This window comes from Gigantopelta aegis, chromosome 2 (assembly GCF_016097555.1).
Source record: "Gigantopelta aegis isolate Gae_Host chromosome 2, Gae_host_genome, whole genome shotgun sequence".
Lineage (NCBI taxonomy): Eukaryota > Metazoa > Mollusca > Gastropoda > Neomphalida > Peltospiridae > Gigantopelta > Gigantopelta aegis.
This window is the reverse complement of record NC_054700.1, coordinates 13,398,841-13,524,379: the sequence shown is the minus strand read 5'-3', so window position 1 is coordinate 13,524,379 and position 125,539 is coordinate 13,398,841. Positions and strand designations below refer to the sequence as shown.

The 125,539-nt window shown below is 37.0% G+C and overlaps 5 protein-coding genes across 6 annotated transcripts in view; 3 read left to right on the top strand and 2 right to left on the bottom strand.

Annotated features, from left to right (window-relative positions):
* Positions 1-3,860: 3,860 nt before the first annotated feature.
* Positions 3,861-27,368, bottom strand: LOC121381469 (tetraspanin-36-like). The gene is made up of 7 exons (XM_041510790.1): positions 27,173-27,368; positions 23,815-24,006; positions 21,819-21,893; positions 20,023-20,115; positions 10,892-11,053; positions 9,666-9,749; positions 3,861-5,665 (listed from the first exon to the last, which is right to left on the bottom strand). Exons 1-7 carry the CDS (start codon positions 27,233-27,235, stop codon positions 5,567-5,569), a joined length of 768 nt encoding a protein of 255 aa, XP_041366724.1. The 5' UTR covers positions 27,236-27,368; the 3' UTR covers positions 3,861-5,566.
* A 114-nt stretch (positions 27,369-27,482) lies between these two features.
* LOC121387330 (mitochondrial import inner membrane translocase subunit TIM44-like) lies at positions 27,483-58,189 on the top strand. Its single transcript, XM_041518365.1, has 14 exons — positions 27,483-27,623; positions 33,988-34,095; positions 35,501-35,590; positions 36,252-36,329; positions 43,531-43,680; positions 44,779-44,848; positions 46,391-46,457; positions 47,411-47,496; positions 47,897-47,989; positions 51,037-51,161; positions 51,789-51,839; positions 52,409-52,498; positions 54,107-54,217; positions 56,535-58,189. The coding sequence occupies exons 1-14, from the start codon at positions 27,567-27,569 to the stop codon at positions 56,652-56,654; spliced, it is 1,296 nt and encodes a 431-aa protein (XP_041374299.1). The 5' UTR covers positions 27,483-27,566; the 3' UTR covers positions 56,655-58,189.
* Positions 58,190-61,695: 3,506 nt separating this feature from the next.
* On the bottom strand, positions 61,696-67,991 carry LOC121381456 (uncharacterized protein C9orf85 homolog). Of its 2 annotated transcripts, none has more exons than XM_041510776.1 (5): positions 67,906-67,991; positions 66,458-66,672; positions 64,466-64,579; positions 63,784-63,866; positions 61,696-62,787 (listed from the first exon to the last, which is right to left on the bottom strand). In XM_041510776.1, the coding sequence occupies exons 2-5, from the start codon at positions 66,664-66,666 to the stop codon at positions 62,489-62,491; spliced, it is 705 nt and encodes a 234-aa protein (XP_041366710.1). In that variant the 5' UTR covers positions 66,667-66,672; positions 67,906-67,991; the 3' UTR covers positions 61,696-62,488. The 2 variants fall into 2 exon arrangements, with proteins under 2 accessions (XP_041366710.1, XP_041366716.1); XM_041510782.1 differs by having other exon boundaries at positions 67,819-67,913.
* A 4,809-nt stretch (positions 67,992-72,800) lies between these two features.
* Positions 72,801-82,271, top strand: LOC121381446 (alpha/beta hydrolase domain-containing protein 17B-like). The gene is made up of 2 exons (XM_041510766.1): positions 72,801-73,602; positions 80,038-82,271. Exons 1-2 carry the CDS (start codon positions 72,956-72,958, stop codon positions 80,255-80,257), a joined length of 867 nt encoding a protein of 288 aa, XP_041366700.1. The 5' UTR covers positions 72,801-72,955; the 3' UTR covers positions 80,258-82,271.
* Positions 82,272-110,433: 28,162 nt separating this feature from the next.
* Positions 110,434-125,539, top strand: part of LOC121387325 (collagen alpha-1(XII) chain-like) — a 28,615-nt gene continuing 13,509 nt past the window's right edge. Inside the window, exons 1-2 of the mRNA XM_041518355.1 lie at positions 110,434-111,149; positions 114,150-114,305. Coding sequence (XP_041374289.1) covers positions 110,636-111,149; positions 114,150-114,305 — 670 coding nt within the window. The 5' untranslated portion in view covers positions 110,434-110,635. The remainder of the gene's footprint in view (positions 111,150-114,149; positions 114,306-125,539) is intronic.

Genomic DNA, 125,539 nt, shown 5'->3' with positions numbered 1-125,539 from the left:
TCAAGTGACCTAAAAATCTACGTTACATACTGGGTATATGTCACAGAAACATGAAAATGTGACAACTTATGTGGATGTTAGTTTTTGGTGGGTTTTTTTTAATGAAGCCACTAGAACACATTGATTTATTAATCATCGGTTATTGGATGTCAAACATTTTGGTAATTTTCACAGTCTTAGAGAGGAAATCCGCTAAATAAGGGATCTTTTATGTGCACCAGAATAGCACATAAAATGGCCTGTGATATACCAGCTGTGGTGCACTGGTTGGAACAAGATATAGCCCAATGGGCCCACCGACAGGGATCGATCCCAAACGGATTACGTGGATGAAGACATTAGAACTAGGTATGTAAGAAACACAAAAACCAGAATAGCACATAAAATGGCCTGTGATATACCAGCTGTGGTGCACTGGCTGGAACAAGATATAGCCCAATGGGCCCACCGACAGGGATCGATCCCAAACGGATTACGTGGATGAAGACATTAGAACTAGGTATGTAAGAAACACAAAAACACAAGATGAACATTTAAAGTTTTATTACATGCACACTGTACAATAAATCACTACAGAAAAATAAATAATGAAAAACAAAGATGTGTTTTAGCAGTGCTATAGCTACACAGTGATGAGATGAGGCAAATGTCTCTGATTAAATGTCTATAAATGTTAACGCTCCGACTTCCTTTTGAATGTGTAATACATGTACTGTAGACTGGGTTTTAGTTACGATTCACAAAATCATAAAATAAAAACTGAAGTGAAATAGGTTAGATATACAGGTCTGTTTTTCAAAACAAATCAACGCTAAAATGGATAAAATTAATGTATTTCACAACAAATCATTAAGTACAAATTAAAGCTGAATTAGATTCTGTTAATATACATGTATATTACTGTACTACTTGATAATTAGCATATTAAAGGTTTCATAATTCGGCAGCATAGCTAAAGTCAATTTAGAGAAGTGAAAAATTCATCTTCTAAGTAGTTTGTAATGTCTTTAAAAAACAGAAAAGAAAAAGACAAACATGATACAATAAACATGAAAGAAACACTAAAAATATGTAAGTAAAATTTAGAAGGAGAATTCTCCAATATATTAATTTAACAATTACATAAATTAAATTAGATAAATAATTTTAAGAATCTGATATACTGGTTACTATTACTTATTAAAAAAAGAAGAATTAAGTAACGTTTTATTCGATGACAAAAACAAATACTATTTGAATCATGTGAACACTTATTCTTTATCTTTGAACATGAGTCTTGACTTTAGATGAAAAACTGCAAGTGTCATTCAAAACACATTGTAGTGTTATGATGATAAAGCGCCTGGCCCCACAGTCTGAATGTAAATTTAAATAGAGTCTCATTCGGAAATATGGCATAAACCTGTGGCAGGCACAATAATTAGAGAGAAGGGTGTCCCAAAGTTAAACAATTTTGAAAAAGGGGTGGTGCAAATGTGAGACAATAGTGTTAAATTTCGTAAGAGATATAACATGTATATAACATACAGTATGTCCCAATGTGGTGGGATGCACACTCGTGGATCCACATTTGTAAAGAGAAAAAAAACAGAACAAAGTTTTATATTAGCATATATATGTACTCAGTGTATTATTAAATCTTTAATGATATAGATAAACAAATATTCACAGTATTACTATTAAATACCTAAAATTATCTTTCAAGAGGGAATTTAAAAAGAAAGAAAAGTAAGTGTATATCATCAAAAACCTATGTTATATATTACAATGCTTAACAACAAGGAAACACGACACACACTTTATAGCAGACAATCCGAATGTGCACAGATGACTAAAAAAAACCGTTCCTACAGAACAGCACTAGCTTTGAAAAAGCAAATGGAATAAAGAAATAACTTAAAGATATGGATAAAGTACAAGTAAATAAGCCCTATCTACACTTAAAAACACACAGATGTTCCAAAACATTAACTGCCATCCATTAATAGTAGCCTTGGTTTGCCATGGTGGTAATACACACACTGTATACGTAAACTAAGAATGGTTCCGAGACCGTGTGCGCTACACTTATATTGCCTACACACTGCGTACAACACAGTGTCCACAAGAGTATTATAATATTAATCATGTATTACAGATATTTACAATAAAAAAGGGTAAAGTTTATCTATCTACAAAAAGAACAAATCAAATATAACCTAAGGTTCTATTGCTGGTGTCAACAACCCTACAAGTCACAATACAATAAAGGTGGGAATAAAAAACAAAACAACAAAAGGTTAGTGGTAAAACCATGAGTACATGTATTTCATTTGTTCTATAAAAAGATGGTTCAAATATTTATTAGTATTCTTTATTTACATTTTTGTAATAATGTTTCCATATTTCATATTAACAAAACCAAACCACCATTAAAATGTACCTGCACAATTTCTAATTATTTAATAATAGTTATTTTTTTAAATTCTAGTTTATGGTTTACTTGGTTTAAGCTACCGTAGTAAATTTAGAATATATCTTTAGACAAGTTTTCACAATTAACTGGCCTGGCTTTGCACCTTTAACAAACGACTTGATTAATTTAAACTATTCAGGTAAGAAGTTAACTTACATCACCTTACGTTTAAGTCTGAAAACTCCACAAATACACATATGACACAAGCCTTTACACTACATGCAATCTCACATTTAAAATACTGAATTACTTTGCATCTTTATCAAGTGGGCACTGTGGGTGAAATTACATTAAATATAGGTGTAGATTCTACCCCGGAACAGAAATCAACCAAGCCAAAATTCTACTGGGTGGAAATATGTGTGGACTATTTTATCATTGGCAATATTCTACATCGACACCAGAATTAATCTAGAATTATGGACAAACCCACGACAAGCAATGCAACGTGGTTTCATCTAGCTTGTCATTCTTACTGCTCTTGTCCCCGTTCCACGAAGCGATATTAGCTCTAAGATCACCTTAGAGCATAAGGTAGCTATGCACTTAAAGTGATCTTAGGGCTAAGATCACCTTAGTGCATAAGGTAGCTATGCACTTAAAGTGATCTTAGGGCTAAGATTGCTTTGTGGAACGGGGCCCTTGTCAACAAACTACCGTCTCATCTCTTTTGTTCAAACACACGTCTAACACACCAATAATTAGTGGTCAGCTAGGTTTCCACCTATTTCATTCACTGCAAAGTTTGAAAGCAGTTGGCGAATTTATTTTAATTTGTCAAAATAATTTCATGTAATAATTGACATTTAAAAAAAGAAAGAGTCGATTTCTGCAATTTTTAAATTTTAATAGACAATTTGGCGAAATATTTTGCTCACCCACAGTTAGCCTGCGGTGTGGGTAACCAAAGTAAGTGATATAGTGATAAATTATGAGAAATGTATTTTGAATCGGAATACGATATGTATTATACATGTAAAATATTATTTACATCTAATTTGGTATTTTGAGTAAGGTGTTTATTGTGATATGTAGTATAAATCTTTAAAAATTATTTCCATTGAAACTACTGTAAAATTCGATGTTCATAAAAAATATTTGCAATTTTGTTAATATGAAATTGGTTTTATCTCAATAATAATAATAAAACATAACCCAAGTATATTATTTATAATACCATCACCAATATTCTGAGAAAGACTCGTAAGAAATGAAAAAAAAATGCATTATGACACAAGCTAGTTAAGTTTATTATATAACATTTAGTGAAATATCTTAAAATATCAGTGAAATAAAAGTGTTATCAGTCACTCAGTGACGATAACACATTTTAGAGTGAAAATTTCACTGTAAAATGTGTTATCGTCACTGTAGAAAGTGTTATCTTCACTGTAAGAAAGCCGGAACTATTTTGCTGCTGGCATTTTAAAAATAAAGGTAAATTGCTAAAAGTTATATAATAAATAGAAAATTTCATGTTTTTTGTCAAATATGATTTATATCTCATCTTGTGAAGTTTGCAATCATATCCCACTCGTTGCGACTTGTGAGATATGAATGTAAACTTCATGAGATAAATATAAATCGCATTTGTCAAAAAACATGAAATATTCTCTATTTATTAGTTTATGCCCTGTAGAATCTTTGTAACCTCAGTGTAATAAACGTTACAAAGTAATATTAGGCCCTTCCTTTTTCACCAATACAGATCGAGAACTAGTCAAAGTTTCCTCCTGTCAATAAGACTTTTTCACCAATACAGATCGAGAACTAGTCAAAGTTTCCTCCTGTCAATAAGACTTTTTCACCAATACAGATCGAGAACTAGTCAAAGTTTTCTCCTGTCAATAAGACTTTTTCACCAATACAGATCGAGAACTAGTCAAAGTTTCCTCCTGTCAATAAGACTTTTTCACCAATACAGATCGAGAACTAGTCAAAGTTTTCTCCTGTCAATAAGACTTTTTTACAAATACAGATAGAGAACTAGTCAAAGTTTCCTCCTGTCAATAAGACTTTTTCACCAATACAGATCGAGAACTAGTCAAAGTTTTCTCCTGTCAATAAGACTTTTTTACAAATACAGATAGAGAACTAGTTGAAGTTTCCTCCTGTCAATAAGACTTTTTCACAAATACAGATAGTGAACTAGTCGAAGTTTCCTCCTGTCAATAAGACTTTTTCACAAATACAGATAGAGAACTAGTCGAAGCCAGAAGATTGGAGTTTCCTCCTGTCAAAATACTTTCACAGCAACGATTCTTAGATATCCAGACAGGTGGGATGCATCATAATACACAGTATTTACCTTTTAAACCCAAATACATCAATATAACATCCGATTCAATACATTTGTAACATAACACATCTACAATCACTGTAATAATGGCTCAATTCAGTACAGACAATTCTAAAGTTGCAGGGTAAGTACTAACACTCAGTGTTGAATTTGGTGAGGTAATTACTGACATAAAACTAACGGTGTCGTCCCATTTGGTCAAATTCCCAATTGGTCGAAAGGCCAATTAGTCGAAAAATAAGTACTCGTCTGTTATATAACCACTACCTGATTACCTGTGAATGTAAAATGAACATGACCTCTTCGTGTTAGTACAATTTTTTATTATAGACGGACAATGGTTTATTTACCAATGTACATAAACGGGCTGCCGTACATGAACATATTTTCTCCAGTTTTTCATAGTTTTTCCATGACCTCTTGTGAATAAATATGAATATTTTAAAATGTTGAATTCTTTTTGCTTTTTGTGAAATAAACATTTTTAGATGGAGACCTTTTTAATTAATTACAGACATTCACTACATTCAATACATGGATTATTTCGATAGTTGTCATATTTGCATACTTTATGCGTTAAGCGATATCTATACCATCTATCAATAATAATCGGTTTTCAAATAATCTGGAACAGTTCATTATAATGACTAAGGTAACAACATGCATGTCAATAAGACGATTGAACCATATCTACTGTTGTTTTAGCAGTTCGACCAATTGGGAATTCGACCAAATGGGAGTAAGCCCAATTAACTACGTGTGTTTGGCTGACTTCACTGTTGTGTTGTGTTGCATGCTGTCTGCTTGTTGGTTCACACCCGGAGTCCATCTCGCTGGGCGTTGGTCAGGGTCTCATACCGCACTTCTCGCGAACGACACAGCAACACACAGACACTCAACAGGCCAAGAATCTGGAAAAATAGAAAATAAAGTAATAAACTATAGTCTGTTTAAAGTTTTTTAAAAATAATTTCAGTTTGGTTTGACATATGAAGAAACGTAAAAGTGTTTTTTAGAAATAACCAAAAAAATACTATTTTGGGGTGTAAATTACAAAACAATCGACTAAAAAATAAATAATGTGTAGGGAATTCTTTAATATGAAAAAAATGCTTTCCCAGTGGCACAGACTATAGGTAATAAACTAGTTTCAATTATTAAATATATATCTTTTTAAAATCTTTATTGTTCCGGCTTGTGTAAAAACTCTAATGGGTGAATCGCGGAGCGGTTGACCTACTAAAAGCCAAGGAGCGGGATGTAGCTCAGGCGGTAGCGTGTCTGCCTGTGAAGCGGTCGGTCATTGGATCGATCCTTCTCAGTAGACCCATTTGCAGTTTGGGCTATTTTCCGTTCCAACCAGTGGTCCACAAAAGGCCGTGGTATGTGCTGTCCTGTCTGTGGGAAAGTGCATATAAAAGACCCCTTGTTGCTTATCGGAAAGAGTAGCCTACGTGGTGGCAGCGGGTTTCTTCTAAAGAAATATGTCAGAATGACCATATGTTTGATGTCCAATAGCCGATGATAAGATAAAAATCAATGTGCTCTAGAGGCGTCGTTAAATAAAACAAACTTTACTCTTTTTTTTACTAAAAGCCAAGTGCACAGATGGTGCGACTTGAAACATACCGTGTGTTAACTAAATAGGAGTTATTCTGTCCAATTTGTCTAGTACATACCTGTAGTTATAATTCAATTACAGTGAAACCCCTCAAAACAGGACCCTCAGTAAACCGGAATTTTCTCAAGGAAAGACAAAAGACCACTACATCAGCTTTTCTAACATTAACAACTAATCATTAAGATGGTCTTGGAAAGAAAGCCCGGGGGGAGGGGGCAGGGGGCACTTGCCCTCCTGATAATCATCTCACTTGTTTTTTTCTCCACTCCAGAAAATAGCACTACGGTACCCCCTGGATATTGTGTATTCAACTCAGGAATCAAGTTTGAATTTTGGTACTAGGTGTTTGAGACCATTTTTGTATTAAACATTCTTGTGTAAAAATAGTCAAGTTGCCTACGGTACCCCCCTGGATAGGTTTTGTATTCAACATTCTTGTGTAAAGAATAGGAACAGACAAGGAATGTTGATGAATTTTGACTACGGTACTGGTGTTGAGACCCCCTGGATAGGTTTTGTATTCCATTCTGTGTAAAGAATAGGAACAGACAAGGAATGTTGATCTACGGTACTGACTGGATAGGTTTTGTACAAACCTTGTGTAAAGGACAGACAAGGAATCAAGTTGAAATGAATTGTTGACTACGGTAAGACCCCCTATAGATATAAAGCAAGGAATCAAGTTGAAATGAATACTGTTGGTACTACGGTACTGGTGTTGAGACCCCCTGGATAGGTTTTGTATTCAAACATTCTTGTGTATTCAAGACCCCCTGGATAGGTTTTGTATTCATTCTTGTGTAAAGAATAGGAACAGACAAGGAATCAAGTTGAAATGAATACTGTTGGTACTACGGTACTGGTGTTGAGACCCCCTGGATAGGTTTTGTATTCAAACATTCTTGTGTAAAGAATAGGAACAGACAAGGAATCAAGTTGAAATGAATACTGTTGGTACTACGGTACTGGTGTTGAGACCCCCTGGATAGGTTCTGTATTCAAACATTCTTGTTTAAAGAATAGGAACAGACAAGGAATCAAGTTGAAATGAATACTGTTGGTACTACGGTACTGGTGTTGAGACCCCCTGGATAGGTTTTGTATTCAACATTCTTGTGTAAAGAATAGGAACAGACAAGGAATCAAGTTGAAATGAATACTGTTGGTACTACGGTACTGGTGTTGAGACCCCCTGGATAGGTTTTGTATTCAAACATTCTTGTGTAAAGAATAGGAACAGACAAGGAATCAAGTTGAAATGAATACTGTTGGTACTACGGTACTGGTGTTGAGACCCCCTGGATAGGTTTTGTATTCAAACATTCTTGTTTAAAGAATAGGAACAGACAAGGAATCAAGTTGAAATGAATACTGTTGGTACTACGGTACTGGTGTTGAGACCCCCTGGATAGGTTTTGTATTCAAACATTCTTGTTTAAAGAATAGGAACAGACAAGGAATCAAGTTGAAATGAATACTGTTGGTACTACGGTACTGGTGTTGAGACCCCCTGGATAGGTTTTGTATTCAACATTCTTGTGTAAAGAATAGGAACAGACAAGGAATCAAGTTGAAATGAATACTGTTGGTACTACGGTACTGGTGTTGAGACCCCCTGGATAGGTTTTGTATTCAAACATTCTTGTTTAAAGAATAGGAACAGACAAGGAATCAAGTTGAAATGAATACTGTTGGTACTACGGTACTGGTGTTGAGACCCCCTGGATAGGTTTTGTATTCAAACATTCTTGTTTAAAGAATAGGAACAGACAAGGAATCAAGTTGAAATGAATACTGTTGGTACTACGGTACTGGTGTTGAGACCCCCTGGATAGGTTTTGTATTCAACATTCTTGTGTAAAGAATAGGAACAGACAAGGAATCAAGTTGAAATGAATACTGTTGGTACTACGGTACTGGTGTTGAGACCCCCTGGATAGGTTTTGTATTCAACATGGATAGGTTCTGTATTCAAACATTCTTGTGTAAAGAATAGGAACAGACAAGGAATCAAGTTGAAATGAATACTGTTGGTACTACGGTACTGGTGTTGAGACCCCCTGGATAGGTTTTGTATTCAAACATTCTTGTTTAAAGAATAGGAACAGACAAGGAATCAAGTTGAAATGAATACTGTTGGTACTACGGTACTGGTGTTGAGACCCCCTGGATAGGTTTTGTATTCAAACATTCTTGTGTAAAGAATAGGAACAGACAAGGAATCAAGTTGAAATGAATACTGTTGGTACTACGGTACTGGTGTTGAGACCCCCTGGATAGGTTTTGTATTCAAACATTCTTGTGTAAAAAATAGGAACAGACAAGGAATCAAGTTGAAATGAATACTGTTGGTACTACGGTACTGGTGTTGAGACCCCCTGGATAGGTTTTGTATTCAAACATTCTTGTATAAAGAATAGGAAAAGACAAGGAATCAAGTTGAAATGAATACTGTTGGTACTATGGTACTGGTGTTGAGACCCCCTGGATAGGTTCTGTATTCAAACATTCTTGTTTAAAGAATAGGAACAGACAAGTGATTTCCAATAACGAGCACCTTTCAATCATCAAAGACTGTACAGTTGACAATGATTTAAGGATATCTGTCCTGGTTACACACCATTTTCCACAATTAGCAGCAAGCCCAAACAATTTTTATGTGCACTTTCTTATGGACAGGACCAAGAATGTACATTTTATAAACAAGAACAGGCCAGATGTCACCAATAAAGGGAAGCTATCACTGCAGCTCTCAAACACTCCCCTGAGACTAGTTCAAGGAAAGTGATTTTTAGCTCCCCTTAGCATGTGAATTTAGTTTTTTTAAAGTACTAAAACAGGGCTCTGGAAATTGCGAGAGAAACTTTGACTAGTTCTCGATCTGTATTTGTGAAAAAGTCTTATTGACAGGAGGAAACTTTTACTAGTTCTCGATCTGTATTTGTGAAAGTCTTTCATTCGCACGTCGTTTGCGTACGTAGTTTTGCGCAATACATTTTTCGTTCGCGCATTGAATTTATGACATCATTTACATGGCCATGACGCGTTACATAAAAAAATAAAATGGGTTACCTAAATTTGTTTTTGTGTAACCCATAATAGTTTAAGGAAATTTTCAATTCACAGAGGACTGCTAAAAAAGGATTAAATATACGTGCTCAATATGGTAATATCTCAAATCACTCCCCATAATCTAAGTTAGGGGAGCAATTAATTACTCCTTTCTAGTTTTTTCATGACAAGGTCGGACATGCGCCCAAAAGTCTTTTTAAAGTTGGACCCCACATTACCTGTATAACAGCAAATGAGATGGACACACTAGCTATGTAAATCAGGTTCTTGAGAAATTTGTCCTTCAGAGAGTCCAGGCAACCCTAAAAAATTCAAACACATTTGGAAATAAACAAACAAGATTAATTCTGAATATGTATTGCGCATGGGTGCATGTACATGTGTGCAGATATGTAACTGTCCATCTATGAGTGTGTGTGAGTGAGAGTGAGAGTGAGAGTGAGAGAGAGAGAGAATGGAGAGAAAGAGACAGAGAGAGAAAAAAAATAGAGACAGAGAGAGAGAGAGAGCGAGAGAGAGAGAGGTGGGAGTGTGTGTGTGTTTGCTTAAGTCTGTCTGCGTGTTTGTGTGCCTACAGGCTTTTTCCACCCATAAAATAAAATATTCAAGCACTCTCCATTCAATTTTGGTGGGCAATTTATAGAAGAAATAATAAAATTAAAGTTTGTTTTGGTTTAATGACACCACTAGAGCACATTGATTTATTAATCATCAGCTATTGGATGTCAAACATTTGATAATTTTGACATATAGTCTTAGAGAGAAACCTGCTATATTTTTCCATTAGTGGCAAAAGATGTTTTATATGCACTGTCCCACAAACAGGATAGCACATACCATGGTCTTTGATATGGTGCTGCACTGGCTGGAACGAGAAATGGCCCATTGGGCCCAGACCGACCGTGCATCAAGCGAGCACTTTACCACTGGGCTACATCCCACCCAACTGTTATTCAGACCCTAGTTCCAACCCATAACAATGGACACTAAGTCTGGTTAATTTACAAGTGTTATTCAGACCCTAGTTCCAACCCATAACAATGGACACTAAGTCTGGTTAATTTACAAACCTGTAACACATTTGGATAACATTATAACAGAGTGAAACAGGAGTCTGTGACATTAAAAGGGTGAAATACCCTTAAAAATAGACAAGAATTCGAATCAATAACCGTTACTTCTCAGACACACGTGCGTTTTTAAAAATATGAAAAATGCATTTTGTGGCATTAGAAACACCAGGATGACCAGAAACAATTTGGATGTATGGAAATGGATATTCTAAACAATAAATATATCAAGTAATGTTTGATTTCAGTGATCATAAACAGCTCTAACAGTGAAAAATATACCTCTAAATTAGTGTTTAAAAACTAGGGTCTGTCCCTTTAATAAACAATTCCAAATACTGTGCATGAACATATCACCCTGCATTTCTAACTACCTCGGTGTAGATGTCATGGTTGGTCGAGTTGAGTTGGTTGTCACAGATCGTTAGGTTCGTTTGGTTGATGCAGCAACTCTTCGGGACCGAGTTGGGGTGACCCCCAGACCACACCTTCGAGTCCAGCCAATCACTAGCATTGTTAACACCACAGCAATGGAGCTGTGAAAAGAGAATTTTTTATATATATATATATTTTTTTTTTAAATCCAATATCTGATACTAGTATGTGTGTGCAATTTAAATGCAGCATGTTACATCCATTTATGAATATGTATTTATCCAGCAATCACTGTATATATTGGCAAGAAATGACGACTAGTTAACACTCAGATTCAGAGACCTCCAATGCTAAAGGATAAACTAGGAACAGTATTGTACTCGGAGTAAGGTAAGGAAAGTTCTTTACTTATATGTTTATATTAGAAATTTAGAAAGTATTAGAAAACATTATTGTGTTAAGGTGAAAATCATTAAGACAGTTAATATAAACCATATATATCCTAGTAATTCCCACTCGCAACTAGACTTAACGTACCAATTAATTCCTTTATGTTTATATTAGAAAATTAGAAAGTATTAGAAAACATTTTGGTGTCAAGGTGAAAATCATTAAGACTGTTAATACAAACCATATATATCTTAGTAATTCCCGCTCGCAACTAGACTTAACGTACCAATTAATTCCTTTATTATACAGACTATTCCCTTATAGGAATAGTTCATTAGTAGTTAATAACAGAACATTGATATCTTGCTACTATTATCGTTATTCTGTACATATTACGCCAGAAACTAGCTTCATCTCAGTTTTCGCTATAATATTTATTACCCAATAACAGCATTTAACCCACAGGTATATTACTAACTAACATAACTTTTATTAAGTATTAAGTATTAATACCAAAGTAAACATAAAACTAAATATCACTCGGCAATATACTCAAAAAACTTTTAAAAACCAGTTACCAGCAAAATAAGCGAGAATTATACGTGGCTCCGTTCAGGTCCGCAAAAAAATTTAAAATAAAAATAAAAATGAAATGGCAACCAATGTAACCAACCCAGACAATACGGTAGATATCGAAATATATGTCCAGACGCAAAATGATAAGGAGATAACCCCCCCAAAAAAACACCCCCAATGCTACCACCAGCCCCCCCCAAAGCAAAACCGCCACAACCAGAAAAACTAAAAGAACTGTTATAATTGATAAAAACCTCCACCCAGACATAGAGTTCGTTAACCTAAATGACCACCTAAATAAAAAGGAATTAGCACGGAAACTAGCAGGCAACTCCACCACCCGCCCCACCCCGACCACCCCCAGAAGCTCCGTCAATCGCCCCGGCTCTCTTAATCTAAGCCAAGAACTTAACCTAGACACAGACAGTGAGTCAGAAAATGAAACAGAAACAGTAAGCGTCCACCTAGAGGTCCACCTAAAAAACAAATACGGGTCACTCGCCACTCAGGGCAAAAGCCATAAAAAAAACAAAAAAATGGAAAAAGAAAGCATCGAAAACGGAATCAGACAAGTAAAGATTAACGGGGCGAACCCAACGTTGTACCAATACATGTACTGGCAACAGACCATTGCCGAAGCAACAATAAACTCAACCGATAAGCTTTACCACATGCGGTTAACAAACGGAGACACCTTCATCAAAGGTGATGAGAAAAAACTAAAAGAAATAGGCCAAACAATTGAGCTGAAAACCACCCAAACGCTGATAAACACGATAACCTACAACTACTGACAGTCGCCATAAGCAATAAAGAAAAAGAGGTAGAATCAAGGTCGGAAAGCCTTACTTTCCACCATCAAACCGAAACTGAGGCCAAAAAATCCATGAACTACTAAAAACCGATCTCAGCAGAGAAACGCCCAATAAAACCTGTCAAAAAAAGCTAAATTTCAAACAGCAAGTTAACTCAAACACCATCAGTGAACCCACAGCGGACACGATGGATGTTACCGCGCCCACCAACAATAAACAAACCAGCACGGACGGGAATGAAACTACCGCGTCCGCCGTGACAGCTGTCAAAAAAACGAACCAGCAGGCCACGGCGAGCCGACTCTCTACCCGTCCAAAAACCTATTTACCTTCAAGAGCAACAATGCTAAAAAGATTAACTAGCCAGAAAAATAAAACACCAACCAAAAACGGAAAAAATGCCATCAACTTCCTGAAAATAAATCAACCCAAAACGGCTAAACCAACAATAAAACCAAAAACCAATAAACCAGCTGGAGTAATCACCAAAAAAATAGACAATAACCCTACCACCCATACCACCACCAAAGCCATACCTTCTCTACTATCAATCTCCTTCTCCAAGGCCACACCCCCACCGTCGCTCACTCCTGCCCCTGCCACCACTACCATCCAAAAACTCACTTCTACCCCCCCTAAGGAGGGGGCCCCCGATACCACTACCTATCCTACTCTCACTGCCATCCCTATCACCAGCTCCCACAAACCCACCTCTAAGCCCCTCCCTTCCACCACCACCAACAACCCTACTCCCACTTCCACCCCAAAGACCTAAAACTACCAATTCAAACACCCAACCTACCACCCCGCCAAACCACTGCACCCCCCACCCCTCCCCCAACCCAACCTGAACTACCTACCAGTCAGTCAAACAAAACTAACGATAAATGGCTAGTAAAACTCCACCCACTCCCACCCCAAGAAACTACCAAACAAGCCCTCCAAGCCGGAAACCCACAAATAAAGATAGACGAAGTAAACACCTGGACTAATGGTTACCTACTAATAACAACAACAGTAACCAACAGCAACAAAATATACATTCTCGGCCGCCGTTATCTTCTTCAACCCTATGAAATTAAACCTTCCAAATGCCACCACTGTCAACAATGGGGCCATGGAGCCAACAAATGCCGGCACCACAGAGAGCTCCCAACATGCTACAGATGTGGACAGAAACACCCAAGAAGCTCCCTAAACTCGCCGTGCACCAGGCCCATACAATATCCAAACTGCCTAAGCCGGCACATGGCCCACGACAACCAGTGCCACCACTACCAGAAAGCACTAAGGCAACTAAACAATAGAAAAAACGTAGCAAACCTAGCAACCCAACAAAATCAAACTTTCTCACAGTCTAAACCAATATCAGCAAACATAACCTACGCCGAGTCAAAACTAAAGAGCAAAACCAAGTTAGCGAACTTAAAACCATAATAGAAAAACTAGTGCTAGAAATGTCAGAAATTAAAAACAACCTAAAAAACCAAAATTAAATCTAAAATAACCAAAATCTATATAAACTTAACTACGGACGGAATATGGGAGACAAGTCTCCACACCACCCCACAGATAACAACAACCAAGGGGAAAAGGGCCTTAGCGTTCTCCAATGGAACGCCAAAGGCCTCCACTCAATGGGACATGGTGCCGAACTCATTCAACTTATTAGCACCAATAACACCAAGCCAGATATTATATGCATACAAGAAACTTGGCTAGGAAATGGCTCTAAAAAAAATAATAATAAAATAACAACTAAAAAATTCAAAATATCAGGCTACACAACCTACTACAAACATAGGGAAAATAGCACTTGAAGTGGAGTAGCCACACTCATTAAAAGTACCATACCTCATAGTGAAATTAAATATGAAGCCTTAAATGCCAACCTGGAAGTCCTAGGACTTACTGTATTAAATAATAAGATGCCTATAGACGTCATCAATGTATACAGCCCACCGGGAGCAGCCCATAAACAGCTAACTATAAACGACTACAATAAACTCATAAAACCAAATAATAACCTAATCCTAGTAGGAGACTTCAACAGCCATAGCCCACTGTGGGGAGGTCAGCACTCCGACACACAAGGAGACATACTAGAAGACTTCATTAACATAAACAACCTAGTATGTCTCAACGATGGCAGCACCACCTACTACCACGACCAACTAGCAACCTCATCTGCCATCGATCTCACCATAACCTCTAATAATATAGGGGCAAACGCCCAATGGGAGGTACTAGATACTCTAAACAGCGACCACCTACCCATCCTAACTAACTATAAAAGTAATGTAGAATATACCGAACAAGAAAAATTTATACCCAAATTCAAATTTAGTAAAGCCAACTGGGCAGGCTTTAGAAGTGAATGCAGCAAAATTAAACTAGAAGCTAATATAGATATTGATGAAGCTAAAATCACCAAAGAAATAATTAAAATAGCGGAAAATAATATACCCAAAACTAAACAACCTAAAAAAAATACACCTGTCAGTTGGTGGACGGACGAAATTAAAACAAAATGCGGCTTCAGAAACAGGATGCGAAAACTCTTTAAAAAACCCAGGTAAACCAGAATACCATACCAAGTATAAAATAGCAAAAAGTGAAATAGCCAAACTAATCAATGAAGCTAAACAGACCAGCTAGCAGACATTCTGCGGGGAAATTAATAACAGAACATCTATTAGAGAAATGTGGAAAAAAGTTCAAGCTATACAAGGACAACGCACGATCGCTACAGTCCTCCAAAAAAATAAAATCTCCTAAGTAAAACATTTAGTAAAAATAGCAGTAACGAAAACTTCCCTAAACAATTTTTCGATAAACTTAAGAAAGATAACGCTGATGGCTAAAAACCCCCAGATAACGGTAGGGTTGGCTTCGCAATAGTCGAAGAAAAGATATCTAAACACTCCAAACTTGTTAAATATGCCAGGCTGTCAGACAATCTATCAGTCTACACAGCAGAACTGACAGCCATCTACGAGGCACTAATCTGGATTAAAAATAAACAATACCCTAAAAGTTTTATCTTCTCAGATAGTCTTAGCTCAATCCAATCTCTCCAAACTAACAAATCTACCAGGCCAGCTATCCACAATAAACTCCACGAACTAAACCAACTTAACCTAACAGTAGTATTCGAATGGGTCCCAGCTCATGTAGGGATAATTGGCAATGAAATAGCAGACTATGGAGCCAAAACTGCACTCTCAATCACCAGTACAATTACTGCACTACCACTAGGAATAACAGAGTTAATGTCAAAAGCAAAAAAACACTACATAATTCAATGGCAAGCAAACTGGGACTGTACAAATAATACATGGCACTATAACATCAAGCCACTAGTCAACTCAAAAAGACCTAAACACCAAAACACTTATGTGGATAAACTAATCACTAAATTACGTCTAGGTAAATCTTCACAGCTCAACAGCTGCTCCTTTACCAAACTAAATCCAGAATGTGATTGTGGCACCCGGGAAGATATGAAACACTATCTCCTGGATTGCACGCTACATACCACTCAGAGAAAACTAATGTTAGAATCAATAACCGAAGCCAACCATAATAAACAAATCACGCCTAACTTCCTACTAAACCCGGATAAATATCTAAAACATAAAACCTTCAAAGCAGTTTATCTATTCGTCCAGTCCACCAAACCAAAGCTATAAATAGACCAACAACAGGCACTCATAACCTTTCACTAGTACGCCCCTAAGAAGGAACTGCAACCAATTCGAACTCTACTCGATGCTTTCCAACCTGGAGGCCAAAGGTGAACAGGTAAAGATAAGACCCACTATAGTGCTAATAAAGTATTTATAGGGATTACTAAAAAACCACCCACTTGTAAGCCCCTACATAAGAGCTGCAACCACTATTGAACTCGAACCCGATGCACTCTAATGCAAGTGGCCAAAGGTGGGTCGGTAGCGAATATCCTAAAACTAACATTGAATAACCAAACAGTCAACCAGGATAGGAACTCTAATTACCACTTTCTCTTTTACAGCATGCTCATTCATCCAAACCAGCCAACCACGATCCAGGAAAAACCACATGTATATACCGCACAATTCATGTACTCGCACCATGCACTTTATTATTAATGAACAAAACTAGCAGACCACTGTAAGTCACCTACCCAGAGCCCAGAAGAACAACCGAACACCAGAGAACCGAAGACAAACCAAGTAAGACAACAAACCAATATACAATGGGCGTAAGCCTAACTAACTACACTATACTACTAACGATTACCAACATATAGATATTGGTCATTTCATCAATTAGTCATTTCCATAAAGTAATATTCAGGGGGCGGGTGTCACTCAAAGTTATTTAACCTAACTGAACTGGGTGTGTCGTTTGAATGGGTGACTGTGGCAAGATTGTTCATTAATAATAAAATTAACTATGCAAGCAATAGGCTTTTTAACCAATACATACACTATAAGGGCTTGCCCTTTAAATTAGATACCTAGATTAGTCTAATTCCCCCCCCCCCCCCCCCGCCATTGTGTTAAATGCTACACAAAGACGGAGGGGGAGGGGTGGTCGTGAAGACCGTTGGAATCATTAGAGTAGGGAAGTAAGACAATAAGTACAACCTTAACACCAAACTAGGACTACATACAGACTACACGCTCACCGCAACAGTACACAGGATGCATTGACTAATGATAACAATGCATCCGCCCCCCATTTAATGGCCCAGCACGTGCTTAATAAGGAACCGGACAAAAGAATACCGGTTCCGAGTACACAATTGCAATGCACCCGGGGGAGGCCGAACAAAAGAATATCAGCCTCCCCCACCCAATCCCCAAATACTTGCTGCTGGAAACTTGTACTTGGTGTCACTAAGGAGGAAGCGGAGGACCATACCAACATCAGCACGTCGACCACCCCGGAACAAAACGCCTTGCCTACCAGTGTCTACACAATTGCACGAGTCTCCTCTGGGTTGTCATGCCACGACCAGAAGAGGTCAGGTCCTTATATGGACCCTACGGACAACCTAGGGAGACAACCAGCATCACGAAGGTCTATAATTAACGAGCTACTCTCGACCCACTAACGAGCTATTCTCGATTCAAAACCTATACTAGCTCGCACATCTACCTTTCGACTGACCATTCAAAATTGCGACAAATTTCCTCAACAAAAATGTGCACCTTTTCTCTTTGGCATTAACAGCTCCATTCAAATTCCATAGCACCACCACCACCACCCATCCCGCCTGCTACCGATTCAATCGGGCTGCTGGTGCTCCCTTGCACCTGCCAGCGTAGGCGGTCCCTCCTCCCCCCCCCCCCCACCTTTCCTGTCATGTGCCCATGACAGGCGTGCGCTACAACAGCTTGTTCTGAATGTGCACATAAAACCCTATGACCTGACCTGACTAGTTAAACCTGACCAAAAATATAGGTCATGTGACGTAAGCCCGACTCGACTAAGTATTTCAGAGTAGATTTTCAATAAACATACTCTTTAAATCATTTGTTGAAGTACAGTAAATTCAAACAGCTTTTAGTTTTGTAATAACAATACAAAACTTGTATATTTATGTATGAACTGGAGTTTAGAAACGCTTTTTTATTGTGACAGAATGTTGCTAGCTTCTTACAAATAATGACGTCATGTATCTTGTATGATGTCATACGGCAAAAGCCTTGCTAGGTTGACAGTACTTGATTTGCGTACACAAAACTGGAATAAATAAAGCTTTTCCGAATATTCCTGTAGGACTGCAGGATAAAAGAAATAACTGGTTACTGTCTTGAGGTATCGACTTTATCCTGCTCAGGTCGAATGGTGAATGCAGCTTGGTAGAACCTTGTTGCATTCGTTATTCTAACCTATGCAGGATAAAGCTGATATCTTAAGACAGTAACAAGTTATTCCCTATATAAGCAACTGCAATATGTGAATCCAATATTTAGCACCACCTGCCACCTCCAAAAATAAGGTTATTAAATATTAAATTGATTTTTATTGCAACATAGTGTCAGAGATTTTTTTTTTTAAAGAAGCACCCTGAGCCATAACATGCATGTACATGTACTAGCATGACTCTATAGATTTGTGACCGGCCTCGGTGGCGTCATGGTTCCCAACTCCAAACCCTGAGTGAGTGCTCCGCAAGGCTCAATGGGTATGTGTAAACTTTTAATCTTTTATTTGCACTTCCCACAGCCAGGATAGCACAAACCATGGCCTTTGTTGAACCAGTTATGGATCACTGGTCGGTGCAAGTGGTTTACACCTACCCATTGAGCCTTGTGGAGCACTCACTCAGGGTCTGGAGTTGGTATCTGAATTAAAAATCCCATGCCTCGACTGGGATCCGAACCCAGTACCTACCAGCTTGTAGACCGATGGCCTGCCACGACGCCACCGAGGCCGGTCATTAAATATGAAGTTACAGTAGAGTGAAACAAGAGTTAAAATGGGAAAATAAGATATGCCTTTAAAAAGGATAGAGCTCGTCTCCATAACCCTTTACTTGTCAGAGGTACGTGTGTTTCTATAGTCCGTTCTACAGGGAACGACTTTTTTCATGCTATGGAAATGACTACAAGTTATTTATTTCTGAACCGACTGTTTCTTAAACTGGACACAAAAATAGTATTTTTTTGTTATTTCCAAAACACTGTAAATTTAGTTTTCTTCGTACATCAAACAAAACTGAAATTATTTACAAAACACATTTGTGTAGGAGGATGGGATGGACTATAAAAATCCATCAATGAATATCACTAGCCACAGGAGTGGGACTACCATAATCTATAAGCCTTGTGTATGGATATCAATAATCTAAACAATAAAATATATTAAGTAAATTCTGATCTGAATTATTATAACCAACATTAATAGTGAAAAATATGCCACAGTGTTTAAAGACTAGGGTCTGTGACATTAATGGAAGTAGCTTGTATACATGTGATAAACATATTAAGTAAATTCTGATCTGAATTATTATAACCAACATTAATAGTGAAAAATATGCCACATTGTTTAAAGACTAGGGTCTGTGACATTAATGGAAGTAGCTTGTATACATGTGATAAACATATTAAGTAAATTCTGATCTGAATTATTATAACCAACATTAATAGTGAAAAATATGCCATAGTGTTTAAAGACTAGGGTCTGTGACATTAATGGAAGTAGCTTGTATACATGTGATAAACATATTAAGTAAATTCTGATATGAATTATTATAACCAACATTAATAGTGAAAAATATGCCACAGTGTTTAAAGACTAGGGTCTGTGACATTAATGGAAGTAGCTTGTATACATGTGATAAAGAAAAGCCTTACCTGCTCTTGCACGTAGTCGACTTGGTGTTGGTAGGTGGATTCGTTGTAGCGGTTCACCGCACCCCACAGGTCATCAGACACAGTCTGCCGCACCTGCAAGTTGATGGAGGAATTACAACCTACAGATACACATCAGCTAGGTGCAGTGCCAGGATGTGTGTGTGTTTGTAGTAATGAAAATCGGTAAAATAAATTTCAGGGCTAGAAATGAAAAAAATAATCTACATGCACCAGGTGCATGCTGAAAAAAAAGTTACATGCACCATTAAAATTCTGCATGCACCAAAAATAAGGTAAATCCTGTTAACAATGAAAAAAATACTATTTTAATTACCTTGATTACAGTGTTGATTATCATTTTCTTTTTAATTTAATTTAACTTTTTTAACTCGATAAGATCTGTTGGTATAATATAAATTAGCCTACGGAATTCGAGGAGAAGTTGCAATTGAAATAATCACTGGCTGACTTTGAGTCAACTACGCGAGTTCACGGATATAACTGAGATATTGCCGGCAATTTTCGCAAATATATTTCATGGAAATGACCGAAAGGGCGCCATTGTTGTAAGTAGGATTATGGGATACAAAATGGATGCGCCCATAAAATAAAAGTGATCGTTTTCATGTGTCGAACAGATTACGAAATGCATACGCAAAATTCACCAACTTGAGTCTGAATCTGGTAGACAACAGGATACTAGTATACGCAATACACAGTACTTGAAAAATATTAGCATGCACCGCATGCACCCAGTTTTAAAAGTTACATGCACACGCAAAAATCAGCATGCACCGGTGCATGTATTAACACTGCATTTCGAGCCCTGAATTTAAAAAAAATTAAAAAATTAAAGATAAAAATAATAACATCAAAAAATCAAAGTCTAAAAATTACAGATAAAATGAGGGGTTGGTGGGTGGAGATAAATGTTTTGAGTCCAAATTAGTCACACTGACAATAATCAATGTACAGAATACTACACAAGACTGGCCGGTAGATACTAGCACAAGTTATTTTAAAATGTATCTAATATGAGCAAAAGAGAATTCAATATGTTTATAAAACAGTTGTAAAACAGTTGTAAGACAAATGAGATCTACATGTAACTGCTTATTTCGTAATGGCAGATAGTTTCCTCTCTCTGACCCTCTCTCAAGTGCCGAAACAACAATGTTATACACCAACAGCTGTGATTTACAAAATGTGCACAAGTGTTGTTAAACAAACATTCCTTTCCTTTGTAACTTGGGGCAAGTAACCAACTATGTGTTGCTGGTGATTTTACTACTTAGTCTTGTACTGTAGTATTAATCTGACATGTGACCGGCCTCGGTGGTATCGTGGTTAAGCCATCGGACAAAAGGCTGGTAGGTACAGGGTTCACAGATCGGTACCGGCTCCCACCCAGAACAAGTTTTAATGACTCAGTGGGTAGGTGTGAAACCACTACACCCTCTTCTCTCTCGCTAACCACTAACCCACTGTCCTGGACAGACAGCCCAGACAGCTGAGGTGTGTGTGCAGGACAGCATGCTTGAACCTTAATTGGATATAAGCACGGGAATAAGTTGAAATAAATAAAAGGAATGAATCCGACATGCTGTATGCTAATGCTAGTAGTTTCTTGGGATTATTGTGGGCCACGGCTGATGCAAGAGAACTGAAGACTGTCCTAAATATTTATTTATTATATCCATTTTAAAAAGTGCATGAGCAATGACAAATTGGACATTACTGATCTTAAATCAATATATCACTTGTTACCTGTTACTATGTATGGTGCATAAACTTACATCATCTCTGTACACATATCCCATGACTCCTCCAATTACCTCACCCAAAAAGACAATCAGAATCAGTGAGAAGAACTGAAATTGAAAGAAAAAATTAATAAAGTATCTGGTTACAAGTTTACAAGACGATTGAGAGAAAAGACAAACTTGAAATGGAAATAAAAACACATTTCACTCTAGAGGTGAAGACATGCTTTTTAACTTTTTCCATGATTTACATCTGGAACAAGAAGCACTATTACATAATGAAAATATATCTGTATAATATTCTTGTTGGTCAAAAACCAGTCACATGACCTTCCGTAAATAATGATATTGTCGTGAGACGGTCCCACCGGTCCATCAAAAGTGATATTGCCCTGACCAATGAAAATGAAGATGAGACAAAATTCTATCCAATTAATGAGTAGGTAACATAATGCAACGTCAACTGCTAATTCTAATGTAAATAAGCACCAACTTGTGACAAAACGCTTTGCTGTCCTTTAACAAAAAGATAACATCTTTAGTCATACTGAGTTTAATTTTGCAAATACGACAAAAAAAAAGGTCTGTAATCGTCAAATTGTGTAAGGAATATCTCGTAGATTTAGAAACGTACATGATACATAAAAATGCAGTTGGAATCGGCACTCTCAGGATTTTATGTTACAAAAAATTTTTTAAATGCATTTGGAGGTAATTAGTAACTCTTTAGTATTAAATGTATGTTCAGATTCATCCCATTTTGTGTTTTATTTGACTTTGAGACTCTTGCTGGTTATAATGTCTCGAATTTAATTTTTGTCTTGGTAGTGTTTCAACTGTTTATTTCCGTATCCCTCTGCATGTCATACAACGTCATAGGATTACGTCACTAAATCCCATCAGTTTTAACCCATTGCGGGAAATTATAAGCCTTAGTGTATTTCGATTCTGATAAACAAAGCAGGAATGTATGAGTCTTATGGATGACATTATGTAATAAAAAAATTATTGACCACATTTCAGGCAATATCATGTTTTATCGACCGAAGAAACTGATATTGTCCTCAATGACAGTCAATAATTGATAAGTATGTAACTCAGCTTTAGTCCTAAAATGCACTCATTGAGGCTCTATTCTTACCCGTGCGTCTTATTTTTTTATCAGTATAGACATACCTGTCAAGGCTTCTAGAATTTTTATAAAATCCATTAGCCATGGGATCAGTTATTTAAAAAATTTACCAGCCATGATTAAAAATTCACTAGCCTTACTTTTAACCCTAAGTTAATACAATTTTACTAAATAATAGTAATAATTAGATATGTCACCTAAAGAGGGAAATATAGCTTTAAAACACTAACATTGGGGGCAGGCTATTCATATTTATAAAATAGACCTAACTGCAACATTTGACTATTGTTTTTCACTAGCCGTCGGGCATATCAATATTAGTTATTTACCAGCCCAACACTGAATATCATTAGCCATGGGAGTGGGGCTACCATAATCTAGAAGCCCTGCATGTATTTAAAAACATTTCTAGCACTCACTAATTAAAGAGCTATATTTGTTGAATAAATAACTAGTTTAAAATGATGAAAACATTTCCATGAAGGAAACAAAAATATAATTTGTATACAAATAAGTACAGTTTTTAGATGTAGTTAAAAGCAGGATATTCATATTTACAAAAGAGACTTAAATGCAGCATTTGACAGGGTTTTTTCACCAGCAAAATAGCCTTTCAGTGTTATTTATTTACTGCAAACATCTTCTCTTTTTTTCAATTGCCATGGGTAGACTTTAAATTGCCGTCGGTGGGCCGTTTCACCCATGGCAATTTTGTTTTAATATCACTGTGGGAGACAAATTCTTAAGTTCGAGTTCAGGGTCCCGTTCCACAAAGCGATCTTAGCACTAAGATCACCTTAGTACATAAGGTAGCTATGCAGTTAAGGTGATCTTAGGGCTAAGATCGCTTGGTGGTACGGGACCCTGGGCTATAGAAGCCCAGCTGTACATACTAACCGTGGCCAAGAGGCATTTGTTTTCCTTGCAGGCGGCCACGCAGCCGAGGAGGCCGATGATGAACATGAAGATGCCGACAGCGATCATGATGCTTGCAGGCAGCAGTGTCAGTGAGGCGTCCGTCAGCTCCTCGAAGTGGCTGTACGTCGAGTAGACCCATGATCCTACGAAGCAGAGGCCAACAGCTGCAGCCTAAACGAAAAAAACCCAAAACAGTTAATTATTACAGCTACCCATTGTGGCCTGAGAAATACAAGGTTCTATCCACAATTTTTCCAAAAATGAGTTATCCATCCTATTTGATAGAAAATAAAATTATCTACATAGTAAACAGTTCTGCAGCCTAAAAAAAATAAAAAAATCCAGTTAATTATTAGTTACCCATCGTAGCCTGAGAAATACAAGGTTCTATCCGCAATTTTTCCGAAAATGAGTTATCCATCCTATTTGATAGAAAATAAAATTATCTACATACAAAATGTAGTAAACATTCCTAGAATATGGTATTTTAAGACACAGTTGTTATATTAAAACTATTACAAAGACCTTTTTATGACTCCAATATAGCAGCTCCAAACTTCAAGTGGCAATTTCTCAAAATGAGGTTTTATGCACATAGAACCTTGTAATTCTCCACCCATGCCATGTCACTCACTTAATTAGCCAACTTCAAATTTTAAATGCAAACGTGGCAATTTTTTTTTTTTTATTTGGCATAATACATGTAATTCTTTCAACAATACTGTTCTGTTAACACCTGACATAACATAAAAATCTGTTTACTACGTACTGGGTTTCACTCTACAAAACTCTTCTATTTACATCGGACATAAAACAAGCATTCTGAGAGTACTGCTCAGCTAAAGCAATGTATGTCCCAGGCTTGAAAATTAACATGAAAACCATGGTCACCAGCAGGGCCAGTTAAAGGAAAATCTTACTGGCCCTTCTCAAATTCAACTAGCCCTCCAATTATGATATTGAAAGTTAGTACGAGTTAAAACTACAAGATAGATTTTGATTTTGTACGAATATAACATAAGCTAATTAAATATGATTAATTTGCACCATATAACATTTAATAACAACTGTCAAAATGTAGGTCCACTAGATAATTATGGTATATCCAGACCATTCCAATAAGCCGACGACTTCCAGATTTTAAAAATACATGCAGTGTCTGCAATACGTTTTGAGCTTTATTTTTAGAAATACCTGGTCCAAAGCCATAGAAGATGAGTCTGGCGCTGTCAAAATATAGAGAATGTTTTATGTTTTTTGCTGCCAGATCTGTAGTTCACCACATTCGATTCAATTTCGGTGCGTTTCTTTTTTAACTACATGTATTACCATAGTTGCCAGACCGTAAATTTGATCGTCGCCCAACAGACTACATTGTACCTTTGAACATATTTAGTTGCCCTTAGCCAATAAAGGTCGCCATGGGCGACTGCCAATTTTTAACCCTGATACCATCAGTACTTTGATACACATTTACAAGCATAGGGAGAAGTCCTATATATCGATATGGTATGCAAGTATCACACGTTTTTATAACGTACATGATTATACATAACAAAGTTCAACAACTTTTTCAGAAGTTAAATACAATATTCATAAGTTAGACCAAACATCAAATTAGGATGGTGGCCTGTTTTGTACATCTATAAATTCATTATTATTTTATTTTGAACAGTGCATTGATGTTTATTATATGAAAATTTAAATTGTTTTCCCTAAGTATTTTAAAATCCTTTGCGCAAAGTGTTTTTCCATTATGTCTACTTGTCTTTGCTTCATTTGTGCACTTTGTTTTGGGAAAGGTTTTTTTAATTAAAAAAAAAAGTATGTTGATGTCAGGGTTCAATAGTATGGGGTGCGGTGAACTTGTATGGAAACTAACTCGTAGAACGAAAAACTTGTATGGAAAACGAACTCGTATGTAAGAAATGACGGTGAACTCGTATGGGGATGTATGGATATGCAGATATACTTTGAATAAATGTATAATTTGATGTAGAAAATAAAAATATAATTAGAGTTTCTTAGCCTAAAACATTGTGCGAGATTAACTACCACGTGACTTGCCCAACCAATCAAATCATGCATGTCATTAGACTTATTTCCTGCGACAGAAACGGCCTCAGACCACAATTAATTTCGCTATATGTTTCTATATAGCTTTAGTGGCTATAACATTTTTATTAATATCAGCAGGCCCGAGAGGTTTTGTATGTACCTTTGCCTGCATAGGGGACACATACCCTGAAAAGGACAACCCCTGTTGTCCAGCTCTTTCTCCCAGCATATTGGTTTAAACAGACACACCCTCTAAACCAGGCCGGAGTACACCCATTTTACACAAAAAGTACTACTTTTGCATGGGCCGGAATTACCACAAACAAGTCTTCAATGTCAACAAGTTACACATGTTTACAAACTACATGCTATCCCCTGTCACTTCAGTCAAAACAGCAGACTACTTGCGCAGTCAAATTTCCGGATTTTCGACAACCAAATGGGAAGATAACTGTAATCTGAGGCCAAACCGTAAACAATGCATGCATGTTTTGCGTTTCTCGCTAGCCCGAACTTAAAAACCACTAGCCACATACGTCGGGCTAGAGGGTTTGTTGACCTCTGCATAAAAACTACACACAAGTTGCTATACAGTATTGGATATATCAGTTTGTAATTTCAATATGAGTTCACTGCATTTTCCCCATACGAGTAAGTCTTCCATACGAGTTCACTTGTGGATTTCCATACGAGTTCACTGCATTTCCCCCCATACGAGTAAGTTTTCCATACGAGTTCACCGCAAGCCAATAGTATGAAGATTCTTTAAAAATAAGTCAAATGTAAATAAGTTTATGGGGTAGCCCGGTTAATGTTTTTTCACGATATAGGCCTATCCCAGACTGAGAGATCGATCACAGAATTCCAAAATGAAATGTCCGTCTAGATCTTGAATTGCAGACTATCTGAGCAAATATCCCAGGTGCATGTGTAGGGATGGGTTTTTTGGGGTGTGTAGGTGGTCTAATCATCTTACTCTATGCAAATTTTTAAAATTTAAAATACCCTATCCAGGGGCGCATGACCCAAAGTTCAAACCCTCAAGTAACTTGCTTGCATCAGACTAATCAGTCTAGACCATCCAAGGGAGAGTTAACCAAACCCTGGCGTGAGTTGGTAACTCTTGGGGGGGGGGGGGGGGGGGGGGGTGAATTGACTAAACTGTTTGGGGCGAGCTAACCAACCACTAGGGAGAGTTGGTTTTGTCACTTTTCACGTTTTCCCAATTTTGGGGCGACTTGACCTGTTCTCTTAAGTTCAAGCAATTAGGTCAACTTACCCAAAACAATAAACTGACAACAAGCAAAAAGATTTTTGAAGAGACAGCGCACGCACTAGTCATATTGACGTGTTTAAATCAGACCCGACAAATCCTGAAAAACAGCAAAAAATTACGCAGTCTGACACATCATTTGACCAAAATATGATATCGCCAAACAATTATGGATCTTTATTACATACACTTCCGGGTCAAGAGGTCGCTTCCGGTATGATAAACGTCAGTTCTAGAGTAAAGAAATAAACGAAATGTAATGTTACAATAATAAAAATGGAACCACATAAATAAATAAATGCATATAAATTCTAATTTTTAGTCAAGACACTGAAAATATAATTATTATTATTTAACTTGTACCGGAAGTGCGCACCGCAGCGATTGCATCAAGGGCAACATGGCCTCCATGTGTCGGTCGTTTGGAAGATTGTATCGACAAACAGGACACAATCAGGTAAATAATCTACATAAACGACCAGGTAAAGAACTGCAGTGCAGAATAAATTCACTTTCATACATTTAATAAATGGTAAATATTCCAATACACAAGAGATAACGAAAGATGCCTGAGTGAAATCGGGGACCAGACAACTCTGCCCAGACATCTCGGCCACGGGGCCGAGTTGTCCGAGACAACTCGGCCCAGTTATTAGACTGATAGACGGGGCATGCTGTGACACATTATATGCGTGTTAAGTATGATAGTTGGCCATGTCGTAGTGTCGAAGTATTGTACTATAGTAATAATAATGCATTATACTGATAGATACAGGTGATACGCCAGTTCCGGATCACTTCCGGATCACCTGTAGTTACCGATCAGTCTGTCGGTATATTCAATTTTTAGTCGTTTCTGTGTAAATTTCATTAAACAAATATTCTAACAAACAAATAATACATGTTTCTTGAAATTGTACGTAAAATAACTGTAACAGTATATAGTCTTGTTTTTATTTTGGACGGCGATACATAGCCACTAATAAAACTTTACATGAGCAGACGACATGAAAAAAAGAAGACGTTTACAAAGAGAGATGAAGTTTTTGATGTTTTTCTTTTTATATCCTTTGAACTTTTATAGTACGAGTAGGGGAAACATATATAGATTGTGCATGACTAGTTTTATGAAAAGTGATGCTGCAAACGACTTACTGTAACTCCTCAAAGGGGACACACTTGATACGCCAGTTGCGGATCACTCACAAAACGGAAGTATTTACGTTGTAACTGCCGCTAGATGGGGCGATGAACGCAGGGTTTATCTCAAGACTCAAAAACGTTGAACACTGTGGAATTTTTTTCTCCCACTTTTCCCCCCTTCCTTTATAACAGTAATAGTAGCCCTAGACTGTTCGTCCCATGGCCAGTCATCCTCTACAAAATATTATATTAATCGTTGTAGTTCCACCTATTTTTCTTGTATTATTTTTGTTTTCTACAGGTAATGACAATATGTATATAATGTAAAGACACGTATTTTATAAACTGAAACTACGATTTTAAGTGTTTGTCCACTTGTCTCTCACGTTATATTTGTAAGCCTACATGTAATTAGCCATTCGTACGAATACCAGCCGCAGTCATTCACAAATATGGCTAATATAAATAAAATGTAGTTTTTTAAAATTCCATTTTCGTTTAATTCGGGCAAAAATCAGTCTGCCCTGGCCCCTACAAAAATACGAGCCCGTATGACCTGTTAGATCGCTAAAATCGCTGCACACGTGTCTTTGTATTTGCCCCATAAGACTATTCAGTAATGTTGCCCCCCCCCCCCCCAGTGTGAGAGCCGTCCACCCATATTGCTTGCTTGATTGATTGACTGAAAAAAAAAGAAAACAAGTTTACTGTACAAAGAAAAGAATCGGCACAAGTTTGACATGAGGACCTTTATAAAACCATGCCACCGCCATTGGTCTTGTTTCGCATGTGCCATTGCACGTGCTTTTCGCATACTCGACTACGGCAGAGAGGGGTAAGGGGTCCTCTATTTGGTTTTGTCAACGAAGTGAAAATCTCTTATTCGGCTTAATTATAATTCGCATTTAAACAGTCTGTACCACTATAGGGTGGATTATTTTTTTCAGTGGAATTTTTGTTTTACACAATCGCATTCTGATGCAGGAGAGTCAGTCGGCCACTGATCTGTGTATTCACACGGTCAATCTGAGCTAGCCCTAGCCTTTAGACCGTCGTTGAAAATAATTCTGGAGTAGATCCAGGAATTATTTTGCGGGGGGTGGGAGACTAACCAGAAAAGGGCAAATGGAACAACACGTCAAAAATAATAATTAATAATCCACTTTTGTGACTGTTTTGTGTGTGTCACTATATTAATATTTATCATTATTAACAAGGGGTGTAACCGTCCTGCTTCAAAATTATTTGCTTAATTGTAATATTTAAACAGGGGCGGATTATATCCGGCTAAAAAAACAACAACACCCCCACCACGTAGATAACCTGTAAAATTTATAATTTCGGACCCCCCTCCCCTCCACGCACCTAAAGCATAATCCTCCCCTGTATTATGATAAATACTAAACAGTCCCAAAGTTGATATTTTGCTATGTCATTTCTTTCTATTTTCAAGCCTTTGTTCCTTTCACAAAGAAAATGTGACTTTTAAAAGTCATCAATATAATAATAATAATTATAATAATTATTATAATAATAATAATAATTATTATTATTATTATTATTATTATTATTATTATTATTATCATTATTATTGATATATACGATAATAAATGAAAACAATTATTTATTATTAGTAATAATAATAATATTAATTATTATTATTATATACTAGAATGCCAGAAATCAAATATAATTCAACTTGTTGAAAGTACACAACGAAAATAATAAGGATCGCGCACCTTTACTTTTGACACACGTCCCGTGTATCTGACGTCATGGGACACCATCGTTGATTTTCAATCGATTTTAGAAATTGCTAATTAGGGGCGTAATCAGGAGGATGGGAACCCTATGGAGTTGCAAATGATCATAAAATATGTCCGGCAGGATCCACGAACGTGCTGAAAGTGCTAACATGTTGGAAATAGTGTTTTTGAAGGCGTAAGCCTCTATTTTTCGAAAGTGATCCGGAACTGGACAAAGTGATCTGCAACTGGCGCAAGTACGCCAGCTCGAACAACACTGTTTTTGGTGCCAAATGTTTACCTAAATTTACATTTTATATCACTGTTTTATTTATATGGTTGATTATCTTTATTACCAAGAATTTCTTTTAAAGTCATACGCGCGCATGTTGACAGAATTCACAATTTTGTTTGAAGTGATCCGGAACTGGCGCATCACCTGTACCACTAACTATATGGTCACCATTAAGAATGACAATTGTGTATGTCGTAGGTGCATATCGTAGTGTCGGATGGGTTTCTAGAAGTATTGTACTATAGAAATGACTCATGATTCAAGATAAAAAATATACAAATGACAATATGATTTTGTTTTTAAGACACTATTTGGTTTACTCGAAAATCTAAACATTACTTTAAGCACACTTCAAACTGGAAAATAGTGCGTGCGTATTAATTTCGCGACATAAGGTTGGAAGCATAAGTCGGCATTTTGTTAGAAAGTGATAAGTCCAATAATTCGGACGGTTATATACATTATTTGCTGAAAATGTCATCATGCTCACCAATTGGAATTACTTCTTAAAAGCAGGAAGTCAGGAGGCTATATCTGCGAGTGTTGTTACAACGATAAATAACTTGTGCATGTTTTTTCTGGGATCATCTCCAATGTTTAGGTCACCGACTGTAGAACACAAACAAATTATTCGAACAGCGGAAACTATCTTCAAAGATAAATGGATCAGCAATTTAACAAAAAACACATTCTTTTATTTCTGTGAGAATACTTTAATTTAAAAAACAACACTTGTTCAACAATAGACAAGATTGTCAATGTGCCGAGTTTTTTCTGGACTCCGGGCCGAGCTGTCTCGACGTGGGCCGAGTTGTCCTCCGGGCCGAGTTGTCTGGCATTTGTGAAATCCCTCCCCCAACTCCATTCTTCCTACCCTCGGATTAGTACTCTTGTCATGTCTGTCATTCGAGAGGTTACCAGACGTTTCTCCCCCAAGGCAGTTCACCCCCAGTAATTTCGGCCCCAGGTCTGTTCGCCCCCAAATAGGATGTCAGTTCGCCCCCACATGCATAAACAGTTTGCCCCCACAAACTGTGACAAAGGTACCAGTTCGTCCCCATAAATATACCATTGTGTCGATGTGAAAGTGTGGTCTGGACCCATCTGTGTGTGCTGAGCTTCCTCTAGTGCAACCCTACCCTATTTTTAGGCGATTTCACACACTACCGTGTGCATTTTTATATGCGCTATTTGGCAGTCATCAAACTTTGATGCAAGTATGATTTACATTTTTAGATCACGCAGAATTTTACTTTCGTAAGAATCCGGAATAAACAGATTTATTATGAATGTCATCAATGCTTAACTCTCAGTCAGATGTGACATGTCGCAGGTTCTTCAAATCTGAATGGTAAATAACCTTTTTCAGGTGTATTCAAAGAGCACCTATCGTATCGAAACCGAAACCTATGGTCGGTCCCACGATACGGAGGTGGTACACATCCTGGTAATTTGAATCTACTAATAGTAATATACTGCTGGCACCGGTTCTTTTTGCGGACAAATACAAAAACTACAACATCAGCAGTCACCAAAAACTCTAAAGAAACAATACAATAATTGCTTAAAAGTTACAAATAATTGGGAGTTGGGGGCGAACTGACTAAAAGTTTGGGGCGAACTGACAAATAGTTGGGGGCGAACAGGCAAACAGTTGGGGGTGAACAGGTCAAACTGGGGGCGAAACGTCATGGATTCGTTCGAGACAGAGGTAACTTTATAGTGAAAACACCGAATGGCTGCTTACCACACAGTAGGCTCTGATTTCCGCGACACTGTTAATACTACAATATAGGGGTGGGACGTAGCCCTGTTATAAAGCGCTCCATTGGTGTGCGGTCAGTTTGGGATCAGTCCCATTGGGCTATTTCTCGTTCCAGCTGGTGCACCACAGCTGGTATATCAAAGGACATGGTATAAGCTATCCTGTCTGTGGTTTGATGCATATACAAGCCATAGGATTTCAAATTTCAGGGGAAACACTTTTTGGGTTCCGTGCCCTGAGATCATGGGAACCCATCGGAAGCTGTTTTTAGGTTCCATGAAAACTAGTTATGGGAACCCATTTCTTATACCATAATGCAATGGATTGTCAAAATGCTATGCAGGTTGGGTAATATGTTCGAATCTTGCCAACTGACTTATTTTAAATGACAACAAATAAAGGTTCCAATCCAGCCAACTGACTGTTGTTTTACATCAAATAAAGGTTCCAATCCAGCCAACTGGCTGTTGTTTTACATCAAATAAAGGTTTCAATCCAGCCAACTGACTGTACGCGGATACAATGTAGGCTCATACCTATTATTACCTACGTCATCGAAATGGGAATGGACTCGTGTGTGGGAGTGGATGCATTTGCACGTGTACAATAGGAAGAAGAATGTCGAAAATCACAACTTTTTTTTATATCGTACTAAATGAATGACCCCTTAAAAATATTTTTGGGGCAATTTCATAAGCATCTCATTTGTAATGGTCACTGCAAACTCTACATCTAACAGATATCAGATCGTTATCGACTGCATCGACTTCGACTTCAAAATCGCCACTAAATGGCCATTTTAAAAAAGTTTTCAAAGAAACGGATTCAGACTTTTTCTTCTTTGGAGCAGATGCCATGATGTCAATATTACAATTTTTAGTCTGGTTTGATTTGAGCGCGGTGTCGAACTCGGATTCGGGTTTACTTGAACACTGAGAAGTATGGAGAACACTAATATCAGAATCGGGTGTCGTGATTGTGTTGAAAACTATCTCCAGTAGTTTTATATGAGAAACATTATTATTTGTATAATATATATATATATATATATATATATATATATACATACATGTATATATATATATATATATATATACATACATATATATATATAGATAAATGTTTTAAAAAAAAAAATCGACAAAATAATCATGGGAAACGAAATTTCGGTTCCGTGGTTTTGCCGACACACTACCGGTAACAATCATTACCGTGAAATCCGATGCCTACATAAAAAGAACCCTTGCTACTAATGGAAAAATGTAGCAGGTTTCCTCTCATCTAACAGCTGATGATGAATAAATCAATGTGCTCTAGTGTTGTTGTTAAAGAAAAAAAAAAATTGGAGATTTTTTTTAATACTACAATAATCCTATGTTTGGACCTTTTAGGTCCTTTACATTGATCATTTTCGAGTACTCTGATAACAAATATTTCACATAGTAACCACTAATACACACACTTCAGGAAGATACCTGTCGGCAACTACGTACTTAATTGGAAAATTGAAAGGGGGTGCTGATGCAACTCCTGCAATTGCCTTTGGCAATGCCGTGAAGTTTTTATTTCTCCACAGCACTTTTTGGCCATGGAGGTTTTTTTTTCAGTGGCATGTTTTTAATTGCAGGGGTTGCTGTTGGGGTTTTTCCTGAAGTGTATGTATTAGTGGCATATCTTTTTTCTGAAACAAAACCTGAATTTCATATTCTTAAACAGTTTGTTGTATTTAAAAATATATATCAAACACCACAAATTTAAAGAAAGGGTCATTGTGGCATATATATAATATACATATACATAAATATTATCTTGCTGGATATCCCCGATTATACAGTTATATTATTCTTATTATTATTTTTAATTTGTTTTGTAGATTTTTGCAGTTTCTTCAATACAGAAGATTACAGGATGTCAGTGTCATCCAGCAGTTATCTCCCCTTACCAGCACAACAATGGTCAATTGGATTTCAGGATTACTCAGGTACCTCTATATTAAGAGAATAGCAGAGCAGACGTTTTGGAGCTATCCTTCGGTCAGCTATGTCAAGTCATCCAAGTAGCTCCATTTTCAGTTTTGATGAACCATTCTAAATTACGCTTAAAACTTACCTTCAAGAAATTACGCAACATTTTCTATTTGACTTTAATCCTACGGGACATTTGCAAATTCAATAGCACCAAAACCAACCCTCGTCCTGGTTGGGCTGCTTGTGCTCCCATGCACATGCCTGTATGGATGACACCCTATCCCACCCACCCCAAACCTTTTCCTGTCCTGGACTGAGTAGCTGACGAAAGTCGACACCTGCACCCATGATAGGTTTGTTCTGAATGCACTTTATAATCTCTGACCTGACCTGCAAAGGTTTTGGATAGAGAACAACTTTACAATTAATTTATCGAGAACAGTGTTTTCTTAAAAACATTTATTGGGGATATATGCCATTTATTGAGCTGGCATCACTTGGTTTATTCCTTGCAGTAGGTGAAATTATGATTTTAATATAGTATCATACTGACTGACATAATAACCATGTCACATTAAAAATGTGAAATGGCCTGAACATACCTGTATGTTTTTTTAATTGGATAACGCTAAAGTATTGATGAAAAATGTTTTATGGTGTAAAAGTATTACATTCACACCTGCTCACCTGGTCATCACTAGAAAGCAGTCATCTGTGTTATTATCCCAAATTATGTGATATCCTAACTCAAGTGTTTTTGTTGGGGGTTTTGGGTTTTTTTTCTTTATGGACGGCGCTCGCTTGATGAACGGTTGGACTAAGATCGATCTCTGTTGGTGGCCCATTAGGCTATTTCTCATCTCAGCCAGCGTGCCACAACTGGTGTGTGTGTGTGTATATATATATATATATATCAAAGGCTGTAGTATGTGCTATCCTGTCTGTGGGATGGTGCATATAAAAGATCCCTTGCTACTACTGGAAAAATGTAGGATTTGTTCCTCTCTAAGACAATACATTAAAATTACCACATGTTTGACATGAAATCAACATGGTGTCATTAAACAAAACAAATTTTAATCAATTTTTTTTCTGCCTTTACGAAGTAAAAAGTTGATATTTAGGTATTGCTTTTCCCAGTGCCGGATTTATAAGAGGGCAAAAGGGACAATTTTCCTGGGACCCCCTGTCAGAAGGGCCCCCCCATCCTAAGGATATTTTTTTTTATATACCCAGATGAACTTAAAAGAAATAACAGACAATACTTATAATTAAATTTGAATCATACTTGCTAATAATAACACTAAAACTTCATACTTTATTTTGAATTATTTTTTATCCATAATCTATGTCTGGACCAATGGGATGATACTGTGGTGTAATGAACGTAACGGACATTTAATTATTTTTTCTTGTCAGAACCGATACATGTCAGATGGTCGGAAGAGTTTCATCCAAACACTGACGGATAACCTCAAGCACGAACTGGCCAAGAATAAAGAGATGAAGGTTTGTATTTTACACGTTTCACAAAGTGCAATCAAACATTACTTCACCAAAAGTTGTAAACACCACTCCTGTTTTTAAAGGTACACCAGATAAATAGACATTAATATACAGCAAAGAATAAGTTCTAGAAACTAGGCAGCTAAAATATAGCTGATAGCCAGTAATAATGGAGATGTTGTCTATGAAGTATGAATACTTAAATCTCCCTGTCGGTGGACCCATTGGGCTATTTCTTGTTCCAGCCAGTGCACCACCACTTGTATATTAAAGGCTGTGGTATGTGCATATAAAAGATCCCTTAAGAAAAATGTAGCAGGTTTCCTCTGATGACTACATGTCAGAATTAACAAATGTTTGACATCCAATAGCCTATGAGTAATTAATCAATGTGCTCCAGTGGTGTCGTTAAACAAAAAAAAAACCTTTAACTTTCATACCAACGTCCACTTTTGGGTTTTTTTTGTCAATTATTTCAATTTGGCTTGATATACCTAAAAAGGAAATATGCTTTGAAAATAAATTTAAAAGTGTTCTATTTTCTTGTCCAATTTGTTTTTTGTTTTTGTCAATTGAATGTGGAATAATGTGAGGTGTTTGCGGTCATAATATTACATGATTCATTATGGATTTTAATATATTTTTATTTGTATTTCGTCTATAGGAGAGCTTGAATAAATTTAAAGAAGAAACAAAGAAGTTAGAACAGACAGAAGCTATACAGAAAGCAAGACAAAAGTTTGTAAGTAAAATGAATTAAAGTGTTTTTAAAAATATTTTAAATTTATTTTTAATTAATCCAGTTGAAACAATTCTGAAGTCTTACAATTTTTTTTAGAAAAAGTAACCAGTTATAGTAACTGTAATATGCGACAGTGACTGTCTCTTACAAACTGAGACGATGGCTGTCTCTTACAGCTGCGACAGTGACTGTCTCTTACAAACTGAGACAATGGCTGTCTCTTACACTGAGACAGTGACTGTCTCTTACAAACTGAGACAATGGCTGTCTCTTACAGGCAGACAATGAATGTCACTCTTGTCTCTTACAAACTGAGACGATGGCTGTCTCTTACAGCTGCGACAGTGACTGTCTCTTTGTCTCTTACAAACTGAGACAATGACTGTCTCTTACAGGCAGACAATGACTGTCTCTTACAAACTGAGACAGTGACTGTCTCTTACAAACTGAGACAATGACTGTCTCTTACAAACTCTTGTCTCTTACAAACTGAGACAATGACTGTCTCTTACAGGCGACAATGACTGTCTCTTACAAACTGCGACAGTGACTGTCTCTTACAAACTGAGACAATGGCTGTCTCTTACAAACTGAGACAGGCTGTCTCTTACAAACTGAGACAGTGACTGTCTCTTACAAACTGAGACAATGGCTGTCTCTTACAAACTGAGACAGTGACTGTCTCTTACAAACTGAGACAATGGCTGTCTCTTACAAACTGAGACAGTGACTGTCTCTTACAAACTGAGACAATGGCTGTCTCTTACAGCTGCGACAGTGACTGTCTCTTACAAACTGAGACAATGGCTGTCTCTTACAGACTGAGTCTCTTACAAACTGAGACAATGGCTGTCTCTTACAAACTGAGACAGTGGCTGTCTCTTACAAACTGAGACAGTGGCTGTCTCTTACAAACTGAGACAATGGCTGTCTCTTACAAACTGAGACAGTGACTGTCTCTTACAAACTGAGACAATGGCTGTCTCTTACAAACTGCGACAGTGACTGTCTCTTACAAACTGAGACAATGGCTGTCTCTTACAAACTGAGACAATGGCTGTCTCTTACAAACTGACTGTCTCTCTTACAAACTGAGACAATGGCTGTCTCTTACAGTGACTGAGACAGTGGCTGTCTCTTACAAACTGAGACAATGGCTGTCTCTTACAAACTGAGACAGTGACTGTCTCTTACAAACTGAGACAGTGGCTGTCTCTTACAAACTGAGACAGTGGCTGTCTCTTACAAACTGAGACACAAACTGAGACAGTGACTGTCTCTTACAAACTGAGACAATGGCTGTCTCTTACAAACTGTGTCTCTTACAAACTGAGACAATGGCTGTCTCTTACAAACTGAGACAGTGACTGTCTCTTACAAACTGAGACAATGGCTGTCTCTTACAGCTGCGACAGTGACTGTCTCTTACAAACTGAGACAATGGCTGTCTCTTACAGCTGCGACAGTGACTGTCTCTTACAAACTGAGACAATGGCTGTCTCTTACAAACTGAGACAGTGACTGTCTCTTACAAACTGAGACAATGGCTGTCTCTTACAAACTGAGACAGTGACTGTCTCTTACAAACTGAGACAATGGCTGTCTCTTACAGCTGCGACAGTGACTGTCTCTTACAAACTGAGACAATGGCTGTCTCTTACAGCTGCGACAGTGACTGTCTCTTACAAACTGAGACAATGGCTGTCTCTTACAAACTGAGACAGTGACTGTCTCTTACAAACTGAGACAATGGCTGTCTCTTACAGCTGTGACTGTCTCTTACAAACTGAGACAATGGCTGTCTCTTACAAACTGAGACAGTGACTGTCTCTTACAAACTGAGACAATGGCTGTCTCTTACAAACTGAGACAAACTGATGGCTGTCTCTTACAGCTGTCTCTTACAGCTGCGACAGTGACTGTCTCTTACAAACTGACAGTGACAGCTGTGACTGTCTCTTACAAACTGAGACAATGGCTGTCTCTTACAAACTGCGACAGTGACTGTCTCTTACAAACTGAGACAGTGACTGTCTCTTACAAACTGAGACAATGGCTGTCTCTTACAGCTGCGACAGTGACTGTCTCTTACAAACTGAGACAATGGCTGTCTCTTACAAACTGAGACAGTGACTGTCTCTTACAAACTGAGACAATGGCTGTCTCTTACAAACTGAGACAGTGACTGTCTCTTACAAACTGAGACAGTGACTGTCTCTTACAAACTGAGACAGTGTCTCTTACAAACTGTGACTCTCTACAAACTGAGACAATGGCTGTCTCTTACAAACTGAGACAGTGACAAACTGTGACTGTCTCTTACAAACTGAGACGAGACAATGGCTGTCTCTTACAGCTGCGACAGTGACTGTCTCTTACAAACTGAGACAATGGCTGTCTCTTACAGCTGCGACAGTGACTGTCTCTTACAAACTGAGACAATGGCTGTCTCTTACAAACTGCGACAGTGACTGTCTCTTACAAACTGAGACAGGCTGTCTCTTACAAACTGACAGTGGCTGTCTCTTACAAACTGAGACAATGGCTCTTACAAACTGAGACAATGGCTGTCTCTTACAGCTGCGACAGTGACTGTCTCTTACAAACTGAGACAATGGCTGTCTCTTACAAACTGAGACAATGGCTGTCTCTTACAGCTGCGACAGTGACTGTCTCTTACAAACTGAGACAATGGCTGTCTCTTACAGCTGCGACAGTGACTGTCTCTTACAAACTGAGACAATGGCTGTCTCTTACAAACTGAGACAGTGACTGTCTCTTACAAACTGAGACAATGGCTGTCTCTTACAGCTGCGACAGTGGCTGTCTCTTACAAACTGAGACAGTGACTGTCTCTTACAAACTGAGACAGTGACTGTCTCTTACAAACTGAGACAATGGCTGTCTCTTACAGCTGCGACAGTGACTGTCTCTTACAAACTGAGACAATGGCTGTCTCTTACAGCTGCGACAGTGACTGTCTCTTACAAACTGAGACAATGGCTGTCTCTTACAGCTGCGACAGTGACTGTCTCTTACAAACTGAGACAATGGCTGTCTCTTACAAACTGAGACAGTGACTGTCTCTTACAAACTGAGACAGTGACTGTCTCTTACAAACTGAGACAATGGCTGTCTCTTACAGCTGCGACAGTGACTGTCTCTTACAAACTGAGACAATGGCTGTCTCTTACAAACTGAGACAGTGACTGTCTCTTACAAACTGAGACAATGGCTGTCTCTTACAGCTGCGACAGTGACTGTCTCTTACAAACTGAGACAATGGCTGTCTCTTACAGCTGCGACAGTGACTGTCTCTTACAAACTGAGACAATGGCTGTCTCTTACAAACTGAGACAGTGACTGTCTCTTACAAACTGAGACGATGGCTGTCTCTTACAGCTGCGACAGTGACTCTCTTACAAACTGAGACAATGGCTGTCTCTTACAGCTGACGACAAACTGAGACAATGACTGTCTCTTACAAACTGAGACAGTGGCTGTCTCTTACAGCTGAGACAGGCTGTCTCTTACTGTCTCTTACAAACTGAGACAATGGCTGTCTCTTACAGAGACTGAGACAGTGACTGTCTCTTACAAACTGAGACAATGGCTGTCTCTTACAACAGTGACTGACAAACTGAGACAATGTGTCTCTTACAACTGTCTCTTACAAACTGAGACAATGGCTGTCTCTTACAGCTGCGACAGTGACTGTCTCTTACAAACTGAGACAATGGCTGTCTCTTACAGCTGCGACAGTGACTGTCTCTTACAAACTGAGACAATGGCTGTCTCTTACAAACTGAGACAGTGACTGTCTCTTACAAACTGAGACAATGGCTGTCTCTTACAGCTGCGACAGTGACTGTCTCTTACAAACTGAGACAATGGCTGTCTCTTACAAACTGAGACAGTGGCTGTCTCTTACAAACTGAGACAGTGACTGTCTCTTACAAACTGAGACAGTGACTGTCTCTTACAAACTGAGACAGTGACTGTCTCTTACAAACTGAGACAATGGCTGTCTCTTACAGCTGCGACAGTGACTGTCTCTTACAAACTGAGACGATGGCTGTCTCTTACAGCTGCGACAGTGACTGTCTCTTACAAACTGAGACAGTGACTGTCTCTTACAAACTGAGACAATGGCTGTCTCTTACAGCTGCGACAGTGACTGTCTCTTACAAACTGAGACAATGGCTGTCTCTTACAAACTGAGACAGTGACTGTCTCTTACAAACTGAGACAATGGCTGTCTCTTACAAACTGTGACTCTTTACAAACTGAGACAATGGCTGTCTCTTACAAACTGCAGTGACAAACTGACAGTGACTGTGTCTCTTACAAACTGAGACAGTGACTGTCTCTTACAAACTGAGACAGGCTGTCTCTTACAGCTGTGACTGTCTCTTACAAACTGAGACAATGGCTGTCTCTTACAGCTGTCTCTTACAAACTGAGACAATGGCTGTCTCTTACAGCTGCGACAGTGACTGTCTCTTACAAACTGAGACAATGGCTGTCTCTTACAACACTGAGACAGTGTCTCTTACAGTGCGACAGTGACTGTCTCTTACAAACTGAGACAATGGCTGTCTCTTACAGCTGCGACAGTGACTGTCTCTTACAAACTGAGACAATGGCTGTCTCTTACAGCTGCGACAGTGACTGTCTCTTACAAACTGACAATGGCTGTCTCTTACTGTCTCTTACAAACTGAGACAATGGCTGTCTCTTACAGCTGACTGACAGTGACTGTCTCTTACAAACTGGCTGTCTCTTACAAACTGAGACAGTGACTGTCTCTTACAAACTGAGACAGTGGCTGTCTCTTACAAACTGAGACAGTGACTGTCTCTTACAAACTGAGACAATGGCTGTCTCTTACAACAGTGACTGTCTCTTAGACAATGGCTGTCTCTTACAAACTGTGACTGTCTCTTACAAACTGAGACAATGGCTGTCTCTTACAAACTGAGACAGTGACTGACTGTCTCTTACAAACTGAGACAATGGTCTGTCTCTTACAAACTGAGACAGTGACTGTCTCTTACAAACTGAGACAGTGACTGTCTCTTACAAACTGAGACAGTGGCTGTCTCTTACAAACTGAGACAGTGACTGTCTCTTACAAACTGAGACAGTGACTGCTCTCTCTTACAGCTGCGACAGTGACTGTCTCTTACAAACTGAGACAATGGCTGTCTCTTACAAACTGAGACAGTGACTGTCTCTTACAAACTGAGACAGTGTCTCTTACAGCTGCGACTGTCTCTTACAAACTGAGACAGTGTCTCTTACAAACTGACTGTGTCTCTTACAAACTGAGACAATGGCTGTCTCTTACAGCTGCGACAGTGACTGTCTCTTACAAACTGAGACAATGGCTGTCTCTTACAGACACAAACTGAGACAATGGCTGTGTCTCTTACAAACTGACAGACAATGACTGTGTCTCTTACAAACTGAGACAATGGCTGTCTCTTACAAACTGAGACAATGGCTGTCTCTTACAAACTGAGACAGTGACTGTCTCTTACAAACTGAGACAATGGCTGTCTCTTACAGCTGCGACAGTGACTGTCTCTTACAAACTGAGACAATGGCTGTCTCTTACAAACTGAGACAGTGACTGTCTCTTACAAACTGAGACAATGGCTGTCTCTTACAGCTGCGACAGTGACTGTCTCTTACAAACTGAGACAATGGCTGTCTCTTACAAACTGAGACAGTGACTGTCTCTTACAAACTGAGACAGTGACTGTCTCTTACAAACTGAGACAGTGACTGTCTCTTACAAACTGAGACAGTGACTGTCTCTTACAAACTGAGACAGTGACTGCGTCTCTTACAAACTGAGACAATGGCTGTCTCTTACAGCTGCGACAGTGACTGTCTCTTACAAACTGAGACAGTGACTGTCTCTTACAAACTGAGACAATGGCTGTCTCTTACAGCTGCGACAGTGACTGTCTCTTACAAACTGAGACAATGGCTGTCTCTTACAAATTGAGACAGTGACTGTCTCTTACAAACTGAGACAGTGACTGTCTCTTACAAACTGAGACAATGGCTGTCTCTTACAGCTGCGACAGTGACTGTCTCTTACAAACTGAGACAGTGACTGTCTCTTACAAACTGAGACAATGGCTGTCTCTTACAGCTGCGACAGTGACTGTCTCTTACAAACTGAGACAATGGCTGTCTCTTACAAACTGAGACAGTGACTGTCTCTTACAAACTGAGACAGTGACTGTCTCTTACAAACTGAGACAGTGACTGTCTCTTACAAACTGAGACAATGGCTGTCTCTTACAGCTGCGACAGTGACTGTCTCTTACAAACTGAGACAATGGCTGTCTCTTACAGCTGCGACAGTGGCTGTCTCTTACAAACTGAGACAATGGCTGTCTCTTACAAACTGAGACAGTGACTGTCTCTTACAAACTGAGACAATGGCTGTCTCTTACAGCTGCGACAGTGACTGTCTCTCTTGCAAGTTGAGACTGTCTCTCTTACAAACTGAAACAATGACCTTTTCTCCATAGCTGGGAAAATTACCATTTCTCTTGCAGGCAGACAATCGCTCTCTGTTCATTCTGAAACAGTGACCATTTTGTTTACTAGTTGGGTTACCTGTAGTTAATCACATTTCCTTCTTTTCCTTGACTGTTATTAAAACACTGTTCTCCCAACAAAAAGAACACTTCAGTTAATTACATACATGGAGGTTGCAATATATTTGTCTCTGAATTAGCTTAATTTTTGTATTTTAAAATGTTTAAAGTTTTGACTGAAAATTGAGGTTTGTTGGAATTGAGGCCAGTTTGAATGATTGTCAGTATTCGAGATGAATCTACAACCACAGTATAGTATAGCACTAATTCTTAAACTGTTTTGACCCCTGACTCAGTCTTTAACCCAAATCTGTTGGACAGTAGATTATACATGCATTAATGCTTAAACTGTGTTTCTGCACATCACAGTCACTCCCCATCCCACATTTTGCATAGCAGAAATCATTATTTTCATACTTAATCCACCCCTCCCCTCCTCCACCCCTCCCCTCCTCCCAACACGGTAACACCTCAAAGTGGGATCATTTTTGAAAGCCCTTATCTTAGTTATGAGTACGGCATATAAACGTGTGGTACTTTTTGTTATCAAGCTAATGGAAATGTTCTAATTCTGAATGCAGACATTTGATGAAGTTCAAAAGACTGACTTTGCCAAACGTATGATGGAGTCAACTGAAGAGATCGGGAAGACCATGGGGAAGGCGGCGGAAAATTTCTCCAAACAGACCCAGCAGCTCGGTCAGAGCTCAACGTTTCGCAGCATTTCTCAAGTAAGTTGGGGTTTTTTTTCAGGGGCATAGGCTTGGGGGGTTTGGTTGAGGCTAGCACAAGTTTTTACAGTGCAATATTAGGCTATTCATATAGATGTCCACTAGCATTTCTCAAGTAAGTTGGGGGGTTTTCCGGGGCATAGGCTTGGGGGGTTTGGTTGAGGCTAGCACAAGTTTTTACAGTGCAATATTAGGCTATTCATATATATGTCCACTAGGTTCACATTCGAACCAGTTTTGGAGCATGCCATGCCCCTGTTTATTGTTCTGCTTTCTTATTTGTCCATTCGTTCGTTTGTTCGTTCGTTCGTTCTTTTATCTTAACTTAGTGTTCATGCTTATATCCAATTAAAGGTCAAGTGCACTTTTCACATTGTAAACTGGTTCTGTAGTTCATACTTCCTTGAAAATCAAACATGATCACGTTCAGTTATTACATGGTTACTCAGGATACGTGGGTCATGGACTTGGAACAGCCAATCACAAGCCTCAGAAGTGATATCCAACATATTTTTTTGAGACGAAATTAATCTACAAGTTATATGGGTGTGTAAGAAAATGATTTCTGATACCGTGGTGCGAATGTTGGTTTGTATCTCTGTTCTGTCTGGGGCGGGATTTAGCTTAGTCAGTTGAGGTGCTTGCATTGCAGGATCGAACCACCACAGTGGATCTATTCAACTGATGGGGAGTTTTTTCCTGTTCCAACCAGTGTACCACACCTGGTCAAAGGCTGTGTTATTGGCTTTCCTGTCTGCATTACAAAAAATATAGTGGGTTTCCTCTGATGAAAAAAATAAACTTTGTTTTATTTAACGATGTCACTAGAGCACATTGATTTTTTTATCTTATCATCGGCTATTGGATGTCAAACAAATCTGACACTGTTGTTTAGAGGAAACCCACTGTCGCCACATAGGCTACTCTTTTACAACAGGCAGCAAGGGATCTTTTATTTGCACTTCCGACAGACAGGATAGCACAAACCATTACCTTTGTCCTAGACAGAGCTCTCTTTATGTAGAGTTGATTGTTTTCTTATATTGAATTAATACGTACAATCTTTCTAATACACTTGAATTCACTTCATTTTAACAGAGTGTGAAAGCTGTAAAAGAAGAATTTGATGATGTCACTCTGTCTAGAGCAAGGCATTATAAACCACCAGGTAACCTGCTTACCATTTTGTGTGGGGGTCAGTAACTCAGGTTTTTAACAATAATTAATAGAAATGTGTACGTAATTATAGAACAAATATGGTCTTTTCTATTCTTGTGGTTTTGGAACAAAAATCTGAATGACGAGCTTTGTTCCACTTAATTACAGAATCTGATATGGTTTGTGAACTCAAATTTGTAATACAGGATAATCAGTTATTTGCATATTATTTGGCTTCAGGGTACCTTTTAGCATTAAACCAGTATACAAATTATTTCACATAACTGAATAGCTCTATAAAGACAAATATCGGTTAATTGCATACAAAAAACAAAAATATATAGAACATTTCATCTTCCACTTAATTGCAGAATCTGATATGGTTTGTGAGCTCACATTTGTAATATACACATGTACAGTGATAAACCCCTGACTGGGAAATGGAATGGTAATGATGTTCAGGGCAGTACCTAGTAAAATAACTAGGGTGGGGTTGGGAGGGGTGAAAATAGATTTAGGACAAAAATATAGAGTGTTTAAACAGTTTAACAAAAAAGACACTTAAAATAAAGAATGCTCTTTTTATACGCCCATTTATGAAGTGTCATATTATGGCATGGCGTTGTCCGTCTGTTAAGTATTTCTTGTCTTGACCATATCTTGCATACAGATGCCTACAGGACCATCAAACCTCACATGTAGGAATAACTTGGGATGGTGGTTTGTTGAATACTATTACTAGGTCATTGTGATCTACTTTCCAAGGTCTACTGCACATAACAGTAAATCCTTGTCCAGACCATATCTTGCATACAGGACCATCAAACCTCACATATAGGAACAACTTGGGATGGCGGTGTTTCGCACACTATTACTAGGTCATTGTGACCTACTTTTCACGGTCTACTGTACATAATAGTAAATCCTTGTCCAGATCATACAGTGTATCTTGTATACAGGACCATGAATGAATGAATGAATGAATGAAATGAATGAATGTTTAACGACACCCCAGCACGAAAAATACATCGGCTATTGGGTGTCAAACTATGATAATGCAAATAAATAAAGTGATGATCAACATCAATATAAAAATTCAAGACCTAAACAAAAACAGTGTAAAGAACTGTGCAAAAACACAAATATCACAGAATTTTACGGATACTGAATTTTACTCAAAATTCCAATTTTGTGCTGTATTGGCCATTCTCAAAGAGAATGTTGCACCCCTGCACCACGGTGAGGTTACAGCACACGCAGGGGACAGGACCATCAAACAACATGTAGGAACAACATGGGGTGGTGGTTGGTACAAAACAAACTGTTCATCCATCCCATTGCAAACATTTCACATAATTAGACTTCAGTCATATCCATAACATATTCATTAATATAGATATGATTTTCCATCAAACTCCTGATGGGTGTATCATGTATCTCACCGGTACTCTTGTTATATTTGTTGAGGGGGATGGGAGTAATAGGTTTTACTGCCCTTCATTCTGCAAGATATTATCCTGATACATCACATATTTAAAATTCTAATTTACAGCAATATTACGCATGAGGTCAGATTTTTCGGGACAGAAGAAAGATGAAAAACAGTATGAAGCAAATGAGTAAGTTTTTGTTATATAATAATATTATAGTGGACTGGTTTTGTAAAACACATAATGGAAGCTTAGTGTGTGTTGTTTTATCAGGAAAGTTTATATATACCTTGCTGCAAAATAGTGCAGTAATGTGTGTTTTTACGCTATAATATTCTGAGAACTTGTACAGTTGTATTGGTTACTCTTAGTAGTGTATGTTTGAAAATGCAAAAGTAAATTAATGGCAGATTATAACATTGGCTGAAAAAGAGGCACTATAAAAGTTAAAAAAATAGCCAGAAGTCTTTATTAATTTTTGTTTTGAAATGTAAAGATTGTGCCTTGAACAACAAGTCCAAGGAGAATTACTTTGATAAAATAATTTCAATTTTATCAAATTAATTCATTAGCAAAATCTTTAGAAGGTCACTGACAGGTTAAGCATATATCATTATATGACACAGTTGTTGTATTATTGTTTTTCACCCGTAATGTTTTGAAAGTGAAGAACTAATTTTTGCTATGATATACAAACTGAAGTTGAATCTGGTGAATTTATTTCATTATTGAATTGCAAAAAAGCTCATTCTAAATTCTATAAACAACATTAACACTCTTATTTTTGTTTAACTGGCTGAAACGTGCATTTGCTAATAATGTTTGGGGTCCATCTTAAACTGTGAATATAAAGTTAAAGTTTTTTTAACGACACCACCAGACCACATTGCAGGGTTTCTGCCAGAGGATAAAACGGGTATGGTGCCATACCCAATAAAAAAAAAAATTAATTAACTTTTTTACAGAATTAATTACTCCCATACTCCCCTGTTGACTGTGGTTGCATTCAATTTCATAGTGCCATACACAAAAATGTCTTTCTGGCAGAAGTACTGCATTGATGAAACTGAATATGTGCCATAATAAAACAAAGTATTATTCCATCATTACAGGTAATTTACATATGTTATGATTTACTTCAGAGATGACACTGGTGTTGTGCTGCACAAGGACTCCAAATGGTACCAGAGTTGGCAGAACTTTAAGGATAATAATGAATATGTACATAGTAAGTTGTTTTCTGGGATGTACTACGTCTGTAGGGTGATCTTCTATTCAGGGCACCTCATTTAACAATACTGTAGTCTATTGTTTAGGCAGTGTAAAGTATTTTTAGCTGTTGCATCATTTTTACCATTAACATTGCTTACGGTGACTTTTTGCTTAAACAGTCAGTTTTGCCAAATCCAGTGTGTTTCTGGACTTGTAATGTTTGTCGTAGCTCAGGATGCATTTTATGTGAAACAAAAATTGTATGTACGAGGTCTGTTCAAAACGTATCCGACCTTAGGCCGGGGGAAAAAAGTAGCTTAAATTTTGGGTTCCATCTCTAATCACCTTCTCCTGCTAAATTGTTTAGTTTTCTTAGCTTGTCTTATTTTAACTTTTATAACTATTTTCTTTTCCAGGAATGTTCGATTTAAAGGCAAAGTATGATGAAAGTGACAACCTTATGATTCGAGCAACAAGAGCGTTTACAGATAAAATTGGATATGTGTTTGGTATGTTGGTGGTTTCAGTTTTCACTTTGGACTGTTTCATATTTACTTTTCTGTGTACAGTGTATAGAAGGTTGTGTAAGAATACATTGGTTGAGACACATATACATGTAGGTCTACAGAAACCATAAAAGTGATTTTCACTGTATTTGAGTTACAGTGAAAATATAGAAATCATAATATTTACTTTTTTTGAACAAGTTCATGATTAAATTATTTCCCTTGTAAATTATTGTTTTGATTATTGAGGCCAGTGTCACTTCTTTGTGTTTAAGTTTGATGATTACCAATGCATCTGATCTATTTGAAAAAAACTACATATTTTTTTAAAACAATTGTAGCCGGTCCTATAAAACGGACATGAAGTGCAATATCTAAAACTAATTGAATACGAAGCTAAATAATGATGTCACAATGTCCTGGAGTGTAAGTGAAAATTAAACTTGTCTTTCGATCATTTTGTTTTTGTGGGGTTTTTTTGCAGGATCGCTTTGTTAGGTACATGTATGTTTGCACACCAATATTATTAAATAAATGTTAATTTAATAATTACATGTTTTTTTTATAGGATAAGCGAACAATATTAAAAAAAAGTGAAATATATTGTCAAAAATTAGGAAAGATGAGCATTTTTTCTCTGTTCATCCGGCACCCATTGACTTGGCAAGATTCACATCAGTTTGGCTAGCCATCCTGAATGATTGTTCATAAATCTTGTCGAAGTCATAATGGGCCTAGCCTGCAGGGTAAATGTCTCCCTCGTTTGGGGTCCTACTCTCAGAAGACGCCCTTAATTACACCACTGAGCCTAGCAATGCACTCTTTCTCAGTTGGAACCATCACATGAATGAAAAATACCCTATTGCATCAGATAAGAACACAAACCCGGTACCTATCAGTCTTAAGGGTGTATACCACCAAATCAAATCCCATAGACGACAATAATAACATGTGGCTAAAACTCCTACCTGCAGCGTATCAATCGACATAAATGCCACGGATATAAATACTACCACCCCTCACCCTTAGAGTGAATCAGAAAAAATGGGGGGTCAAGCAGCTCATTTCTGAGATAACAGGTAGCGTCTATGACTACCCTAGTTCCACATAAAATGCGAGTACCTTTTTATACAGGTACCCCATACATGTTTCAAGCACAAGGCTACTTGATACAGTGGTGCTAGATGAAATAAAATTGCTTACAATTTTTGCCCAGATGAAACTTCTTTTTTTTTTACAGCCAACACACTCGCATTTATCACCAATCACAGGACTTGTGGTGTTCACTTCTCTATCAAAAGTTGCACCTTGAACTTTGACCCAGCCAGACGTTATTTGGTTTAGTACTACCTTAAGCATGGCTGGCTCTGCATAGGAAAAACATTTCACCAAATTATCTATTAAACATCAGAAATTGAGGAACTACAGTTATTTTCGAACAAATATATTAACTATTACATGACATTATTTCTTCAAATTAAAATAAAATTTACCAATTGTTTTTAAAATTCACAATTAGTGAGTGCCAGAGCTAGCCCAGCTTAAGTCCATCTGCTTAGCCACTACACCACCATGACCAGTTCCATGTCATGTCATAGGGTTTTACGTGCACATTCAGAACAAGCTGTTGTAGCGCACGCCTGTCATGGGCACAAGAGCCAGCCTTGGTCGGCTCCTCCGTCCATGACAGGAAAGGTGGAGGGAGGGGAGAGGAGGGACTGCCTGCACTGGCAGGTGCAAGGGAGCACCAGCAGCCCGATCAAATCGGTAGCAGGCGGGTTGGGGTGGTGGTGGTGCTATGGAATTTGAATGGAGCAGTTAAATGCCAAAGAGAAAAGGGTGCGCAATTTTGATTGAGGGAATTTGGCGCAATTTTGAACGGTCGGTCGAAAGTTAAATGGCCGAGCTAATATAGGTTTTGATATTAGTGAATCGAGAGTAGCTTGTTAATTTTAGACCTTTACGATGCTGTGGTGTCTCACCAGTTCCTCACCTCAACCTTATTATATAGTTACCCACCCATTTCCCAATCGTTGTTATGGACTTGTCCATAAATCTCGGTATCCAAACAAATTTACTTGTACACCCCAACTGTGTTAGGTTCTACCTACTGATAGTTTTCCACTGCAATTTGATTGACAGTTCTAAATTTGATTGAGCCTATTTCTGTTGTAGGGAGGGGAGAGCTCAGGGGCTTAATTCACTAAACTCTCGCAAAAAGACTTGCAAAGAGGATGCTTTGTTGTCTAGCGGAGACCTTTGTGAATTAGGCCACAGAACAATTATATGTTGTAGGGATGGGAGAGGTCAGAACAATTATATCTTCTAAAATATTTTTAGCATACAGTGTACATTGTATTTACTCATTTCTTCTTCAAGTTTTGTGTCCATAAAAAACATACTTGTCATCTTAAAGCCTTTACTGTTGATTTTAATATTTATAGGATATTAAACGAGCTTCCATTTCATATCATGTTTATGTCCCCAATGAAACAATTTTCAATTGTCATGAGCTTTAGCGAGATTATTTCACAAGGGACATAAACATGATATGAAATTGTGGCGAGTTTAATATTCTATTTATTACCCATAATCAATCTTAATTTATATCACTCAACTTGTTTCGTTGACGTACCTATAAGCAGAGTTCGAAATTCGCCAAAAATTATGGTGGCCCAAAAATTAATAATGCATGTTGGCAAATTATGGTAAACGAACCACGAGCAAGATTTTAATGTGGCATACAAATATTAATAGTGGCTCATATGTTATAGCTCTTTAGCAGTTAATGTTATTTGGGTGACTAACGCCGTTATTTTTTTAATATTTACATCGCCCAAACAGGACATTGGTCGCATTTGGCGACCTGGCCACAGGCTGTTTCAAGCCCTGATAAGGTTGTAGTGCGCCAATCGATGATGTTAAAGTGTTACGTCCCATTTGACGTTCTAGTCAGACGTATCACTTTGATATGAACAAAGATATTTTTAACGATATGGATAATAATTCAGGTTATGTTTGTATAATTCTTCCCTCTTGTTTTTTTGCAGGAGGAATGTTCACTAAAACCGAAATGTCGGAGGTGCTAACAGAAATCTGTAAATGTGATCCAAATTTCGACAAAGAACACTTTATTAGAATGTGTGAGAGAGAAATAATTCCCAATATCCTAGAGGTCAGTGTCTGTTATTAATGAGTAAATACACATTGTGGTGTCGTAAGTGGAATTTTTGTAATACGTAGTTATTATCATGAAAGACAGTTAAAGTTTGTTTTGTTTAACAACCCCACTAGAGCTCATTGATTAATTAATATTTTGCTATTGGATGTCAAACATTTGGTAATTCTGACACGTAGTCATCCCAGAAAAGCTGCTAAATGTTTTCTAATGCAGCAAGGGATCTTATTTGCACTTTAACACAGACAGGAATGCACGTACCACCTCGTTTAACCAGTTGTGGTTCACTGGTTGGAACGAGAAAACCCCCAGTCAGTTGAATGGATCCACCGAGGTGGTTCAATCCTGCGATGCAAGCACGTCAAACAAGCTCTCAACCGACTGAGGTAAATCCCTCCCCAGTTGTTAGCATGAAGATGCATCTTTCCCTATATAACACTGAACATTTAGTAGTAATTATAATGATAAAGTCTTGCATTTCCACTTGTTATTAACAGTTATTATTCATTCTTTAAATGCTTGTTGGGGGCACTAGTTACTATTTCATTATCCTGTTTTTTTAAATGTATGTTTATGCTGGTGTAGTTGAGTTAGTAAATGTATCTGTATTTATTTTTATTTCAGGCTATGATAAGAGGAGATCTTGATGTTCTCAAAGATTGGTGCCATGAAGCAGTAAGTAGGCACTTCTAATTCAAACACAAAATGTATATCAATTTAAAATAATGCCCTGGGAACTCTCAAAAAGATAAATCAGACCTCACGGTGAAAACAAAAATATTGAGGTGAGTGATTAATTGCTCCTCTGAGTTAGATTATGGGGAGCCATCTAAGATATTACCACATTGATACTACATAAAGTCACACGCTAAGGAGAGCTAAAAATTACCCCCAGAAGAGTGTCCAGCCAGTGCACCACGACTGGTATATCAAAGTCCGTGGTATGTGTTATCCTGTCTGTGGGATATAAAAGATCCCTTGCTGCTAATCAAAACTTGTAGCCTATGAAGTGGCGACAGCAGGTTTTCTCTCTCGATATCTGTGTGGTCCTTAACCATATGTCCGATGCCATATAACTGTAAATAAAATGTGTTGAGTGCATTGTTAAATAAAACATTTCCTTATTTCCTCAGGAGAGTGATGGGAAGCGAGAGTGATACTTCCCATTAAATGTCGATGTCTGAGAATTGGTTATATAGAAAAGTTACAGAAGTCATCTGGTTTCTTCTCTCTTTTTTGTTCAGGCTTTCAACATACTGGCTCAACCCATCAAACAAATGAAGGCAGCTAGCTACAAGTCTGTGTCCCAAGTAATAGATGTGAACAATGTTGATGTAAGTATTTATTCTTATTGGTCACAGCTGTTAGTGTTAGATAATAAAAAACATTCACGGAACTCCTCCTTGATACAAGTGGGATGTAACACAGGAGTAGAGTGCTTGCTTGAGGTGATATGGCTTGTACGATCTCTCTCTCTTTCTGCCTCCTCTCTCTCTCTCTCTCTCTCTCTCTCTCTCTTTCTTTCTGCCTCCTCCCTCTCTCTCTCTCTCTCTCTCTCTCTCTCTCTCTCTCTTCTCTCTCTCTCTCTCTCTCTCTCTCTCTCTCTCTCTCTCTCTCTCTCTCTCTCTCTCTCTCTCTCTCTCTCTCACTCTCGGTTGTCCTTAAATTGATCCAACCACACACAATATCAAAAATCTTACATTATGTTCTCTCTAAGAGGTATGTAAGACCCAGTTCTTCAAATTCTCCTCTTTTTATTCTCCTGCCTTAATACAAAGTACAGTCAAACCTGTCCTAGCGGTCCACGTGTACTCAGCGGTCACCTGCCTTAAGCGGCCACGTTTTTCCCTCCCAAACGATTTATAATGTAAATTCACCTGTAATAAGCGGCCACCTGTCTAACGCGGCCGTCACCACATTAAATCGGATCCCAAATTGCCCTAAAATACCTTTATAATGTAAATGCACTAGTAATAAGCGGCCACAGTAAAGTTTTACTATTATATAAAAGGGACATTTTAACAACAGTGATAAGGTACAGCAAATAACAGATCTTCACACCTTTAGAAATACTAATACCCATTCAATCCCGACATCTCTACTGTGTATCAATTAAGAAAGTACGACTCTGGAATGCATCTAATTGCCTCTTAGCAAGCTACGCTTGACATTTGTAGATTCATGTACTATGACAATACACCGCATGAAGTAGGAATTAAATAATTAAATGGAAAAAGAAAACAAACTTGTAGAGAACGGTTAATTTAATACATTCCATTGGCATTATTTCTGAAGGAGACGACATGTCAAAAGTTGATTTATAGTCAACTGTGTAGCACACATCCGTTGATTAGCAGTGCAGACGGTAAAACCAGAAACAACAACAAATGTTTTAAAGACTATATATGTGGCAACCTGTACTCAGCAACCACCTGTCTTAAGCGTTTATCTACTCCCTTGTGTGACTGCTTAAGACAGATTTGACTGTATATAGCAATTATGTAGGTAGAGGTACATGTGCTTCAAACTATGCACTATTGACTGTATATGTGTATGTTCTATGCAAAATACATGGTGATGTCGTGGGAAAAAAAGTGCAAAAGATTATTTTGAGGAGAGATGAAATAGTTGTCTCTTTTTTTGGCTGGTATCTTCAGTTTTTGGATGTAACATCATGTTCCCTTACCACTGGTGTAGGAAGGTACTAAAAAGTGGGGGGCACACACACATATATATTATATAAATACTTGTATAAATATATAAAAAAAACATCGTTGCTGCTTGGGGGGGGTGGGGTGGGGGGGGGGCACATGCCTCAATTGTCCTCCCGCTTCCTAGCCAGTGCTTACAAGTTACAGGTATTACACTTCCTGACAAAAAAAAATTAAAAAAAATAAAAATATCCTACACACATATTTAAATGTCTGTTCTGTTGGTTTCAGGTGGTAGCTGGTAAAATCATGGAACAGGGTCCAGTGCTAGTGATCAGCTTCTCCGCCCAGCAGATCATGGCACTCAAGGATGTGAAGGGCAATGTAGTAGAAGGAAACCCAGTACGTGTTAAACACATTGTTATGTTAAAGAAAGAAAAAGAAAGAAATGTTTTATTTAACGACGCACTCAACACATTTTATTTACGGTTATATGGTTAAGGACCACACAGATTTTGAGAGGAAACCCACTGTCGCCACTACATGGGCTACTCTTCCGATTAGCAGCAAGGGATCTTTTATTTGCGCTTCCCACAGGCAGGATAGCACAAACCATGGCCTTTGTTGAACCAGTTATGGATCACCGGTTGGTGCAAGTGGTTTACACCTACCCATTGAGCCTTGCGGAGCACTCACTCAGGATTTGGAGTCGGTATCTGGATTAAAAATCCCATGCCTCGACTGGGATCCGAACCCAGTACCTACCAGCCTGTACACCGATGGCATGCCACGACGCCACCGAGGCCGGTTTGTTATGTTAAAGGCATACTGTCACGGATTTAAGGACCTTATTTCTCAAAACATGGATAATAAATAAAAATTATATTAACTATTGGAAACCAAATCTAGCTAACGCATCACCGTAACTGAACCATGATGGAGTGAAATCCATGTCATCCCTCTTGGCAATTTTAGTTTTTGAATTGTGGACCATTGCCATAATTCAATTATTTTGACAAAATGTCATTAACAAATGGAGTATGGTGGTTATAAAGATGGTTGAATAAAGTACATTTAGGGACAAATCAAATTATTTTTGTTCAGGTGATACTTTGTTACATCATTAAATAGGTGAGTTGTCTGTGACAATATGCCTTTAAACAGATTGTTATGTTATGTAAGGTCAGGGCTTTAGATCTCAATCATTTGGGCACAACACAGACCTTTTGTCTTTTTTTAGTGCAGGAAGGTTGTTTTAGTTCAGTACTGTTAAACAAGGGCTGGAGACATACCCTAGTTTTTAAACACTAAGGAATATCTTTTTACTATTAGAGCCATTTTTGATAACTGAAATCATACTTTACTTAGATTTTATTGTTTAGATTATCCCTTTCCATACATTCGAAGTGTTTTTGAGTCATCTTGGTGTTTTTAATATTACAAAATACATTTCTCATATTTTTAAAAACGCACATGCATCTGAGAAGTAAGTTATGGAGTCGAGTTTTAGTCTAATTTTAGAGAGTATTTCACCATTTCAAAGTCACAGAGTCATGTTTCACTCATCCAAATGTGTTACAGGTTTGTAGATTAACTAAACTTAGTGTTAATTTTCATGGGTTGAAACAAGGGTCTGTCCCTTTAAGTTATTTTAATGTAATGAAACTTAGCATTTCGGTGGTTTTGAGATCAGCATGTTTGTAGTTAATTTGGGCATGCTTAGTTTGTGCATCGATTCTGTATTTTGGACACAACCTTTATCGCCTTGACTTTGATGCAGTCTAAAGCCCTGAAGGTGTTAATAGAACAGTGTTGTGTTAAACAGATTGTTATTTCTTTAAGTTTTTGATAGAATATCATGATAGTAGAATGAAACTCAGTACCAAGTTTTCTCCAGATTGCTGTCTCGCTCCAGCCAATGCACCACCGCTGGTATATTAAAGACCGTGGTATGTGCTATCCTGTCTGTGGGATGGTGCATATAAAAAATCCCTTGCTGCTAATCGAAAAGAGTAGTCCATGAAGTGGCGACAGGGTTTCCTCTCAATATCTGTGTGGTCCTTAACCATATGTGCAACGCCATATAACTGTAAATAAAATGTGTTCAGCTAGTCGTTAAATAAAACATTTCCTTCCAGATTGTTATTTCTAATACAGCTTGTGATGTTTGTAGCATGTGCATGAGATTCCATTACAGATTCGTTAATAAACCATTCATATTGAATTTGTATTCTTATTTCATCCTCTCAGGCTATTTCTTGTTCCATCCAGTGCTGCACAACTGGTATAACAAAGGCTGTGGTATGTACTATCCTGTCTGTGGGATTGTGCATATAAAAGATCCCTTGCTGCTAATTGGAAAGAGTAGCCCATGAAGTGGTGACAGCGGGTTTCCTCTCAATATCTGTGTAGTCCTTAACCATGTGTCCGACACCATATAACCGTAAATAAAATGTGTTGAGTGCATCGTTAAATAAAACATTTCCTTCATCCTCTCACACCCTCCTGTTCAGTTAAACTGTGCATTTCAGTAGTTATTTATAACAGTAACACAGAATGGAGAGATATTCTTGGATTGGGAGATTAGAAGCTGAAATCATTTCACATTTACATATTCACAGCTTTTTTCTGAAATGAACATTGTACTGTTGTTTTTAGCTTCATAAACACATTTCTGCATAGAATATATAAAATTTAATGTGTTATTTTAATTTTGCAGGACAAAATAATGAAAATCATCTATGTGTGGGCCCTTTGTAGGGACCAGGAAGAACTAAATCCGAGAGCAGCGTGGAAACTAATGGACATTTCAGCAAGCACCTCAGAACAGTGGTTATAGTACAGTCTATTGACGCGCCATGCCAAACTAATTGTGTACCAGCTGTCCAGAAAAAACTAAAATCCAATTTATGGAACGGTTGTTACTGCAATCAAATAAATTGGATTCTCCAAGAGGAAGAATGTGACAATAATGTCACTGAAGGTCATCAGCTAGATCTTGTGTTAATGAATCCGAATGTCTTCCCAATCGTTAACAGGTGATTCGGTGATCAGTGCACAAATAGATACAGCAGGTGTAAACAAGACATTATAACAGTGGATGTTTCGTGCCGTCAGTCTGTGATAACAAGCTTGGGAAATATAATAGATTTATACGCCACTGAAACACCAAGTGCCTGTTTTGAAACTCATATTTTACTGTTTAGTGTTCATTTTGGACAGTTGAATAATGACAGCTGTGTGGATAAAAGTCAAAGTTTAAAAAAAACAATTTTTTAAAATTAACAACACAGAGAATATTGATTTATTAATCTTCATGCTATTGGTTGTCAAACATTTGATAATTCTAACAGAATTTTTCACTTGCAGCAAGTGAGTTTTCATATACATTTTACCACAGACAGGATAGCACGTACCACAGTCTTTGATATACCAGTCATGGGCACTGGTTGAGATGGGGAAAACCCAACCAGAGAATGGGTCCACCAAGGGGGGGTTGATCCTACAGGGCTTCTAGAATTTTTATAAAATCCACTAGCCATGGAATTAGTGATTTAAAATATTTACTAGCCATGCTTAAAAATTCACTCGCCGTACTTCACTTTTAAGTTAAAATACAATTTTACTAATAGTAATAATCGGATATGTCACCTAAAGAGGGAGACAGAGCTTAAAAACACTAAGATTGAGAGTTGGGAGTGGGGATATTCATATTTAAAAAACAAGACTTAAATGCAGCATTTGACAACTGTTTTTCACTAGCCATCGGGCATGGCAATAGTAGTTACTGACTAGCCCGACATTGCACATCACTAGCGATGGGAGTGGGGCTACCATAATCTAGACGTCCTGGGCCCAGATTTTTGAAGCTATCTTAGTGCTATGATATCGTAAAACCGTGTAGGGTATGACATGCGACGACGCGATGTCGTAGCTTACGACGGTTTTACGATATCGTAGCGTTAAGATAGCTTCAAAAATCTGGAGCCAGGATCCTACGACGAAAGCACCTCGGACAAGTGCTCTACCAACTAAGCTGGATCTCGCTATTCAGCTGTATAGTACAGTAACACAAACAGAAGTGCTATGTAAAATATTGAAGACATGTTGAAGCTGTTTTGTTTTGGCAGAATGTTTGCCAAAATGTCTATAATTTTTGGTACCTTTAACAATGTGGAAGAAAGCAGGCACAAATTTTTCCAACACCTGCGTCTTTCACATGTTTCTGTTGATGTGGTCCATATTATTTTGTTATTGAGAATAATAAAAGGTGCCGATATGGACATCATAATAATGTACTAACATAAAACTACATGTGCTAGTCTCATGTGATGTGGTAAAAACTATCAAGTGTAATAAAATTGAGAAATTAAAGTTAGTTTTGTTTAACAACACCACTAGAGCACACTGATTTATTAATCATCAGTTATTGGATGTCAAACATTTGATGATTTTGACATAGTCTTAGAGAGGAAACCGGCTATATTTTTCCATTAGTAGCAAGGGATCTTTTATATGCACTATCCCACGGACAGGATGGCACATACCAAGGCCTTTGATATACCAGTCATGGTGCACTGGCTAGAATAAGAAATAGCCCAATCGGCCCACCAACCAGGATTGATCCTAAACCAACCATGTATCAAGCAAACACTTTACCACTGGGCTACATCCCACACTTGAGAAATTAAAGGCCACATTTAACAACTCTGAATTCAGGTGTGTATTTGTGAAGACCTTATCTGAGGCATGTTTAGGACAGCAATCGATCAAGGTCACTCGTTAAGACTGGTTTTTCCTGGATAACATTAGATAAATGTGATGTGATAGAAGATGATGGTATCAGTCAAGTGTTTGCTAGATCTCCACAGGTGTTCAATTTGACTGAAAAGTATTTGGTACTTGTCTCGTGAAATTTGTAACCGCTTGCTTATTGCAAATATAATGTACAAACTTTCACAAATTACATGTAACAAAATAATTTTATATCAAACATTGTTTTGAATATGCAAATGTGAGCCATTTGCCGATTTGATTTCAAAATAGTACTTTGTAGAACTGCAGTTTATACAGCTTCACCAGATGTCAATGTATCCAAATACATTGAGCTTGGTTTTATATGTGAGAAACCAGAGCCCATTTTTTCAAAACTATCTTACAATATGGTAGAATTGTAGGCCATGAGGCAACAATGGGCCGTATGACGTCATGGCCTACAATGGTTTTATAATATTGTAGTGTTAAGATAGTTTCGAAAAATCTGTAAACAGAAGGATAACCACATCAAGAAAATTTTCAGCTGAATTAAACTAACAGACAAAAGAATTTATTATTTAAGTGCCGGAATATGCACATGTACGTGCATATGTTAATTTTGTCCTCATTTTTTCTTTTTCTTCTCATTAGCATGATGTTTGCCTCAGATACAGTACACTATACCCCTCCCAATTCCTATCATATGTGACATACTTTTCCGACATTGCTAAAGAAAGGCATTTTAACACCTGTGCAAATTTGAATTAACATTTTTAGACATCTGAAATATGAGAATATTATTTTAACACAATTACCAGTTAGCTACTTAGCAGCTCGGGATCTTTTACATGAGCTCTCTCTTAAAACAAGATAGCACATACCAGTCTTATATACTGTACCACTTTCCCACACATAGGATAGTATGTACCAGTCTGATTTACCACTTTCCCCATACACGATAGTATGTACCGGTCTAATTTACCTTTTCAAAAACAGGATACTATGTACCAGTCTGATTTACCACTTTCCCACACACGATAGTATGTACCTGTCTGATATACCACAGGATAGTGTGTGAGTGTGATATACCACAGGATAGTATGCAAGAATATGATATACCACAGGATAATATATACTAGTCTGATATACCACACGATAGTATTTACCAGTCCAATATACCACTTTCCCACACAATAATATGTACCAGTTCACCACTTTCCCACACACAGTATAGTATATACTAGTCCGATATACCACTTCACAAACCGGGTAGTATGTATCAGTCCGATATACCACAGGATAGTATGTACCAATCTCACACGACTTTCCCACAGGATAGTATGCACCAATCTGACATATCACAGGATAGTATGTACCAATTTGACATCACAGGATAGTATGTACCAATCTGACATATCACAGGACTATGTACCAATCTGACATATCATTAGAATCACAACTCACAGCTTCAGTTGTTAACTGTTAACACCCTTTGGTAGATAAAACTATAAACGATTAGTCGCCATCGATTGAAGTTACATAAAACAATTAACGATTAGTCGCCATCAAGGAGAGCTCGTTTACAGGCTGTGCCTGTGAATCTTTTTGTGGTTTTTATTCTCAATAAAATATTTCAAAACATTACTTTAAGCACACTTCAAACTGGAAAATAGTGTGTGCGTATTAATTTCGCGACATACGGTTGGAAGCGAACGGCGCGAAATTTATACACACATTTTTTTCACGGTTTACAGTATCACAGGATAGTACGTGTATGTACCAATCTGACAAATCACAGGATAGTATGTACCAATCTGACATATCACAGGACAGTATGTACCAATCTGACATCACAGGACAGTATGTACCAATCTGACATATCACAAGATAGTATGTACCAATCTGACATATCACAGGTCAGTATGTACCAATCTGACATATCACAGGATAGTATGTGCCAATTGACATATCACTGGATAGTATGCACCAATGTGACATATCACAGGATTATATGTACCAATTTGACATATTACAGGATAGTATGTGCCAATTTGACATATCACAGGATAGTATGCACCAATATGACATATCACAGGATTATATGTACCAATTTGACGTATTACAGGATAGTATGTACCAATCCAACATATCACAGGATATTATGTACCAATCCGACATATCACAGGATACTATGTACCAATCTGACAAATCACAGGATAGTATGTACCAATCCAACATATCACAGGACAGTATGTACCAATCTGACAAATCACAGGTTAGTATGTACCAATCCGACATATCAAAGGACAGTATGTACCAATCTGACAAATCACAGGATAGTATGTACCAACCTGACATATCACAGGTCAGTATGTACCAATCTGACATCACAGGATAGTATGTGCCAATTTGATATATCACAGGATAGTACGTGTATGTACAAATCTCACATATCACAGAACAGTATGTGCCAATTTGACATATCACAGGATAGTACATGTATGTACCAATCTGACATATCACAGGATAGTATGTACCAATCTGACATATCACAGGTCAGTATGTACCAATCTGACATATCACAGGATTATATGTACCAACTTGACGTATTACAGGATAGTATGTACCAATCTAACATATCACAGGATAGTATGTACCAATCTAACATATCACAGGACCGTATGTACCAATCTGACATATCACAGGACCGTATGTACCAATCTGACATATCACAGGACCGTATGTACCAATCTGACATATCACAGGACCGTATGTACCAATCTGACATAGCTGCAATTCAAATGGAAAACAAATGCATTAAGCATAACATGAGAATGCACCCACTGCAGCTGTTTTATCCCATGATGAGATAATAAAACTGTGACCACCAGTAATGAATGATTTCAGCTAGTCTTTTAACCTACATTTGTACATGTAATGATTTAAAGTCTCAAATTGACAATACATGATTTGCTTACTGTGTTATTATGAATGAAAACGATCTTCTATCTAAACCTGGATACATGCATGTATAGTTTTGTTATGAAACTCGAATATAGGTTACCACATGACAAAGTAAATCAAGAATGGTACTTCATTCTGAATAACATCAACACGAAATACACTTTGATTAACAGTGTTTTATTCAAATATAAGAGTCACATAACTATCAATGGAAAATAGCGATGTGAATTGACAACATAATATTGGTTTATCTGTTTATGGCCATTATGCCTGTATTTCCAGCATAAACGGTTAACATTACCAGGTACTTGTATCATCACCACGCTACAGTTACTACTTAACCTGTATGTCGTCAATCTGCTCTATTTTTTGTGACAGATTTATCTAGGCCCGTATTTTCAAAGCCATCTTAGCACTACGAAATCGTAAAACCATTGTAGGTTGTGACATAACTACAGCACACGCTATAGTGATGTCTTAATTTACGATGGTTTTAAGATTTCGTAGTGCCAAGATTGCTTTGAAAATATCGGCCAGGAACCAGTCCTTGACTCCTCACAACAGTCATGTGTTTGTTCTGGTCTCCATTGCTAATTACAAATAACTTATTACCATCACAACAAAACATTTTTTTACCTAAATCAATTTTGAAATGTCTTTGCCACAGGCAAAATGAACAGACAGCAATTTTAAGCCTAACTACAGCAGTTTTAAATCTGTAACATTTGCAACAGATAAAAAACCCAAATAATAGTCCCTCATGCAGTAAACGGCAATAGTTTTTTATCCATCAACAAAAAACTGCCACCGGTGAAGCAAGACCTTGACCATCAACAATTCATACTGCAACTATGGTAATTGCTGTCGGTGCTGTCGTTAAGTTCGAGCTCTGGAACTAGAATCATAACTGTTTCACACATGCTAATTTCACAAGTACATGTATATATTAATATATCACGTCTCTAATACAGAATTATCTCCCCTTTCATTAATTTTGACATTTTTTGCCTGCATATTTATATCATCATTACGCTTATTTGACTGATGTAGATCACACCCATGTGACTGGCTGGCTGACTTAGAGTCGCTAGCGTTGGTCCTGACAACTGGAGTATGTGAGCCATTTTCTTCTTGATCCAAAGTATCGTTATCATCTACATCTGAATGAGCAGCATCCACATCAGAACTCTTTTCATCAGTGTCGTTTTGTAGGTCACACAGTTTACCCTGGGCTTGTAGACGAAAGAAAGTCCCTGCAAAACATTTGTAGAATTTCAGTATAAGAGATCAAGCATTCATACAAGAACATGCTTAAAACCAGAACAGGGTCAGATTTTAATTGAGGGGGGGGGGGGGGGGGGGGGGGTTGGGGGGGTGGGGGTTGGAGACAGCAAGTGCTGCCTGGAGTTTAATAACACAAATTAGCGTATCTAGGCAAGTTGGAGGGACACCAAGGCAAAACTGGGTGCAAATGTGTTTGCTCACCAAAAGTGAGATTAAATTTTTTTTTTTTTCACAAATTGTATTGTCAAACCATCCATTCAAACGCAAATTTGTATTACTTTTTTTCACAAGTAAAAATACATGCACAAAATGGGATGTATTGGAAGGGTACCACATAACCTTTTTAGCTCCCAACAACGTCAGATTTTTTGAGTACAAAGCCAAGTATGGAGGGAAACCACGATACTTGAATCCTACTGGAATATAGTAGTTTTTTGGGGCTTTTAAAAAAAGAAGAAAAAAAAGAGTATGTACATGTGCACCATCTGGTCAAGCACTTACACAACAAAACTTCAGAATACCAGAATATATTTATCTTAGCACAACCTATCAATATAAAGTAGTATACATCAGTTTGCCAATCAACCGACAAAACATTAATACCTAATACTTAAAAATATTTTTAAATACTCCACGTCAAATAGTCATGTCTCTGCTTTCCAAGTTCAGCACCTAGCCAGTGTTTGAGATTAATGGTATCCCGATATCCCAGGGATTCCAGAATTTAATTTTGGATACCAGACTTCAAGAACCCAGTATCCCACCGGGATGCCATATAATACTAAATTCTTAGGTGGGATACCAGATTTTGAAATGTTAGTATCCAACTGGGATACTGGCCAAAAATTTGAATCTTGAACACTGCTAGCCCTCTTTAAATTTGAGGAATCACTAACAGATGCAAACATTCACCACGTGATGGGGTACGGTGGGGTATTAAATAGAATAATATTTAAATGACTTGCTTCTTTTTCTTTCAGGCAACATTTCAAGTTCTTGCTTAAGCTCGCTATCGTTTGCTGCCTGTTCTGATGCTGTGAGCTCAGTGCTGTAATAAAACACATTATATGTGTAGTATATAAACAAAGAAAGGAAGGAAATGTTTTATTTAATGACGCACTCAACACATTTTATTTACAGTTATATGGCGTCTGTGAACACAGAATACATTTATTACATGCACTGTATGTAAACAATTAGAATGCACTAATTGCATGTCGTTTATGTGAACAAGTAGAATGGACATATTGCATAGTGTATATAAACTATTAGAATACATTTTTACTTATTGTGAACAGAATATTTATTCACTATAACAAAGTGTGAATAACCCACCAGTTCACTCCACATAACAAAATGTAGTTCCAACATTGAATATGTTTTAACCACGGAAGAAAGGAAATAAAGATTCTGATTTCATTTGAATGCAAGTTATAAATTTAACAGCTGAATGTTAACAATTAATACCTCTAATACATTCAGTTTATATACCATTTAATGGTGTTACCCAGTACTCCAAAACCATGCATATTACTGCATAAAGACTTATTAGGGCCCAATTCTAATGAAAACAGTCAGTTAACTAGTGTAAAATATTAATATACTATGGGACCTGATCTATTATTGTTCCTGAAGTACTGTGCTTACGTAGAAACAATTTTTTTCTTTTCCGCACACTTGGCACAGACACCTCTGGCTGTAGCACAGGGAACACACAGTGTATAATAGGCTTGTTTGATGCTTTTCTCAAAACAGCTGACACTATAAAAATAAAGAAATGAACGACAGTTTCAATTTGGTGAATACATTTACACAGATTACATGTAAGTAAGGACTATAAAAGAAATGATCACATGGAGAAAAGGAATCACATGAACATTATATTTATTTTAATGGTAGTCGATAAGCATAACCGTCCCATCCTGTTAAACAGAACCAATTATGAATTATAGAAGTTTTACATGTATTTTAAAAGAAAGAATATGGGTTCTAAGTTCCAGAACTTCCTACATGTAAGTGTATGTCTTGAAGATGTGCCACATACAGCAACTGGCAAAAAAGAAAGAAAAAAAGAAAGATTTTCCTTCAATGTTGAAAACCCAAGAATTAAATTTTAAAATTATGACTATTCAGGAATGTAATACTCATTTAAAAATAATAGTTGAAAAGATCTTTTGAAAGTTGAAAGCTAAATACTAAATATTTGAATAAAGCTAAAAGATAACTTTTCAATATTTTAGAACAAAATTCAGTCTATTTTGTGAAAACTATGACCCCCAACCCCACATCACCAACTGAAATGAAAACAGAATGTTGGAAAACGGCAACCCTGCTTAAGATACATGTACCACTTTCTTGATATGGTCAGAGTCTTGTATCAGGCATTGAAATAAGAATTGTCTGGTAACCCATTTACAGGTTACCACAAAATATAGCCTGGTAACCTATAGGTTTCCACAAATATATGAAAGTTAGAACATCGGTACGAGAAACGAAATCCAGAAGCAAATTTAACTAGTGGGTGAAGTCACGTCAGTCGACATACTGTACACTGTATACAATGCATTCCCTAATTCATATTTCCCGCCGTTTTGCACATGACACAAATATAATAAAAGTAAAAAGAATTTTTTTCAAAATGGTGGCTTTTGTTTTGATTTTTTCGGCAAGTATTTTCGCTTGACAACAATGGCGGCACGTCGCGGTCATTTTCAGGGATCGATAGCTGATTGTGACAGCTAATTTGATAATAAATTTAATCGTTTTACCAACAACGAAAATTACCAAATATTGCAATGTGAATTGTAGTTCGGGTTTAAAAAAAAATTCTGGTCAGAAAACCACTCTTATCGGGAATAATGGACATAAATACCGGACAGCTGGCCACAAATGCCTGTAAGTAAACGCAACTTTTTCGATTTTTTGCCTAATTTTAATCACCATTAGCTGATCTAAAAATAATAAAAATTACAAAAAAACCCACGAAAATAATACTTACCGATTCATATATGAACTTTATTTCATGTATTTATAAAACATTTAAGTGAATATATGTGAGTAAAAATTATAAACTTGTACCCACTCAATGTGGTTTTTGTTAAAAATTAATCCAGTAGTCTAAAGGTTAGACGCGCACTGCCAAAATTGCTTGCAATTGCAGAAGTGCGCACAAACATCGGTGCAAGTTCGTAGGAGAAAACAAAATGAGCAAGTCAATTCATCTAGTGGACGCAGAATTACTATAATTCCTTGCAATTGCACAAGTGCATGCGAACATCGATGCAATTCTTTACGAGAAAATGAAACGTGGAATTCCGGAATACATTGCCTAGTTTACGTTCGGAAACGAAACTACCACTTGTTGAATTTTTTGTCGACTTTTCTTACATGTGGTAACCTCCCGGTAACCTGAACAACCGTTCTCGACTTATTTCGATGCCTGTTGTATTTGCGGTACTTGATTCATAACACAATAACCTCAGCTGAAATGACAAAAAGCTGGTAAACGGCAACCCTGCTTGTCATACCACTTCTTGTGATAGCGAGAGGTTTGTATTTGCGGTACTCGATCCATAAAAAAAAAAATATCCCTAGCTGAAACGACAAAAAGCTGAAAAACGGCAACCCTGTTAGACATACCACTTCCTCGGGATGGTGAGAGGTTTGTATTTGCGGTACTTGATCTTCCACTCGATTTTCTCCTTGCAGCGTTGACAGATTCCGCCCAGACTAAGACTCTTCATGTTCTGCATCTTCTTTGACTTATCATGCAGATCATTCTTAAACGCTTTAGCGTTCTGGTGTTTCTGCGAGCCGGACTTCTTAACGTTTCCTTTTTGTGAACTCATCGTCAGCTGCTCGAGACACAAACAAAAAATATATTAGTATTTCCTTTTCGTCACTACATGTACTGTACATGTAAAAACAGTTATTGTATCCCCTCCAAACAACCACTATAACATTTTGTAATACCGTATACTATACAGGCCCATTCCTCCCTCTAAAACTCCTAGTGCTTTCCCTAGCTTGTTTTAGCATGGTGCAGCACCATGCCTCAATAGTCTAGCACCATCTTGCCTCAATCAGCACCATGCTGCCCTGAGATTAAACAAGCCTTTTTCACTAATTAATTCTAAAATTGCTTTTATAAAACACCCAAAAAGGAATTATTTAAAATTAATAAAATATGCATTTTATATCTTTTGCCATTCATTTATTAAAGCAAGCAAATAAATTACATTAATGTTCATTTCAATTAATTTTTGTGTATTTTTAATAAAAAAAACAAGTGCCCCCAAAATGGTGAAAATGCCCCAAAAGTGTTTGGTCTACCATGCCTTGCCTAATTTCTAGGGAAATCACGAACTGCTAACAATGTCACACACCTAGTTCGCTCCAACCATGACAATTTGACCAATATTGCTGGGTTAATTGTTTTTATTTTTCATTTGGGAAGTATGTTACCCTCACCCAACCTGTATGTATATATATGTGTATGGGCGAGGGAGGTGTGTGTGTTGTGTTGTATTGTGTGTGTGTGTGTGTGTGTGCATGCGTGCGTGCGTGTTGTGTTGTATTGTGTGTGTGTGCGCGCGTGTGTGTGCGCGCGTGCGTGCGTGCGTGTATAACAGGTGAATATTTTACCCTTGCTTTTAACAGTTTTATTGGAAGTAAAACTTTAAAATTAAAATTAAAAACAAATATTTCTAAATTGTAAAAATTCCCCCCTCATCTGTTCATCACTTGAAATTGAGATAATAATTTATTAATATGTCACGATGATTAACTACTCCACCCAACATCATCACGGTCATGTGACGCATCCCTGACTGTGACTCACGGTGTGAGCGTTCCTAAATTGGATGACACGTGATTCTGAAAACACTAATTACTGATAAACAACCCTGGAACCACACCCTCACCCCCATTAGTAGGGCACTACTACAATGTGGACCACACTAGTCCATAGGCATAACATTTTATAACACATGATCCCCAACCTAAGGCTTATCAATGATTCAGTGACCAAATCATGAACATAAAAAGCACTCTTAATTCCTCAGTCATAGCGTAATTTAAAGTTTTACCGTCCCCTCAAATTGAATTATTAATTAAACTCGGTTAAAAGTCGATGTCAAGTTTCACAATCCTGCACAAACACGTGAACAACTTGTATACACACAAAGGCTCATTGACTGCTCCTAGACCATACACAAAAATTTATGACGTCACACATTTTGTTAAAGGTCCAATTTGAGGAGCCTTGGGTCTCACTAAACAATTCACTATAGTTTTTAATTGTAACATAATATATTGTGGTTCACATACGATATTCCTTCTAGTAATTGGGGAAGAATTAAAACAATTTGTATTTTTAATGGTAAGCCTTCTGACTGGATTTTGCCCATGTTATTTTGTAATATTGTGTATTGACTTTTTGTGACATGGGTATATAGCGGAAGAGGTGGTCGGTGTGAATGGGTTCCTAAACAGGTGGTTCGGACCGGAACTAGAGCCAGATGCGATCATATAGCAAAACACTGAGACAGAAATGTTCTCAGTTTTGGAGTGAAAATAAATGCTTATATAATGTATGTTTGCAACGGTGTATGTTGTTAGTGCCAACGAATACCCGTTCTATTGGTAACCTTCATTTGAACGTGGGCAATTTAACATCGACTTCAATGGCAGATGGCAACTGTGTATTGAGACCGTGTGATGGAAAGTTAAAAAGTTTATTAGGTTTAACGATACCACTAGAGCACAGTGATTTATTAATCATCGGCTATTAGATATCAAATATTCGGTAATTGCAACATAGTCTTAGAGATGCAAAATATATAATAGCTGTCACATTAATTTGTATCGTTTTGTTAATTAAATATATTAATTATTATACACTTTTTAATATTAAGCAATACTGTGCATTGAATATCGATGAATATGCATGTTACTTAAATTTGTATAAGTAAAAAAGCCTTGAATGATTGTCCCTTTAAATAATTTAAAACGCACGTCTCTCTCTGTCTCTGTCTCTCTCTCTCTCTCTCTCTCTCTCTCTCTCTCTCTCTCTCTCTCTCTCTCTCTCTCTCTCTCTCTCTCTCTCTCTCTCTCTCTCTCTCTCTCTCTCTCTCTCTGTGTGTGTGTGTGTGTGTGTGGACATAAGGCTGGTAGGTACAAGGTTCGCAGCCCGGTACCAGCTCCCATCAAGTGACTACACCCTCCTCTCTCACTAACCAATAACAATTAACCCACTGTCCTGCCCAGATAGCTGAGGGGTGTGCCCAGGACAGGTACTTGAATCTTAATTGGATATAAGCACGGAACATTGTCGAAATTAAGTTGAAATGAAATGAAAAATGATTTTGACGAAGTTAATTTTAACCTCTCTCTGTTTGGTCACTTTATTTAAAGGGTTTTCCGTGCATATTCAGAACAATCTGTTGTAGGCCTAGCACACGCCTGTGATGGGCACACGTATAAACTTCCGTCGGTTCCTTCGTCCAGGACATGAAAACCCCTCCGTGGGATGTTTTAACTTTAAATACCTCTTAAATATGTTATCGCAAAGTTGCACAAGGACACGGCTTCCCTAAAAAAAAAAAAAAAAAAAAAAAAACAAAAACCCTTTTCCCCTTGTTCTAAGTAAATAAATGTAAACATAGCAAAATATAACACTTAAAGGGACACACCCTAGTTACGGCTAGTTGTTAACCATTACGGCGTTGTTTTTCGCTATTAAACCCATTTTTTTTAACAAACAAAATTGCACTTTACTTACCGTTTATTATTTAGAATATACATTTCCATTCACCTGAAGTGTTTTTTGGTAATCCTGGTAATCCTGGTGTTTGTAATACCACAAAATGCATTTTTCGTATTTCTGAAAAAAACGGACGTACGTTTGAGAAAAAACCTTTGAGCAGACAAGGTCTAATCTATTTTTAGACGGGATATTTCCATTTCAATGTCACAGACGTTGGTATACCACGTGACCGTTATCATTTTGGTTCGGTTTGTTTTCTCGTGCACGGTTCGCGCAATCAACATCCGATTTGTTGTTGTTCATTTGTGAGATTTTTCTTCACAGTTCGTGAACATTTTCAGTAACAATAAAGTTCAGACACGTAAGTATCTCAATACAAAACGTTACAAACCCTTAACACCAATAATTTTGCTAAGTCCTACGATATCTGGAGAGGGTATACAACCAGGACAGAACAGTTGGAACATGTCCAGGAGAGGTGAAAAGAACGCACCCCAAGTCTGTGAAATTTGTCGTGACGTAGGCATTGTTGTGCTTCGAGCGACATCTACCGGTGACATCAGAATACAAACTTTCAAAATTATTTCAAGCAATTGGGACATGGGGATTCCCATGGTATTTACCTGCTTTTTCACTCCATTTGATAAAAACGTGTGATCTAAGTGTGTTACAGCTTTGTAGATTAACCAAATTATAATTTATTTGGTGTTACATGGAACTAGGGTGTGCGGCTTTAAGTTGTAATTCATAATCCCTCTGTCCTTTATGCAGTGGGGCAGAGCTCTCAAGTTGGAACTTTCGCAAGGAGTGAGATTTTGTCTGGTCCGCTCGCTTCGAATAAACCGGCGCGGGAAATAAGCGCGCTGACAATTGGTCAAGGTTCGAGATTTTGACCAATAAACAACGTGGTCACCTATTATATGATTTTAATGCCTTACGATGCTTAAACCGGCCTCGGTGGCGTCGTGGCAGGCCATCGGTCTACAGGCTGGTAGGTACTGGGTTCGGATCCCAGTCGAGGCATGGGATTTTTAATCCAGATACCGACTCCAAACCCTGAGTGAGTGCTCCGCAAGGCTCAATGGGTAGGTGTAAACCACTTGCACCGACCAGTGATCCATAACTGGTTCAACAAAGGCCATGGTTTGTGCTATCCTGCCTGTGGGAAGCGCAAATAAAAGATCCCTTGCTGCCTGTCGTAAAGAAGAGTAGCCTATGTGGCGACAGCGGGTTTCCTCTAAAAACAGTGTCAGAATGACCATATGTTTGACGTCCAATAGCCGATGATAAGATTAAAAATCAATGTGCTCTAGTGGCGTCGTTAAATAAAACAAACTTTACGATGCTTAAAGGAAGGAACAATTAAAGCATTTGCCTGGTATGCATATTTGACGATATATAATGCACATTATTGCTAAATATCAACAAGTATAATCGTATAGTTAATTAATAAAACGGTTAAAAGTGACGGCTAGTGTATATATATATATATATATATATAACTGGCGCAGCCATTTTGTACCATCCCAGTGAATATGCCCTCTGGCGAGCTGGTGGTTACGTAATACTTAACGTGTCACGTCAGGAATGAGTCTTAGAACTGAAGAAACAAAACATACCTGCTTTTTGCGGATGCATCGCAATGTTCTGTAGTAATATTCATCCCAGTAAGCCAGCAATAAGTATATATTATTTTTCAATTCAAAATAAACCATCATTGTCAAAGTGTCGAAATAACTGTATTATTCTTTGCCCCTACATTATCTCACGAACTGAAATGATGATCAGAGTGTTTTCTTAGTTAATTGGTCTTTTCTCTCCGTGGCCTGTCCCTGTGGTTCCTAATTGGCAGGTGTATATTATGGACGATCACCAAGTCAAGGTGTCTAGACACACAAAACAATATGTGCGCGTTTTATAAAGATCACAGTGTACTTGTGGGGTAACTGCGCGGCCACCTCTGAAATGATAATGGACATTATTAGCCGTCCTGCTTTATTACTGTAAATAAGTCAGTTAAACCCTTGATTAAGTAGACTTTCCCCCATCTAAAATCACAAAACTGACCAATTACGTAGACGGTAGTCTCAAAGAAAAGAAAAATATCACTTATGTATCGTGAGTGTTAATTTTTACACCAACGTGCCCTACCAATAGGCCTAATAATATACTTTTTTTTCTTTGGATTTTTTTAAGAGAGAAAAATACTATAACCCCCATTTCGTTCTATTAATGCAAATTGAAATATATTTAGTTAAATAGTTTATTATATTATAAAGTCATTTATGTTGTTTTACAAGTCAAGTTGATAAAAGCGAAGCGCCTTGTCGTAAATGACTGCCCTTGTTTACACTGTGCATACTGGAGTTGGTCGGAGCTGACGTCACTTCGCCCCAAGCTAGAATTCCTGACGCACCTCAAACAAAAGAAAATGGCTGCCACAAGTTAGCAACAATCATCACGGTTTTTTTATTAACTATAAAATTACGCATTTTTCATTTCAGTATGTGTTGGTCGTCTGGGTATGCATCTTTCCAACACATCAGGATCATATTTGAGTTGACCCTCCCTTTAAAAGGGCCGGCCGCCGCAGGCTTGTTTGTCGGTCGTATAATGTATGTATGTATATATATATATCTATTTTTATAATTATTTTTTTTGCTATAATGTTTAAAATGCGTGAAAATATCAGGTACCGGCGTGAAAGCGTGACACGACGTTCAAATGCGTGAGTCTCACTCCGAATGCGTGAGACTTGACTGTTGACAGCACTGTATTGTTGCATAAGCATAACACAATGTTCTTTTGCCACTGTAATAAATATACAATACATTCTAAAATACGATACTACGACGAAATATACTTGCTGATATTATATTATATATATATATATATATATGTCAACTGTACATCGCTGAAATCGCACAGTTTCCCCAAAACCTTATTTAAGCCTTCCAAGAGAGATCCAGAATTTTTTGTGAACACGGTTGTCGTGTTTATAGACTAATATAAATTATATATCCGGCTTTCGTACAAATAGCCGTTCGTTAACCACATTTGTAATTTTACAGATTAATTTAGTTTTCCTAAAAATAAATACCAACGTGTACATATACATGTACAAAAATGTTTCCGTTATAATTATAATTGTTTTTATTTTTATTATTTTCTGTGTAAATATCGGAAGTTATATAGATGACGTCATGACATGGTGAATGTTGTTGGTGAGAGCAAACAATATTGCTGTCAATTTTGTACTCATACACATTACTTTCTGACAATACGAATGATTTCGTCAATCAGACATCTATAACACGTTTCTAGGGTATCTATATATTCTTTTGTAAGTCAAATAATAGATTAAGTCGGCCATGAACGGACTTTCGCTGAGCGAGCTTTGTTGTCTGTTTTGTTGTCCGCCATGTCCATCCCGAATTGCAGCGAAACTGGCATTTCTCCCCCCCGAGCCAACTTACTCGCTTGTGTCTGATGAGACTGGTTCGAGATACAGTTTACACCTGACAGATCGAGCCGAGTGGCAGTATTCGCAGAGAGAACTGGACTGCATTGAAGTGTTTATGACCAGAACCACGAAAGGCAACAGAATAGCATGTATGTTTTGCAGATGTTCACCAACAGCTCGATTTACAATCCTGTTTTGTCATGGCAATGCAGTGGACTTGGGTCAGATGAGTAGTTTTTACATTGGACTTGGTTCTCGTATCAACTGCAATATATTCAGTTTCGATTATTCAGGTTATGGCGCTAGTTCAGGAAGACCCGCTGAGAAAAATCTCTATGCAGACGTAGATGCTGCTTGGCAGGCACTGCGCACCCGCTATGGTATCAATCCACAGAATATCATTCTTTATGGACAGAGCATAGGAACTGTGCCAACTGTCGATCTGGCCTCGCGCTATGAAGTTGGTGCTGTTGTACTCCATTCGCCATTGATGTCTGGAATGAGAGTTGCATTTCCTGAAACAAAGAGGACTTGGTTCTTTGATGCCTTTCCTAGGTTTGTATGATATATATATATCGTTAATAGATAATCTGAACAGTATTCTTTTATTTAGACAAAAATGTGTCAGTTTGTAACCATTGGTTAAAAAATAAACAGGTTTCATTTTCAGGTCTCTCTTGGTCCATTTTGAAGCATGAAAGCTGCATGATCTACGTTTCCGACTGTGTTGTACCTATCCAATCTAATTAAAATTAGCTCCACTATTACATGTGGATCTAACAGCAGCCCGTTGGAGCTCATGTCCAGTTGACCTTTCATTCAACCAATCAAACCTTACTTGCAAAATCATGCCAGTGATTTGAAAAGAATTTGAAAACATTTGGGAGTATGCCAAGGGTATACGAAATGATTCGAGGTGAATTATAAAGTATGTCAGAAACTAATTTCAATATAAAATTTTATATAAAATTTGTTTTAAGACGAAAAAAAAAACCTGTGATGGTATAGCCATAAAATCTGTTTATACTAGTATACAATCCAGAGTTTATTACTGCACTTCCCCCATTTTTTTTCCAGTGTTGAAATTTGTATGCTCCCGAATAACGCTATAATAGGCGAAGTGTAATTGGTCGATGTTTAAATTGTTATTTATAGAGAAATGTCACCTGGACATGGGATTCCATGCAATGCTGTTAGATCTATTGGTGAGACCAGTAGAGCTAATTTTAATCAGATTGGTAACTATCCAGATTTGAATTTTTAAAACATCTGGACCATCTTTGTGTTATATTCCTACATCTATTTTACAAGCAAATGCAAATCTTAAAGTACTCTATTCCAGTCTTCATTGATGTGCATTTGAAAATCACTAACCTCATAAGTGCCAGGGGTCACTCTCAATGTGACACTGAAAAGAAATTTGACAAAGGCTATTTGTTTGAAAATTATTAATTATTAGCATTGGTAGAGCAGGGAGGTATACTGTATAGATACCGTTTGGTGTTGGTATCATGTCAGTACCAATTTGCCTTACAGAAATTTCTGTACATTAAAAAATGTTATCCGCCATTTAGTAAAGCACTAACAATATATCTGACGAACACAACATAGCTGAAAAGAAGAGAGAGAAGGGCCGTGTGTATGGAATTTAATTTTTATTTCTAAAGATGAAATTAGCAGGTGAGAGTGAACTCGGGCATGCATTTAAAGCCGAGTATACTGAAAATACTACTCGACATCAGTATCGGTATTGTCTCAAAATTGGATACCGTACCGACACCGAGGTAAATCGCCCCAAAAATACTGATATCAAACCTGAAATTTCAATACCACCCAGTTCTAAGCATTGGTGGTAATTGAGCTTCAGGGCCTGCCAATAAATAGTGCAATATGAGACCTATATGTAGCTCGGCACATAGTAAATGGCAGGGACTATTTTGTTCTTAAGCAACATTAATTAAATAACAACTATTTTTTAACATTTAGAATTGTGTAACGATCTCTGAAATTTGCATTGTGAATCGCGACATGGTACTGAAGAAAATATTCTCTGAATGGCAGGGCTCAAACTTAACTGCGGCACTGACGGCAATTGCCGTTGTTGAGATATAACTTGCCGTAGGTAGAGAGCATCACTGATGGCACTTTTGTGCCGTCGGTAAAGCTTCTCAACAATGACGAAATGTATACACCTGGTGTACATTATCTGCCAATATTTAACATTTGGCCCATTCCACGTTACGTGTGTTACACTTCAGACTCACTCTGGATGAAAATGTGTGTAAATTAGAAATCTATGAAAGGGCTCCTGATATAACCTACTGATTAGTAATAATCCTACTTTAGTACTTCACAAAATAAAACAAGAAACATTGGCTAAATTTCAAACATATTTGTAATGGCTTAGATTTTATTGCGTTACGTGTGTTACATTCACACAACAAACATTTTTCTGTCAGATTTGAAAGTTGCCAAAGTTCTGTGAGTTTACAAGTGATAATACAATTTTGTATGTTGCTTTTAATCACCAAAATGTAAATTAATATTTATCAGAAAAGAATAATCTTATTACTCAGACATTTGTTTTGCAAATCATTAAAATGCAGTGTTACGTGTGTTACATAAAATTGTTACATGTGTTACGCGTCTGATTTCAGAAACTGAACATTAGCTTGTAAGCATCCTATCGCAAACAAATCTTATTTGTTTTACTGCCTTTTATTTTTAGTGACTGTTAATAATGTTTTTAGCAGAAAAGTTAAGTATTCTTTTTTCAGGGGTGGATTTAGAGGGGGTTAGCAGCACCCACCTTTTTTTAGTGGCAAATATCACTCAAATAATATTGCATGTATATGCTCACTCATACTTGTAGTACTAATATTCCAGTCAGTGCAGCCTGAACCTCCTTTTACAAAATCTAACATCAGACTTGTCAAAATAAGAAGGCAACTGGTAAATTTCACTGGCTATTGCAGCCTTTGCATAAAATGTTATGTTTTACATTTTTAAAATTTGCACATTTAAAAGATGTCTACATATAACAAGGTAGCCTTTCAGTCAGGTTTATTTGCTGCATATGTCACTTTAAAAACAATTGCCATAGGCAGGCTCAAAATTGCCATCGGTGGACTGTTTCACCCATTGCAATTCTTTTAAACATTGCTGTGGGAGACAAATCCTTAAGTTCGAACCCTGGAATGGCACTCTGCATGCATTTTTTCAGAGGTTAAAATGAGTAAAAGTCTATACCCTGAAATTCTATGGGTCAGATTCTGAAATGTATATAGGTCTGTTCCTTCAAAATTGACACTTTGTAGATCTGTTGGTATTTCTGCAGATGGAAAGTTTAAAATTAGTTGTAAGCAAAATAAATTGTTCCTAAATGCAAAATATGTATAGTTTTAAACCATAGTTCATTATTAGTACACGATAACCTCTCATAGTTTTTTTTTCTCAGTTCAAAACCCTCTTCAGTGTTCAAGTCTGAGGATACAATCATATGCCATGAGATGCTATTGATTTATGTTTTTTTACAGTGTGCTTGCAGAATAAATTTATATATATTTTTTTTATTTGATACTAATAAAAGTCCGTAATCATTATCCGTATAATGGAAATTATACATGTATGTATGTTACCAGATAGATCTGATCCTGGATATACCGGCCTCGGTGGCGTCGTGGCAGGCCATCGGTCTACAGACTGGTAGGTACTGGGTTCGGATCCCAGTTGAGGCATAGGATTTTTAATCCATATACCGACTCCAAACCCTGAGTGAGTGCTCCGCAAGGCTCAATGGGTAGGTGTAAACCACTTGCACTGACCAGTGATCCATAACTGGTTCAACAAAGGCCATGGTTTGTGCTATCCTGCCTGTGGGAAGTGCAAATAAAAGATCCCTTGCTGCTAATCGGAAGAGTAGCCCATGTAGTGGGGACAGCGGGTTTCCTCTCAAAATCAGTGTGGTCCTTAACCATATGTCTGACACCATATGTCATATAACCGTAAAAAAAAATGTGTTGAGTGCGTCGTTAAATAAAACATTTCTTTCTTTCTTTCTTTCTGATCCTGGATATGAAATGAGAAGATTGAATAGATCTACAGAATTGGATTCTCATGATTTTCATTTATATTATATGAGAATAAAGAAAGAAAGAAATGTTTTATTTAACAATGCACTCAACACATTTTATTTACGGTTATACAGTTTTCAAGATTAACGGTATCCTGATATCCCGGGGATACCAGAATTTAATTTTGGATACCAGACTTCAATAACCCAGTATCCCACTTGGATACCATATAATGTTTTTTTTTTTTTTTTTTTTATCCTACGAAAGTCGTCATTTACTGGTGAAGTTAAGTAACAGTGTCGTCCAAGTTTGTTGCAATGTTATTTATGAATTTCATTTAAGTGGGATACTAAATTCTCAGGTGGGATACCAGATTTTGAAATGTTAGTATCCAACTGGGATACTGCCAAAATTTTCTAATCTCGAACACTGTTATATGGCGTCAGACATATGGTTAAGGACCACATAGATATTGAGAGATGAAATCCGCTGTTGCCACCTCATGGGCTACTATTTTGGATTAGCAGCAAGGGATCTTTTATCTGTACCATCCCACAGACAGGGTAGTACATACCATATCCTTTGATATACCAGTTGTGTTGCACTGGCTGGAACAAGAAATGGTCCAATGGGGCCCACCGACGGTGATTGATACCAGACCGATCGAGCGAGCGCTTTACCACTGGGCCACGTCCCGTCCCCAGTATGAGAATATGAAATGCATTAATCCATAAAAAAACCCATCAATTGGCCCTGCATGGACATCTGGTAAATTACCTCCTGGTTTGGAGTGCCTTACTTTTTCTCATGGCCCAGAAGCTATTTTTAGCATTGGTAGTAGCTAGTGTTCAGGGAAATAAGCACAGATTTGTCCTAAGAAGTAAAAATCTGCCTACACAAGCAAAATGTACCTCATTGGTTGGCCACTGGACAAGTAAAAAATTTCAATGCAGACTCATTTTGAGCAACTTTGATTACTTTAATTACCGTAGACAAAGAATTTATTTGGATTATAAGTGAGAATATTTATTTGAATACGTTTAAGCAGTTAAAGGGACATACCATGGTTTTTAAACACTAACACATATTTTTTTATTATTATAACCGTTTTTGATAACTTAATGAACAATTATTTTTTTTTTCTCAGGACACAACATGTATACATGTCTTTTGGCCTGTTATGTAAGAGATATAAATAACAGCAGGCCATACATGTACATGCATGTATGTATTTTACTTCCTGTTTCAAGTCCTGTTACAACTGGAATCTAATCTACCTGTGTATGTACATTGCTTTTGAAGAGCAGTCATGCAAATCAAGGCACATACAGCCCTCATTTTGAATACACTATTTTGTATGTTTTGAATTTGTTCATACATACATGTACATGTACATAGGAATAGGGATTATGTCAGATGAAAAGTAGTATCTCTAGCATTTTGTCTTATTAACGAGAAGAATCTGGTGTTCCCAGATAATTAGTACATATAATTACACTTTATTATCCACATAGATAATTATCCACATTCAAGATATTCAGGGAAATGTAACCAGTATGACCCACGTGTCATTTTGTGAAATGACATCATAACTTAATGCGACTTCTTCAGTGTAAACGCTTATCAAAATAATGTCATTTCTGAAAAAGACGTCGTTTCGTAGTCTCGTTTTTAGTTACGTTTGAAACGTTTTGACACGGTTCTAGCTTGTTATTCATGAAAATAATATTTTGGATAATGTGGATAATAAAGAAATTATTACACTTGCGTGTGAATCGTACTGGTTTTATGAAACTTGTGTCAGGATTCATGTATTACCCTCACTCTGGCTCGGCTAATAAAATAATCCTGACACTCATTTCGTAAAATCAGTACAACACAAACTAGTGTAATAATATTTATGTATGTTATAATTACACATTTGCTTTGTTTTGGTTTTATTTTGATTGATCATGTCAGTAGGCCCTTTGAGCTATTTCTCACTCCAACAAGTGCATCACGACTGATATATCAAAAGCTGTGGTATGTGTTATCTTGTCTATGAGATGATCCATATAGAAGATCCCTTGCTACTAATCCAAAAATGTAGCAGGTCTCCTCCCTAAGATTATACGTCAGAATGATCAAATGTTTGACATCCAGTGGCTGATGATTAATAAATTAATATGCTCTAGTGGTGTCGTTAAACAAAACAAACTTCTTTTGGGGGGTTTTGGTGGTGTTTTGGGTTTTTTTAAATGGAAATTTAACCTTAACTTCACTTTCATGATAATGTTGTGTTAGTGATTTTATTGGCTGACAAGTTAAAATTCCAAAATCAGATCATCATCACTAGAGCTGCATATAGCTACATGTACAGTGCATGTAGGGATTATAAATAACTACTATTAGTAAGATCTAAAGCCGTGGAGCCTAATTCACACATGCAGGTCTCTTAGATTCTGCTAGACAACAAAGCATCCTCTTTGCAAGTCTTTTAGCATTGCACTGCGAGATCGTAAAGTTGAGAGAGTGGAGTGAATTAGGCCCCTGGTCTAATTAGGCACAGTAAAAATTGTGTATAGAAGATAGTATTGTCTGTGTTAAGCTGTAAATGTTTTTCAGTATTCAGTTGACAAGATACTGAAGATAACTTCCTCTGTGTTATGAAAGATGTATTAAACTGTAAATGTTTTTCAGTATTCATTTGACAATATACCGAAGATAGCTTCCTCTGTGTTATGAAAGATGTATTAAACTGTAATGTTTACATATTTTTCAGTATTATCAAGGTACCGCAGATGGTATCATCTGTGATATGAAAGATGTTTTAGACTGTAAATGTTTACATATTTTTCAGCATTGACAAGGTACTGAAGATAGCATCATCTGTGATATGAAAGATGTTTTAAACTGTACATGTTTAAATATTTTTCAGTATTGACAAGGTACCGAAGATAACGTCACCCGTTCTTGTCATCCATGGAACCGAGGACGAGGTGATTGACTTCTCCCACGGCTTGGCCATTCACGAACGGTGTCCGCGTGCCGTTGAGCCACTGTGGGTGGAGGGCGCTGGCCACAATGATGTGGAACTTTACAGCCAGTACCTCGAGAGGTTGAAACAGTTCATCAGCATTGACCTGGCCAGCAATTGACTAGAGGCTGGCTTAGGAGACGACGTAGACCATTCAGATCTGACAGACGAACCCACAGACAACAGGACAACGCAGGTGGAGCCGGCGATCAACGGACTGGAGATGGAGGCCATCAATGAGAACCAGTCCCACGATTCGTCGGGCGACTCGGCTGAAACTGCTGTCGAGAATAATAACTTTACGCTAGAGCGCATTGTGTGACGCAGTGAACGTTAGACCTTCACCTTGCCGAGATCACATCTCGCTCAGCCAGATCTCTACATGCAAGTTCTTTTCTTGATGATTGGACAAAATTAGGATCTTTTTTTTCATTGTTAAGCTGTAGGTTGTGAAAAGATTTTTATGGAAAATTAGGCAAATGTTAAATATTAAAACGGGGTAGACAAATTTGTCTATTTCCGATGTTTTGAAATTAATTATTTTTACTGCTAACACACACTAAAAAACAACAACTTCGTGTCTCTTGACATTGATGCAAAGAATTATTGTTATTACTGCTAAAAAGAACTAACATTTACTTTTTTCGTGTTCCTTAACATTAAAACCAAAATAAATATCTTTAAAATACTTGAAGGAGAAATTAAAAAAGGTGTAAACTCTGTATGTGTTTGCTGTGATTAAATATGCGCACAGTAAGTGCATACAATGTCTTATCCTCTCATCAAGGTCAGAGTTTGCGGTCTGGGTTGAAGCGTGTGTCACACCCAGTGCTACTTGTTCATTTATGCAGATTTCTTGTGAGTCCTCATTCAAAGCAACAGACCATGTTGAAATTATTTTTTTCAAGTGTCCACTTTATACCTGTACTTAGAGTTATCACAACAGTTTAGTATTGAAAAACTGGTAGTCTTTCTACTTAAAAAAAACCCATGAGCAATTTTAAATTGGCTAAACAAAAATTACTAGCAATTTTTTTAATTAAAAAATAATTGGAAAAATTGTAGTGAAAAATAATCAATAATTTTTTTATATCTTCGTAAATCTATGATTAAAAAATAGTAAGTACTACTTCTAGTGAAAAATAGCTAGTAATTCTTATGTGGAATTTAATTCTTAATTTGAGAAATAATTAGTAAATCTTATTACCGTACATGTAATAACCAGTTACACCATATGTGCTGTATTCTCGAAAGCAAATCTACAAGTCGTGCTTTGAGAACATTGATCACAGTAGTCTAAGTATGTTGAAAATCTCTCTTGTTAAAGGTATAATTGAATACACTCAGGGATAGCTCTTGGTGAGCAGAACATTTCACCAGATATCTATTTAAACTTTAATAATTGCAAAAACTCAGTTATTTAAAAAAAAAAAAAATTGCAATTATTACGTAATTTGTTTTTGTAAAATGAAAATCGAATTTGCCAATTGTTTTGAAAATGAGCAACTGGCTAAGTTGGCGAGTGCCAGAGCTAGCCCTGGAAATGGATAACTGTTGGACATAATGATTTCAGATGGATGGAGGCTTTGTTTTATTGTGGACCAAAATCGTCTATCTTGTCTCCCAAGCCAAGGCCAGCCTTTTTTTTTTAATTTTTTTTTTCTTTAGTGTTCATATGGGTGGGGTTACATGTGACATCTCTCTAGTTCCATTTGTCATGTTTAGTTCTTCTGTACAAAGTATTGTTGATTTTTCAGTTTGTGTATATTAAAACAAAAAAAAGAAGAAGAAACAGATGTTATGAATGTCTATGGAATTACATGTGGCTTATTGGTACAGTTATTTATGTGTGAATTTTTTTTTAATTTTTTTTCCCCCGTTTTTTTTTTTTTACTAGAAACTGTCCATATGTTCGTTAGTACTTTGATGTTTCTCTCAATTTGCATGACAAATAGAGCTCACGTAGTCGGTTGAACATTTTGTTGTATTATGCCAAGTCTGCCAGCCCTTAACAGGGTTTCTGCCAGAGGGTAAAACGGGTATGGCGCCATACCCAAATATTTTTGCAGATTTTATTTTTTTAAGTTAATATTTTGACAAAATTAATAACTCTTTATCATTACTGTATGATTTTCTTAACACTAACCCTAAAATTAACCCATTTTCTTTCTATCGACTGTGGTTGCATTCATTACACAACATTGTAAATATTCAATTCCATAGCGCCATACCCAAAAATTTCTGTCTGGCAGAAACACTGCTTAATTTGGTTAAGAAATGGAAATCTATGCTGTTGGCAAATCTACTTTCTCCTAACTGAACTGTCCTTTATACATGTATGTGGCCAATGAATTGTGTGTATGGTTTCTTTTTTAATTCAGTCTTTGGAAGATTAAGTTGACAGTATTTCATAGACCATTAAACCATGTTTCCCAGCTAGTACATTTTAAAAATGATTTGGACCCCTGACACAATAACATCTGAGTAATGGTTATTTTGGATCTTTTGCATGCTGATATTCCTCTGCCATGTACAAAATATCATGTATGTGAGGGTGACCTAATTTCTAAATAACACTTCCCATGATGAGTTTAGTTAGTGTCTTTTTTTTTTTTTAAACTGAAGGTATGACATGATCATGTCATCTTAACCGAAGGTAAATCTTATCACCCGCTCCAACATCAGTTGCCATCAATAGATCTAAGCAAAACAAAAGTATATTGTGACCAGCCCCAAGTTCAGCCAGAAAACGTTTTGCTAACATTCGCAAACTATTTGATTGGTTCACGGCGTAGCCATTTGGTTTAACATAAAGCACATAACTCAGTCTAGTGAACATTTTTCTGCTTGGTCTGGCTAAAGGTAGCCCAGATGACCTTACATTTGACAAATGAAAAAGCTGCTGACAAAACTGTACCAGCATGGCTTATGTGGAATGACACTTCCTTACAGTTGTCTTGAACTTGAAGCATCATATTATTGGCTGATGTCAGATCTATTGACTGAGCTGAAAGCAGAGTAGAAGTAAAATCTGTTAATAATCAATCAATATTCTTGTCAGTGATTCAGTTATGTGTACATCGTGATGTTTATTCAGGGTTTTAACCTGCCTTTCGCCAAATGTGATTTAACGATGAAGTTGGCAAAATTATATGTTGTTGCCAATTTGCCAAAAAGCTATTTTCAAAAACAATGTAGTTTGCAAATTAAAACAAAAATTCAATGTAGTAAATGTTACGTGAATTGGGCGACAGATTTTTTGATCAAATTCACAAAAATTGATATTAATGGTTCCTGTCCAGCTTAAGACCTATTTATTTTATTATCCTCATCATTTACAATAAACATTTATATAAAGCTTGTATTATTTGTCGCTAACTTTATCATATGCCATGCGTCGACACAATTTTGTTATGGCACATTTAAGATATCACTGTCTAGAGTTTTAAGAATTGCCAGCTTGTATTTTGTGAAAATAACATCAGCAGTGTAGCAATTATAAAACTAAATTACAATAATGATAATAAATAATGGTAGTTGGACTTGCGTTGTTTCATTCTTGTAATAAATGAGAATTGTTGACTTAATGTGCAACATTATGATGTTCTTAGTGAAATGTAATTGACCTTGGAGAATGTTTTTAATATTATGTTTAGTATAAATTATGTTTTGTGAATAATAGCAATTTTTTAATTACCATGCTAGTGTAAAGGCCACAAAGAATTAATGGAATTCACTTTCACTTAAGAATATAACAAGTGACACAATTTTTCCATACAAGTTATAACTTATATGGAACTCACACATTTGTAAAATACTGATATCTTTACAAGAATCTTTACAAGGCTTGAAATTGTATTATTGAAAACCAACAAATGATACAGTGGGATATGAAAGTATCACATATAAATGTCACAATACACTTTCGTGATACATGCAGAGTGTTTGTAAGGTGGTTTCTAAATTATTATTTTTTTCAGTTGGCAACAATATTTATAAAATTATTCAAATTTTGTGAATGTAAAGTTTCTTTTGGACGTCAGTGTAGTTACCAATGATGTATAGGATATTGAACGAGCTCCGTTTTATATCACATTTATGTCCCGAGTGAAATAATTTTCAATTGTCACGAGCTTTAGCGAGAGTCGATGAAAATTATTTTACTCTGGACATAAACATGATACGAAATGGTAGCAAGTTTAATATCCTATTTATTACACATAATGGATCTTAATTTATATCACTCAACTCTTTTGGTTGATGTTCCTGTAAGGTTGTAGTGTGCCAATCGATGACGTCGAAGTGTTACATCCAAATTGGCGTTCTAGTGGGACGTATCACTTTGATCTGTACCAAGATATGTTTAACCATATGGGTAATAATAAAATTTATTTTCCACTTGTCATCGTATCTTCAGGTGAAGTTGACAGTGATGTAACATTTTAATATACTCCATCAGTCTGTCGAAATACTGTTATTGTCGGCAAAAGAACATCATGACTCGATCCTTCTTGCTTGTACACAATAAGTATAAGTTAGCATGGTTTTACTTGCATGTAGATCCATTTTTGGTAAATGGTGCTGTTACTTAAATTATTTTGAGAAAATATTAACAGTCAAATGCATTGAAAATTTCATAATTGATTTAATGACAAACATCATGGATGACTTCATTATTATTATTGTAGGCATATGCAGAATGACTGTTAGTTTTTGTGTGCACATATCTAAATGAGTGTTCTACACATTACCTCTGTCAGTGATAAATATTCTGTTCTGGTGGAGTGGGAGAGTATATTTTAGTTAATAAGCCTGTCGGCAAAGAGTCGTACAGTACGTAGGTCTGGGCCCGTGCTTATAACACCTTTGAGAGTCTACACTCTGTCTCTAATGATTCTCGGTCAAACCAGTGCACCACAGCTGGTCAAAGGCCATCATATGTGCTTTCCTGTCTATGGGAAACTGAATATAAAAGATGCCTTGGTGCATTAGGAAAAATGTAGCGGGTTTCCTCTGATGTCTACGTGTCAGAATTACCAAATATTTGACATACAATAGCCGATGATTAATTAATCAATGTGATTGAGTGGTGTCGTTAAACAAAACAAACTTTAACTGTGTCTAATGACATCACAGGCATACCACTTGTATGGCGTTATCATAGTGTTAAGAGTTTCAGACTCTTATTAGATTCTTTGAGTCTGAACTGTAAAAGTTTTATAAGCACCAGGCCAGGTGTTCACTTACTGGTTTTGTCTTAAAAAGAACACATAGATTCATTGTTTCTACGTATCGTTGATTTTTTTGTCAGAATTTAATCCCTTATTATTGGATGCAATCCCAAAATATACTAATGGAAAGAAATTGGGGGAACATATCAACAGTATAACAACCAATTTTGACCATGACACTCATTCACAGTATCAAGAAGTTAACCATATGTTACTGACTGTCAGTTCCATTGTACACTGACATTTAACCTCACGTATGTTATACAGGACTGATGTAATTACTCTGTTGGTGAATTAAAATTGGTTTCAAATACCATTTTGTTCCCTTATTATTTTCCATTAGTATATCTAGGTTACATCATTTTTTAAATTTGTGTGGAATCCTTTTTTAAAAAAAAGAGAGAGTTCCCAAATTGAATTCCTGTACTGTGTTTCAGTCAATAAAGGGATGAATTGAAGAAGTCCTTTTAAGACTGGTACCAATATTTGTACTAACAGTGATGAAAATTTTAAGATTCCTCTGGACGTTCCGGGTTTTAATTCATAGCCTTGTTCTGTGATAAATATTTTTTTTTTAGAAACTTTTAAATTGGGCTATTGCTTCGCAACATCCTATAAAGTTTTCCAGGGTTTTTTTTTTGTTGAAAATTATTTCTAGCTGTAATTTGACTCATTTATAGGCAATAACACCAATTATGAGGTTAATTTTATAAATAGAAATTATATTCACCTGGGATACCAAACGTTGTTTTATTGCCCAACATATCCCTGGTTCTATGAGAGAATGAATTACAATACCAATATTCTTTGCAGTTTGATTTGACTTGAAATGTACACTGAATGTATATCCATGTACCTTGTTTAGCTAACACCTTTAACCATGAACCTGATGAAATGATTAGGAGGAAAACTTCGGGTGATTGTTTTACAGATTGTAAATTGTACTTGCTGGGAATCCGCAAACACTAATAACATTACACAAAATGTAGTTTAGCTGTGGTAAAGCACTCGCTTGATGCTAGGTTGGTCTCAGATCAATCCCTGTCGGTGACCCATTGGGCTATATCTTGTTCCAGCCAGTGCACCACGACTGGCATATCAAAGGCCGTAGTATGTGTTATCCTGTGTGGGATGTGCATATTAAAAATCCCTTGCTAAGTGGGTTTCCTCTCTAAGACTAAAAAATTACCAAATGTTTGACATCCAATAAATCAATGTGCTCTAGTGGTGTCGTTAAACAAAACAAAACAATTTTAAAGCTCTTACCTTGCCTCACCAAATTGTAAAGGTTACATAATTTACTAATGGTAAATGCACACACCCACAGTTTTAATTAACTTTTATGTTTTCACTATGATCGGTTATTGTCTGTATCCAACATACATACCTGTCACAGTGTCTTTAATACTTTGTATCACAATACACAGGAATAGTACTCTTTGTCTGATTGTCTATAATCCATCCTGTCCTACAAAAATGTTTTTTGTAAATAATATCTGTTTGGTTTGACGTAAGAAGAAAAGTTCAAGTGTTTTGGAAATTAAAACCCCCCACCTACATGTATTTTGGTGTACAATTTACAATACAATCTGCTCAGAAATAAATAATTTGTAGTAAATTCCATAGTATGAAAAAAGGTGTTCACTGTGGAAAGGACTATTGAGTCCTGTTGATGTGGGAATAGGACGCGAGTTTAGGATGAACTTACGAATAGTATGCATGGTTATTTATATACTTTTGATGTTTTGATTGACAGCTGATAGTCACGTGTGTGACAGCATGAGGGTCTATTTGCTGTTGATCAAAACATCAAAGTGTGCAGATAACCATGCACACCATGAGTACATGCAAGTTAGTGCGGTAACTGATGTGTACCATGGCCCTAAGTGACGTTGCTGCTGTATTGCTCAGACTTGAAGGAAGGAAATGTTTTATTTAACGATGCACTTAACACATTTTATTTACGGTTATATGATATCAGACATATGGTTAAGGACCACACAGATATTGAAAGAGGAAACTCACTGTTGCCACTTCATGGGCTACTCTCTTTGATTAGCAGCAAGGGATCTTTTACATGCACCACCCCATAGACAGGATAGTACATACCACGTCCTTTGTTACTCCAGTTGTGGAGCACTGGCTGGAATGATGGACAGAGTGAGTCCTACCTAAGTGGCGTTGCTACTTTTAGTTGCATAATGCAATGTGGAAATTAGCCCAGTAAAAGAATGGGCTTTCAAAAAGTGTGTGGTTATACAGATTTATTGCACACATTTCTCAATAGGGAAAACAACCAGAATTGACCACATGGGAGTGACATGAGGCAATTGGGAGACAATGGGTCTGTAAGAATGTTGTAAACTATCGGTTCCAAAAATTCAGACAATTAAAGTACACATGTTTTTTTTTTAATCTAATGCCACAGCATTTTATTTTATTATTTGGGAGTTCACTCGTAATATTAAACTTATAAGTTTTGGACAAGTGTGAACTTTCAAAGGAGAAACCTGACATGACTATCCAAAAGAGAGTGCTGGTTTCAGAGAGAGAGAGAGAGAGATGTCATATACATGTATGTCTTGTAGTGTTTGTTCTATTCACTTGCATGTTAGTTTGGACCAGTGGTTAAGTGCTTGCCTGATGCATGGTTGGTTCAAAGATCGATCCCTGTTGCTGGCTCATTGGGCTATTTCTTGTTTCAGCCATGGTATGTGCTATCCTGTCTGAGGAATGGTACACATAAAAGATCCCTTGCTACTAATGAAAAAATGTAGCAGGTTTCCTCTCTAGACTACATGTGTATGCATATTAGAATTGTCAAATGTTTGATATCCAATAGCTGGTACAGCACTCGCTCAATGCGCGGTCAGTCTAGGATCGATCCCCGTCAGTGGGCCCATTGCACCACGACTGGTATATCAAAAGCCGTGGTATGTACTACCCTGTCTGTGGGATGGTGCATATAAAAGATCCCTTGCTGCTAATTGAAAAGAGTAGCCCATGAAGTGGCGACAGCGAGTTTCCTCTCTCATTATCTGTGTGGTCCTTAACCATATGTCTGACGCCATATAACCGTAATTAAAATGTGTTGTGTGCGTCGTTAAATAAAACATTTCATTCTTTCTTTCCAGTAGCCAATGATTAATAAATGAATGTGCTGTTATTAAACAAAAAACGAAACAAAACTCTCTAAGGATCAGTTTAAAAATCTGTGGTGTCGGATTTAAGAAAATGTGTATTTAAAATACAGTACTAATATGGCAACCATTTTAGTTGTTGAGAATTGACAAACTGATTGCAAGTGTTAACATGCTGACTAGCATTTTGTTTGAGTAGGTTTCAGTTTGACTGTTACGGCCCATATTTAGACCACTATTTCATTGTAGCATGAGGTGAACGAAGAAAGGAATGTTGTATTTAACGACACACTCAACCATGAGGCGAAATTCTGAATACAAATGTGGATTTTGTTGCAGTGTAATGCTCAATATTAATTTCGATTATTGTATTTATTTATGTATTTAAGTGTTCTTTTGTTTTATTAATTATTTTTGGACTAGTATTTCTTTATGTTCTTTATGTTCTTTATGTTCTTATGTTCTTTAATCATTTTTGCTTTTGTATGTGTTGTATGTTGCACTCTTACTTGTGTGTGTATGTGTGGCATTCTTTTCTTTTAAACTGTGTTTTTGCTAAAGAATATGCCACCAGCATGTATACTCTCCCACCTGAAAATCAATTTATGATCAACCTGATATTGTAGGTAACCTGAAGTGGGCCTCAGTATCTAGACCATGTGGTCCGTGTGTGAGGTCACGTGATTTTATTGTACGTGGGTGGAGAATAAAGGTATGTTGTTGAAGAGTGTCTCTCGTGTCATGTGTCGACTACAACTAACATCTTACAATATATACATGTATCTTATTAACTGAGATAAATGTCTATTGTTCAGGTTATGGTACTTACGTTTTGGGCACAGTCATGTCATATTATTGATATTGTTAATTAAGTTGACGTATGGTTGGAAAGATGATTTAAGGTTGCTTAATTGTTTTTGTAGGAAATGTACTTCGTATTTGGTGTAAGAATATTTAATACTGTCATTAGTGTTTTTCCTGTGCTTTTTAAACCAATCCGTGTGATGTCTGACAAACTTAACGTCTCTTAAATTTCCAGGTTCAGTGTCTTTAGGTGTTTTTTTAGTAGATAACTTTGGGTGGTACAGTGAAAGCCCTTTAAAGCGAACACCCTTGGGATTAAGTAAAAAGTCCGGTTTTAAGAGGTATCCGGTGTAGAGAGGTTATTTTCTGCACTGATTTTTAAAAAAGATGTCCGGTATTGGAGGAATTCTGGTTTACAGAGGGTCTTTGTTTTGAGAGGTTTCACTGTATGTATGGAGAGCTTGTGTATTGTAATGAGGTGTGGGTTTTTAGGTTTTTTTAGATGTGTGTTAGAGGTTGGAACTAACCAAATTTATGTTAAATAGCAGAATCATTTGAGTTATATTTTATGGGTGGTGGGTTAAAAAGGTGTCTTCCATTCCAACGTCCACTTCCATCATTACTTCTTTTCTAATCAACATATACAGAATACCAAAAGAACATGAATGAAATTTTCACCTGTTGTTTGTGTTTTGAAAACTGATTAATTAACACATTGAAATTCAGGAGAATTACAGGTTCATGTATTGTTTGTCTTTTCACCGAACTGTCGTTCCAACCAGTGCGTAGCATAGCCTAGTCGGAAAACGCTCACTTGATGTGTAGTCGGTCTAGGATCGATCCCTGTCGGTGGACATATTGGGTTATTTCTCGCTGTAGCCAGTAAACCACGACTGGTATATCAAAGGCTGTGGTATGTGCTATCCTGTTTGTGGGATAGTGCATATAAAAGATCCTTTGCTACTAATGGACAAATGTAGCAGGTTTCCTCTCTAAGACAATATGTCGAAATTACCAAATGTTTGACATCCAATAGCCGATGATTAATCAATCAATGTGCTCTAGTGGTGTCATTAAACAAAACAAACTTTCTTTCCAACCAGTGCACCACAACTAGTCAAAGGCTGTAGTATGTGCTTTCCTGTCTGTGGGAAAGTGCATATAAAAGATCCCTTGCTGCATTAGGAAAAATGTAGCGGGTTTCCTCTGATGACTACATGTCAGAATTTCCAAATGTTTCACATCCAATAGCCGATGATTACTCCGTGTGCTCTAGTGATGTCGTTAAACAAAACAAACTTCTCTCTTTTTTCTGACAGAAATGAGCATTTCTAATCAAGTAAACCTATGGTATTCTAATTACAAACTGACTAATTATTATTAATATTTTATTTATTGTAAATTTTTTGTGATACATTTTGCCTTATTACTGGACAAACAATGAAAATGAAAATTTATTTTTACATATTAAGATGTTCACATTGACATTGAGAACTTTTAAACAGAATTATATCAACATGTTAAATATTTAATTCCATTGATGTCCCCACTCTGTTGTACATACATGTAAATATGGTTATATAAATGTGTGGATACAAGGGGGTCCAGTTTGTATGTATTTCTGTGACCTGTATGTATTTCTGTGACCTAACAAGCAAGCAGTATGTCTCAGGTTATCCACATTTTCCTTACATGGTCCAAGAAACTAAATATGGCCTGTCCAAAATTGACCATAAGGGGGGGGGGGCTATACATGATGAAATTAGGAGAAAGTAAGGGGGTGGGGGACAGACCTACCAGACATCAAATAATAAATACATTGCATCCCATCCCCCACCCACCTCCTTGTCATCAGTTCAGGAACAGCTCCAAGAAATCTCATTTTTTGATACAAAATCTGTTCTCTTATGTTTAGCTTAGTAAGAGCATGTTGTGTGGGTTTTGTGTTTGAAATTGATTAAAATACATTCTGCCATTGTTTAAAATCCACTTTCCAGTCCATCTGCTTGTATGACTTATAATAAATGTATGAAATATTTTTAGCCCATATTTTCATATTAAACAAATGATGTCATCCATATTAAAAATACATGTAAATTTGATGTCCAGATTATAAAATCCGCATCAGCCTTTTTAGAGGCCCTACTTTGTTCATCTGTTTTTGCTTCATATCTCTCTGTATGTATATAATATGTATGTATATATATAATTGTATAAAACACATTTAAATGATGGTATGTATTTTGATGTTTTCTTTACAGTTTAAGGTTGAGTGAAATTAATCCATCTTGAATATATAATGTTTTTATTTATAGCCAAGGTTATTAATTAAGTGTTACTTATTATTCAAATTCTGCTATACTTTCACATGTATTCCCAATCCCTAAAAAAATTATATATACTTAGGCATTTAACATTGTACTACAGTGTGCCACTTTATCATTAAATAGGATCTTGGGGCCATTAATTACCTACTACCTCGATCTAGAATGATATCTTTTTAGTCTAACTCGGTTTCAAAATTGTGCCGTGATTCTGAACCTACATGTACATGTAGTTAATAAAAAAAAGAAGAAGAAAAGGTTAAAAATTCATATTTTAACTTACTGCAGATGATTCATAAACAGATAATTTAGAAATCCCCAAATCTGCAAGACCCTAAGGTTTCTGCAAGTAATCATTTCTAAATTGTGATTATTTGTTGATCATGATCATAAATTACTGTTAAATATTTTTCGTAACCATCAGTGGATATGGACACATGGATAATCTCCCTTCCCTTCCCTTCCCTTCCCTAACCCATGTCCCCATCCCTCCATTTATAAATATATTCAAAATTGATCCCTAAATTTAAATTGTCTGTCCCATGTCAGCTCACTGGCCATGCCAGAAACCGGACCTGTGATGGACGTGCCCGAAACCAAATAGGTATTGGGGCACACAAAAACAGTTCCGAGTATGAGCCTAACCCATGGTTAGTTAAACCACAATGTAAGCATCTGGGCACCGTTCTACGAAACGATCTTAGCCCTAAGATTACCTTCAGCACATAGCTACCCTATGCACTTAAGTTGATCTTAGGGCTAGGATCGCTTCATGGAATGGGGCCCTGAACATTTGTTTAAGAATTCCTACAATATGAATGGCTACTTGATAGTGTAATAATTACAGAGTTCTAACAAGGATTTCTCACGGTGTACATTTGCCAATTGTGTTTACTAACATTTCAACTTACTTTCAACATTTCAATCTACGATCTCATTTTCTTATTATGATTCCTCACTTTATTATTTTTTTTTTTTTTTTTTTGGCCTTAACCAGTGTTAATGACACTACTCATGTATTCCTATACAGTTACCACATGTTGCTTACATGTATTGTGTTGTTTTGGCAATGAATTTTGTATAGGTATTCTATTTATGTCGGTGAAGGCAAATTAATTAATCTAAATTAGGAATTAATATTTTGTATAGTTCATCAGTGGAGACAATGCATGTAATAGCTACCTAGCTGCTCTTTCCGTACAAGATTCTCTGTGGTAGTAAAATGTATCAATAAACTGGTTATAATTCTGAAAGTTCCATCTGACGTTTTTGTCTCTGTTTTACTGTTCATAGTTGTTAGGTGGGTTTTTGTTGTTCGTTATAGTTTAACAAACAGGATGGTCACTCTACTTATACCTGACTGTGATACACTGATAAAACGGACTGTTGATAAACTCTGGGCTTCTTTTGTTTTAGAAGGTCTAAATAACAGCATGTTGTAATATAGTACACTTAGCTTTGCTGCAAAGATTGTAACAGGTCAAGGACCCTGTTTATAAAACTTTAAAATGTTAACTCGTCTTTAAAATGATGTCACCTGCATGTAATTTGTATGTGTTTGCAATGATGTTAAAGTCTTAAGACGTTAAAACTAAAGACGAGTCATTACTAAAAGTATAAGTATGGGGTCTGTTGTCTGATTGGTTGTACTGAAAGGAAAATCTTTTGATTGAAATTTTGGATTTTTGCTCTAACCCGAAACTCTTCCTGTCACTTCACACAGCACCACAGTTTCACATCCAATAGCCGATGATTAATAAATCAATGTGCTCTAGTGGTGTCATTAAAAAACCTAAAAACAAACAAAACAATTTGTTCTCACAGCAGCACCCTATTTCTCAAGACCCTTTGACATTTTCTGGATTTCTTGTCCATTGTCAGATACATGTATCTACAGAGGAAAAACAACCACAGCTCTGATTGGTACCTTCTGGGACATTAGTTTTGTCCAGATTCTATCATTTTTGGTTGTAGATCAAGCATACATACATTTATGAGGGGTGTAAGTGGGACCTTGCATCTACAACACACCCCCCCCCCCCCCCCCCCATTAATTTAACCTGAAGGGTGTAAAACCCAGCATCTGTTGTGGAATGAATTTCACTTGTAATTTGAATAGAATAATCAATGGATGATTAAATGGTAATGTAATGTAGACTAAACTGATTCAGAATTTGAATGAAACTTGACATATATATGAATATGATATAGCTATAAGAAGCTATATGGTATGGTGACAGAACAGACTCAGAATTTGAATGAAACTTGACATACATATAAATATGATATAGCTATAAGATGCTATATGGTATGGTAGACCGAACAGATTCAGAATTTGAATGAAACGACATACATATGAATATGATACAGCTATAAGAAGCTATATGGTATGGTAGTCCGAACAGACTCAGAATTTGAATGAAACTTGATATACATACAATGCATATGATATAGCTGTAAGAAGCTATATGGTATGTGCTGTCTGTTTGGGGGGGGGGGGGGGCGAGAGATCCCTAGCTGCTAATGGGGGAAAAAAAATGTATCAGGTTTATTCTGATAACAGGGTCAGAATTACCAAATATTTTGACATTCAATAACCAATGATTAATATGCTTGAACAAAACAAACTTTAACATTCTTTAACTTCTCTTGTTTAAGACTGCATCAGTATGGAAAACTTAATTCATTAGTTGTTTTATTTAAATGACATTAACTCTTAAGTGATTACATTAGTAGGGTTATAAATCAATAGCACTTAACACAATCATGTTTAAGGATGTGATTCATTCCAGTGTTTTCCGTCTTTAGTGATTATTTCCTTTTCTCAGTATTTTGAGGAGTGGCATGTCACGCTTTTGTGTTATTCAGAAATGAATGGAGTAAAGTATCCCAAACTTGATACAAACTATTGCTATCACAGGGTTCCTAGTGGTCGTTAAATTCCTTCAAAGTCTTTAAATTTAAAAAAAGATTTTTTTTAGGTCTTTGAAAGTCTTTGAATTGTAATAAAAAAAATTAAAAGTCCTTAAATTCTCACAAATCATAACCAAAGCAATGATGACATCTTCTATAGCTGCATGCATTTGATATTTTCCAGTTACAAGGTTTAATCTGTCATGATGTACATGTATGTAAAACAGCAAAATTTTTTTGCCATGGACAGCAACGTAAACAAACTGATTTAATATTTTTATTGCATTCTGTTGTCTTTGACCGCTGTGTAAAAACCTTTGAAAGTCTTTGAATTTGTTTGAACTTTAAGGCTATGGACCCTGTATCACATGTTGTGTTGCTTACCTCAAACATTGAAAGTTGAGTCAACTATGTCAGTTATACTGTTTACAAATTGTTCATATTTGTTAGATTATTAGGTTTTATTTTACTGTATGGTGACACTTGATTAATCAGCATTTTTTTATGCAATTTTTTTTTCTATCTCTGAGGCAAATTGTATGAAAGTTGTTTTAGGGCATTGTAAACTTGAACATTTATGCAATGTGTTTGAAGATCTTGATTCTTTGTCATTTTCCTTTTGGTTAATATTTCTATGTCCATTTTATTTGAATATTTCGTAGTATTTCACTATGATGAATATTTCATTTTTTTATTAGTATTTCACTATCGGTTTTACACAAGTGTTTCATTCTTTGGTTAATGTTAAAATTAATGTTCTATTCTTTGGTTAATGTGTTTATGTCCATTTAATATGAATATTTCAATCTTTGGTTAGTATTTTAGTTTTATATATGATTGTTTCGTTTTTAATTGGTATTTCTCTGATCAGTTTAATATGATGTTTTTTCTAATAGTGTTTAACAAGACTGCTTCATTCTATGTAAAAAAAAACCTGGTTTTTGTTTTTGTTTTTGGTTGGGTTACAATAACACATGTTTTATATATGAGTTGAGATTTCCCTGTCTGGTTATTATTTGAATGTTTGTGCCACCAGCCCTTGTTGTTGTAGTGTTTTAATCACTAACCCAAATATTTTCAAAGACACATTTTCAAATATTTGTTATGTCAACCATCATATTTTTATATATGCTCCCCTTTCCCTCTTCCACAGTTCTCTTGCAGTAAGATACATGTTAGATTGCTCTGTTAAGCTGAAAGTGTGCCACATTGTCATGGATGATAATGAAAGACAAAATCTGTCTTGGTACCTGTTGGGACATTAGTTTTGTCCAGATTCTATCATCTATTCCCAATAAATCAAATATAATTTTATTTTATATACAATTGTTATGCATTAAAAATGCAAATTCAATTTCATAAAAATCAGGTTGACTAACATCTCTTAAATGCCAAATTATACACATTTTCTTACAAAAATTGTTTATGTATACAGTCTCGGTATGTATACACTCAAATAAAAGTGTGATATATTACTTGTATCAATTTTATTTGAAAATGTTAACATTATCAGCAGTCAGAATTGATTTAGTATAATGAAGCCTTAAAACAAATATGATGCATGTTGTCTGTCATCAGTATGGTAGATACTGTCCTCACTCAAAGAAAAAACAACAGAAAGCTGCATCAGCAACGATGGCAATTTGCCATACTTACAGTTACACTCTTTCTGATTGTTGTTGCCATTTCTAATTTTTTTTTTTTTTTTTTAAATCACAGATTTTTAAATTTCTTTTTGACTTTAGTAACATGCCTATATACAAAAGAGGTTCAGGCACGTATTTTAAAAATATTTTAGTATAGCTATGCATTAGTATATTGAATGTGTCCTAACTGTGTGCCCCGAGTCAGAGATATATATATATATATATATATATATATACATACAGCGAAACCCCTCTAAACCGGCGCCCTTGGGACCAAGAATAATGTCCGGTTTTGGGAGAATTCTGGTTTTGAGATGTTTCATTGTATTATATACTTCGTGTAAGGACATGTTTTGGAGTTTCAATCACACTACATGAATTTAATTCATTAAAACATTGTTTTGCATTTTTTAAATTAACATGTCTGTTGGGTGCCCACTTTATTCATCTTTAATCACAAACATGTTTATTTTTGATTTTGATCTTTAAAAACCAGGGCCCGTGCTTATAAAACTTTTATTTAGAGTCCAGACTCAATCTCTAATGACGTCACACACATACAATTTGTATGGCGTTGTCATGACATTAGTGTGTCAGACTCTATTAGAGTCCAGACTCAATCTCTAATGATGTCACACACATACAATGTGTATGGCGTTGTCATGACATTAGTGTGTCAGACTCTATTAGAGTCTTGAGTCTAGACTATAAAAGTTTTATAAACACCAGGCCTGGACAGAACTTACATAACGTTGTTTATATTATATTTTGACACATGTCACTTTCATCTAATTTATTTTGTTTGTGTTTTACGGAGAATTACATGTACATTCATACCCATCACTGGGAATTGACCATATGCTCTATGCATGTTAATTGCTATTATCTTTTAATGCATCTCAGGTGTGTACTGAAACAAAACAAAAAGTGTGTTCTTCCAAGATAACATTAGTGTCTACACATAGGTTGTGCATAGTTATGATAATTATTTTTCAATACACTTTCAACCTTTAAGCTAGATCCCAAAATTATTTTCAATTTGGAAATTTTGTCCGAACCTGTGTCCCATGATTGATATATCAAAGGACATGGTATTTACAGTCCTGTCTGTAATTGTTCATAATTGTTTAATCCTTTCATGGATTGCTTTTAATTAGTACTTGGTGTACATTTTCAAAAAGCAACATTCTTTAAACTACATCTCTGTCAAAATATATCAAAGTGGAAATTTAACAAATATAAAGAAACCTAATTGTTTGAAACGGTTTTAAGATAATAAAGAAAATGTAATAATAATGTGATACTATATAGTATGCTCTAATTGGAATGTATTACAAAATGTTAAAGGAATTTGGTTTTGAATTAATGCTCACTACTACATGTACTTAAGGATCGATTTATGGTTTCACTATTCACTATGACAAGTGGGCAGTCACGCCTTTGCCATTCTAGCTTTTGTAGAAATTATTAGTTGGGAGTGGGTTTTGTTACCTTTACGTTGATTGCTTTATCTTAGTTTTAGTGATAAAATGGACGAAAGTGACGGTTTCCTGCCACTGTTCAGTGTAAAATCTCTGTCTGTTAATGTGTTGTCTGAGAGAATCTGTCATTGTCTGTGGTACCAGTGTGGACCAGTGATCGTCCACAACTCCCTGATGCATTATTCTATTGATATACATACTTCAGGGGTGGGAATTCTCCTCGGATCCGCAGTTTTCCTCTCATGGAACATTTCTTTTCCTTGCATTTTAATCATCCTTTCCTCCAAAATGTGTCAGATGGCACAGATTTTAACCTAGGATTTCAAAAATTTCCGGGACCCCTCTAGATTTCCTCTTTTTACAGTTCACCAATTCCCACCCCTGATACTTAAAAAAACCCATGAAATTCCAAGTAATATATAACTACGGTTGTATTTTCATCATCCGTCTTCAAACCAAAGCAGTACATGTATTGTTTAACCTAAATCAAAAATGATTTTATCAATTGTTTTCTCTTTCTTTTTTTATCTTATTGACCTTAATGGAGGTGCAACTTTAATATAAATAATAATAAAAATATTAAAGCCTACTTAAAGCATAAATTAATTATTTGGATGACTGGGGCCTAATCCACAAAGATCTCTTAGGCTCTGCTAGACAACAAAGCATCCTCTTTGCAAGTCTTTTAGCATTGCACTGCGAGATCGCAAAGTTGCGAGAGTTTAGTGAATTGGGCCCCCTGGCCATAATGACTTTATTGCAGCCAACAATCTGAACAGTTCTCTTTATTGGTTGTTGGATTGATGTTTGAGAGGTCACGCTGAGAACATTGTCTTATCATCTCATTTGTAATTGTATTCAAACAAGATTAATGTTGTTAAATTGATTGGTAGATTTGACATCAGTATTTTTAGTTTCCATGACAGTGTTATCTGTACAATATCTACATATATTTATACCTGGAATATCAGCTTTTCAGAACATTGTGAATTGGTTTTGGCTTCTTTTTTCTCATGACAAAATTCATTGATTCTATCTCCAAACATATAATGAGAGATTATTTATTTATTATTATTATTATTAAAGGGACATTCCTGAGTTTGAAGCAATTTTAAAGATGTTATCGACTTACAGAGACTTTTTACCGATTGTAATTACATATGAAATATATTTTTCGGCATCAAATATTATTGGCTGTATATTAAATGTGTTTCTGATCGTTCTAATATTTGTACTAGGTTAAATTTCATTTTATTTCCTAAAATATAGTTTTTTCATACGTACGAAATTATTTGAAGACAAATTCCAGTTTGGGCTTGTTACAAATATTAAGACGACCAGAAACACATTGACTATTCTAAACAAGAAAATATATTTAATATGTAAGTTGAATCGTAGAAATATTTTATTAGTCGGAAACTCAGGAATGTCCCTTTAATATTCTTTTGTGGCCTCATGTTTATAAAATATTTTGTTTAAACTCAACCCGAGTAGACATTATATAGAGATCTATTGAAAACTAAACACATTGCTGTAATATTTTCTTTGAAACAAAATTTTGGTGATGTTTATCATTAGTTGTATAAGTGAGTTTGTGACTAAATATGAAAGAGTATGTTTTATATTAAAATATCGGTGACCAATTAACATCCAGGATTTTTTTTTTGTCATATGAAATATCCATGTTTAAGTGCGATTGCACGGATTATTGTAAAATATCTTTAAACACATTTGTATTACAACCTTGTTGCTGAAACTTAATAAATTATTATTTGGGCTAATCGTGTCTTATGTTGTGTGTTATTGTGTTATTCAAACACAATAGAGACGTCCCTGTATGATGGAGGATGTAGGGTTTTACAAAGGACTGAGTGCAAGTGCTAACGGAAAATGGTACCTATAGTATTCTGTAGCACACTAAGGTGTATTATATGTATAATCTATGTTTGCCAAGAGAGAACCGATGAACCGATATGTATCTATAATAAATAAAGTTAATATATAAGACATTAAATTTTAAATCCGTGTCATATCTAATAATTATGGAGTGTGGTACGGCTAGCCACAAGAGACGAGCACCTGTCGGGGTTGGAGAGACAAGGACTGTGATGTGTAGGTGGACAGCGAAATAAGTTGAAAGATAGGAGTTCCAGATCGGGAAGAAATGACATGGAATTCAAAAGAGTAAAAGGAAAGACGGCAGTGGGATTAAAAAAAAAAATTATTATGGTTTTGTGTGCGATCGCGTGTGTGTGTTTAATTTTAAATTTAAAATATTGTTTTTTTTTTTTTTTACAAATTATAATTGCATTCGTTAAAGCTTATTTTATGACATAGGTATGAAGGCTACTGATGGAGCAGTTCTACCTTTAGTCACCGTGTACTGGTTAATTGATTACTTCAGCGACATTGATAGTGAAACAGCATACCTTACATGTACTAGCGTTTTGTCTTCACCCCTGTGTTACCGGCCTCGGTGGCGTTGTGGTTAGGCCATCGGTCTACAGGCTGGTAGGTACTGGGTTCCGATTCCAGTCGAGGCATGGAATTTTTAATCTAGATACCGACTCCAAACCCTGAGTGAGTGCTCAGCAAGGCTCAGTGGCCCATAACTGGTTCAACAAAGGCCATGGTTTGTGCTATCCTACCTGTGGTAAGTGCAAATAAAAGATCCCTTACTGTCTGTCGTAAAAGAGTAGCCTATGTGGCGACAGAATGAATGAATGAATGAATGTTTGTTTAACGACACCCCAGCACAAAAATACATATCGGCTATTGGGTGTCACAAATGGTAAGTATATGAACATATTTATATACACTCCTGTAAAACCAGTGTAAGGAGCTGTGGGGGAAAAGTATAATACAATATATAAAATCAAGTTAAGTAAATCTTAAAATTTTGTGTAGAAATCAAAATGTTTTAAAAACATTACAATTAACATTGGATGGAATTTAAACGATTCCAAAACATTTCTGTTGCCAATATATCATTTCTTGTCGGATTGAGATGATCACACTCCACCAACATGTGGCGTACAGTCAGTGTCCTTTAAAATAAATGAATGCGTCAAATATGTATGGCCGATGCGGGCACGGCATAAGACTACTTCATCATTCCTGCATCGCGTGTAGGATGACTGCCACTCTCCCAGGACTGCCTTGACAGAATGAAGTTTATTCGCAACCACACCGTCCCAATCATCTTGCCAAGTCGAAGAGATATATTGGTTAATATGAAATTTAAAATCACTGTAGGGGACACCAACATGGACACGGGGCAAGTTCAAAGCAGACTTGGCAGCAACATCTGCCTTTTCGTTACCCGTAATGCCAACATGGCTGGGTACCCAACAAAATATAACATCTTTATTGGCAATTGATAAAAAGACACACTTTCGTATCACCATCCCAACTAAGGGATGCTCCAATTTCATGTACTGTAGAGCTTGGAGACACGAAAGTGAGTCTGTAAAAATAATATACTTGGATGCACATGAATCCTTAATCTGTTCCAGGGCTTTAATGATTGCCGAAATTTCAGCAGTAATGATTGATGCTGAATCGGGCAATCTCATGGAAATTATTGCGTCTGATGGAAAAACTGTAGCACAAGCCACATAATTCCCATCCCGTGATCCGTCTGTGTAAACAGGAATGTAATCACAATACCTCTCTTGGATTTCCATGAAATGTTGTTTATAAATAACTGCATCTGTGCGATCTTTTTTAGATGCACAAGATCGAATACAATTGTTGGTGGTTTGATACACCAAGGTGGCAAAACAAAATATGAAGGCGCCTCCAAAATGTCCGTCAAATCAATGTTGGAAACCGATAAAAACTGCTTAATGCGAAGACCAAATGTTCGAACCGCATTCGGCCTCGCATCAAACAACTTCATACATCTACCATCAAACACCGCACCGTGTGCAGGATGTTTCGGCACCGATTCAATCTCTGTAGCATACCGCAGAGAAAGCCTCGCACGTCCAGCACCCAAACCAGGCCCGCGCGCATCGACGTACAAGCTCTCCACAGGAGATGTCTTGAAAGCACCAAGACAAAGCCCAAGTCCCTGGCTGCGTACAGGATCCAGCACTTGCAAGCAAGACCTAAGCGCCGACCCATACACAATGCACCCACAATCTAGTTCAGACCGAACTAAAGATCTATAAAGTCGGAGCATAACCCTTCGATCTGCTCCCCATTCAGTCTTGCCAACAACTTTTAAGATATATGAGGGCCTTTAAGCCCTTCTTTTTCACATACTGTAAATGAGGTCAGAAATTTGGTCTCCTCCACAACTGGAACCGGAATTTTGTCCAGAAACAGCTGTGGATCTAAATGGTGACCTCTTATGTGGCGACAGCGGGTTTCCTCTAAAAAACAGTGTCATAATGACCATATGTTTGACGTCCAATAGCCGATGATAAGATAAAAAATCAATGTGCTCTAGTGGCGTCGTTAAATAAAACAAACTTTACTCTTTTATTTTTTACCCCTGTGTTAAAAATGAAATTTAATCTTTGTAATCTGATGGTAATTTGTTCAGAAACATTTATTTACATACCATTGTTTTTATTGTTGCAAAAAAAAAAGAGTGTTATTGCATTTGGTATGGTTTTAAAACATAGCCTTTCATTATACCTGTATGTCAAGTTATTAGTTCGTTTCTCACACAAACGGACATTTTGTTTACAATTTTCATTTATGCACTCTTAATGGAGTTGATCCATGTGCCCTTTTACCTTTGGTCCCAGGAAACTCAGGAATGTCCCTTTAATGCCAATGCATGAATGTAAACAAAACAAATATAGTAGGTTTAGCCATTGCCACATGACGGTGGGGGTAATGGTGATCTGTGCGTTAATTAGTTTAACAACATCAAAGAAGTGGGGAGAGGGACGGCACAACCCAAACGCTTATAGGCCTTATAGAGGTGAATTAAACCATTAAAGGTCCCGATAGTTGCAGTCATCTTCCCACAAAAACAAAGTAAAAACATCCCGTCGTCGATTTGTGGCCCCACCCCAACTAATAGAGATTATACATCGTTCCTGCCCTTACGAATTCCACCGAGTCCGAAATTGACCTCGGTGGCATCGTGGTAAAGCCATCGGACACATTAAAGCTGACAGGTACCGGCTCCCACCCAGAGTGAGTTTTAACGACTCGATGTTTAGGTGTAAAACCACTACAACCCTCTTCTCTCTCACTAACAACCAACCCACTGCCCTGGACAGACAGCCCAGATAACTGAGGTGTGTGCCCAGGACAGCATGCTTGAACATTACTAAGCAAGAAAATAAATTTAAATGAAACGGAGTCCGGCCGCGGAAGGGTGTGTGTGTGTGTGTGTGTGTGTGTGTGAACAGGTGGGCTGTTTAAAGCAGTATACCTACACGCTGCACTTCCATGCAGACCGCGGTAATGATGAATGGTTATTTCCATTCACTGTCATGCAAGAAGTACACGTCCGTGTCGAGTGCATCTCTGTTTGCATTTGTGATGATACTACAATGAAACGGCTTAACATGCTCTTTCCGAACAGAAAGGGGCATCTCCGCATTCATAGATCACCAGTCGCACCAGTGCGATGACACTGCATTCCTTATAAGGAGCTAAGATTTCTTGTAACTTCCGGATTGGTTACTAAGACCAAGAAGCTAAGACAAAATTATCAATATCTACAACAATGGAATAGTGATATATCTACATCATCAAGAAGTAAAACGTACGCTATATTTAAAGAAAATCTTAGTTTAGAGAAATATCTTATCCTATTACCACAAAAGTCCTGGACTACTTTACTAAAATTTCGAACCTCCAACCATTATATGCCTATTGAAACAGGGCGCTGGAACAACACCCAAGTGGAACACAGAACATGCACCTTATGTAATACATATGACATAGGAGATGAATTTCACTATTTATTCACCTGCACATTTTTCGTAAATTCACGTCACTCATTGTTAAAGCCATACTATTATATTAAACCCAGTATGCTGAAATATAAGCGTTTGATGACTAATAATAAAATAAGTGCCCTTAAGAAACTATGCAAATTAATAAAAGAAATTATTAACAAATTCCATAAATCCTAAAACTACAGCTGCCTACAAATGAAAATATATACACTATCCATTATCTATTTGTTTACGAATATGTGTGTATATATGTATGAGTGTTTGCGTATTTGTTTGTGCATGTGCAGTATGATGACTGTCCCACACCATACATGGCTGTGTTAATACCATTGCATATTACATTGTGAATTTATTACATATATGCATTGTACTGTATACATATGGTCACGTGTACCGTTTATATGCAAACTAGTTTCCATATATGGGATAAATCATTCTTTTAATGTTGTAGTTTAAAAATACCAAAGTTTTATGGATGAATGACACGGAAATAGTTTAAATCACGCAGTAAAATTTCCCATATAAGGACTAATCATTGTCGAACGGGTATAAAAGAAGAACATGTAGAAACTTTAGAGTAATTTGAAAAGCATATTATTGCTATATCACGACAACTGTAGACATACACGATGCATTTAGTTTGGACTACTCTGGCGATATTGGTGAGTACATACAGTAAGTTTGGACTACTCTTGCGATATTGGTGAGTACATACAGTTAGTTTGGACTACTCTTGTGATATTGGTGAGTACATACAGTTAGTTTGGACTACTCTGGCGATATTGGTGAGTACATACAGTTAGTTTGGACTACTCTGGCGATATTGGTGAGTACATACAGTAAGTTTGGACTACTCTTGCGATATTGGTGAGTACATACAGTTAGTTTGGACTACTCTGAAGATATTGGTGAGTACATACAGTAAGTTTGGACTACTCTTGCGATATTGGTGAGTACATACAGTTAGTTTGAACTACTCTGGCGATATTGGTGAGTACATACAGTAAGTTTGGACTACTCTGGCGATATTGGTGAGTACATACAGTTAGTTTGGACTACTCTGGCGATATTGGTGAGTACATACAGTTAGTATGGACTACTCTGGCGATATTGGTGAGTACATACAGTTAGTTTGGACTACTCTGGCGATATTGGTGAGTACATACAGTAAGTTTGGACTACTCTGGCGATATTGGTGAGTACATACAGTTAGTTTGTAATTAAATACTCTAAACATTTATCACATTATAGTAATCATTATTATATATTAACAATTGATATGAGTTTTTAAAGTTGCAATCTCGGATATATTTTATGATATATTATCAGGGATACAATTAGAATACACCATCAACATTAATTAATTTTTTTACTGTCGAACGTCATTCTTTGATATATTCTTTGGTTAAATAAATACATTTTTGTTATCTACATCACACGAAAAATGTATTATTTTTCATGTTAATAGAGAAGAGAGCTGCTATTTCATTGGTATATGATAAATATGAGATAACTGGTAAATGTATCAATATCGACTTTATCCTGTGAAGGTTAGAATGGCTAATGCCACGAGTCTTTCGCCATTCTACCTGGGCCGGTTAAAGCCGATATCTTAGGACAGTAACCGGTTATTTCATTTATCCTGCAATCCTACATAATAAAACGAAAAATAAATGAAATGAATCGTTTTGTTTCACAACTTTACCATTTTTCAGACTTGTATGTCCAGCCTTGTCGCATACAATATCTATACACCAACACAAAATAGTTCTTAAAGGAACACACCCTAGTTACGGCTATTTGTTAACCATTACGGCGTTGTTTTTCGCTATTAAACCCCATTTTTCACAAATAAAATTGCACTTTACTTACATTTTATTATTTAGAATACACATTTCCATTCACCTGAAGTGCTTTTTGGTAATCCTGATGTTTGTAAAACCACGAAATGCATTTTTTTGCATTTTTTTCACAAGACGTGCTGTCGAGAAAAAACCGTTAAACAAGCGAGGTCCAATCTATTTTTAGAGGGAATCGTCCTATGTAAACGTCACAGATGTTGGTATACCACGTGACCGTTATCATTTTGGTTCGGTTTGTTTTCTCGTGCACGGTTCGCGCAATCAACATCCGATTTGTTGTTGTTCATTTGTGAGATTTTTCTTCACAGTTCGTGAACATTTTCAGTAACAATAAAGTTCAGACAAGTAAGTGTCTCAATACAAAACGTTACACACCCTTAAAACCAATAATTTTGCTAAGTCTTACGATATCTGGAGAGGGGATACAACCAGGACAAAACAGTTGGAACATGTCCAGGAGAGGTGAAAAGGACGCACCCGAAGTCTGTGCGCACTCTGTGAAATTTGTCGTGACGTAGGCATTGTTGTGCTTCGAGCGACATCTACCGGTGACATCAGAATACTAACTTTCAAAATTATTTCAAGCAATTGGGACATGGGGATTCCCATGGTATTTATCGATATAAAACCTGCTTTTTCACTCCATTTGATAAAAACGTGATCTAAGTGTGTTACAGGTTTGTAGATTAACCAAATTATAATTTATTTTCGCTGGATGGAACTAGGGTGTGCGGCTTTAAGTAACAACAATATATTTTTTATTTTTAAAATAAAAATTGTCTTTAAAAATTCTTTTTTTTTAAATATAAAAAACATCAGTTGGAAATAAATAATAGGCTAAGTAAATTGTTACTATTTTGAACAATACAGCATTCCTTTGATTATTATAACTAGCTTAGTTTCGTAGTTTCCAAAAAAGCTACACTTTTGGTCAGTGATCGAAAATGTAGAAATTTATTTAATTATCGTTTCTTGCCAATATATATATATATATATATATATATATATATATATATATATATATATATATATATATATATATATATATATCAGGGTACACTAATAATTCATGGCGCGGAAATTATATGTACACAATGAAACCCCTCTAAACCGGACACCCTTGAGACGAAGACAAATGTCCGGTTTTAAGAGGGATCCAGTTTACAGAAGTTAAGTTCTGTCCTGGTTTTTAAAAAGGGACTCTGTTAAACGTCCGGTTTTGAGGGAATTCCAGTTATCAGAGGGTCCGGTCTTGAGAGGTTTCACTATATATATATATATATATATATATATATATATATATATATATATATATATATATATATATATATATATATATATATATATATATAGTAGTTGCAGGATAAAAAGTAATACCCTCATGACTTATTAGTTGTATAAAGGATGTTGACGACAACAGGTAACACGCGTTTATTAAAACTATAGACCTGTGTATATGTTGCTTTAATAAATGATATAAGTTACAATATGGCGTTGGAAGATTGTACATTTTGCGCATTTAGTACATTACAGGGCGGGATGTAGGCCAATGGTAAAGCGAACGCCTGATTCACGGTCGGTCTCGAATCGATCCTCGTCGGTGGGCCCATTGGGCTATTTCTCGTTCCAGCCATTGTACCACGACTGGTATATCAAAGGCCGTGGTATATGCTATCCTGTCTGTGGGATGGTACATATAAAAGATCCCTTGCTACTAATGGAATAATGTAGCGGGTTTCCTCCCTATGTCAAACCGACCATATGTTTGATATCAACCGACCATATGTTTGATATCCTATAGCCGATGATTAATAAATCAATGTGCTCTAGTGCTGGGGGGTTTATTATTATTATTATTATTATTATTATTATTATTACACTAGAGTCTGTAGGCCTGTGTAAAATACAGAGCTATAATGTGGGATTAAATGTCAAGCCAGTGAGATTAATTGACTGACGGTAACAATCGCAACTTCCTTATACTGCGGATGAGGCTTGTGATGGCAATCGATATTTGCAGTTTCTATTCATTTTTTCCATCCACATGTATATATTGAGGACAAGTGAACATTTTACAGTTTATTGTTGTTTGCGATTTTGTTATTTAAAAAAAAAAAAAAAAAATAAAAAAACCCCACTTTATTTTAAAATAAAGTTTTTTAAGAGAGACAGAGGAAAGGAAGACCCCCCCCCCCCCCTCCATCTTTTAATTAATATTTCTTACACACCCGTTGGTAAGAAACACCATGCATTATTTTTGATAACACATGGGTTGTCAACACACGTACTCGTTGTTTAAAAACTTATCAAACTCGCTTTCGCTCGTTAGATACATTTTAAAACAACTCGTGAGATAAATGGTATCTTACGGCCACTCATGTATTATTCTTTATGTCAAATATCTGGAATGCTAATCATATGACCAACAAACGCCATTATCATCTTCCTTAATTTTTAATCTGTGCAGCCTCAGGTTTCGCTTATTTATATTGCAAGTAATTGTCCGATTATTGTTTTGTGCGTTGTAATATATAGAATATTATACTCGTTCCCGTAAGAGAATACGTTTTAGATAATACAGGCACGGCGGAGCAAGTGGGGGGGGGGGGGGGGGGGAACTGGGGGTCTCTACCCCCCCCCCCCCCCCAATAATTCTGAATAAAAAATATTACTGGTAGTCAGTCTTAAGGCAGAGATGATTTTTACTTGTAGGAAGCAAGAAATTGCATTTCATAACATATATTTTTCAAAGTTTTATGGGGGAGCAAACCCCTGACCCTACCTAGAAACTTTGCTTCGTGCCCTCGATCTGTCAACACAGTTAATGTCTACTTGCTTTAATGTGCCTCTGTCCCGGGACAAGTCCCTGGCTATCCAGAGACAGGCCCCGGGACGGACATGCTCGAGACTCTAGTGGTATATGAGCATGTAAAACATATTCGCACACTCAGCGTGCCTGTAATAATACAAATCGTGTTTTCGATCGTATGCCACACGCTTTCGCTCGTGATGTACGCTTAAAAATACACTCGTTGTAATATATAAATGGTCTTTCACGGGAACTCGTTTAATATTCTCTATGTAAATTATGTTTCGTTGTTTGTTATCAGTTTCGATTCACATTCCTTTTAAAACTACATTCCCTGGAATATTTTTATTATTTAAGCATATAGAACAGAAAATCCAATTACGTTTGGTTCATATATGACGCCGCACTCCGCATTGGTTTCACTACGCTGGCTTATCCAGGTCAAAAACAAAGCTATGATTTTGAAAGTGGAACGCTTTTGATGGACTCGTACCGATCTCGGTTTTCATTGGCTTATCACAAGTATAGAATTCAACAAGATATCACGTGAGATTTCGCAATTTTTGAACAAATTTAACTGTCTTGATTGAGGGGTCGTCTCATATCTCCAAAACATATCCATAGAGGTATGGTACAACGCCTTTCCAGGGTCGGTGAGTAGGGTGGGGTGGGGTGGTGTTTCCTTGAAATTTTGACAGTGGCCAGCTGTTGGCATACGCGTTATATGTAAGGGGGTGTTACTAATTATGTAACGCTCTAGGGGTAGAGGAAGAGGGTACAGTGTTCGATTTACGTAACATTTTTCAAGACTATATGCTATTTTTATTCATTACTTAGACCTAAAAAGGTGGGGGTTTTTAAATGCGCGGTCAGTCTAGGATCGATCCCCATCGGCGGGCATAGCGTGTGCAGGGATTTCAACGGGGTTGGGGTTATAGACTATGTTAAGCGAAGTTTATATGGGGCCATGCTCCCCCAAAAAATACATTTCAATTTTGTTTAAGCTTGGGCAAGTAAGGGTTTCGACCTCCAATACCCTCCCCCTGCACATGCACCCGATTCCTCTCTAAGATTATATGTCAAAATTACCAAATGTTAGACATCCAACAGCAGATGGAAGGAAGGATAGGATATGTTTTATTTAACGACGCACTCAACACATTTTATTTACGGTTGTATGGGGTCGGGTGATTATTAAATCAATATGCTTTATCATTGATATCGTTACCCCCCCCCCCCCCCAACCATACCATTTCCAAACGATATAATATTTATTTGAATTTGTCGATTTTAACACGTAAAATTAAGAAGTGAAAACGTTCATTGTCTACTTTAGTATATTTTATTTTTAAAATATATACATGATTAATGCGTTACTAGTATACAAACTAAACTAACACTTTATAAAATATCAATTCTGAAATAGGAACGTACGACTGTCGATAATACGTTGTCAAGATCAAACCGGTTTTAACTACAGCGCAAGATTTCTCTTTTAATTTTTTGAGACGAACCCTACAATTTGAAATCGGCAAACGCACGTGTTAACTGAAACTGACAACAGGTGGCCTCAGACCACAATTAATTTCACTATGTATTCTCATGTAGCCCCAGTGGCTGTAGCACTTTTATTAATTTCACCAGGCCATTAGCATTTCACGGGAAACATTACCTGCCTGGGCCCATTGAACACTCGAAAGGACGACATCTGTTGTCCAGCTCTTTTCCGCGTTATATCAATGTAAACAAACACACGTGGGCTAAGGGACCGAATCACACCCATTTCTCTGCATTTTACACAAATTTTGCATGACTTCAATGTGCTCTGGGGGACATTATGCAGTATCCAGTGTAAACCAAGTGCACATATTCACTAACTGCATCCTCTCACCTGTCAAACCCAGTGTAACAATCCAGTATACTAAGCAGCTCCCCAGCCATTAATCACATCACAAGAAAACTATATTTTCTCGCATTAACTTCCGTATTTTGGACAACCAAATGGGTGGATAACTCTAGTCTGAGGCCAGGTTGTCATTTGTGCTTTGCCGAGCTATGGCGGCACATGCGACGAATCAAGCGTATACGTTTGACGATATCCGTTCATAGCGAACACACGACTTTTTAAAAAGTGCATTTGAGCTTGTATTTCACATTTGTACATGATGTTATAATATGGTAACCAGAGAATGTAATCAGTGAATTAATAATATGACGAACATTAACCACCATTTTGATTTGTTCTGTTCAGATTGTTTTGACGCCGACGTCGCTCTGTCGGCCGTCGTCGTCGTCGTCTGGTTGTGACGGCCCCGCCGACCTCGTCTTCGTTGTAGACTCATCCAGCAGCATCTGGTTCATGGACTTCGTGAAAAACGTCCGTCCGTTCGTCCGCGACGTCGTCAACATTTTCGACGTAGGCAGCGCGCCGACGCAGACCCACGTCGGCTTGGTGACGTTCAGCGACAGACACCACTTGGAGTTTCACCTCAACGGCCACGCCACGAAACAGGACACGCTCGCCGCCATAATGAACATGCCCCGGATCATTGGCAGCACCAACACTTCCGACGCGCTACGCTTCGTCACCGACGAGATGTTTACCAGGCGACACGGAAGCCGAGACGACGTTGCTCACGTGGCTGTCGTGCTCACGGACGGCAGATCGCAGGATTTCGAGGCAACCAGATCCGCCGCACAGGCCGCGAGGGATTCCGGAATACACATTTTCGCCATTGGAGTGGGCGACGGCGTCGACAAGACGGAACTCTACGACATTGCGAGTGACCCCAGCGACAACTTCGTCTTCCATGTAACAGACTTCCATGCTCTTGGATCCATTAAGAATCAGCTAGCCGATAAGGCTTGCAAAGGTAGATGAATGTAGCAAATGAAAATATATACTGAATTTGTAAATTAACCCTAAATCTTAACTCGCGTATCTTTTGGTGGTCAGTATATATATATATATATATATATATATATATATATATATATATATATATATATATACTACTCAAAAGAATTTAAGGGTCAGACGATATTTTCGACATTATTTTCTGAATGTCAATTATATTAGCTAGACCATAATGTCACGCATGGTATTGTTCCATTTTGACGAAAGTGGGTCTAAGCAACCCATAAATGAATTAAAATCCACTGTCATTGACACTGTCGACTAGTTCTAATGGCGAAAACATGCTTACATTTGCACGTAAATTAGGGCGAAAGCGAAAGGTCTGCTAAGTGCCCATAACTTGCTTTTTCACAAAGCGCTTCATTTGCACGCTTTGCACGTGTATTCCATGTTCCCAATGCTGAATTTCCGTATAATTGGAGTTTGCGTTCGTGTACGGTGCACACTCCAAATTCGACAATGGTACGACGTCAACTGACTATCGAAGATCGAGGAAGGGCTATTGCTTGGCTTCAGGATGGCAATACGCAAAGAAATGTTGCTCTGAGACTTGGTGTCAGTCAGAGTGTCGTTGGCCGACTGTGGCAACGGTACCAAGCAACGAATTCTGTTCGAAATCGTCCACGTTCGGGAAGACCCCGAAGCACTACAAATGGAGAGGACCGCTACATCACCAATATGGCTCTACGTCAACGCACAACCACTGCACGCCGATTACGTGACAATCTGCGGACTGCGACTGGAACTCGAGTGTCTGATCAAACCATACGCAATCGTCTGAGAGCCAATAATCTACGCTGCCGTCGCCAGGCTGTTCGACCACCACTCCTACCACGTCACAGAACGGCCAGACGTCACTGGTGCACGCTTCATCTGCGGTGGCAACGTGTTCAGTGCGGTCGAGTGATGTTCACTGATGAGTCCAGGTCTAGTCTCCATTTCAACGACGGTCGGGTTCGTGTCTACAGACGTCCTGGGGAGCGCTTCACTGACGTTAACGTTAGACAACGTCACCGTTTCGGTGGTGGCAGCGTCATGGTGTGGGGCGGCATCTCTATCCACCACAGGACCCCCCTCTATGTGGTGGATGGCAATCTGAATGGAATCCGCTATCTGAATGAGATTATCCGGCCGTTGGTTCTCCCAGGCCTTCAGCAGATTGGCGGCGGGGCAGTTCTGCAGGATGACAATGCCAGACCCCACCGCGCCAGGGTGGTAACGGACTTTCTCAGACAACAAGGTATCGCCAGAATGGATTGGCCAGCATATTCGCCTAACTTGGCCCCAATAGAGCACGCCTGGGACGAATTAGGCAGGAGAGTTCGGGATAACCATGCCCCTCCGGCCAACCTTCATGATCTGGGTTAACTTCTTATGGCAGAGTGGCAGGCAATTCCCCAAGAGTTCTTCAGACGTCTGATCAACAGCATGAGGCAACGATGTGTCGAGTGTATTCGCGCCAGGGGTGGATTCACACACTATTAAACGAATGTTCTAATGTGTAAAATCCATGTTTGACAACCTTCAACTTTGACAGCATGTCATGTGACTTTCTTGTATACAGTGACGTTTATTTGTGTTTTTTTGTAAATATGGAACAATAAATTAATTTTTTGGTGTAGTTTACATCATCAATCTAATACACTCTGAAACTTATTTGGTTATACATTTTTGACCCTTAAATTCTTTTGAGTAGTATATATATATATATATATATATATATATATATATATATATATATATATATCCAAAAAATCAATTTATGTGTGTGTAGTGGTGGTGATGATGGTGGTGGCGGTGTGTGTGTGTGTTGGGGAGACAGGCAATTAATAAAATAAAAATATAACTGTCGCTAAATGTAGGGAGGGGAGATGGTGGTGGCTGGGGGACCCCTAGATCCGCCACTGACTGTCTTTCTAAACGGTTCCAGAAAGTAATCACCATGTTTTTCATAACTTGTTCTACACAGTTCTAGACAGAATCGTATTGCCTATGATAACTGTGGTTCTAAACGGTTCTAGATAGTGGTAATCATAATGTCTAGGAGTATCAATATTTGAGGATAGTAACAGCACTCAGGGCTGTAGCTAGGATTTTTTGTTGGGGCGGGGGAGGGGGGTGGGGAGGGCAACTGAGTAGTTAATAGTCTAAAACTCCTTAAACGGTTAAGAAGAGAATTTTCTTTAAGTTTCTATTTTTTTTCCGGATTTAGTCCGGGTGTGTGTGTGTGTGTGTGTGTGTGTGTGTGTGTGTGTGTGTGTGTGTGTGTGTGAACATCCCCCTTTACCCCCCCCCCCCTCCCCCCGCTAGCTACGGCCCTGGCACTGTAATAATTGCTACCTTTCAGTCAACAAATCGAAACATCACTAACATAAAACTGATAGGAGCCCATTCTACTCAGTAGTTTTACATTAGAAATGATAGCGATAGGTCACTTGTATCGGAGATCTATATGCAATCGTATTTCAGTTCGAGTGCAGTGCAAACTACATCGCACATTATTATTAACATTTCTTTTGGTGTTCAGATAAAATAATATATACATTTAATATTGATAATTAGATGTAAAACTGCTTGTTACTTAGTCGTGTTGTTGTTTAGGTGTAACTTCAAATAAACACGCACACAGACTCAAAGAGCGGTCGAGTAAAAAGAAACAAATACACATACATAACACTTACGTACGCACGCACACACGCATGCACGCACACACGCACGCACACCAAACCACAGAGATAGTTAGAGAAAGATACACACAAATACACATGCACACACGTACACACACACACACACACACACAGAGATAGTTAGAAAGAAAAAGATACACACATACATACACACACACACACACACGCAAACACACACACACACACACACACACACAACCAACCTGACAATAACAACAAACAAACAACAAAGTTGTTGTATGCTTATCTGGATATGTTCTTATTTGCAGTAACTACCACAAGGCCGGATATTGCAACATCAACAGTCACACTGCCTACTTCCAAGACGTCTACAACAAAGACGTCCACAGTGTTGCCAACACGCATAGTGACGTCAGAGAGTACGACACGCACATTCGCAGAACCATCTACCACAGTGACAACACGTAAGTGACAAATTAACACATACGTCCAGATCAATATCTACCAAAGTGACAACACGTTAGTCCACATCAACAGTACCAAAGTGACAAATTAACACATAAGTCCACATCAACATCTACCAAATGACACATTAACACATAAGTCCAGATCAACATCTACCAAGTGACAAATTAACACATAAGTCCACATCAACATCTACCAAGTGACAAATTAATACATAAGTCCAGATTAATTGCTACCAAGTGACACATTAACACATAAGTCCACATCAACATCTACCAAGTGACAAATTAACAGACAAGTCCAAATCAACTGTTACCAAGTGACAAATTAACACATAAGTCCAGATCAACTGCTACCAAGTGACAAATTAACACATACGTCCAGATCAACATCTACCAAAGTGACAAATTAACACATAAATCCACATCAAAATCTACCAAGTGACAAATTAACACATACGTCCAGATCAGCATCTACCAAAGTGACAAATTAACACATACGTCCAGATCAGCATCTACCAAAGTGACAAATTAGTAAGTAAGTCCAATGAAACGTCTACTTTCCTGCTAAAAAGACATACTACACACAATAACACATTAACATTGCAATACCCAGCCTAAATAACAAGGGCTGAAGGCAGTATAATTCATTTCAACTTATTTTAGTGTTTATATTCAATTAAGGTTCAAGCACGCTGTCCTGGACACACACCTCAGCTATCTGGGCTGCCTGTCCAGGACAGAGGGTTAATTCTTAATTGTTGGTGGTTAGTGAGAGAGAAGAGGGTGTAGTGGCCATATACCTACCCATTGAGTCGTTAAAACTCGCTCTGGATGTGAGCCGGTACCGGGCTGCGAACCCGATACCTACCAGCCTTATTTCCGATGGCTTAACCACAACGCCATCGAGGCCGGTAGGCAGTAAAAGCGAAATAGGGCACTCTTCAAGCAGACGGGGGCGGGGTCTAGCTCAATCGATAGAGTGCTCGCTTGAGGTGCTTGCGTCGCAAGATCGAACCACCTTGATGGGTTCCATGCAAGTGCTTGTTTTTTTTTCTCGTTCTAACCAGTGCACAACAATTGAACAGAGAACGTGGTATGTGCTTTCCTGTCTGTAGGAAAATGCACATAAAAGATAACTTGTTGCGTTTGGAAAAATGTAGCGGGTTTCTTCTGATGACTACGTGTCAGAATTACAAAATGTCTGACATCCAATAGCCGATGATAAATGAAACAATGTGCTCTAGTGGTGTCGTTAAACAAAACAAACCCCCTACCACCTCATTCTAGGCACCAAACAACACTAAAACAAAAATACCAATATAAGAACAACCCTCTGTTGATCTTGTTTTTATAAAGAATAGGTTGTGGACCACCACCACTTTGTTATTAAATTCATATCAGAAATGTCTACCGCACACGAGAGCTATCAGCTGAGCAAAAAGTTACTTGAGACTTTTTGCTTATCTAATAGCTCTCGAGTGCGGGCAATTTTGCTGAGTTTTTTGTCTCTCGTGGTCGTGAGGAAAATATCTATCGTGTTTGATATTTTTGGCAACGCGTGGCAAAAATCTCACAGTGTGCGGGCTACGTGAGCCATCAGCTGAGCTGAATTTACTAACTGACCAATGGAAACACGAACATTGAGTTAGAGTGACGTCATCGCTACAGTCGTAAGCAAAGTAGCTCAGCACTTAGCTCATCGTGTGCGGTGAAATTGTTCAGAGCTATCAGCTGAGCTAAAAGTCTCAAGTAACTTTTTGCTCAGCTGATAGCTCTCGTCTGCGGTAGGCTTACAAACACATCTACTCGGATGCCATATTATACATTAACATCACTTCTTTACAGAATTTACATCCGACCAAATGGTTTATTGCATACGCCGTTTAATGGCATATTGTTTTCATTCACTGGGCCTATGCAAATAAGCGGAACCCACTGTATATATATGTATATATATATGTATATATATATATATAGTCAAATTTTGCAACTAGTGGAAGAGAGAATCACCCGCACTTGACAAGTGCAAGAGAGCACTACCTTTTATTTTGGGAAGTACGTGTACCTGTGATATTTTTTTTAATTTTTTTGTACCGGGTAGGCCCCACTAGAATTATGAAACTTTTTATGATTAGTCTAACGTACCTTTCTGGTACATGTACTATTCTACCCTCAAAATTAGTTGTAATCCATGTCAAAATGCGTAGTGATTCGTTTGCAGCCCTATATAAAGGTTTGGCAGTAATGTTAATATGAATAAATGATGTTATTCAGATTCGGGCATTTTCGTTTAATTCGGGCAAAAGCCAGCCTGCTCCCCTACAAAAATGGGAGCCCGTACGCCTATTATTACCAACATTTCCTTTGTCTTATATAAAGTTTATATAGTTAAACACTTTTTTTTTTGCTTTACATGTCTTCTTCCACTTCTTTCATGTTTTTCTTCCCTCCTTAATTTGTATTTGTCTTATTTATTGTTTTTACAGAGTCGGGTGAAACTATTAAACTTCCCCCAGTGAAAGTTCAGTGAGAATGCAGTCCTTACCTTTTGAAAAACAAAGGCGAGTGAAAAATCGCACGCCTCAAAACGCTTAGGCGAGTGAAACATCGCACTCGTCAAAATTCTACGGCGAGTGAAAATCAAGCATTTATTAATTTAGTAATTAGTACATGTAAATGTAGAGACATATGTTGCAAAAATAAACCAATAAACCAATAGTATTTTCTTTTAATTTTATGTTGTGTGGTTCATTAGTGTAGTCTGACTTCTTTTCCATTTTATGAACGGAGCTACAGTTTATTAAAACGTTTCAGGAGTAGTACTATAGAAATATAATTATGACATGTATACACTGATGCAGACCATTTGATTATTTAATTACAATATGTACTATTTAAATAATTTGATGCACACAATTATATATATACCTTTTCAGTATTAGATGGTTTGACGAACGTGCAGCTAAACATATACACATGTATAGGAATCAACTTGTCTTGATTTTGATTATTATGTACAACAAACATGATTAGGATAGTTGGGATGGGAAAAAACATATATAAAATTCGTTTCAAGACGAAAAAAAAACCCGTGATGGTATAGCCACCAAATCTGTTTATACTAGTATACAATCCAAAGTTTATTACTGCACTTTTCTCCCTGTTTTTTCAATGTTGAAATTGACCAACAAGTTCGCCTATTGCATATATAGTCTTGCCCGATAGTTTTAGAATGTGTATGCTCCCGACTAACGCTGTAAAAGGCGAAGTGTAATTGGTCGATATTTAAATTGTTCTTTATAGATGAAATGTCACTTGGACATGGCAGTCCATGCAATGCTGTTAGATCTACTGGCTAGACCCAGTAGAGCTAATTTTAATCAGATTGCGTGGCATTTTTAATTCAACAATTACGCAACCAATCTCCCTCCATCAACATTTTGTAACACGTCATTTAACCTACCGCTACAAGTTACGAACAGCTCTGACGGCGTTACGTCAATGATCTAGAACGGCCCTTAATGTTGTTAATAACAAAATACACAAACTCTGAAGAAAAAAAAATCTGTCATAATAAAGATAACAAAAAAACACCAAAAAACCCAACAACACCCCCCCCCCCCCCTAATTTTAGACACCATCATCAATGCGTAATAAGCTGTCAAGTAGACCAGCATGTGCGTGCAGAATTCCAAGAGGAAAAATAATCTGACCCCGATAGCTCTGATTGGTCAGTATGCCACAAACTCCTGCGCATCAAATCATGTTCCAGTCACATGGTCTGTGACTTTCTAACAAACGAAACAAAAATTAAATAGTCGAAAATGATCATTGAGTACTGTTACTATAGTGTGTACATATATACATAATATGCACATTCATTACCCTCTGGCTGAAATACAAATATTTAAATGGAGTTTTATTTGATTTTTTTTTAAAGATAAAAAAGAAAAATAATAGACGTAAAAAAATACCTAGGCTTATTCCTACATACCTATTATCATTTCTTTTCCTTCTTTTTATTATTCCGTCTAAATTTCTTTTCTTTTTTTAAAGAAAGTATAAAATTACACGATTGCCATTTTCGGAACCTTACGTAAGCTTTGTAGGCTAACAGTTATGAACTAATCGAGACAATTTTACCGACTTCGGTGATTTCCGTAATGAGTTCATTTGTATAGGCTACAGAAGCCACTATTTAATTCAATCCCATTTCTCTTTTTGTCATAACTATATGAACAGTATAAATGAGTTATCCTTATCAGACGTTGTGAACTATTACCTTACAAAAGTGGACTGTTTCTAATTAATAATAAATTAAATAGGCAAAGAATTTGTGTGTGTGTGTTGTGTTGTGTGTGTGTGTGTGTGTGTGTGTGTGTGTGTGTGTGTGTGTGTGTGTGTGTTGTGTGTGTTGTGTGTGTGTTGTGTGTGTGTGTGTGTGTGTGTGTGTGTGTGTGTGTGTTTTGGTGCTTTGTGTTCGTTACGTCGGTAATAAATAAATGCATTGTAATAGATCATGTTGGCATCGATTGATTTTAACTCGCTGCTTCCAAACGTCTCGAGTTTACCAGTGGATATCCGAGTGTATTAGGACAGAATAAAATAATTCAGTAACAGTAAATATAATTCCTGAGTTGTATGACAAATTAATTTAATATTATAATTGCTATTATTATTTTGTAAATACCCCACCCTTTGCTGCCGCCTTTGTGTGTGTGTGTGTGTGTGTGTGTGTGTGTGTGTGTGGTGGGTAATTAAAAAAGCCAAAACATTTACTGAATGATGACAAAGGTGGGGTACTTTACTGTAATTATGATCTTTTAAAAAGTATTGTTAGCCAGAAACTTGTGACAATGGCTTCTAAATAAGGAATCTCCATTAAACAAATACGAAAACTAACCACAAATGACAACACATTTGAAACTTCGCTTTTATTCATTTTATTATGGACGTCCATTATATTTGCACCATTAAAGATAAAGTACAAGCAACATAGTAATGTGTGTTTAATACTTGAACAACTTGCTAGATCCCATATAAGTTTCGTCTTCTCAAACTGCTTCAATAATGAAGTGGGGTTGGGGGAGGGGGGGGGGGGCAGTGGGGGCTAGTGATTTTTCCTGGGGACTAGTAACTTTCCTCAGCTACTAGTCCCCCGGGCCAGTGAAAATATTCCTAATTGCTACCACTGCTATATGTAGCTCAGCACTTGGTAAATGAAAAGGAACTATTTTGTTTTTAAGCAGCATTAATTAATTAGCAACTATTTTTTAACATTTAGAATTGTGTAGCGATCTTTGAAATTTGCATTGTGAATCGCGACATGGTACTGGAGAAAATGTTCCATGAATGGTACTGATCTGCATGCATTTTTCCGGTGGTTAAAATGGGCAAAAGTCTATCTCCTGAAATTCTTTGGGTCAGATGTAGGTCTGTTCCTTCAAAATTGACACTTTGTAGATCTTTGTTACCAGATAGATCTGATCCTGGATATGAAATGAGAAGATATGATAGATCTACAGAATTGGATTCTCATGATTTTCATTTATAATATGAGAATATGAAATGCATTAATCCATTAAAAAAACCCCATCAATTGGCGCTGCACGGACATCTGGTAAATTAGCTCCTGGTTTTGAGTGCCTTACTTTTTCTCATGGCCCAGAAACTATTTTTAGCATTGGTAGTAGTGTCCAGGGTTTGAAATAAGCACAAGTTTATCCATTTGTCCTAACAAGTGAAAATCTACCCATACTAGCAAAATGTACCTCCATTGGACAAGTAAAATGTTTCAATGCAGACTCATTTTGAGCAATTTTTAGTACTTTAATTAGACAAAGCATTTATTTGGATAAGTGAGAATATTTATTTGAATGTACGTGAAAGCAATTAAAGTACAAATAACACTTTTGACTCATTATACATTAATGATTCTGAAATGGTTGGGTGTGTAAGACCGCTACACCAACGTCTCTCTCACAAACCACTGACAACTAACGCACTGTGCTAGACAGACGATGTGTGCCCAGGACAGCATGCTTAAACTTTAATTGGATATAAGCACAACAAAAAGTTGATATGAATGAATGAACAATTTGTTTTTCTCTCAGCAAGACATAACATGCATACATGTCTTTTGGCCTGTTATGTAAGAGATTTAAATAACAGCACGCCATACATGTACATGTATGTATGTATTTTACTTCCTGTTTCAAGTCCTGTTACAACTGGAATCTAATCTACCTGTGTATGTACATTGCTTTTGAAGAGCAGTCATGCAAATCAAGGGGCGGGACATAACCCAGTGGTAAAGTGGTCGCTTGATGAACGGGTGATTTGGAATCAATCCCCGTCAGTGGGTCCATTGGGATATTTCTCACTCCAGCCAGTGCACCACGACTGGTATATAAAATGCTGTGGTATGTGTTATCCTGTCTGTGGGATGGTGAATATAAAAGACCTCTTGCTGCTAATCGATAAGAGTAGTCCATGAAGTAGCGACAGCGGGTGTTCGACCCCATATAACCGTAAATAAAATATGTTGAGTACGTCGTTAAATAAAACATTTCCTTCCTTCATGCAAATCAAGACACATACAGCGCTTATTTTGAATACACTATTTTGCACGTTTTTAATTTGTTCATACATGTACATGTACAGAGGAATAGGGATTAATATGTCAGATGAAAAGTCGTATCTCTAGCATTTAGTCTTATTAACAAGAAGAATCTGGTGTTCCCAGATAATTAGTACATATAATAATTATAGAATAGTACATACCACCGCCTTTGTTACACCAGTAGTGGAGCACTGGCTGGAACAAGAAATAGCCCAATGGGTCCACTGACGGGGATTGATCCTAGACCGACCGCGCATCAAGCGAATGCTTTACCACTGGGCTACGTCCCGTCCCATTTGCGAAACGACATCATAATTTAATGCGGCTTCTTCAGTGTATACCGTAACAAAATGATGTCATTTCTGAAAATGACGTCGTTTCGTAGTCTCTTTTTAGTTACGTTTGAAACGTTTTGACATGGTTCTAGCTTGTTATTCGTAAAAATAATATTTTGGATAATGTGAATAATAAAGAAATGATTACACTCGCGTGTGAATCATACTGATTTTACGAAACTCGTGTCAGGATTCATGTATCACTTTCACTCTTGCTCGGGTAATACAACAATCCTGACACTCGTTTCGTAAAATCAGTATGACACACAAGCTCGTATAATAATCGCTATTTATTATCCATATGGTTCAACATAACCGAGTTAATAATAATCACACGAAGCACACGTGTAATAACAAGTGCAATGACGTAATTTTGGGAAACGACGTCATAGCATGACGTTGCTTCTCCAGTCCTAGCTCAGAATGTGCATTTGAAATTTGACGTCATTTCATCGTCTCCTTCTAGTTGTGGCTGAAACATTTTGAGTTGGGTCTTATTATTCATAAAGAAAACAATAATAATATGGATAATAAAGAAATTATTACACTCGCGTGTGAGTCGTACTGATTTTACGAAACTGTGACTCGTTTCGTAAAATCAGTACGACACACACGCTCGTATAATAATCTCTATGTAAGAAACAAAATCGCTTGCTAATATGATACTGCACGACACGACAAACTATGTACGTTTATAGGTGTACGCATAATATCCATTCTAGATATAGGACAAAATATACAATAGTGGTTTGTACACACTAACATAGACTTTTTGTTTTATTTCCTCGGTGTACAAATCTTAAGTATTGTTTCATTTTGCTTGGTTATATGCCTTGGACCAATACAACAGTTTCGGATCTATAAAAAGCACCTATTTAGTAACATAATAATCAAACAAGCCGTTGGTTGGATATGGTTAGTGATTGTTTAAACTTTGTTTTGTTCAACGACACCACTAGAACACATTGATTTATTAATCATGGGCTATTGGATGGCAAACATTTGGTAATTTTGACATATAGTCTTAGAAAGGAAACCCGCTACATTTTTCCATTAGCAGCAAGGAATCTGTTATATGTACCATCCCACAGTCTGGATAGCACATACCACGGACTTTGGTATATCAGACGTGGTGCACTGGCTAGAGCGAGAAGGTTATTGATTGAACTTAGTAGTGTTTTCTCTAAACAGGTTGATTCCAACTAAAGCTTTAATCAATATCAACCATGTTTTTATTTTTACTTGTGATAAATATCCACCCACAACCACACCCCAACTCCGAAACTCGGAAACCATATTTCTATTATAATGACCGGTCGCTATTTAGAAATAACAGACACAATTAGCATATTACAAATTGCCTTTTATATATGCAATATAAATCACATCAAAACACTTGCAAATTGTAAACAGACTATATGACATTAATCGCAACTATCTTTACACCTGGCATTTGTCAACAACAACAACAAAACCGGCTTCGGTGGCGTCGTGGTTAGGCCACCGGTCAACAAGCTGGTAGGTACTGGGTTCGGATCCCAGTCGAGGCATGGGGTTTTTAATCCAGATACCGACTCCAAACCCTGAGTGAGTGCTCCGCAAGGCTCAATGGGTAGGTGTAAACCACTTGCACCGACCAGTGATCCATAACTGGTTCAACAAAGGCCATGGTTTGTGCTATCCTGCCTGTGGGAAGCGCAAATAAAAGATCCCTTGCTGCTAATCGGGAAAGAGTAGCCCATGAAGTGGCGACAGCGGGTTTCCTCTCAAAATCTGTGTGGTCCTTAACAAGACAAGACAAGACTTTATTTACTCTCTGGCTGTTGCACAACGGCGTAGGAGGAATATATACATAATATTTCTATAAACACGTGACAAGATGAAAGAGAAATACAAAAGTTAAATTACAATGATTGTGAATTAATTCCTTTGAACATTTGCATACAACATAAAGCTGTGAATATTCATAAAAATACAAATATATAAACTGTTTAGCCGGTAGAACTAGTTAAAATTGTTATTGGTAAATTAATGTTCAATATATATGTAAAATGTACTTCTGGGGGTTGGGGATGTGAAATATCAAGGATGTTTAAATGCATTCATAATTACTTTTATAAACTTTGCTAAATTCTTTAGTGTACTGATTCGTTTGTTTTGCATTAGTTCTTTGAATTTATAAGTACTTGGTCGAGTATAGTAATAGGGATGTAAAAATTGAGTCCTAGAAATACTAAAAAAGTGACAAATGAAAAGATAGTGAAACTCATCACCAATTTCACTTCATTGCACAGGGTACAAATTCTATCTTCTAATGAAATATTATTCCAGCGTCCTGTTTCTACCGGTAAATAATGGTTTGATGTTCTGAATTTTAAGAGTGGTTTCCACAGTTTTTCTGGAAGTATATTAATGTATTTTTCTAAAATTAATTGTTCCTTATATAATTGGTAGGTTTTGCCTCTCGAAGATAATGATATGTTACTTCTCCATGTTTGTGAATATTGATCAGTTTGTCTTTGTTTAATTTGTTGCGAGAGACAATTAACTGATCTGAAAGTATGAGCTACCCAGACATTCCCCATTCCCAAGTTTTCAAAACAATTTTTAATAGTAATGACCCATTTATATTCTGTTCCGTTAACAATATAGTCATTTAGCATTACTTTATACAATAACGTCGAAAATTTTGACTGCTTTCCTGATAAAAGCCTTGCCCAGTAACATACCATTCTTCTATAAATTATTAATTCAATAGGAAGTCTCCCTAGCTCTCCAAAGAGCATAAACAATGGTGTTGCTTTCTTAATAGGTAAAATATGTCTTAAAAAATTTATTTGTACGGAATTAAATATATCAATTTTCTCATGTCCCCAGACTTCACATCCGTATAACAAGATTGGAAGGACTATTGAATCAAACATTTTTAATTTACATTCGGTTGATAAATGATTATCTTTGGCTTTTAATAATACAAAATACATGGCCTTAGTAGCCTGTTGGCTGAGCTTAGTTTTAGTAATACGGAAGTTATTTAATTTAGTAAAGATAATTCCAAGATGTTTATATTCTTTTACATTCTCTAGAACAGTGTTTCCGATCTTGAAAGTATGTTTATAATCTCTAGTGGTTCCCTTAAAAATTAATATTTTCGTTTTGCTACAGTTTATTTTAAATTTCCATTTTAAAGAATATTGATAAAATAATATTATATTTAAGGTGTGTTGTAAGTCATTTGCGGCGGTTGATAAAAGTGCGGTATCGTCTGCATATAACAAACAAAACATATGTAGTACAATATCTAATGGTGAATTTTGATTATCGGACATAGGGGCAACTCCTTGGCATCCATGGTTAGTTAAGTAATCTTCTATATCGTTTAAATACAAGGAAAATAAATTGGGGATAAATTTTCACCTTGACGGATGCCGATATTGCATGGGAATAAAGCCGATTGTTTATTATTTATAAGAATAAGTGATTTTAGGCCTTGGTACATTTCGTAGATAATTCGAAAGAATTTACCGTTGATATTGTTTTGCAGAAGTTTATGCCAAAGTAGCGTTCTGGGTACCATATCAAATGCCTTCTCAAAATCAACAAAAGCGCAATATAGCTTTTTCTTTCGTTTTTTTAAGGATACCTATAAAGTGATGTAATGTAAAATTATGATCCGTAGTTGAATAGCCTTTCCGAAATGCGGTTTGGGCCTCACTAATTATATTGTTTTCTTCGATAAGTTTATTTAAACGGTTATTTAGTAATGTTGTGAATAGTTTAGAGCAGCAGCAAAGTAATGTAATTGGTCGGTAATTTTCGGGATGTAGTCGACTTCCTTTATTTTTGAATATTGGTATAATAATACCAGTGTGCCATTCTTCAGGTAAAACTCCATTATCAAATGTTGTATTAAAAAGCTTAACGTAAACTGGCAGGAGCAAGGTGGCTGTTGATTTAATGTATTCATTAATTATTTTGTCTACACCTGCCGCCTTGTTTAATTTTAATTGTGATATAGCTTGCATTATTTAATTTTCAGTAATTGTTTCGTTTATAATATCATTGTCGGTTACTACGTTTAGTACTTCGTCCATATTAAAATCAAATACATCATCGTTATTGGGTCTCCTTTATTTAAATGGCTGAAATAATTTAAAAATTCATCTGTTGAAGGAATGTTAGAATTAACCATATGTCTGACGCCATATAACCGTAAATAAAATGTATTGAGTGCATCGTTAAATGAAACATTTCTTTCTTTGTAAAAAAAACAC

Coding starts and splice junctions, on each gene's coding strand:
- LOC121387330 (XM_041518365.1), top strand. CDS start 27,567: ATGGCCTCCATGTGTCGGTCGTTTGGAAGATTGTATCGACAAACAGGA. Junction 43,681..44,778: donor CGTTTCGCAGCATTTCTCAA/GTAAGTTGGGGT, acceptor TCATTTTAACAG/AGTGTGAAAGCTGTAAAAGA. Junction 52,499..54,106: donor TAGATGTGAACAATGTTGAT/GTAAGTATTTAT, acceptor TGTTGGTTTCAG/GTGGTAGCTGGTAAAATCAT.
- LOC121381469 (XM_041510790.1), bottom strand. CDS start 27,235: ATGACTAGTGCGTGCGCTGTCTCTTCAAAAATCTTTTTGCTTGTTGTC. Junction 24,007..27,172: donor TTGTCAGTTTATTGTTTTGG/GTAAGTTGACCT, acceptor TTTTTCGTTTAG/GCTGCAGCTGTTGGCCTCTG. Junction 21,894..23,814: donor ACAAATGCCTCTTGGCCACG/GTTAGTATGTAC, acceptor TTTCAATTTCAG/TTCTTCTCACTGATTCTGAT.
- LOC121381446 (XM_041510766.1), top strand. CDS start 72,956: ATGAACGGACTTTCGCTGAGCGAGCTTTGTTGTCTGTTTTGTTGTCCG. Junction 73,603..80,037: donor TTCTTTGATGCCTTTCCTAG/GTTTGTATGATA, acceptor AATATTTTTCAG/TATTGACAAGGTACCGAAGA.
- LOC121381456 (XM_041510776.1), bottom strand. CDS start 66,666: ATGAGTTCACAAAAAGGAAACGTTAAGAAGTCCGGCTCGCAGAAACAC. Junction 64,580..66,457: donor CTCACCATCCCGAGGAAGTG/GTATGTCTAACA, acceptor TTATTTTTATAG/TGTCAGCTGTTTTGAGAAAA. Junction 62,788..63,783: donor GTTGCCTGAAAGAAAAAGAA/GCAAGTCATTTA, acceptor AATGTTTTGCAG/GGACTTTCTTTCGTCTACAA.